The sequence below is a fragment of the Callorhinus ursinus genome, unplaced genomic scaffold, assembly GCF_003265705.2.
Source record: "Callorhinus ursinus isolate GAN/ISIS: 27379988/994484 unplaced genomic scaffold, GSC_fseal_2.0 scaffold23, whole genome shotgun sequence".
Taxonomy (NCBI): Eukaryota; Metazoa; Chordata; class Mammalia; order Carnivora; family Otariidae; genus Callorhinus; species Callorhinus ursinus.
In genome coordinates this window covers 19,933,893-20,078,071 of record NW_027397085.1, presented here as the reverse complement: position 1 = coordinate 20,078,071, position 144,179 = coordinate 19,933,893, and the positions used below count along the sequence as shown (strand labels likewise).

At 38.0% G+C, this 144,179-nt stretch overlaps 1 protein-coding gene across 7 annotated transcripts; it reads right to left on the bottom strand.

Annotated features, from left to right (window-relative positions):
* Positions 1-51,521: 51,521 nt before the first annotated feature.
* SLC38A9 (solute carrier family 38 member 9) lies at positions 51,522-135,110 on the bottom strand. Of its 7 annotated transcripts, XM_073905485.1 has the most exons (16): positions 134,956-135,068; positions 123,731-123,811; positions 121,083-121,232; positions 101,790-101,922; positions 97,497-97,618; positions 97,296-97,359; positions 96,959-97,052; positions 95,242-95,412; positions 90,887-90,946; positions 87,722-87,916; positions 85,636-85,743; positions 69,844-69,950; positions 59,454-59,567; positions 57,473-57,621; positions 53,677-53,766; positions 51,522-52,316 (listed from the first exon to the last, which is right to left on the bottom strand). In XM_073905485.1, exons 3-16 carry the CDS (start codon positions 121,187-121,189, stop codon positions 52,151-52,153), a joined length of 1,680 nt encoding a protein of 559 aa, XP_073761586.1. In that variant the 5' UTR covers positions 121,190-121,232; positions 123,731-123,811; positions 134,956-135,068; the 3' UTR covers positions 51,522-52,150. The 7 variants fall into 7 exon arrangements, 6 of the variants coding, with proteins under 6 accessions (XP_073761586.1, XP_025748171.1, XP_025748173.1 ...); XM_025892386.2 differs by lacking the exon at positions 123,731-123,811 and having other exon boundaries at positions 134,956-135,109; XR_003212204.2 differs by lacking the exon at positions 123,731-123,811 and having other exon boundaries at positions 52,295-52,316; positions 57,414-57,621; positions 134,956-135,110.
* Positions 135,111-144,179: the final 9,069 nt, after the last annotated feature.

Genomic DNA, 144,179 nt, shown 5'->3' with positions numbered 1-144,179 from the left:
GCAGGTTCTAATAATTAGGACATGAATATCTTCGGGGGGAGGCATTATTCTGTCTACCACAGAAGAATCTTTTAAAGAGGAAGATACAGAACAAATACTATGCTTATTTAGCCAAGTACTATAGACTTATATGCCACATAAGCAAACTGTTGTTCTGAGGGCCCATTAGAATATTTCATTTAAAACTTTTTGGGTGGCTCGGTCGGTTAAGGATCTGCCTTCAGCTCAGGTCATGATCTTGGGGTGCTGGGTTGAGCCCCATGTCGGGCTCCCTACTCAGTGGGGAGTCTGCTTCTCCTTCTCCCTCTGCCCCTGCCCTCCTCCCACCCCCACCCATTCTCCCTCTCTTTCAAATAAATAAATAAATCTTTAAAAAAATTATATGTCGGGGCACCTAGGTGGCTCAGTCAAACGTCTGACTTCAGCTCAGGTCATAATCTCAGTGTCGTGGGATCGAGTCCCATGTTGGGCTCCCTGTTCAGCAGGGAGCCTGCTTGTCCCTCTGCGCCTCCCGTCCCCCCACCTTGTGCTTTCTCTCTCTCAAATAAATAAAAAATCTTTAAAAAAATAAATAATAAAAAAATTATATGTCTTAGTTATTTAGTAAGACTAATTACATGGAAATTTTTACTTCACGGAACTTTAATAAATAAAAATATTACATGCACCAACCTACATTGAAAATCCACAAATCTCAATACATTTTGCTTTCTCCTAATCTTAATTGTTCTCCCAGTAATACTGGACTTTCACTTTCCTAGGAATGTAACACTTTATTACAAAACTCTGGTAGAAATCTAACATAACAAGCATCTGGTATTGCTTATCTCATTTTTTTTTTTTTTTTTTTGCAAAAGTAAGATACTAAGAGAGGTACCTAGGTGGCTCAGTCAGTTGGGTGGTTGACTCCTGATTTCAACTCAGGTCATGATCTTGGGGTCCTGGGATCGAGCTCCACGTCAGACTCCATGCTCAGCGGGGAGTCTTCTTCTCCCTCTGCCTCTGCCCCTCCCCCCCACGCTTGTTTGCTCTCTCTCTCAAACAAATCAATCTTAAAAAAAGTAAGATACAGATAAATATTTATTTCCAGGTAGATAAAAATAAAGTCTTAGTTTATAGGCCTGGTTTTCTAGTTTTAAAAAAGCCTGACTTAATCCCTATAAAATATCATTCAGCTTACCAAAAAAGAAAGTTCTAAGTGCTTAAAAATAAAAATAGTTTCAGAAAAACAACCTATCATCTCCTTTTCATGCCAGAAATATTTGTTGGACTGTGTTGAAAAGAATCTCTTTCAAATTCTTTCCCCAAATTCTGATCAGATAGTTTCCCTGCAAACTATGCACATCCAATTATTAAATATTTATTAAGCAGCTACTATGTACTAGATACTCCAGTCATATGGCTTCCAGAAGACACTGTACACCTGTGACCTTTTCGAAGGACACAGGATGCAGCCTTTAGGAAGGCACCAAGCTTCATCACACATTTGGAGAAACCTGAGGCACACGCCCCAGGGTCCCACTGTATGACTGGGCCCTTCCTGATTCTTGCCCACCTGACCCAGGAGTGACTGGAGGCCTGGGTCAGAACCCTCACTAGCCCTGTGGCTGGGGCCCTGCAGCAGCCAGGATCCGGCAAGGGATTTAATAAAGGGAATTAGTTACAGCTATTAGGAAATAGCTGAGCTGCCAGGAGGGGATGTTCCAGTATCCCAGATATTAGAAGCAGCAGAAGGAAGGCATTACCACCTGGAGGCTGGATAGAGGGTAGAAAATATGATTAGAGCCCAAGGGCAGGTGCCAGCCAGTGGAATCCAGAAGCACAGAGGGCCTGTCGGAAGGAAGTGGAAACTGTGAAGGAGACACAATTGCAGCCAGAGGAGGCTAAGACAGAAAAGCAAGGAAAAGGCCCTGCTTTCTTTGTTTGGCCCTCCAGACTGATGCCAGTACCTCTCATCAACTGATCCCCTCTGAAAGTCAGGCGGTAGGGGGCTAGGAAACAGCCCGCAGGAACCAAGCACCCTGCTATGCTGAGCAGAGCAAAGAGTTGAAGAATAGAGCTGAGAATGCTGCCCCAGGACTAACACAGGACTGCTATGAGACGTCTTGGATTCCAGATGCCTGTCTGACAGTTTACTTGCAGCTGAGCCCTGCACACTAGCCAGCTAGAATTCCTGTGATCTCTTGAGGGAACTCCCATCACCAGCTTCCTAGCTCAGTGCACATTGGAATCACCTGGAGACCATTTGCAAAAGGACCAATTCCTGGGCTTCTCCCCAGATACTGAATAAGAGTCTTTGAAAGTAAAGTAGAAAAACCTATATTTTTAACATCCCAACTTGATTCTGCTGTAGATGGTCTTTGGACTCATTTTTTAAAGTGGGGCTTAAAGGTGGGACGACTCTAGGGGTGCCTGGGTGGCTCAGCTGGTTAAGCGACTGCCTTTGGCTCAGGTCATGATCCTGGAGTCCTGGGATCGAGTCCCGCGTCAGGCTCCCCAAGCAGTGGGGAGTCTGCTTCTCCCTCTGACCCTCCCCCCTCTCATGTGCTCTCTCTTTCTCTCATTCTCGCTCTCTCAAATGAATAAATAAAATCTTTAAAAAAAAGGTGGACAACTCTAATTCCAAACGTCCAGATCTTCCAAGTTTTCCTTCATCCTGCTAGAACGAAACCTGTCATGCGGAGCTGGACTGTAAAATTAGGGTGCTCTCCAAACACACACACAATATTTAATATATAAAAATAGATTGAACTTCATATTTACATTATCGCTAAAATCCAATTTTAGTATATGTGCTGCCAAAGCTAAAATCCAAATGATAGATTAATTTCAGTATCATTCAAGGGACACCTGGGTGGCTCAGTCGGTTAAGCGTCTGCCTTCAGCTTAGGTCATGAATCCAGAGTTCTGGGATCGAGTCCCACATCGGGCTTCTTGCTCAGCAGGGAGTCTCCTTCTCCCTCCGCCTGCCCTTCCTCCTGCTTGTGATCGCTCTCACTCTCTCTCAAATAAATAAATAAATAAATAAATAAAACCTTTAAAAACAGTAATAATTCAGTATCATTCTTATAACCAGATACTGTCCAATATTATCTGTGAATATACTGTTCTTCTGGTTTAAATTGAATTAAGCTTTGGCATTAAAAAGAAAACTTTCTCCATGATCTGATTTTAGTTAATATAGGGATTGGCCATTTTAGACTTTAGCCATAATTGTATATATTTCACACAGTTTAAAAGGCTAAACATCAGAAGCCTGCATCTATAGAAGATAGGATTTATGGGCACCTGGGTGGCTCAGTTGGTTAAGGGTCTGACTTCGGCTCAGGTCATGATCTCAGGGTTCTGGGATTGAGCCCCACACTGGGGTCCCCACTCAATGGCAGAGGGAGGTTCTGCTTGTCCCTTTCCCTCTGCCCCTCCTCCTGCTCATGCCCTCTCTCTCTGTCAAATAAATAAATAAATAAATAAATAAATAAATAAATAAATAAATAAAATCTTTGGGGGAAAAAACAGAAGACAGGATTAATTTCTTGCAGATTTGGTCCTTCTTGTAATTTATCAGTATCTTGTCTATTATTTTGTTTTGTTTCTTACTATAGACCTAGCTGCAATCTGAGTAGGTACCTCAAGGACCACACAGTACTAGGGAAAGGAGAGAGCTGAGGAATTGGGGCTCTGAGGCAGGATCTAGCTTGGACCTGAGCAGATTTTTCTTTAATGTTTTACATATTAGGTTTCTACATACAATTTTATGTGGAAAAAAAAAAGCTTTCACTTACTCAGTTTTGAAAATCCTGGATTCTGGACAATGCTTCACATAGAGCAAATGAATAAAAGTTTCCATAAGTGCAGAATCTTACATGTTTGATGTTTCTGGGAAGTAGGCTCTTGATAGAAGTGTGATTTAATGCAGCTCGGAGACATAAGTCTGAACAGGCTCATTAGTCTGCCTTTAACTATAGGATTTATTGATGATGATGGGATGAAACTATCTGAGAGCTGTCAGCCAGGAACAATGTATGTATAAACCAGGGGGTGAGAAACCGGGTCAACAAACATCATGTAGTCAGGAAACACTGTGGTTTCTTAGGTTAACTGCTAATGAATTATTCTAGGTAGAGACCTCCTCTTGCTCTGACATGGCTGTTTTTTTAAAAGAGCTTTTTCCCTGAAATCTTAGGTGGCTCGGAATTGCCATCAAGAAATAATTTTTCATCTTTGAAATGTTCGCTATTTCCTTAATGAAATTATGCAACGTGACTCTGTTTTACCTTTTTCCTACCTTTACAGATATAAAGCAGTTTTTAAAAATTGCTCAGCTTTTTTTGTCCACCTCCACCAAGACATATTTCATACTCACATTGAATTCCGCTCAAGATGTGGTTAAGACCAGACAGTAGTGTTAGTAGTTAAAAACAGTGTCTCATGTATACAATATTCATATGACTTAGAAGTATTGATTCACTTGGTGAGATATTATGTAGCCATTAAAATGATACTTTCAAAGTTAACATGATATCATGAAATGATGTAATCTTTAGTGGAAGTGGAGGACATAATTACATCTAATGTAATTATGATCATATTTAAAAATATATGCACAATATCTTTTTTTGACATTTTCTTTTTTCTTTATTTTCTTAATTTAAATTCAATTAACATATAATGTATTATTGGTTTCAGAGGTAGAGTTCAGTGATTCATCAGTCTTATATGACACCCAGTGCTCATCACATCACATGCCTCCTTAATGCCCATCACCCAGTTACCCCATCCCTCTACCCCACCTCCCCTCCAGCAACTCTCAGTTTGTTTCCTATGATTAAGAGTCTCTCATGGTTTGTCTCCCTCTCTGATTTCATCTTATTTTATTTTTTCCTCTCTTCCCCTATGATCCTCTGTTTTGTTTCTTAAATTCCACATGAGTGAGATCATATGATAATTGTCTTTCTCTGATTGACTTATTTCTGTTAGGATAATACCCTCTAGTTCCATCCACATCGTTGCAAATGGCAAGATTTCACTTTTTTTTGATGGATGCACAATACCTTTTGATCCAACAATTCCACTTCCCAAACAGGTGTGCAAAGATAAATATGGAAGAATGGTCACTGCATTGTTTATTATAGCAAAAAGTTAGAAATAAGTCTTGGGGCACCTGGGTGGCTCAGTTGTTAAGCGTCTGCCTTCGGTTCAGGTCGTGGTCCCAGGGCCCTGGGATCGAGCCCTGCATCAGGCTCCCTGCTCTGCGGGAAGCCTGCTTCTCCCTCTCCCACTCCCCTTGCTTGTGTTCCCTCTCTCACTGTGTCTCTCTGTGTCAAATACATAAATAAAATCTTAAAAAAAAAAGAAAGAAATCTTCATCAGTAGGGATTACATAAAGTATGGTACATCCATGCAGTGGAATACTATATTGTCATTTTTAAAATGGAGTAGATACACATATCTGTACTCTGAAAGATGTTTAGATATATTATTATGAAAAAAGGCAAATTGCTGAACAGAACATACAGTAGAAGCCATTTGGTAAAAATATCAAGTCAGCATATATAATAGATAACATATTAGATATTATGTATCAACATTGCATAATACATATAATATATAGTGGGTATATAAGCTTGCTATATAATAGGTAATATTATCAAACTTTTCACAGTAATTATTTCTATGACTGTTGTGGGTTGTGATTATAGGAAATGTTAATTTCTCCTTTATTCATTTCTGCATGTAAATTGTTTATAGTAAGCCTGCCAATTTATAATACATTATAATACATACAGTTTATGATACAAAATACATAAAATTTTGGTATTGCAGAAAGACTGGAAGGAAATACACTAACATGATTACACAATGCTTGTTTCTAACTGTGAGAACCATGAAAGATTTAAAAAATTTTTTTGTGCTGTAGGGGTGCCTGGGCGGCTAAGCTGGTTAAACGTCTGCCTTTTGGCTCAGGTTATGATCCCAGGGTCCTGGGATCGACGAGCCCCCATCAGGCTCCCTGCTCAGTGGAGAGCCTGCTTCTCCTCATGCTCTCTCTCACACGTATGCCCTCTCTCTCAAATAAAAAAATAAATCTTTAAAAAAATTTTTTTTGTGCTTTAATAACTCCATGTATAATTCTTTTTTTTTTTTTTAAAGATTTTATTTATTTATCTGACAGAGAGAGAGAACAAGTAGGCAGAGAGGCAGGCAGAGGGAGAGGGAGAAGCAGGCGCCCCGCTGAGCGGGGAGCCCGATGCGGGGCTCAATCCCAGGATTCTGGGATCATGACCTGAGCCAAAGGCAGCCGCTTAACCGGCTGAGCCACCCAGGCACCCCTCCATGTATAATTCTTATCTCATGTATTAATGCTCTACTTTTGTAATGAAAAAAAAAAGGTAGAAAAAGAAGGCAGGGAGTCAGATAAGTAGTTGTTAAGGATTGGATTAGGTCATTTAAACACCTAAACAGGGCGCCTGCGTGGCTCAGTTGGTTGAGCGACTGCCTTCAGCTCAGGTCATGGTCCTGGAGTCCCAGGATCGAGTCCCGCATCGGGCTCCCTGCTCAGCGGGGGGGTCTGCTTCTCCCTCTGACCCTCTTCCCTCTCGTGCTCTCTGTCTCTCATTCTCTCTCTCAAATAAATAAATAAAATCTTAAAAAAAATTTCTCTTAAAAAAAATAAAATAAACACCTAAACATCTTCTAGCTTTAATTTACTCTCTTTAGTCACTGATAATGTTGCATTTTCAGAATGCCAAAAGTGCAATTTGGTGGATCAGTTTCTTTAAGAAGGCCAAATTATGGGAGAAAAGGCATTAGAGTTAAATGTATGAATTGCTTTTGCTGGAGGCCTCCACTGAATGTGTTCTTAACCAGTGTCCTAACCATACAAACTGCTGGAGTCCCTCACAGCAGAGGACACTCACTCCTGGACCACAGCTTCTCCATTTGTTTTTAAGGAGCCATCAGTGCATGTGACTACAAGCTAAAGTCAATTTTATTTTATTTATTTTATCTTTTTAAAGATTTTATTTATCTATTTATTTATTTGAGAGAGAGAGATTGCACACGAGCAGGGGGGAATGGGGAGAGGGAGAAACAGAGTCCCCACTGAGCAGGGAGCCTGATGTAGGGGTCAGTCCCATGACCCTGGGATCATGACCTGAGCTGAAGGCAGACGCTTAATGAACTGAGCCACCCAGGCTCCCCTAGAGTCAATTTTAAACAAAAAATGGCTTTGGCAAATTTCTAGAGCATTAGAGTCTTGAGGTGGTAAGTCCTTAAACCCTGTGATGTCAGCTTATTTCTCAGAAGAGCCCCCAGCTGAGATTTTCCCAGAAATCTGACCATCTGAGGCAAAGATGTAGACACCAGCTCTTTACCTCGAGGATTCCTCTTCTGGTAAACTGTCCTGCGGGCAAATTTTAATATGCCAAGAAAACTTCTGCAGCAGACTTCAGTTGCCCAGGGATTTGAATTCCATAAATCACAGTTCATAAACAGTACCACCCACAGGGGGCTCCTACTAGGACCCCTGTTTTCTCAGCACCTACAGTTCTTACCGATTTTCTACCTTTCTAATGAGGGAGGGATGGAGAAGAAGGATCAATAATTGGCAGCCAGACCAAAATCCACAAGTTACCAACCAAGACCCAGCAGGTGGGATTTGCCACAAAACCAGAAAGAAACCAGATTTATGGCATTTGAGTCAGAAAACAGCAGTATCATTTTGCAAGGCGCTTGCCACTGATGGAAAACCATGTCATCGATGGAAAATCGTCAAATGGCTTCACTCCTCTGCTGCTGTGTTTTTAATTGGCAGGCCCTAAGGCTTTGTGGCATGAGTTGCCAAATACATAAATAAAGTCATTTCATGTCATAAAACCCTTTCAAATGCCAAAATTAGGAAAGGAGAGTTGATTCAAATGCCACAGAGACAAAAAAAAAAAAAATGTGTTTTTCCGGAACAAAGGAAAAGGAATGATTTAAGTTTGTGGCAAATTTTAGTCTCATTGTGCACCCACACAAATAATCTTTTTTAAAAAATTCTATTTCAGCACTTGGGTACAAGCACATAGTGTACCCAGGAAGTTCAAATGTCTATTATCATTATTAATACCCTTATTTTTTTCACTGGCTCATTGCCAAATACAACAAGGATTTAAGCCCAAGCTACTGCAGCAAAAGGGTCAGGAGCGTGAGTATCCTAGATAGAAAAGGCCAGGTCAGCTTTTCCGTTTCCTACAGGGTGGGTTCCTTCGCTCATAAGGATGGCTTCTTGGAGAAGGCTACCACAGTGTGTCATACTGACAACTGTCTGATTTCACTGGGTGAAAGAGTTTTCTACATTTATTTCCTTGGTTATGTTGGAAACACTCCTAAGACAGTAGTTACCTGCTTAGCAGTCAAAATAAAAAGGGATCCTGAGGGATGCCGCTATCTCAGGGGCTGTGTTTTCACTCTGGAAATGCAGTCTCCGTCTGGGGTCAGGTATGGTTTCGTGTTGTTTTCTCTGGGGGTTTTGCATAGAGTTCTCCGATCTTTGTGGACACATCTCAGTCAGTTCTCAGACAGGAGACTAAAGCAGGGACGCTTCAGTCCCCGAGGTATGCAGCTTTCAGCTCAAGTGGCCAAAGGAATGTCCCAGCCAGGCATTTCTACCAGTGAGGCAAGCTAAGGGATTCTTTCTACTTTTTGGAACATCACTGAACTGTGGAAGGAAGAAATGAGTATGGTTTCCTTTTCTTCTTCTTCTTTTTTTTTTAAAGCTGAAACAGGAGCAGGATTGTAGCTGTCACAAGCTGACTAAATATTTTTTTACAACACCAAAGCTTTTTAAAATCCTTGGAACCCTTGTGAGAACCAGTGTTTATATTGGGAGCTTTACATTAATTGGGAGGGGGGTGTGTGTGTGTGCAAGTTACGTGTGCACCACCCTGGCCTCTCCTGCAGCCGGGGCTCCACATCTGAGGAAGGGAAGGCGAGAAAATCATCCTAGCCACCGTCTGGAATAACTTAAAACTGCAGAGAAGCCGACTTCAGCTCAACAGTCTGAAAATGGACGAATCAGAATGAGGTTTGCAGCAAGCCCAAGAACACCCTTGACATCTAAACCACACACCCTAGCCTCCCTGACTACCAGACTCGTAATTCTACTCTGTGACTCCGCTGGGGGAAGTTCTGTGCAGTGTCAGAATTCAGCCAGTAGGCCTCAAAACCCTGGGAGGATTCTATTTCTTTCTTTCTTTTTTTTTTTTTTTTTAAAGATTTTATTTATTTGACAGAGAGAGACTCAGCAAGAGAGGGAACACAAGCAGGGGGAGTGGGAGAGGGAGGAAGCAGGCTTCCCCCTGAGCCGGGAGCTCTACCAGGACTCAATCCCAGGACCCTGCGATCATGACCTGAGCTGAAGGCAGACGCCCAACAACTGAGCCACCCAGGTGCCCCAGATTCTATTTCTTAAAGATAAGTCTAAGACCTAGTTGCAGAGGGTTGATTTCACTCTTCTCCCCTAACAGAAGCAACCAAATAAAAATATATAGAAAAATGGAGACTGTATGGCTTAGAAAATTCACTTTAATCTGATTTATACCAGGGTGACTTAGCATTTATCCAGTAACTGGTTTTCAAGTTGAAACTTTTTTTTTTTTTTAATGAACCTATGGATCAGTTCCCTGGAATGTTCACCAGCTACTCTTTTGCACTTATAAAATATTAGTCTTTAATGGGGTTGTTGAGCCAGTTTACATGTGAGTTGACCCTGAGGAAATCTGAGTGTGACTATCATATACTGATTATAATTTAGAAAAAAAGACAAAAAGGTTTTCTTCCTATGGTTAATCTGTAGGGTTATCTTTCGTGTGGGAAATATCATTGGCTATTATTGTCAAAGTATAATTTTTTTAAAAAGATTTTATTTATTTATTTGACAGAGAGAGACACAGCAAGAGAGGGAACACAAGCAGGGGGAGTGGGAGAGGGAGAAGCAGACTCCCCACTGAGCAAGGAGCCTGATGTGGGGCTCAGTCCCAGGACCCTGGGATCATGACCTGAGCCAAAGGCAGACGCTTAACGATTGAGCCACCCATGTGCCCCGTCAAAGTATAATTTTTAAACAGTGAAAAATGGCTCTTAATACAAACATTTAAGTGAACACATGTTGACTATTCATTTACCTTGGTAACTGGGGCACCATCAAGATGGTCAAACTGGTTCAGAGGAGAATTCAAGAGACTGAGTATATGTGGTTTAGGAAAGAAAGAATCCAGGAACCAAATTGCTAAGTTAGGTGTTGTTTTGCTTTGTTTTTTATTAGATTTTTTTAAAACTTCATGGGAATGCAACATGGTACAGCCAGTCTGGAAGAGAGTTCAGCATTTTCTCACAGGGCTAACCATACCCTTACCATGTGATCCAGCAATCACAAAGGAGCTGAAAATTCATGTCCCCACAAAAACCTACACACACATATTTATAGCAGCTTTTTTTTTAAAAAAAGATTTTATTTATTTATTTGAGACAGAGTGTGCACACAGAGGGAGAAGCAGACTCTTCACTGATCAGAGAGCCCCTACATGGGGCTCGATCCCAGGACCCTGGGACAATGACCCGAGCTGAAGGCAGATGCTTAACCGGCTGAACCACCCAGGCACCCCAATAGAGCAGCTTAACTTATAAGGGCCCCAGACTGGAAACCATCAAGATGTCCCACAACAGGTGAATGGAAAAATAAATGGATATATCCATATAATGGAGTATTAGTTAGCATGAAAAAGAAATGACACAAAAAGACATGGGGGAACTTTAAATGCATATGACTAAGTGAAAGAAGCCAGTCTGGAAAGGCTATATACTCTATGATTCCAAACATAAGGCATTCTGGAAAAGGCAAAACCGTAGAGACAATAAAAAGATCAGTGCTTTGTACACACACACACACACACACACACACACTCACATTTTGTAAAAGCAGGAAGAAAACTGGAAGAATGCACATCTGAGGTATATGGCTATCTTCGGGAAGAGGAGTAAGACTAGAAATGAGAGAGGACACAGATTAACTTTTTCCTCTCATATTTTTGCATTATTTTATTCCTTGTGTATATATATATTAATTTAATAGTTTAGGAGAACAACTCACTAAATTAACAAAAACAAAAATTTTCTATATATTATCACAGAAAAAGATCAGTGGTTGCCAGGGATACACGGGAGGAGGGAAGGTTGAATAGGTGAAGCACAGGGGACTTTTAGGGCAGGGAAACTATTCCGTATGATATATGAATGGTGGATATGTGACACTATGCATTGGCTAAATTCCACAGAATATACAACACAAAGAGTGAACCATAAAGTAAACTATGGGCTTTAGTTAAAAATAATGGATCAGGGGACGCCTGGGTGGCTCAGTGGGTTAAGCATCTTCCTTCGGTTCAGGTCATGGTCCCAGGGTCTGGGGATCAAGCCCCACATCGGGCTCCCTGCTTAGCAGGGAGCCTGTTTCTCCCCCTCCCTCTGCCTGCCACCCCCTCCCCGCCCCCCCCCCCCGCTTGTGCTCTCTCTCTCTCTCTCTCTGTCAAATAAATAAATAAAATCTTTTTAAAAAAATAATGGATCAATACTGGCTCATCACTTGTAACAAATGTTGCCACTAAGCATGATATTATTAATAGGGGAAAAGTGGAGGTTGGGTCAAGGAGAGAGAGGATATAGTGAACTGTCTGTAATATCTGTTCAATTTATCTGTAAACCTAAAACTGCCAGAAAGTAAAGTCTATTAATTTCAAAAAACCTGTTGAATGCCCTCTAGGATAACAAAACCATAATTTTTCAGATTCCTTTTTTCACCCAACAGAAATTGTTTACAACTCTACTCTAGAAAAATCATTTGCCACTTATCAATCTTCTACAAGTTTATGTCTGATTTCACAGACCGTGGGCCCTAAGCAATAACAAATAGTAAGTTAAACAAAGGCGCGTTTCCCTAGAGAAGTATAAAATATGTGGGTTGGTCTGTTAGACAATGCCAGGGTGACACTGAAGGGACAGATGCACAGTCATCCTTTTGCCATATTTTAAGTGTCAAATATTTTTTCTCAATATTATAACATGTCTTATTTGCTAAACAATTTTGCCACACTCTTGGTCAATCTTGCAAATAAATTTTCAAATTAAGAGCTAGCTCCTTGTATCAGCTAGAGCCCAGTTAGGAGTCAGAAACCCTACCAATCATTTTAATAAATAATTAATTTATCTAATAAATAACTTAAATACATACATAATTTGCCAATTATTTAATATAAAGAATTGTTTAGCAAGTGCTGGAAAACCAGAAACACAGGAAGAGAACACGAAGATAGCAACTTCAGGAAGTGATCATCACAGAAGTAGTAATTTCAGGACTGGAGAAACTGAGGGTAGAACCTGGAATATTAAAATTTAGAAGCTCAGGAAGCAGAGACTGAAGGTCTAAGGAGACCTCAGGAACTCGGAGGAGAGACCCAGAATTACTGGGAGCCAGATCTCTAAAGTGGGGGTGTGGTTGGATGGTATGGTATCACTGAGGGGTGCAATGAAGCTATTTGTGGGAATGTGGACCACCTGCAGACTGGAATTAACTGTGGCTACTAGAAAGGACTGCCACTGCCGGGATGAAGGGCTGTTTGCCGGGTGACATTGATGACATTGGTAGGAACAGGAAACAAACGGGAAGAAGCAAGTGGTTTGTTCCTTAGCGCCTCCTATTGGCAGAACCTATGAAGCGCAAACTGGCAAAAGAGAATTGTGCTTTGCGTCACAAAGCAGTCACCAGAAGCCTGAGTTTGAGGCTGGGACAAATGCTTAACAACCAGCACATTGCTCTAACTGGAACACTTGAAATTTATACATTTGCTGTTGTGGAAAAGCATGGGTTTGGGGGGCAGACAGACCTGGTTTTCAATCGTAATTCAAGTATGTGCTTGTATGTTACTCTAGGCAAATACTGTATTGCCTTTCATTTCTCTAAGGCTCGGTTTCCTTATATGAAAACAGGGACAAGAATACCTGTCTCACGGGGCTTTTGTGAGGATTAAATAAGGTCAGGTATATAAATTACCTAGGGTGGTGACAGAGCCAGGCAAACTCAGGCAGTGGGACTTAATCTATTAATCATGTATACGTTGGCTTTCCAATCTATGTGGAGAACTACCAGATTGGTCAAAACATAATACAGTTTGGGTGGGTGGAGGGGAAGTGTATGTGGTTATTAAAAGGCAACATAAGGATTCCTTATGGTGATGGCACTGCCTGTATCTTGACTGTGTGGCGAGTACACAAAACTATATAGATGGCAATGTGGTGTAAATAAGCATGCACACAAGTAACACTAAGGAAATATAAGTAAGATCGCTGGATTGTATCAATGTCGATATCCCAATTTGTATTACAGTTTTAGAAATTGTTACCATTGAAGGAAACAGGGCAAAGCATACAAGGGATCTCACTATATTATTACTTATAACTGCATGTGGATCTATAATAACCTCAATTAAAATTTCAATTAAAAATAGTAATATTATTTGTTATTGATGCTGAAACTCTCTTCTATGATGCCCTTACATTAACTGCAAGAAGAGGAAAATATCGACTAGGGATATATTCATGTCACACTGAACATTTTAAACCATGTTTCTAGGGATATAAAAATGAATAGTGTAAGGTTTTAATGACAATGGATTTAACTTTATAAACATAAGTAAAAGCTATATTACCTTCAAATGATATTTTGAGGACGCCTGGGTAGCTCAGTTGGTTGGGCAACTGCCTTCAGCTTAGGTCATGATCCTGGAGTCCTGGGATTGAGTCCTGTGTCGGGCTGCCTGCTCAGAGGGGAGTCGGCTTCTCCCTCTGATCCTCTCCCTCAATAAATAAATAAAATCTTTGAAAAAATGATATTTTGAGTCTATATAACTTAATAAATCAGATATTCTGAAAGATTTAGGACAATATCCCAGAAGATAAATGCAAAGCTTGAAGCAACACACACTGTTTAGTCTCTGACCCCCATTAACCCATTACTGAAAGTGAAACATAGCAAAAAAGGGCTTCAGATTACCAAAAGAGTTCTTTTTGGCCCAAATCATCCAGAGATTTCACCTAAATTCTTCCCTTCAGCTTGGGTTTGGACACAGTCCGTAAGCTAAGCTTTAATCATCATTCCAAATGTCAAGACGAAGTGACATTTCAAAGAAGTCATCCGGTTTCACAGATTAAAAGAACAACAACAACTTTTAAAAAGTATACGTCAAAAAGATCTTGCCAAACAGCTGAAGTAACAAATGAAATCTAGCTGGTTTCCCGCAGAGATTTATCATCTCTATCCGTGCGTTTGTTCTTAAGCAAGATGTCTGGCTGTTGTTTGGTTTTGGGGTATCTGCTGTGCGACTGTGGTTGAAACAATCAATTGTTCTGAATCGGCTCCCTTTTCTCTAAGGCTCTCCTGTGATTAAAGACATATCTGAACGAATTTCTGTGCCTCTACCAGGCTTACTAGCTCAAGAAGTGACTGAGTAATAAAAACACAGGGCAGGTTTTTACAACCAAACAGAAACAGGATTATCCTGAGAACACATTACACATCTCACTGTGCCAGATGGTGATGTTGCTTCTGCCTTTCCTTTCAGCTTGGAACATCTCTCACCATTAAAACTGTCAGAAGCCAGAGAGGGGAAGAATGCAGATAAATCCCTTGTTGGTTTTAGATCACTTCCCCATCTCATTTCATAGTAAACTGCAAACTTATGATAAATCATGCTATCTATACCACATAATTCTCCCACGGAAATAGTCAATCTCTCAGATAAAAATGGCCACCACAAAGGGGAAAAAAACCCCACCTCTTTTATTGGGGTTGTTGAATTAGCAACTTGTTTTGAACTCTAAACAACGGCATACTATTATTGTGCTCTGAACAGAGTGGGTGTTCCACAAATTCTTGTTAATTATCTGTGATAAGTAGTGAGAAGAAAAAAATCCACACATGAGACTATCCCAGTTGGAATCCGACGAAGACAAGTGGCTTAAACAAAACCCAACCCTCTTCTTTGAGAATCTGTTTCTATTATTGCTTTCATTTTAATCAAAAATCTTCTGTCTGTACAGCAAGAGCTATGAATTATATCTTAGAATTTTCCAAGATACCTTACAATTGTCATAAGAGGTCGAACCACCGAAAAAGACAATGGAGTGAATTGAACACGGGAGGAAACTGCATGCATGCCTGGGCTTCTTCCTTTCAGGCTCCCACAAGCTCTATGGAGCAGAAGCTGCCAATGGAGTACAAAGGTCTGCCCTTTGCTGCAAATAACTGTGCTATTCTGAGGGCATCAAGGCCTCTATAAGGCAGTGAAGCCACTGCATTTGTGAGCTGAACTCAGTTATAAAGAATTTCAGATTCTAGCAAGGGACTTTCTAGTGGACCATGCTAAATCAGGATTAGATTAATGCCTTTATATAGCAGTATGTCCTGAGAAGGGGCAGAAAGCAGGAATTCATGGTGCCCCCCCACTTCTGATTTGGAACCCCAGAGACCAGTTAGTTTGGTCCTGATCCAAGCACACGAATTTCCTTCTACTCCTAGTCAACTGTGTTACCAGTGACAGTTGTTAGGATGGGTAGAAAGGAGGCAAAAATTCATGCATACCCATCACTCCCGGAAAACCAAGTATAAGCCCTTTTCTGTAAAAGACAGAATTTTAACTAATAATCGGACGATTCAGGCAAAACTATCTCAAAATAAACTTTCTTCTGCCACTGTGATCATAGCATTTTGGGCCATGCCAGGATATTAAAGTTGGTGGGGGCAATGCTGTTCTAATTATTTATGTAGTCTGCTTATCCCCTGACATCCTTATTTTTCCTGATGGTACCATGACATTCCTATCACCCAGCCTTGAAACCTCAAAGATTCACCTTAAACTCTTCCCTCGCTTGCCACATGTAATTAACCAACACAATCAACATATTCTGTTTTTTAACATTCCAGCCACTGCCCTCTGAAAATATATCTTCTAACACCTTCTCATGTCATTTGTTTGCTCAAAAAGCTTTCAGTGGCAAACACCTCTGGATTATTAAATAAAAGTCTAAATTCAACCAAGCATCCACAGACTATAAAAATCTGGCCTGGAGTTGTTCTTCCAATCTTACCTCCTTACATGAATTATACATTCCTCCCAAATGAGTCTATTCATTGTCCCTAAAATATGTGACCCCTTCCTATTTCCTTTGCTTTTCCAAAGCTGCATCCCCTGCCTGGAATGCCCTCCCTTGCCAGTATTAATCACACACTCTGGAGTTCTTAATTTCTTGTGTGGATAGCTTTTGCCTTCCCGGTAAATGTACTGCTCAGTACTGGACTGCTCCTGCAACCCATGTACTTGGTTTCGAAGAGCTTCTTTATTAGGTTTAACTTCTTTTTAAAGCTTTGTTATTTGAAACTGGCAGAAAATTATGGAATTCAGGCTGTAGTCTGTTATTGATCCTCATCCACTGATCTATACATTGTGGAACCTGGTGAATTCTATATGATAAATGGCTTCTATATATGATAAAATTTTATCCTAGTGAAAAATACTCAGATATGGAATATTTTTGTCAAAAGGAGTGTAAGAGACTCTCTTGAACCTTGCTATTCAAAGTGAGGTCCACAAACCAGCAGGACTGTCTCACCTCGGAGCTTGTTAGAAATGTACAGGCTTAGATGCTACCCTGACCTATTGATTAGAATCTGCATTTTAACAAGTTTCCTCGGGGGATTTGTGTGCACAGTGAAATCTGAGAAGCATGAGGATCTTGAGATCCTACCTTGAGATCCAAATTGTTTGCATGACAAGATAAAAAGAAAGAGGCAGGGTGACATAATGGAAATTATTCTGAAATAGGAACCAGAAGTTTGCGTTTCATGTCATTTACCAGTTGTGGCCCTGGAAAAATCACTTAACCATTTCGGGCCTTGCTTTCTGATCTTTCCAATGGGAATAATATCTCCCTGTTGTTTCGTGGGGGTGGTTGTGAGATTTGAAAAACAAAAACGTGAAAGTGATTTTAAAAAACATGTTGGGGCACCTAGCTGGCTCAGTTGGAAGAACATATGACTCTTGATCTCAGGGTTGTGGGTTCGAGCCCCACAATGGGTGTAGAGATTACTTAAAAATAAAAATCTTAAAAAAACCCCAAACCATGTAAGGTTTACACATATTAAACATTTTTTTATTTTTAACTTCTTTAAAAATATACTTTCTCAGGGGACACCTACGTGGCTAAGTCAGTTAAGCGTCTGTCTTCCGCTCAGGTCATGATCCCAGAGTCATGGGATCGAGTCCCGCATCAGGCTCCCTGCTCCGCGGGAAGCCTGCTTCTCCCTCTGCCTGCTGTTCCCCCTGCTTGTGTGTGCGTGCTCTCTCTCTCTCTCTCTGACAAATAAATAAATAAATAAATAAATAAATAAATAAATAAAATCTTAAAAAAAATATATCCTTTCTCAGGATCACACAGCTGATTTGTGGCAGAGCAGGAACCATAGCCCAGCTCTCCTGACTTCTAGTCCAATTCACCGTGAGGGAGGCTCCTGTCCCCACAAGTTTGGGAAGGCCCTTGGCACTGCAAGAGGCAGCTCGAACAATCTTTGGAGAAAGGAATTTGATAATATGTCTCAAGAGTGTTTCAGTGTGTTAATACCCCACAACCCAGTAGTTTCTTTACTAGAAATCTAGCTTAAGGAAATAACTGAAGAATTTTAAGTAATTATGTTCACTGCAGATTTACTTATAATAGAAAAAAAACCAAAAACGGCAAACAGCTAGAAGGTCCGATAGGGAATCATTAAATTACAAGTCATCATAGGATAGTACATCATGCAGCTAGGAAAATTCTTGCCTGAAGAGTTTTTAAGGACACCAGAAGATGTTTGATACAATATTAAACCAAAAAAAGAGGCAAATCATAAAATTATCATAAAATTATATATTAAGTAGGATCTCAACTATGTTAAAAAAATGTGTGTGGGGGAAGACTGAAGGAAACAGGAAAATATTAACAGTGCTTATTTTGGGGCAGCAGCTTTTTGTACTGCCCTTCAGTTTTCTAGAATGATATTGACTGATTTTGATCACGGTCCATGGGAATGCCTAAAATGGATTAGGAAAAGTGATAGTTTCTATAACCATTTGTACAGTGGAAGTGAATTTGTATCTGTTAGTAGTTGTGTTTACTTTTTAAATAACTTCTCTCTCATTTTGAGTAGAGGATATGCACACAAGGTAAAAAAAATATACATATGTATATATATATTTTAGTCCCAGTAGTACAGTTAGGTGCACAATATAGCAAACCTCCCTCTTATTCCATCCCCCAGAGCAACTCCCCTCCCTGGAGCAACCACTGGATCAGTTTCTTCTGTTTGCTTCCAAAGACAAAGGCCTTTCTCTGAGAAGGTAACATTATAAACTACTCTGTACCTCTGTTTCTTTCTTTTTTTAATTAATTAAAAAAAATTTTTAAAAACATTTTATTTATCCATTCAAGAGAGAGCACAAGCGGGAGAGAGGGGCAGAGGCAGAAGCATGCTCCCCACTGAGCAGGGAGCCTGATTCGGGGCTCGATCCCAGGACCCTGGGACCATAACCTGAGCCAAAGGCAGGCGCTTAATGACTGAGCCACACTGGCATCCCATGTTTCTTTCTTCTTAAATTTTTCTTTTTTTAAAAAATTCAAATCTTCATGGTGCTTGGGTGGCTCAGTCGGTTAAGTATCTGACTCTTGGTTTAGGCTCAGGTCATGATCTCAGGGCCCTGAGATTGAGTCTCATCAGGCTCCGTGCTCAGCATGGAGTCTGCCCGTCCCTCTCCCTCTGCTCCTCCCCCCACTCTCTCATCCTCTCTCTCTCTCTCTCTCATAAATAAAGAAAATCTTTAAAAAATATTCAAATCTGGGCATGTGGGTGGCTCAGCAGGAAGCCTGCTTCTCCCTCTCCCACTCCCCCTGCTTGTGTTCTCTCTCTCGCTGTGTCTCTCTCTGTCAAATAAATAAATACAATCTTTAAAAAATAATAAAAATAAAAAATACTCAAATCTTCAGAAAAGTTACAAGAATAGTAAAATGAACTCCTGTACGCCTTTCACCTAGGTTCATCAATTAACATTTTGCCACAACTGCATTCTCTCTCTGTAGGTATATAATTTTGATCACTGTTGTTATTGTTACTATTATGATTGCTGAACCATTTTATAGTGAGTTGCAGACATCTTTATCCTAAACACTTATTTGTGTATCTCTTAAGAATAAGGACATTTTCTTACCAAACATGATACAAAATGATTAAATTTGGGAAATTTAATATTGATACAATAACTATTTTTGATACAATATTATTATCTAATACATAGTCGAAATAAGAATTTTTTCAGTTGTCCCAATACTATCCTTTGTGACAATTTTTTTTCTCTAAACACCTTGAAGCATATTCTAAGCATTTTGTAAAGCAGCCTATTTCTTTTGTAAGAGTCATACAGCATTCCACTGGATGGATGAGGCATAATTTACTTAAATAGTAACCTATTAATGAACTTTCTGGTTGTTTCCAATCTTTAGCTGCTACATACAATATGCAGTGTGCAAGTTTCTTTGTATACACATACAAGGAGGTGTGTATCTATCTGATAAATTTCTTGAACAAAAAGAGCTGTGTCAGAGAGTATAGGTGGCTGAAGAACTCACGGTGACTTTTCTTTTTCTTTTTTTCAAATTTTTATTTAAATTCTAGTTAGTTAACATGGAGTGCAATATTGGTTTCTGGAGTAGAATTCAGTGATTCATCACTTACCTTTAACCCTCAGTGCTCATCATAACAAATGCCCTCTTTATTTATTTTATTTATTTTTATTTTTTTACAAATGCCCTCTTTAAAACCTGTCACCCAGTTACCCCATCCCCCCGCCCATCTCTCTCCAGCAACCCTCAGTTTGTTCTCTACTGTTAAGAGTCTCTTATAGTTTGTTTCCCTCTCTCTTTCCCCCCCTTCTTTCCCCTATGTTCGTCTGTTTTGTTTCTTAAATTCCATATATAAATGAGGTCATGTGGTATTTGTCTTTCTCTGACTATTCTGCTTAGCATAATACACTCTAGATCCATCCACGTCATTGCAAATGACAAGATTTAAATTTTTTTTTTTAGATTTTATTTATTTGAGAGACAGAGAGAGAGAGAGAGAGAGAGCACAAGCAGGAGGGGAGGAGCAGATGAAGAGGGAGAGGGAGAAGTGGATTCCCTGTTAAGCAGGGAGCCCGAAATGGGGCTTGATCCCAGGACCCCAGGATCATGACCTGAGCAGAAAGCAGATGCTTAACTGACTGAGTCATCCAGGCACCGCAAGATTTCATTCTTTCTGATGGCTGAGTAATATTCCATTGTATATTGTGACTTTTCTTTTTGTACTTTCTTGAAAAAAATTTTTTTCCTTGCAGCAAATTGCTACAAGGACTTTGTCACCTTCAAGTTATCCAGGCAAGATGTGTAAAATTACAAATTAGTTTATGCTTTCATGTATGTGTGTTTCAGTAGCACATACATTCATAAAGAGCAATATTTGTTATTGTTAAAAATAATAATATTTCTTTTCTTGATATAGAAGTAATATGTGCTCATTGTAAAAAATCTGGACATTCTTTAAAGGGATAAAAAAGAATGCAAAAAAAAAAAACCCAAAAATGCCTCTCATCTCATGATTTAGGAACAACCATGATTTATATTTTGGTATATATCCTTCTAAACTTTTTTCTGTGGATACACATACACAAGCTTTTTTTTTATACAAAGATGAGATGATTCTATCGATGCTGTTTTGTGGAGTTTTTTGAAGTATAGTTGACACTATCCATGTAGTTTTGTAATGTGCTTTTCCTTTTTTTATAATTTTATTTTAGGGTGGGTTCCTGTCTGGCTCAGTCAGCTGAGCATGCAACTCTTGATCTCAGGATGTGTGGCCAAGCCTTATGTTGGGTGTGGAGCGTACTTAAAAATAAATAAATAAATCGAGGCATCTGGGTGGCACAGTTGGTTGAGGGTCCGACTCTTGATTTTGGTTCAGGTCGTGATCTCAGGGTCGTGAGACTGAGTCCCGCATTGGGCTCTGTGCTTAGTGGGAAGCCTGCTTGAGGATTCTCTCCTCCCTGTCCTCCTGCTCCTCTTCCCTGTGCTCTCTCTGTCAAATAAATAAATCATAAATAAATACATTAAATAAATAAATAATAAATAAAAGTTTATTTTAATTCCAGTATAGTTAACCTACAGTGATCTATTCATTTCAGGTATAGAGTATAGTGATTCAGTAACTCTATGCATTATTCAGTGCTCATCCTGATGAGTGCACTCTTAATCCCCTTCATCTATTTTACCCATCCACCCACCCACCTCCCCTCTGGTAACCATCAATTTGTTCTCTATAGTTAAGAGTCTGTTTTTTGGTTTGTCTCTTTTTTCCTTTGTTCATTTGTTTTGTTTCCTAAATTCCGCATATGAGTGAAATCGTATGGTATTTGTCTTTCTCTCACTGGTTTATTTTCTCAGCATTACACTATCTAGCTCCATCCATGTCGTTGCAAATGGCAAGATTTCATTCCTTTTCATGGGTGAATAATATTCCACTGTATATGTATGTATGTACGTACATATACACACCTCATCTTCTTTATCCATTCATCTATGGAAGAATACTTGAGCTGCTTCCATAATTTAGCTATTGTAAATAATGCTGCCATAAACATAGGGGTGCATATATCTTTTTGAATTAGCGTTTTCATATTCTTTGGGTAAATACCCAATAGTGAAATTGCTGGATCATATGGTAATTCTATTTTTAATTTTTTGAGGAAACTCCATAACGTTTTCCACAGTGGTTGCACCAGTTTGCATCCTCACAAACAGTGAAAGAAAGTTCCCCTTTCTCCGCATCCTTACCAACACTTGTTATTTCTTGTTTTTGATTTTAGCCATTCTGACAAGTGTGAGGTGATATCTCATTGTGGTTTTGATTTGCATTTCCCTGATGATGAGTGATACTTAGCATCTTTTCATGCGTCTGTTGGCCATCTGGATGTCTTCTTTGGAGAAATGTCTGTTCATGTCTTCTGCCCATTTTTATTTGGATTATTTGTTTATCAGGTGTTGAGTTATACAAGTTCTTTATATATTTTGGATACTAACCCTTTATCAGAGATGTCATTTGTGGGTTGTCTTTTAGTTTTGTTGATTGTTTCCTGTGCTGGGCAGAAGCTTTTTATTTTGGGGTAGTCCCAATTGCTCATTTTTGCTTTTATTCCCCTTGCCTCAGGAAGACATATCTAGAAAAATGTTGCTACGGCCATTGTCAGAGAGAAATTACGCACTATGCTCTCTTCTAGAATTTTTATGGTTTCAGGTCTCACATTTAGGTCCTTAATCCATTTTGAGTTTATTTCTGTGTATGGTTTAAAAAAGTGGTTCCATTTCATTCTTTTGCATGTTGCTGTCCAGTTTTCCCACACCATTTGTTGAAGAGACTGGCTTTTCCCCATTGCCTGTTCTTGAGTCCTTTGTCAAAGGTTAATTGACCCATATATTTGTGGGTATATTTCTGGGCTCCCTATTTTGTTCCATTACCTATGTGTCTGTTTTTGTGCCAGTACCCCACTTGTTTTGATTTCTATAGCTCTGCAGTGTATCTTGATATTTGGGATTGTGATGCCTCCAGTTTTGTTCTTCTTTCTCAAAATTGCTTTGACTATTCGGGGTCTTTCATGGTTCCATACAAATTTTGGGATAATTTGTTCTAGTTCTGTGAAAAATGCTGTTGGTATTTTGATAGGGATTGCATTATATCTGTAGACTGACAGGGACTGCATTAAATTTATAGATTGCTTTGGGTAGTATGACATTTTAATACTATTTGTTCTTCCAATCCATGAGCATGGAATGTCTTTCCATTTATTTGTGTCACCTTAGATTTCTTTTATCAGTATTTCATAGTTTTCAGAGAACGGGTCTTCCAATTCCTTGGTTAAGTTTATTCCTAGATATTTTATTATTTTTGGTGCAATTGTAAATGAGATTTTTTAAAAAGATTTTATTTATTTATTTATTTCAGAGAGAGAGAAAGAGAGAAACAGCATGAGAGGGGAGAGGGTCAGAGGGAGAAGCAGGCTCCCTGCTGAGCCGGGAGCCCGATGCAGGACTCAATCCCAAGACTCCGGGATCATGACCCAAGCTGAAGGTAGTCGCTCAGCCAACTGAGCCACCCAGGTGCCCATAAATGGGATTGTTTTAATTTCTTTGTCTGCTACTTCATTGTTAGTTTTTTTGGTGGAGTTTTTAGGGATTTCTATATATAGTATTATGCCCTCAGCAAATAGTGAAGGTTTTACTTCTTCCTTGCCAGTATGGATGCCTTTTATTTCTTTTTGTTGTTTGGTTGCTGTGGCTAGGACTTCTAGTACTATGTTGAATAAAAGTGGTAACAGTGGACATTCTTGTCTTATTCCCCCTTTTTAAAAGATTTTATTTATTTGAGAGAGAAAGACAGTGAGTGCATGAGCAGGGGGAGGGGCAGAGGGAGAGAGAGAGGGAGAAGCAGAACCCCCCGCCCCCCCCCCGCAATGAGCAGGGAGCCAATGTGGGGCTCAATCCCAGGACCCTGGAATCATGACCTGAGCCGAAGGCAGATGATTAACTGATTGAACTACCCAGGCGCCCCTCTTTGTCTTATCCCTGATCTTAGGGGAAAAGCTCTCAGCTTTTCACCATTGAGGATGATGTTAGTTGTGGGTTTTTCATATATGGACTTTATTATGTTAAGGTATATTCCCTCTAAAACTACTTTGTTGAGCGTTTTTATCATGAGTGGAATTTGTACTTTGTAAAATGTTTTTTCTGCATCTATTCAAATGATTATATGGTTTTTATCCTTTCTCTTGTTGATATGCTTTTCCTTTTAATAATAGCTCACAGATAGCTTTCTATTTCAATAAAAGTAAATATGTATCACCATTATTAATACCCATAGAATATCCAATATATTTCTTTGTTCATTTATTCAATAAATATTCATATATGGACCTGGCACTGAGCTAGGTTCTGGAGATGCAATCATAGGTAAACAAGTCTTTGCAAAAACAAATTTACCATAATTAATTTAACTAGTTGGACAGTTAAGTTGTTCAATTTTACTATTATAAAAGAGTTATGGGAGCACCTGTCTGGCTCAGTTGGTAGAGTGCACAACTCTTTTTTTTTCTTTTAAAGATTTTATTCATTTATTTGAGAGAGAGAAAGTGAGCAAGAGAGAGAGAGAGAGAGAGAGAGCACAAGCCAGGGAGAGAGGCAGAGGGAGAAGCAGACTCCCCGCCGAACAGGGACCCCGATGCGGGGCTCCATCCCAGGACCCTGGGATCAGGACTTGAGCCGAAGGCAGCCGCTTAACCAACTGAGCCACCCAGGTGCCCCAGAATATGCAACTCTTAATCTCAGGGTTTTGGGTTTGAGCCCGGTTGCGTGTAGAGATTGATTAAAAATAAAATCTTTAGAAAAAGTTATGATAAATATCATGTACATAAATTTTTGTGCCCCTGCTTAAATATTTCCTTAAAATTAATTCCCTGAAGCATTAATCAACCAAAAGTAAATATTTTAAAAATATTGCTACAAATGCACATTGACTTCCAGAAATGTTCCAATGACATGCTCCATATTCTTGCCAACACTGGAGATTAGTAAGTTTTAAAATCTTTGCCAATCTGATAGGCAAAAATTAAAACAAATGTTATCTCTCTTTCAACTGACAGCTCATATCTTTTGCCTTGGGATGTTCATCTTTTTCTTAGTGCTTTGTAAAAATAATTATCTACATTGAGGAAATTGTCATGTATTTTACAAATATTTCCCAATTTTTTGTTTGTCTTTGGACACAGTTTGCATTTTTTCATAGTTTTGGTATTTTTAACCATATTGAAGTCATTCTTTTCCCACATAAAACAATTTCTGTGTGACTACCCATAACTTTCAATAGTGATGGATAATTAATAGGCCTGTTGATTGAAAACACTTGGAAATCTCAAGATTCAGGTTTTTGTGTGTAGAAACACTAATACCAACTTGTAGGTCCCTGTTGAATTCTTGGCAGGGCACAAGGAGACCCTCAGGAGCGTGCAGGAAGAAAAGTAGATGATCTTAAAGTCTGTTCCTTCATGTGGGGAGGAGTGGTTTTTGCTGGGTGGAAAATGCAAGCCAAGCGATTTAAAGAAGAGGAGTGGAAAAGAGGTAACAACCAGTATGGCTGAGAGAGGTCTGGAGAGGAAGACGGGGTGGGAAGAGGGAAAGAAATGTGGTGGCAGTGGTAAGGAGTGGAAATTTGGGGAAAGAGAAAGAGGTTTAAAGATAATTTTTAGGAAGTTTGTCAGTATGATAGCCAGTTTTCACAAAACCTGTGGCAACAAAAACCACATTACTCATCATACTTTGAAGTTGGACTTGGACATACTCTTGGTTCAAGGCAAGGGCTGGTAAACGCAGTGCCAACCCAAGGCACCCACCTATATTTAAGCTCCCCATTGTGGCCACACTAAGGGTGAAGCCGCAGCGTTCAAACTATTGAAAATAATTAATCCAAGCCACTCGCGGTGGCTATTCCCTTGCCAGGGCTCTATTCAGGAATTGTGCCAATGAGATGCAAGGAAAGGCTTTACTGGAGAAAAGCAAAGAAGGGTCTCTCCTGATCAGAGAGGACAGGGAAGCCCGTTGCCTTAGGTCATGTGGCCTTGAGGGGAACTTGCCTTAAAAGGAAGCTGAATGGGTGGGTAGTAGAGAGAAAGACAGAAAGAAGCTGGGTTCCTGATAACATCGTCAAACCACCAAATGCACCTGTCCTGAAGTCTGCCCTACTTCTGCCCTCCCTGTCATAGGGAATAATAAATGTCTTGACTCTTTATTCCTGTGGGAGTCAGAATTTCTCTTACTTGCAGTTAAAAACATTCCAAGTGACACAAAAGAGTGGAGTTTGACCAAGTTGGAAACCTGGCCAAAGTACTGAATTCCTAAACATAGCAGTCCGGACTTGCTCAAACCCAATGTTTAGAATGAATCTTTTTTCAAGAGCCATTCTGAATGGTTCCTGGAATATGCTGTTTTCTCCCACCTCAGGGTCTTTGCACATGTTGTTCCGTCTTTCTGGAACATTTCCTCCCTCTGCTCTTTGTGACCCTGACTCTGGCTCGACTTCAGTTCTCTACTAGACATCAAGGGCTCCAGAAAGATTTCCCTGGCCCCACAGGCCTGAGTGGGTGCTCCTCCCCCGTGCCCCCACAGAGTTCTGTGCTTTCCTGGGCACAGCTTCTGTCAAATTGTAGTGACTTCCCTATATCTCCCCCTGCAGGCAGGGACATAGCTGCTTTGGTCACCATTATCTCTGCAGGGCCTGGCATGTTGCCATACAAGGTTTTCAACATTTGCTGAATGAATGAATCAAAGAAGCATTCATTCTTTCTACTCGGGCTTTACAAAGACTTTGCCTTTCACAAGAAAGCTGCAATTTGTTACAAACATAGATCCGTATTTAACTTTTTCTTTAAAATGTAGGTTCTTCTTGAACAGAAAAAGGACGTTAGATAGAAACTAAAGAAATCTGAAAAAAGACTGGACTGGATTTCAGTTAATAAAAAAAAAAAGAGGCAGACTCTTTCTGTGGTGAATGCTTACTATGTAGAAAAGATAAAAAAATTGAGATATAATTAACATACCATAACATTCACCCTTTTAAAGTATGTATGTAATTCAGTGCTTTCTAGTATATTCACAAGATTGTATAGCCATTACCACTAATCAATTCATCAGTTGATAAACATCTAGGGCGTTTTTACTTTGGGGTTATAATGAATGATGTTGCTATGAATGTTCATGCGTAAGTTTTTGTGTGCACCTGTGTTTTCAGTCTTCATAGCTATGTACCTAGGAGTGAAACTGCTGGGTCACAGGGTGACTCTTTGTGTAACTATTTGAGGAACTGCCAAACTGATTTCCAAAGTGGCTGCACCATTTTACCATCCCACCAGCAATGTACGAGGATTCCAACTTCTCCACATCCTAGTGAAGTTCCATTTGAGTAAATATATTTTAGGCAAACAGAATGCTGACATGGAGAAAAAGGAATTATGTACTTTCTTTTTTTTTTTAAAGATTTTATTTATTTATTTGAGAGAGAGAATGAGACAGAGAGATCGTGAGGGTCAGAGGGAGAAGCAGACTCCCTGCTGAGCAGGGAGCCCGATGTGGGACTCGATCCCGGGACTCCAGGATCATGATCTGAGCTGAAGGCAGTTGCTTAACCAACTGAGCCACCCAGGTGCCCCAGGAATGACGTACTTTCTACCCATGTGGATGATGCGTATGAATCAAATGGTCAGTAATAACCTCACCAATCTGCCATTTCACATCTAAGAGCTCATAAGGACAAGGCAAAAGAAAAGAAAATGACTAACTTAGGAATGAATGATTGATGTAACCAAAGTTGTCTGTTAAAAAAAAAAATCCAATAAAGCATACATATTGAACAAAGAGCCTGAAGTAAATTTAAACTTGAAAGCTATGCGGCAGTGGCCTCTGCTTAAGCCTAAGCCATTCCCCGCTGGGGTTCAGATGTGTCTGGGCCTGTTTGGTAGACTGAGCTGCCAGAAACTGATCTGTACGAGGGACCAATGAACTCAGGGGAGAGAATTCACGTAAGGGAAGAGAGACTCAAACAGAAAAGTTTAAGTCTTCTCATGGGAGGCACAGCTCTGAATACACAGGACTCCCCAAACCCTAGTCTTGCCTCCATGTACCCAGAACTGAGTCCTAGCTTTCAGTGTCCTCTGCATAAATTCTGAAAGCACTGTTTCTGGGCTTTGCATGTTTGTGTCCTCCCTCCCCCGCCCCTGCCCACCCCAAATTCCTCTGCTGAATTCCTAATGCCCCTTGTGATGGTATTAGGAGGTGGGGCCTTTGGGAGGTGCTTATGTTGTGAGGGTAGAGCCCTCTTCAATGGGATTAGCACCGTTACAAAAGAAACCCCACAGAGTTCCCTAGCCCCTTCTGCCATGTGAGGTCAGAGTGGGAAGGCAGCAGCCTACCACCTAGAGGAGGGCCTTTACTAGAACCCAACCATGATATGATCTTGGACTTCCAACCTAGGGTATTTCTGTTGTAACAGCCCGAATAGACTAAAACAATTGTTCTCGATAAAAGCTCTAAGGCAAGGAATGAAAGGTAGTACTGCCTCAGTAATCTGCTCACGTAGATATGTTACACAAGAGGGAGAGACTCCATGATCTCTAGAATATTCATCTCCATATTGATACACTGCAGCCCCCTATGTCTCAGGGGTGGTGAGGGTAGCAACAGGCGTGTAGGGGGTGGTTGACTGGTGGTATCGGAGGCCGTCATGAGACAACTTCACACAATTGTACAGGTGGTGAAGACGTGAGCCGTCAGTATTACTGAAGAGGGGCAGGGCAGAAGAAGAGAGTGGTGGTGGCCCGTGAACCTTCTGGTGAGCCCAGGTGATACGCTCTCTGGAGATTCCCAGAAAGGGCATTGATGGGGACTAGAGGTGAGGAAAGATCACGACACGTGCGGATCATCACTATCTGTATGTTAAGAGGGTATAGCGTTTTGGCTGGTGTGGCCTAGGAAAATACAGTCTAACCACTAATGAAATAAAATTAAAAAATAACTAGGTAGCTCAGAAATGAGCCAAACGATTTTGAAATCAATGACTAAAAACACATTGTTCTTTTGGGATGACTGGTAGTTGTATAAAATAAATTTTTTTCCACTTCAGAAGTCTTTGCTATTGTGATAGCTGATGTAATAACCCTGTTTAGTGGCCTTTCCTGTTATAGGTTACTGTGTTGTTCTCACATTTGGGAACTTTCCATTGCTTCAGAGATGAACTTTCCCACAGTTTTCTATCCTGTGACATTTGAGGTTATAGATGAAAATGTAATTAGTGGTCAATGGCAGGAAAAGTAAGCAGCTGATACAATGTGTAAAGATCAAAAAAATGAAGCAAGCTCAATTGGATCCAAGATGTTGACTTAACATAAAGCCAGCACAACAGAATCTGTGAGGACAGCCATGCTTTGGGGTTCTCCCATCTCACAAGGGAGCTGAAGGATGGATCCACACATGGTACCTTTTCAACCTCATGGAAATGAAACCATGTGATCACAACTCTATTTTTCTAGTAGGATGAAACACATTAAGTTCAGGCCAATGCCCTCTTTTGAAGATATCATAAGTTATCATTATACTCTTTTTCCATCAAAGAATACTTTCCAGACTTCCAAGAAAGAAATACAACAGATCTCACCTGTTCTTGGTATGCGTTGAAGCATAAAGACAGCTCAGGGAATAGTGGGGAGGTGTTTGTAAAACACATTACAAATACGAGTCTTCATTTCAGCTCAGGTTATGACCTCCAGGTCGTGAGATCTAGCCCCGTGTCAGACTCTCAAGTTCAGCGTGGAGTGGGCTTGAGATTCTCTCTCTCCCTCTCCCACTGCCCCTCCCCCAGCTACACTTGTTCTCTCTCTCTCTCAAAATAAATAAACAAAATCTTAAAAAAAAAACACCTGAGAAGGCACGGTCAAAGAAGACACCATCTTCCCTCTGTGTGTGGAAAAGATAGATCAAAGCAATGGTTTTCGAACTGTGGATTCAGTGGGGGCACTAACCACCCTGAAATTATCCTGGGGTGACTGGGGAGGAGCCACCTAGGTCCACAGCCCTCACAAAAAATCAGACTACCTGAGTTTTTATCTCTTTTTTATGTTGGCTCTTGTCTAATATTTATATTTGAACATAGATAGGGCTTTGTCACTCAAAGAAAGAAAAGAGAGAGAGAGAGCATGAGAGAGCGAAAGAGAAAGAGATTGTGAGTGAAAACCACTGGGGTTTGCTTAACTTCACTTCTGCAAATGTTATGCTTTCTCAGGAGGAGCCTTTGCCTGGCTGAATCCTGAGTGTTAATCACAGTTGTAGCAAGCTCCGTTGCTGTTTTCCTTGCTCACACCGGGAATTCATCTACTCCTGGCTCCCAGCAGATGGTCTTGGCAGCGCTTGTCATGGCTGCTTTATTACTGAGCTGCATGGTGGAAACAGCAGAGCCCTTGGCTGGGTCTGTCCCACCAACCCCTGGCTGACCTCTCGTGCTGTACATCTCCACGTACCCCAGACGAAAACTCACGAGCCTCAGACAGGGGATGGCTGAACTGCTGGTCCTGTCCAGAACTTGTTCAGGACAGCTGAGATTAAAAGAGAATCAGGAGGGAGAAGTCAGCCATTCCTTGAAAGGCCATACAACTTATGGAAATGCCAGAAGATGACAAAGCCAAGGGGAGGGCTTGAATGTTTGGCCGCTTTTGCACTTAGCTCCCTGCACTTTGGAAACAGCATGTCAAACAACGTGGACACTGCTGAGTCCAAAACCCACTTTGATATTTGCTGAGGTTTTTTGTTTTGTTGTTTGTTTTGCATCTTTCTACACAGGCACTTTAAGACACTATAGAGAGTCTTCCAATGTTTTCCATACATCATAATGGCATAAAACCAGGGGAGGAACACGGACCGCCAGAAAGAATTACAGAGAATGGAAGAAAAATATGGAAAAAAAGGGAAATTAGGGTGACATCTGTGAGCACAATCAGTAACTTAATCTGGCAATGTAAAATTGACGCAGTTAAGAGCAAAGAGAACCAGTTAGGTCCCTGACTCCTAATGAGCCCCCCCACCCCCCCTCCACCTTGGGCGGGCTTCTGGGCTCCTTGGGCAACAGGCAGACGTGTCAGGTCCTGCTGGCTTCAATCTTGTCTGGCCTCTGGAACAACGGCCAAGCACTTGATCATTCAGCATTTCCCAGTCCTGTGCCTCTGAAGGCCACACGTGGCATCATTGGGACTTCTTTGCTTGTTAGTAGACCTGGAATTTGCCTGCTGCAACCACATCTGGTCCCCAGATGGTGGGGCCGACCCAAGGCTTCCAGGTGTTCACTAAGTTGCAGGTTCCTTGCATTTGTGGCCAGTTTGCAAGCCTGGTATTTTGCCTGTTTTTTCATGGGGACTAGAATCTGGTCCAGAAGCAGTCTGGAGCTGCCATGCCCCTCCTGGCTCCTGCCAGTCTGCTCATCTGTCTTCTCCTCTCTTATGGTCCATTCACCCCACACCAGGCTACACTCAAGTTCTATACTTGTTATTTTGAAAAATTTCAACCCTACAGCAAAGCTGAGAGAACAGTACAGTGAATAGCCATATGCCCTTCACTTAGATTTACTAATTGTTAGCAGGTTACCACATTTGTTTTTCTTTCTTGCTCTTTCTACACACACACACACACACACACACACACACACACACACACACACATTATCATAATTGTCCCAGTAATGTTCTTTGTGGCTATGTATTTTTTTAAATTCAGGAGCCAATCAAGGATCATGCATTGCATTTAGCTGTCATGTCTCTTTAGCTTTCTTTGATCTAAAACAGCTCCCTTGCATTTTAACAAAATCTTTCTTGACGTCAATATTTTTGAAGAGTCCAGGATGACTGTTTTGTAGAATGTCCAGTTTGGAAGTCTCATTATCTCATCCAGATTAGATGCAGAGGGCCCACAAGGATGGGTTTTTTTTCCTTCCCTTGCACTGCTGCACATACGGCATTTTGGGCAGGAATGCCCTTACCCTATAGGTATGACTGCCTCTTAGGTATGGGCTGTGCCTTACCTTACCTTACCTTCCTCTGCACATCACTGCAGAGGGACCATCTCCCCCCGCCCCCAACAGAAGGCAGAGCAGCAAGGGTGGCCAAGAAGTTTGTGCTGGGCAGACCTGGGCTCTCAAGGGCCTGGCAAGGTGGCTGCCATCAGACATTACTGAGAGTTCAGTCAGACTGGCGTGGTTCAGAAGGGAAATAGCTAGATGTTCCCCTTCGGATCCCATTTTTGAATAGTCGCAGATGAACTCTCAGATAGGCTGGGGTCTTAGAACTTTGTCATAGTCTAGTGGTGGCCAGGCTGAGAGTGGACCCAAGAGGAAACAAGTGGGGAAGAGACTCCACAGAAGCTACATCTGAGAGGCTTTGAAGGCCTAAAGACTCTGGTGTATAACCTTCGGTATGTGGATAGTTTCTGGACTCAAGTAGAATCTGCAGGCAAAGGGACTGTCGTGCTGGGCTTCAGACAGAGACAGGAAAGTCCAGGAGGAGTCGAGACTAGATGTCTGGTTGAGTACAGGGACTTGGCAGATATCCTTGCTCCGCTTTAGCAAGGAAGCCAAGTTCCTCCTTGGAAAGGAAGCATGGGTGCTATGAGTTCAGAAAGTCATCAGTTAGAGGAGACCTTAGACTAAGAATTCCTCCAGGGCAGGAAGGCTTTCCTACTGTTTTGTTTGAGCACTATGCTTGGTGGATGAGAGGCACCCAATCCTTGCTGTTGAATAAATGAGTGGATGAATAAATAAATAAATGGATATTATTTCTAAAGAAGCAGGGTCAGATTTAGTATTCAAGAGTTCAGTTTAATTGGGAGGATCTAAGAGTCAACATCTGAGGGTATAGATGGGGAGATGGCAGAACATAGCATTTTGGGATACCTAAGTCAAGGATAATCCAGTTGGAAAATGGGGTTGAAACACAGTAAGTTGTTGAATGTATTATAATTTGTCCTCAATCCACCTAACTCCAGACTTTGCTCTTATGATGAGCTCATTGGTGTCCTAATTTTCTGCAGGCAGAGGTCCCTTGTCCAGCCCCTGCATAGCCAGAAACGTGCCTGCCCCATCAGGGACATGTTCTGCTTCCATGAAGCTGGGATTGGGGCCACCAGGATGATTATTTTTCCTTCCCTGCCCTGCTTCATGTGGTAGAAACAGAGGGTAGGATGTGGACACACTCATATAATATCCAGCCATAAAGTGGCATCCAAAGCTCACTCTCTCATATCATAAAAGCTGGAAAGAAAGTCCAGAAGTAGGAATGGAGAAATGCCGTGGAAAGAAAGCCCAGGAAGCTCCTAATAAAACACAGCGTAAACATAAAGTTTTGGCACTTTAAGACAAGCAGGATAGCGAGGGGTCAGTGATAGAGAATTCAGCATCTGGAGTGCTAGAAGCTTCCAGCAAGATTTGCTAGACTGATAAAAGTGGCTCTGGAAGATCTCTTAATGGATACAGGCACTGTGCAGGGGTAAAAAAAAGCCTTGTCAGGTGATTCAGAAGAAAAGTATTTTTAAGTTGAGAGGAGTGCAATTGTATTACCATCCCCACATTTAGAGATGAATAAAAAAGGCACAAAGAAAGGAAGTGGGCTGTTCCGGGGCCTCCCATAACTACAGTCCAGCTCAGCTTCCTTATATAGGTTTCTTTTTACACACATGCTCTTAGTTTAGGTTTCTAAAACTGATGGGTTTTATTTGCAGGTTAAGCAAAACCTAATTTTTCTAAATACTCACTGAAGACAATGCTGGCAAGAACCTAATTTGGCTTATACCACTCCTAGTGCCCCTCCCTCCTATCTTCCTGAGTCCCTTAAAGAAGGTGGGTGAGCTCTTCATCTCTATAAATTTTCCCAACTCCTCTCCTCCCCTCCCCTCCTCTCCTCTTCCTCTCTCTGTTTCTTTCTTTTTTCTTTTCTTCGTCTTTTTTTTTTTTTTTGCCAGCGTGTCAGTACAGCTGAGCCCTCCTGATCCCTGTTGGCTGTACAGACCCAGCTCCAGTTGTGCCCTCTTTGTACTGGCGAACTGATGTCAGCCTGGCTGGATTATAGCCTGGCAACCTTTCTGTTGCTAATGGATTGGCAGGGAGAACAAAACACTGTAGCTCTCCTGGAACTATTTTGTCATCTATCGTTGGAGCACATAAGACTTGGGATCTGGAAAAGAACAAATGTCACTGAGTCTGCTTGTTTGCCTTAGGATGTCAGGACCCCAGTTCACCACACCCTGCGTGTTGATCTGATTACAGAACTCATGCAACTGACAAAAGGTTAAAGAAAACTCCACCCTCGCAGCACTTCCCCACTCATTTCCCGCACTCCTGGCAGTCTTAGGTCAGGAAAATTCTTATATTTATAGTCCTGTGAATGAGGGGCTGGGCGTGGTGGGAGGGGGTGGGTAGAGGGTGCAGGCTTGGCAGCTTCATAAGGGCTGAGTGAGTTGGAAAGCTGGGATTGAAAGAGCCCGTAAGAGCATTAAGACCAACATTCTCCTCTAGAGAAATAAGCCAGAGAGGCTGCCTGGTGCTATGGGTTCAATTGTGTCTCCCCAAAATTCACACTCAGGACCTCAGAGTGTTACCTTATTTGGAGATAGGGTCTTTACAGATATAAGTTAAAATGAGGTCAGTGGGGTGGGTCCTAAACCAATATAATGGGTGTCCTCATAAGAAGAAGTTTAGACCCACAGAGATGTATTCAGGGAGAAGGACATGTGAACAGGAAGACAGCCATCTACAAGCCAAGGAGAGAGGCCATGAACAGATCCTTCCTTCATGGCCTCAGAAGGAAATAATCCCGCTGACACTTTGATTTCAGACTTCTAGCTTCCAGAACCATCAGACAATAAATTTTTGTTGTTTAAGCCACCGAGTTTATGTTGCTTTGTTACAGCAGCCCTAGCAAACTATCACACCTGGAATCTTAGTTCTAGAATGGCCATGCCAGTTGGGTCTCCTGACTCTCCTGCCTGAAGTTCCTTGGGTCACATTGCCCCCTACACTGGAGATACACTATGAAATTACCATTCACAGAAAACAAGAGTACTCAAGAGAGACAGTTTGTCTAAGAATTTCAAGAATAACATCTCTGTTCTTTCATGCTGGGATCTGTGTGTTTTAATAGAGGCAGGAAGATGTTCCCTACCTACTGCCATTCTATTCTGTTTTAAAAGCTGTCCCCATTTAATTCATTTCCCGAGAGCCCATGGAAATAGGCGTTCCCTTTTTATATAATTGTCTTAATTTTTATTTTTTAAAAAAGATTTTATTTATTTATTTGAGAGAGAGAGAGCACAAGCAGGGGGAGTGGCAGGCAGAGGGAGAGGAAGAAGCAGGCTCCCCACTGAGCAGGGAGCCTGATGCGGGGCTCAATCCCAGGACTGTGGGTTCATGACCTGAGCTGAAGGCAGACGCTTAACCGACTGAGCCACCCAGGTGCCCTGTCTTAATTTTTAGTACTTGTCTCAATCTCTTTTAAAAATTACCCACCTTTCCTTTTTGTAAAAACATCCTTAGCTTAGCCACTCTCCTCTTATGTCCAAACTTGTGTTCCTTACTTCTCATTAATGGTACCTTTGATTTCTATCAATTTAAAATTAAGAATGGGCTTGGAATTTCATTTTTATGCAGATAAACCTTGGCACTTTGTTATTGGAGGAATTCTTTTGAAGAATGGAGTGATAGAGATAATTTGTAATAACTTCTCCCAATAGGGTGAAATTCTGACCTCAAAGGAATTAAAACAGTATCATCAACAACAAAAATAGCCTTTACTATTAAGGCAGGTTCTTTTCTAAAGTGATGTCCCCCTAAAAGGAGTACTAGGAGACTGGGGATTGACTGAGGACATGTGAAGTTTCTGTTCTCCCTTAAGTCTAGGTGCTGAGGGAGAGGCAGGGATAGTAAAGCATTTAGACTATCTGGGGAAAGCTTAGGGACATCCCAGAGAAATCCTGGCAGACACGTGAAGAGCGTAAGGACAACCACTGGGCATGAGGGATTAGCCAGTTGGCTCCAGATAAACATTCTGTGAGGAATCTGTACCTCTGCTATCACCCCAAAATTCATCAGTTGGGCTGGCCTGTGATGTCAAGGACCAACCATTACACTGGCTTTGCAATATGGCTAGTTTGTATAAACCCCTGCATCACAGAAAAGGTATATCCATTTGGGTTTGTGATCAGTGGCTCTCAGAGTTTAGGATTTCATGAACCATCCCCCTCCCTCCACTAAAAGAGGGGCACTGACAAAGGCAGCTTTTAATTCTGCCAAATGAAAATGTTACATAAAAAATAGTATCTTCTATCAACATCATTTCATACAAATATGAATATTTTAACGATTTTTTAACTTACTAAAAAGACAAAACCCAAGAACAATGAGAGTTTTTCCCTCAAACAACATTTGGCAATCCTGAAGTGACATTTTTAAAAAATGAGGGACGCCTGGGTGGCTCAGTTGATTAAGTGTCTGCTTTCAGCTCAGGTCATGATTCCAGGGTCCTGGGATTGAGCCCTGCATCGGGGGTCCCTGCTCAGTGGGGAACCTGCTTCTCCCTTTGCCTGCCACTCCCCCTGCTTGTGCTCTGTCTCTGACAAATAAATTTTAAAAATCTTAAAAAAATAAAAATAAAAAAAATAAAAAATGATATATATATTTTTTCAAATGGAGAAATCACACTATATTATTTTATTTACCACTGCTGTCTCTGGTACTGTTGCTGGTGCTTGAGCCCTGGGGAGTTCTCTGAGCAAGCCCAGCATGCTCCCACTTCAGGCTGGATGGTAGGTTTGATAGGGATTCCCTGCCCTGAAATTCACCCCCTCCCTTTTGTAGCTCCCTGGTTTCTGTAAAAAGAGATGTTCCTTCTGAGAAACACACTGAGGGTTCTAGAGGGGAGGGCGGTGGGGGGATGGGTTAGCCCGGTGATGGGTATTAAGGAGGGCATGTATTGAATGGAGCACTGGGTGTTATAGGCAAACAATGAATCATGGAACACTACATCAAAAACTAATGATGTCATATATGGTGATTAACATAACAATAAAAAATTAAGATGGTGATACCAATTTATACTCCTAAAAAAAAAAACTAATGATGTAGTGTATGGCAACTAATATAGCATTTAAAAATTAAAAAAAACAAAATAAAAAAACAAAACAACAGATGTCCTTCCCAGAAATCTTTGCATCTCTTTCCAGAGTGAAGAATTAAAAGTTGTTATTACTTAATAGTAGCTCCTAAAAATGCTTTGTTAGCTAATATCAGTTCTCAAAAGGATATGTCATACACCTCTACAAAGGTGTTGTCCCCTCCTGTCTTAGGTTGGGTTGTCCCAGAAGCAGATTCTGAGATAAGGATTGGAGTTCAAGTAGGTTATCTGGAAGGGGATCTTGCTAGGGGGAATGGAGATGTGAGATAGGGAAGAACAGGCAGCCCATAAAGAGGAAGCATAAATGAGCCCATTACCACTGGTGCAGCTGGGAGACCCCTAGGAAACTGCAAAGAGTACCCCTTAGAGTGTTGTACCACAATTCCCATCTGCTACTGGTTGAGTTCTGCTCCTGAAGGCATCGCCCAGCACTTGCCACCAGCCCATGCATAAGCCACATGAGCTCCGTCAGCCAGAAAGTCTTCAGGCAGAGTCACAGAAACCACCTGCTTTTATGATAACAAGGAGTGCTAGAGAATGTGAGTGGGCATCAAAGGCATCTGCTGTACCCCCTCTGCAACCTCTCAAGTCTTGATATGAAATCATATCACTGACCCTGCCTTTCAGTATAGAAATTAGGAAGACCTATGACATACCTCAGCCACTGAAGGAAAAAAGAAGGGCCTTCTTCCCCAAAGAGCCACATCTTATTTTTCCACAGGTGGCCAATAATCTTCATCTCACCTTCGTGGGCAAGGCTGCTGATAGACGTCATGGTAATAAAATTTTTTACTTAAGACACAAATCTCCCACTACTACCATGGGACTTTTACTAACAATGACCCAGAGACGGTAAACTGACTCCAACAGTGTTATCAACTGGCAGTGGCTGCCCAGAGCACTCTATGGAGAATTCTGAAGTTTGGGAGAAGCAATAGGGTGATTATGGATTAGGACAGCTAGGTACCAATTCATAAGGGTGAAAAAAGAAATCACTGGAAAACTTAGAAACTCCAAACCTAATGAAGTGGAGAAAACTGTGTTTTGAAGATCCTTTCAGGAACATACTATATGTGTATATATGTGATTGGAAGGAATATTTTTATAAGATCCTTGGAGGCTGTGGGTGAGGGACACAAAAGGCAGCACCCTCTAGACCCATCTTGGGTGTATCGGTTGGGTGGTGGTGGGGGGCGGACAGCCTGGGTTCTTTGGTTGACATGGAAGGTAAAAAAAAAAATCACTGAAGGCAAAATTACATTTACAGGTCTCTTAACATGTCCTCAAGTCCCTAGTATCTGGGCCCTCAGAAAGTAATAAGCCTGTATAGTTAATGTGATGCAACTCTGCTGTAACAATATATGGCCCCTAACTAGCCTTCAGAAGTGGCCACAAGGGGCAGGTCCGGTAGGCTGCAGGACTTTCATTTGGCGGAGTGGATTGTGTGTGGTGGCAGTTGCCTTTAGCTGCTATCCTTGCTCTTCACATGCCTAGTGCTCTGCTCCTCTTCTCATATTACATATTGACAAAATAAGTAAGTTAGGCCCCAACCTCACATAGTACCTGAAAGCACATTTCACATAAAATAATGAGCTAAATGTAAAAGACCAAAATTATTTTTTTTCTCCAGACCAAAATTATTCTAAAAACTTAAATTAAAAATTTGGTAACATCCAGTGTTGGCAAAGATGTGCACTCATGGGTATAATTTCATATCTATTTCTATTAAAATTTTGATGGGGTGCCTGGGTGTCCCAGTCAGTTGAGCAACTGACTCTTGATTTCCACTCAGGTCATGATTTCATGGTCATGAGATCTAGCCCTGTGTTGAGCCCTGCGGAGGGTGGGGGGTGGAGGGGGCCTCTGCATTGGTGCAGCGTCTGCTTGTCCCTCTCCTCCTGCCCCTCCCTCCACTGGTGCATACGTGCGTGCCTGTATACGCTCACGTGCTTACTCTCTCTCTCAAATAAGTAAATAAATAAAATTAAAAAAATCTTTTTACTTCATTTCTCACTATCTATCCTGTAAAAATGCTCATGCAGAGTTAAGATACCTATACAAGGTTATTCACTGCAGCATGAATATTTTTCTAATACGGAAAAATTGGAAATAAAATTTTCTTCAGAGAAAAAATATTTCTCAAAGAAAAATTGCTAGAAATTAAGGTACATCCTTATAGACAGTTACGCAGTTTTTAAAAAGAATAAGTTTATAAATATTGACGTGGAAATAGCTCTAAAACTTACCACAACTCATGTGAATTTAACTTCTTCATCTGTAAGATGGGGAGATTGAACTAAAAACATCTCTAAGATTCCTTCAAATTTTATTCTAAAAGAAGGAAGTATGTCATATAGCTCAATAATTTTGTGGTCTTAACAAAACAGAATTATCCCTTTTTCATTTTTTCCCTTGGGAAAATCTGAAATTCACAAAACTGATAACCCCCTCTCTACTTTTTCTCCTTTCTCAAGGTTAAATCTACTTTATTTCTCAATCCAGAGGATCAAAGCATCTTGGAACCTAAAAGTAAATAAGGAAACACTGAAGGTAAATATGTCCAAACAGCTTTCCTAAGGAAAAAAAAAAAAACCCGAATGCATGGGTTACGTGGGTTTCGAAGACAATACGCTGCAGAGCCCACAACTAAATGAATCACTCTCTAAACCCTCCGTGCAATATTGGTGAAGTCTATCAGCAGTGATCTGCTCAGCCAGAAAAGGGCTGTGTGTGTACCAGGGAGGAGAGGTTTAAGAAGAGCCTCCTCATATGAACGACTGAGATGTCCTGGTTCCAATTAGAGGCGATTCCAAATTTACATGAGTCAAAAAGCAATCTCCTAGGAAACGGTGAAATGTAAAGGATTTCATTTTAAACAAACAGGAGAGATAACCTAAGGAAGCAGAAGTTTCGTTTCCATGTTGACTATGTTTCCATAACCACTTGAGAGCCCAGAGTTCCTTTGTTGCACAAGTAAAAAATTTGCTTAACTTTTCTGGACCCTCAGCTTCCCCATATGGAAAACAGGTATGGAACTTTTGACTCATCTTTCAGGGTCACTTTTGAAGAAAGGTGAATATTAGAAAAGACTTCTGGAAACAGAAGAGAACACATCAATCACTGAGGGAAAACCAGGGCATAGAGCATAACAATAAATTATCCACTGGCTAAGAAAGTCCTGGATCCAATATAGGCAATCATTTTGGTTCTTATTTACAGCCTGAGAGGCCTCTGAAGCTCATTAGAGTCTGGAATTACTTCATATGCTGGGCTGGAAATTTCAAAGGAAAATTTCAAGAAATTTTAAAGGAAACTTCCAGATACACTAGCTGGTTTGCTCTTCACTAAATGTTAACTGTACCATTTCCTCTTTAAAATCAGGCTGAATTTTGCACTGGCAGAGCCAAATTCTGCTTCTATCTCTGAGCAACTCTTGCTGTTGTCAATGCAGCTCTGTGTGTAGACAGGAGAGGAGAATATGGCCCATTGTCCTACCAGATGTAAATCATGGTCCCGATTCAACAAAAAACATCTGCCTTCCACGCAGGGAAAATAAGAAAAGTCTCTGAAGCCAGACTGATCTTTTGTGACATGGCAGCCTGGCTCTCGGCAGAAATTCACGTTGTGGTTTGTGATTAGCAAGGAAAAAAGAGAGAGAGGAAGAGAAAGAAAAAAAAGGATTCTGAAACTGACTTGATTTATGATTTATAATTATTCTGTTTTGAGGCCCATGCTAATGATAAAATCTCTATTAAAATTTATTCAGAGAGAATAAACTGATATTTTTTGAAAGAGAAAAGATTTTAAAGAAATTTTTATTTGTATTACATTGTTGTGCATGAAAGTTGATGCTTCATTCTATCATTCTCTCTGGACTCCAATAAAAAGGAGTATCCATAATACAACTGATTTTATTATTATCTGTAGTCATTGTTGACTGTTTCACTGAAGGTATGGATGACTGAAATAAAGGGTTGGTAGATTACATAGATCATACCCTTAAAATAATAAAATGTATTTGATCTCTACCTAAGTATAATAGAATCTTTTTTTTTAAAGATTTTTTTTTAAAGACTTTATTTACTTATTTGAGAGAGAGAGAGAGAGCAAGTGAGCACGAGCAGAGGGGAGGGGCAGAGGGAGAGGGAGAAGCAGACTCCCTGCTGAGCAGAGAACCCCATGTGGGGCTCAATCCCAGGATGTGGAGATCATAACCTGAGCTGAAAGCAGACACTTAACTGACTGAGACACCCAGGCACCCCTTATTTATTTATTCTTTAAAGATTTTATTTATTTATTTGAGAGAGAGAGCGAGAGAGCGTGAGAGAGCACAAGCAGGGGAAGGGCAGAGGGAGAGGGAGAAGCAGTCCCGGGACTCTGGGATCGGGGCCTAAGCTGAAGGCAGACACTCAACCGACTGAGCCACCCAGGCTCCCCAGAATTATTTATCTTGGAGAGAGAGAGAGAGAGACAGAGAGACAGAGAGAGACAGAGAAGGCCTGAAGCAGGGCTCCAGGCGGGGCTCAATCCCAGGACCCTGAGATCACAACCTGAGCTGAAACCAAGAGTCCAAAGCTTAACCTCCTGAGCCACCCAGGTGCCCCTAATAGAATATCTTAATATTAATCTATTAGAGGGGGGGGTGCCTGGCTGGCTTGGTTAGCAGAGCATGTGATTCTTGATCTTGGTATTGTAAATTGAAGCCCCATGTTGAGTGTAGAAATTACATAAAAATAAAATCCTAAAAAAAATCTTAATCTATTAGAGTTTTCAATTTTTTGTGGTCCTATCCCCCCCCCCCCCCATTGGGTGAGAGAGAGCTGTGAGTAACAATAAGCAATTTCCATGCAGTTGAGGAGTGCTGGGGAAGGCAGTTTGGCTGTTCTGGATGCAGTACTGAGTCGAGTAAAGTAGGTCAGGGTTGAGAACTACTGGAACCCCTCCAAACCTTAACTTTTTTCTCAGAGAATCCCCTTGAGTTAACTTGATAAAGTGAAATGATTTCTGCAACGGGCTAAATCTGATTAACCATAGAGCATTAATCATATTCTAGCTATCAGGCAAAAAGTCATGAGAAACAAAGAAACCAAGAGATCTATATAAAAAGGACCTAGAAAAACAACAAAATACACCTTTGCCAAGATTTCAAATCAGGATTCAGAGTAGCAGGATATCTGAGATGATTTAGACTTGCATAATAAACAATTAAAGGAAACCTCAAAATGGTTAGTAAATGTGCAGAAGAGAACAATCCCTTGTAATCAGAGAGGCTCTGAGTGTCCCATGAGAGAGATGTCACCTAAACTTGACCTGACACTGCCTTTTGGGCTCATCTTAGGTCGAGGAGGTGCTGAGCCCAATGGACAGGGGTTAGAATTGCTTTGTGAGGGCTCTGTTTCTTGCTGTGCCTTGAGCAATGGCCCGACCAGAGGATCCATTCACGTACCTCAATCTAGGTCCCAGGGCTGCCTGGTCTGTGTAAGCTGTCTCAGTTGGGCCTCATCCCTAAGGGTTTCAGAGATGATATCTGCTGGCTCTGCCATTACATGACATGCTGTTTCCTTAATAAGGCACATCCAGCAGCATCCTTGGATATTCGTAGCTTTAGGAAATTCCTGAAAAAGTCACAGAAAAAGGAGAGGAAATGATTTGCTACCTGCTGTTGTGGTTTGTAAGTTAGTGAGTGTCATGGTTAACTGTGTGTCAACTTTCTTAGGCCACAGTATCCAGATATTTGGTCAAACATATCTGGACATTGTTGTGAAGGTATTTTTTTTAGATGAGATTAACCTTTGAGTAAAGCAGATCACCCTCCATAATGTGGGTGGGCCTCACACAATACTTGAAGGCCTCAAGAAAAAGAATGACACCCCCTGAGGAAGAAGGAATTCTGCCAACGCATTGCCTTCAGGCCCTGAAGCTGCAACATCCAGCCTGCTAGCCTGCCCTGCAGATTGTGGTCTTGCTAGCCTCTTCAATCCTGAGTCAATTCTTAAAATGAATACTATGTATCACCTCCCCCCCCCCATTCTCTTCTATTGGTTATGTTTCTCTGGAGAACCCTGACTGCTACCATGAGTAAAGAGCTCAAGAAACCCTACTTTGGGCTTAGACTGAGGCAAGAACTGGGGAGTAGGGTATCTCCATTGCTTTCTATTTGCATTCAGGTATAATCACACTTTTGCCAAAAAAAAAAAAAAATTAATAGTCCTGGTTGATTTGTGTGACATAATTAAATACACCAATATTTTGTGTTTCTATGATACTCAGATGTTTTACCATCCACACTTACTTGAAAACCACTGATCTGATTACACAAGGAAGATAAGGTTGCTTTTCCCAATGCACTGCCATGCTTCTCTTCTCAAGCTATCAAGCCTCTCAGTAGAAGGGGTCTGGCCCAATCCATGAAGTATTTTCAGGATTGTAATGATAGAGCCCTAAAACTGAGCATTTGTGTGTCACAGTTTAATAAAGTGCTTTCAAATACAGTATTCTAAATTCTTCTAAACAACTATATGAGTTAGGTAACAGAGGTACTATTATAACCACCCTATTTTGGAAAAGAGAAAACTGAGGATGAATTTAACTTCTATATGTCATACAGCTAGTCTGTTCAGTGAGTCTAGGGAAAAATCAGGATTAGAAACCAGTTCTTCTGTGCCTTACCTAGTACTTTTCTTACCACCCAAACATATATCTGGCCAGGTAAGCAAACTCTTTGTCAAATTGGAACGCCAATTTAGCATCCTAACAAGGAAATTCATTGTCTGTGCTGTCAGTGGTTTTTGACAAGGAGATGAGATGAAAGGGAGGTTAGGGCACTGGGAACCAGGTCCAACTAGTGCTAGGGATGGCTGGAGAGCTGGAAGTTCAGGGAGCAACTGGTGAGATATCCCCATTTTTCTACTGAATGAATTCCAAGTCTATCAAGGGGCCCAAGGCTTTTTTTTTTTTTTTATTCCTCCTTTTTCCCTTCTCAACTTGTCAAAATAAGTCTAATTCAAATAGACTCTGGGGGCGCCTGGGTGGCTCATTTGTTAAGCGTCTGCCTTCAGCTCAGGTCATGATCCCAGAGTCCTGGGATCGAGTCCCACATCAGGCTCCCTGCTCGGCGGGAAGCCTGCTTCTCCCTCTCCCTCTCCCACTCCCCCTGCTTGTGTTTCTGCTCTCACTGACTCTCTCTGTCAAATAAATAAATAAAATCTTTAAAACAAAACAAAACAAAACAAATAGACTCTGGGAAGCAATTCCTAATCACTCAGTCAAAATTAATCACTCTCTCTCCTGTGTACTCATTCGCATCTTTTATTATAGGACTACTCATATATTAGCATGGATCTGTCTCTCTAACTAAGTGGTATAGAAGTTATGGTAGCTTTCTGCCATTATTTTTATCAATCGGTAAACACTGAAAGTACTATTATGTGAGGGTCCAATGGATTTTTATTACTATGAAAAGAGATCCTTAAAGTTAGTTTTAAGTGATGAGAGGTTGGTGAAAGATTTTTTTAAGAAACAACTTTTATTGCTGTTTTCATAAAACATGATACATTTTACTCTAACACTTTAGAAAATACAGAGAAACAAGACAATAAAAAAAAATCCAGTAGTCCTAGCACCTAATGTTCATATTTTTATATAAACTCCTAGCCCTTTATATATGTATAAATGTATATTTATAGATGTATAAATGTTTTTAATTCTATAGTTAACTGTAATCTCTCTTCACTAATATTTATAAACATCTTTTGATGTTACATTTATACATCTGCATCATCATTTAAATAGCTACACAGTATTGTTAGATGGCTATTCCATGACTAATCTCCTACCATTGGACATTAAGGTTGTTTCTAACTTTTCTACTATAAAGAATAAGAGATGAACATTTCTGTGTGTGTATGTCAGCATTTGTCCAATAATTTCGTTAGAATATTCCTCTGGAAATGAGTCAAAGCCTCACTTTGAAGCTTTGGTGCCTACTGCCAAATAACACAGGAAATCTGCACCCACTCGTATACCTACCACATGTATCTGAGTGTCCATTTTCCACATCTTTGTCAGGGTACTATTATTATTATTGTTGTTGTTGTTGTTATTTTAGTATTTGTCAAGTAGAAAGCATTTAAAATTACTTTTCTTTTTTTGGCTAGTAAGGTTGAACTTTTTTGTCTTTAACAGCTTTGAGGGTTGCTGGAGTGGTGGGGGCGGGAGGGATGGGGTGGCTGGGTGATAGACATTGGGGAGGGTATGTGTTATGGTGAGCGCTGTGAATTGTGTAAGACTGTGGAATCACAGATCTGTACTTCTGAAACAAATAATATATTATATGTTAAAAAAAAAGAAGAAGATAGCAGGAAGGGAAGAATGAAGAGGGGAAATCAGAGGGGGAGACGAACCATGAGACTATGGACTCTGAGAAACAAACTGAGGGTTCTAGGGGGGGAGGGGGGTGGGGGGATGGGTTAGCCTGGTGATGGGTCTTTAAGAGGGCACATTCTGTGTGGAGCACTGGGTGTTATACGCAAACAATGAATCATGGAACACTACATCAAAAACTAATGATGTAATGTATGGTGATTAATATAACATAAAAAAAAAAAAGACTGACCATAAAAGCTGTCAGTGGCAACCCATTTGGGACCCCTTTCTCTCTAGAGAGCTTTCCTTTCTGTTCTCACCTTCCCTTAATAAATTTTCACTTCACTTCACCCTTTTGTCCGTGAGATTCATTCTTTGATTCTGTGAGACAAGAGCCCTGCAACACTATCATCCTAGAAAGTTCCCCCACACCTGTAACGGTTAATCCCTGCTTCTACACCCAGTTCCAGACAGCCATTGCTTTGCTTTCTGTTCCTATAAATTTGCCTTTCTAGACATCCCATATACATGAAACCATAAAGATGTGTTTTGCATCTGGCTTCTTTCACTTACATTATGTTTTTGGGGTTATCCATTAGCATGGATTACTAGTTCGACCCTGTACTTTTTTTCTTTTCATGTTTATTTGCAGTTTTTCCTCTGAGAACTGTCTGCTACAAAGGTCCTTGACCTTTTTCTACTGGGGCACTGAATGATTTTGCAGATGAAGAACATAATCAGTGTCATATTAAATACGGGATTCTGGCAGCACTGGGAAGAATGACTCTATGTGCCTTTCCAAATCTAGGACAATCACTAAAAGTTTACTGCACTGAATTAGGTTTTATCTACATACAATAAAGGACTATGATATGGCACTAAGAAGTAATTTATTTGAATCATTTTAGTTTCCTCTACTTAAGGAGTGTCATAAATTTCTAATTTATTTTCTAGAAAATGTTCAAGTTAATCCTTAAAATCTGATTTTATTTTAGTATAGTAGAAATAGATCCTTTTTGGAACAAAGCAGAGTAAATAAATAAATGTTGCTCTTGGTAGTATGTTTTCTTACATCAAGAGCCCTTAAAATGTTCCTCAGCTATCCTGAGATTCATTAAATAGCTACTGGACAATGAAACAGTATTCTTTGTACTCTTTATCTCTGTAAAAATTGAAAGAAACCATAACAACAACAACAAAACCTGCTGCAAGACCCACCCTCAAGTTAAAAACTCTAATCTAAAAAATAAAAAAGTCCGATTTTGATCCCAAGTTAACCATTAATGAGTTTGTACCCCGTGCTACTTTGCTAAGTCTTGTTTGACTTCCAGAAATAGAAGCTCAGATTTGGTAAAAGTTAGAGTTCCTAAAGGTAGCAGAGAAACTCAGTTTGACATATGGGAGGGCACAAAACTTTTCTTCATGACACCTCCTTCAGCCTCCTAAATGCCCCACCCTCGGAGCAGTTTGTGGACTGACTGTTTAAAGCTAGAGAGAAGCTTAAGTCCTGGCTCCTCATTTGCATGGCTGCTTTCCTAAATTTTGCATGTATTTCCTTAAGAGGGAACTCCAAATTATATAAGCGTCCAGCCCCACAAAACCTGGGTCTGCCCCTGTAATAAAAGATCTCTCTCACCTGTTCTGAAGGTTGTTTGTAGGTTGCTCCTTACTTCATGGGTTGAATGTCGATTCATTTCTGCAAGCCTTCTTTCCATGATTTTCCCTAGACAACCTTTTAGGAAATATGTTATGCAAATAATAAAGTGACGACAGAAATGATATACCTAGAATCCCATCACCTCAGCAGGTCACCCATGTTTATTCTCCTGTGGCCCCTTCCAGGTTTTGTCCACGTCTACATCATTTTATGTGATTACCTTAGGATTTTTAAAAGTTTTATCTTAAAAGAAAGTTTGATCTTGATAAATGTGCAACACAAAGTGGCATTTATTGCACCTATCCTACTTACCGCTTCAAAAACCTGTATGACATGGCTACACCCCAGCGTTCAGTGGGGACAGAGCAGCAGGAAAAGGTCAATGCCTGGAACTTCAGTGTCACCTAGGGAAAATGACCAGCTGCTGGTACACGGGAGGGTGGGAAAAGGATGCTAAACTGGGGCGCCTGGGTGGCTCAGTCTGTTAAGTGTCTGCCTTCGCCTCACGTCAGGATCCCAGGGTCCTGGGATCGAGCCCCACATTGGGCTCCCTGCTCAGCGGGGAGCCTGCTTCTCCCTCTCCCTCGCCCCCTCCCCCTGCTCATGCTCTCTCAAATAAATAAATAAAATCTTAAAAACAAAAAAAGGATCCTAAACTGTCAGGGCTATATCGTTTGTTCGCTACTATATACTCTGTGCTTAGCACAGGGTCTGGCATTCAGTAAGAACTTAAACATTGATAAGGACTAATTCTGAATCTGACTGAACCAGTTCTGTTTTTTGGGGGGGGGGTTGATAGAACAAAATTTTAGAAAATAGCAATTAATTTATTGCTTTCCATTAAAGTTGAATCTGTCTCATTAATTTGTGTATTAAGTGTCTGCTATGACCAAACAAAACTGCATCACTTGGGATCACGTGAGGGTGGAAGGGGGAACAATCTAGAGAGTATGCTCTTTCTAGTCCCAATCCCAATCCTAATCCTTACTTCATGGCCCATGATGAATAAGGAGAATGGAGAAGTTTTTAATCTTTTAAAAAGACAGCCTTATTTTCTCTTTGCAGAGAGTAAGGAAATAGACAAAAATGACATTGGGGGGGGGGAAAGAAATTTTACTTAGGGAAGGAAGAAAAGTAGAGCTCTTTATTGCCCTTAAATAGCTCTGGAAGATTATGACACCTAGCTCTTTGCCAGAAACTAGGGTACACTTACCTGAAATGTAAGTTCATTTTGTAATGTTCTTGCAGGGCAAGATCACACCAGTTTATTGTCCAAAAGGGGTGATCATTTTAGATTTCGGTGAACATAATCCAGCACATACCTTTCCTTCAGGATGGAACACTAAAGGAGGGCTCCTTGTGGCCTAGGGTGACAGATGCCCCAATCACTTAAATGACTTGATGTAACATGCACAAAGTCACTAGAGAAGTCTGACCCTGAAAAATACACAACTTCAGCTTCTCTCTGCCCTGAGGTCAGTGCTACTAGGCAATAGCATTTCCTGGTAAAATTCAACTAAACAAAATCCCGGAGTTGTTTTTCTTCAAAATAATTTTGACTTAATTTCTCCTTTCATATAAAAAGACAACAAATTACATTTCAGAGAAAGCTGTTTAGGTTACAAGGTTCCCGTCAGAGCTGTTTTGCAATACGTGTTTACATAATCTGAAGTGAAGTCGGCAGTCAACTGTGAAACTGGGGCCAGCCAGGCTGCCTTGTGCACATTTCACTTTGGATCACAACCTAATGTAACGTTCTATTGTTTAAGTGTCAAGTAGGTTTGGGTTTTGTTTTGGACATTCAAATTGGGATAAGAAAACAAACTGCCACCACCAGATTCTAAAAAGCAGTAAGGTCCATGCTTTGTAAAGAGAACATGCAGCATCAATATTTTCTGCTTTTATGAATGAGCTCAAACATTTGACATTTTGTATCCTGATATTTAAGTAAGTCATGTCTTTGGAGAGAAAATTTTATGCAATCTATTTGCACGGCCCAATGTGTTACTACTTATTTCCTGTATTAAGTAATTGTGCTTTGCTGTCCAAGATTCACAGAAGTGAATAGTGTAGTGTTACAAATGCAAAGAGAACAATAAATAATAACCAGAAGCAGTTAAATACTTTCCATAAAATTTCTTAGAAAAATATATTTATTTATATTATTTATAATAATATAATACTTATAATAATATATAATTGCCAAAATAAAGCAATTATACCTTACAGGATCCCATATGACAGTGAAACTATAAAAAATCTAAAATTTTGGACAATTCTTAGGAGGCTGAGAAATGGGTTCTTGCTGCTTTACCCCACATTTCCTTTACCAGCCCTCTCTGAGGATCCCAATTGGAAGGGGTTTCGTTTTCTGTAATGGTCTCTTGCATTATAGTTAACTACATCCATAGTTCTTTATGAGATTAAAGTTCTTTTAGAATATGAATGAAATCTTACACATCTTTGACTCCTCCAAAGCACTGAACGTGGTGGTTTACTCAATTACTTATGGAAACAAAGGTCAAAATAGAGACTGCAAACCGTAAGTCAGTATTTACCTTTAATACAGTCCCTTTTTGTGGGTAAATTTATTCTTTACTGTAATACATTTTTTGGATGTGATGACAAAACTGATTCTGGGCGATTATCCACAGGTATCAAATGTCAGAGGACATTTCTTTGTTCTTTTTGGCCTAGTCACAGCCTACCATATTTTCATCCAGAACCTTTTTAGGGAATGTTTCTCTAAACAAGCCATTTAAAATTTTATACTGTCCTCAGTTGTATGTATAAATAAGCTAAATTTAAAGAAACTGAGGTTAACCACATCAGAGCAAAAAGTACAATAAATTTAATTAGAAAATTAAAAAAAGACACAGAGAAAGTCTACAATTAATTATAATGTAATCCAAATGAATTCATATCTCATCATTCCAACGTGTGAGCCAGGACATACACACTCAAATGAAGAGCATCTGGCCAAGCTAAATAACAAGCCAAAGGTATCAGTTTCATGAGTAGAAACTTAAGAAGGCAAAATTATTCAGCATAAGCCTAATGTAGGATTTTGGAAGTTCTAAATTATCAAGTCTTTTAAAGAAAACGAAAATCAAATATCCACATTGCTTTTTAATTTAGTAAATAATGCACTGTCATATTCACTTTGATCATTACACGGACAAAAATATACCAAGTCATTTTTCCATGTGTTAAAACATTCAAGTACATTACTGAAAAGAGGCAATGAAAATTCTGTCTCTGAAGTTTTCAAAGATGAGGGAGGCGACTAGGGATAAACAGGGATTAAACGTGGGTCTCAAGGAGCTATGTAGCTTTTGATTCCTATGTCTCTAACTGAACGAGACTGAAGTCACGAAGATGCAGGAGAGCCCAAGCACAGAGACATTTCCTCCATACGTATACTCTATTCTAAGAGGTTAACATAGGGATACAGATACTTAATGTAGAATCTTCTAATCAACCTGACTTCTACCAGCAGTTTCTGCTAACAAAAACTTTTGAAAATGGCTCCAATTACCGTGGAGATGAAGTCACATAATGTCTGAGATTGGCTTTAAAATATTACAGTGGAAAAGGAAAAAAAGGATAGATAAAGCAAATACAGCATAAGTTTTATAATTACTAAGTACAGGGGATGGGGATGTGGGAGGGTTATCCTATTATTTTCTCTACTTTTGCGTATGCCTTCAAATTTTCATGAGACTTTTACAAAGAGAACTTTAAGAAATACCACGATTTTTCCATATACCTGTCTATGGAATGGACAGAAAGCTTTCCTGAAAGAAATTATGGCTGGTCTCAATTCTTGGGTTCTTTACTAGGCTTAAAAAAGACCATTTCACCTTTCAAAAACCATTTTGTCTGTCTCTCTCAAAAGAAGTAAGTAACATAAATCTACCCATTATCCTGCGATGTGGGATGTGTATTAACAAAATACACTTTTTAATGTTAGCCTAAAGTTAGAGAAATCTAACTTTTCAAGCTGAACATGAAGGCTGTATTACATGGAAGATATGGATTTGAATTCTGGTTTAGACTTTATTCAGTGAGAAAGAAGAGAGAGTTAATTTCAAGAATTCAGATTCCCTAATCCTTTTCTCAGATCCAAGGAGATTTTTCTTATGGGGATTTAACCTCTAACCATGCCAGTTAAGAAGTAAGGCAGTGTGTGGGGGGGGTCCCCTTCTTGGAAGTCTTACCTCAAAAAGGATTAGTCCTTTCCTGTGGTAAAGAGACACTTCAACCCCTCACAATATGCTGGGAAGGAGGCCTCACTCTTCTGGCCCCTTCTCCATTTCCTTTCTTCCCTGTAGGGACTCATGTACCCAACATTCTCTGCCATGCTTCCTACATGCTTCCCCGTTGGTCCTGTCATGACATCCTATGCAATGCTCAGGGATTCAAAAAGCAAAAGAGCCCTCTTGGGTCTATGGGGACAATCATACTGGTTCCTATGCAAAATCTGGCTGGGGGAGCTAGACTTTTGACCTAAGTTACTAATACTAGATTAGAAAAAAGAAGTCAGACTCAAAAAGCTCTCCCAGTTCGTTTATTTTGTGTAAGGTTCATGATCAAAGAGCCTGTACCAACATTCTTTCTTTCTCTCTTTTAAATAGAGATTAAGGATGCAGTTAAGAGTTCACTCATTTAACACTGATGCCATGGAGATTTCTTTTTACAAATGAGGTATTTGGTTTACTGTCCCAAACAGTACATGTTTGGGTAAACTGAAGAAATGGCCTAGCAAGTAATAAAATGAAAGTGAATACGTTGAAACAAAACAGAAATAGCATCTGGCAATGGTTGCTGTGATACTCTGAGAACCTTTACTGTAGTCAAAATAAACCCACCCACCTTATATCTGTAAAAAGCAAAAACCAACATGATTTTTCCTAAGGGCAGATACTTCTACTCAGAAAAGACAATGAGAATGAAGGGGTGGTGCATATGAAGTGAGACAAAGATCATTCTTCTTGCCCCTTTCTCCACTCTAATCAAAATTACTTATTCATGGACCACTATTCCCCCCACCCCTTTTTTTCAAATTATTTTAGGAAAACATTTAGAATTACAGCAACAACAGCATTTATAAGTCAATTTATGTGGAACTGTTGTCAAAGTTCAAAATGCCATGAAAGATCTTGAGAAGACATCGAGTATTTCACATAAAAAACTGAACAATCAGGTTAGCCAGGCCCAAAATGATGATAAAAATGTGAAAGATTAACTTTGGCCACGTCAGACGGTCTTCTCGGCGGAGGGAAATTATATAGATGAGAGATGGATATATGAATACAAAGGCCAGGCCGCATGCTGCTCCTGAATACCTGCAAAATAAAAACTTTTTGGGTTAATTATTCCTTGCAACTATACTACAATTAAAACCCTCTTCAGTCTTATATTGCAACAAAGTTATTTTTGATTCAACTGTTGTTGACCTAAAGCATTTGAGTTGAAAACATTTTACTTCCTAAGTTAATATAAAATATTATTTCCTGTTCATCTTTATAGCATCTGCTTGACAGAGTTTTTTATTCATCTCTCCAATCTCCATAGTTTTCTGTGTCTCCCTGTTTGTGGCTGCTTCCTCAGAAACATCTGGAGATAGGCTTCCTATCTTTGATCTTTTATAAACTAATTATGCATTCTGAGTTTCTGAAGGACTGCTAGCATCTGCTTAATAATGAGAACAGATGAGTACCTCTGTGGTGTTCAGCATAATTATCAAAGATAATAACAAAAATACCTCAACACAAGACTGACAGAAGAACCCAAACTTTCTTCTCCCTTACCCTGTCCTCAGCTTAACAGAAACTTTAAATCCATTATATTCAATAAGCATCAGGCTAATACTCTTTTATTTCTTGCTACTTTTTAAGGTAAGGGTCTTCAAAAAAGTGACTCAAGCCTACTTTCTAGAGGTTGAGGAAGAGAAATCAGATCACTGTAAACCCGTCTTCCATGAGAATCTGAGTTCACAATTTTATTCCCCATCTACTCAACCTACCACAATATTTTTAGAGAAAGTATATTAAGTAAAGACCCATCTGGAATCTAAACTCCTATCTAAACTCTTACTTTCTGACTGCAACTCACAGCAAAATTATGTTCTTGAGTAGAAATGGGTTAAAAAAGTTAGAATACAGCCACATTGAGATGATCCTTACTGAAAAAGATATCCCAGAAGAAACTGAAGGAACAAAAACTTATGGCCCAGGAGTAAATTCTGCATAAAATAAATGCAAATAAAAGTAAAAACAGCATAGTGGTTGTCTTTATTATAAGACATATTTCAAGTATCCTCAAAAAAAAAAAAAGTTACAACACAGCCTTAACAAATGACAGACCTCCAGGTACTCAAGAAGTTATACACTACATATTAAATTTTTTTTTTTTTTTTTGGTAAAGAGAAGGTACAAAGGAAAACGATGAGAAAAAGAAAAAGAGAAAGGGAAAAAGGGAAAGATGTTTAAGGGATAATGGGGCTTCTAGAATCAGGAAGAAGCAGTGTGATGGAAGAAAACGAGCACCTTAACTGACACCAGGGAACTATATTTGAATGTTACCAGTTTTAAATACTCACAAGAACTTCGTACAATTAAATTAACAACAACGGCAATATCAACAGGAAAAGCATAAAAATAAAGAACAATACATGAAGGGGCACAGTTCCCTTATAGGCTTTACCTTATGATTCCTCCTATGTTTGGGTAGAAACAGGCCATGATCACTCCAGTTCCCACAATAATTAGATTAAGAATCAGCACATGGAAAATGCTAGAAGTTGAGGAGAGAATTTGGAGGAAAAAACAAAAACAGGCAAATTATAACCATTAATATGAGAATAAAATTCATCATTAACATCTTTAAAATGAGAATGTCTTAAACTTGATAATAAAATCACAGCAGAAATAGAAGGCAGCAATAGTATTCAATGCTGGTGATGGCACAGTGACCCTGGACCTTTTGTGCAAATATATGAATAGGTTAAAGATTTGTAGAACAAACTGGTAGTATGTATCAGAGTTCACGCTTTTTATTTTATAATTTCATTTGGAATATCTTAAGACAATAAACAAAAATAAGAAAAAAGCTACTAACATAAAGATATCTGTGGCAAAAACAAGTATCCTACATATACAGTAAGGTAACAACTTCCTTGATGGAATATATTAAAAATTATTCAAAATAACTTATCATTGTTCCCTAGATGGTAAATTCATCGAAGCAACTTGGAAAAAAGCTAGCTAGATTTTTTACTACACAAGAAAATCTGAAAACAATGGAAAAAATATCAGAAGAAAATACACCAAAAAGGCAGTAGTAATTGTGATATGATTTGGAATTTGGAGTAATTTTTCCACTTTTCTGTATTTAACAAACTTTTTATATCTTACAATATTTTTTTGTATTTATTTTATTTTTATAATTAGGAAAATATATTAAGGGAAAGACAAAATGGGCAGGTTTTCATTTTTCAGATTCAGCCACTTAAAGATATTCAGTGTTCATCATGAATAGAAAAATAATGTAGATAAAATTTGATGCTCAAGAAATAACTCCATTTCCCAGAAAGATGATTCTTAAAAGAAATTTACACATCAAAGCAACCTTGTGAGCCCAAGTTATTAGGGGGTAATTAATCCCAGATAAAGATTACAGAGAGAATACAAACGAGGAGAATTATTTACACAAATAAGTAGTCATACATCCTGATGAATTACAAAGATATTCAGGCTTCCAGATCTTGCTATTTATCCAGAAACTCCAACTTTAAAGTTGCTCCAGAGCTTTGAGACAATGATTGGGCCTCTGTTATTTCTGTATTGTAAAAGGAAACAACTTTGTGTATTTTCCAAAGAAGTGGTTCTCATAGTGTAACCACGAACCCCAGGGAAGTTCCCAATACCCTTTCAGGAAGTCACTGAGATAAATATTAATTTCAAATCATAAAAGACATTACTTGCTTTGCAAAAGCAACTGTGGGTAAAACTGCTGGACCCTTAGCACGGAAAGAGGCAGTTGCACCTACGTGTATTTTACACTGTGTGCCTTACTGCCAAAAAAGAGACCTTCATAAAAAAGTAAAAATTATCAGTTTTATTAAATCTCATGCTTTGAACACACATCTGTTTTACTATTCTGTGTGATCAGTTAGAAAGTACATAATACAGCATATCTGCTACACAGTGAAGTAAAATGGTTGTCTTGAAGAAAAGTACTTGTGCAACTGAGCTGGAGAGCAATCTAGCCCTTTTTTCCGAGGAATGCTATTTTTACTTGAAAGGCAGACAAACTGTGGTTCTTCAGACTTGGGTATTTGACAGACATTTTTTTTTAAATGAATGATTATGAGCTTGTCATTTCAAGGAAAACAACTAGTGGTATGTGTGGCCAACGATAAAATTTCAGTTTTCAAGTAAAAATTAGAATTTTGGACAGCTTGTATTTGCCACCCTGAGCTTGACAGTTTTCCAGTATTTAAGGACTTTTATGATGAAACTGGTGGCAGTGTTATGAATGTGGGTTTTGATATTATATAATGAAGTGTGGAAGATCTGCAGAACTCAGTGAAATGATATTTTCCAAATGATTAAACATGGTACAAAAACATGCATGGGTTAAAGGATCCAAAGTGTACTATAGACCAATGGGTTTTAATATCAGTGACTTTCTGATTCAATTAACTTCTAAGAAACTACTACTTGTTAAGATTTGGCACAGTATCAAAGAAGAATAACCACAATAATCTGAAAATGCTATTAAAAGTACTCCTTTGTCCAACGTGTCTATGTGAGAGTAGATTTTCTTCATATATTTAAATGAAAACAACATATTGCAACAGACTGAATGCAGAAGATAAGGGAATCCAATTATCTACTAGCAAAGCAGTAGATAGAGTTTTTCTATCTACTTTCAAAGAGTTTTGAAAATGTGAGGCGCTTGGCTGGCTTAGTTGGAAGAGCACACAACTCTTGATCTCAGGGACGTGAGTTCGAGCCCCACACGGGGTATAGAAATTACTTAAATAAATACAACTTAAGAAAAAAGTTTTGAAAATGTAAAACAAAAGTTCTTTTGGGAAACAATTATTTTTCATAAGTATGTTATTTTTAAACAAGTTTTAATTTTTCATGTTAAATATTAATAGATATAACCCACATAAGTTAAAGTGCATGGGGGTTCTCAATAAACTTTAAGAGTGTAAAGGAGGTGCTGAGCCCAAAAAAGTATGCTCTGAAATATGCAGTCTGTAGAGTACTTGTAACTGTAGGATAAATGATAGTGTGTTGGTGGTGGTAGAGAAAGAAATGTAATGTGAACACGAAAGGGAACTTCCAGATTATTTCCAAGAGGAAAAAGCATTGCCACAGCCACCATTATGCAAAATAATGGCAGAAAACAGGAATAATGCATTTACCTAGCATTTTTTTCTTCTATGACTTCACTGTATTATTTTATTTTGGGAATGTAAATACAACACAGGGCGTAAACACAACAGGAATCTCACATGTACTGAAATCCAATCCTCCAGATGAGCAATGTTATAACTGTAGCTGTTGATACTGTCAATGCTAAAAAGGCGGTACCTCTTGACTTTTGCTTTTACAAGTTTTTTGTTTTTGAACCAACGTATTTTTACTATTTACTTAATGAGGGAACAGATTGCATCAGTTCACTTCAAAGAAGAACTGATGAAGACCCCTTGTTTAACTGGTTACTGTAAATGTAATTTAAAAAGTTTTTATCTGAAAGTTTTCTTCATTTAAGACCATTTATTTAAAGTAAAATAGGTTAGGACTGGGTATTTTTTACTAGGATGAATCTCTATTAAAACTTAATGTTAAGAGTAGAAGTTAACCAGGAATTCAAAATGAAGTTCCAGGGAAACTCTGAAGCGTATATGGAAATTTCTCTTGGATGAGGGTAAGTAGCTTTGAATAGGTTTTCAAAAGGACTCAAAACTGCTCCATCACCAGTAAGAGATTAAAAATTACAGCAGTAGTTACAGAAGCAAATAGGAATTTTAGCTTGTTGTATATCTCACCTTCAATTTTAAGCAACTATGATTTAAGTAAAAATGCATGAATGTTAATAAATATACAAGTACATATCAATAACTAATAATTAAAATAAAAGCATTGCTTCTCATTAGCCAGACATTGCTAATACAGGTACTATATACTACTAACTTCTTGGCAATGTGTAGATTAATGGCAAATAAATCGTAAGATAAATATAGTTGGTATCAGAGCTAGTACATAACTATACTAGAAGGAACTAACTTTAAATCATTCTGGATACGGAAGCAGCTTCTAATTTTATAGTACTTCAGGGAAAAGAACAACTGTGATCTACCCTTAGTAACCATTTTGATTAGGCAAATTTTTATAGCAAAAGGATCAGTCACATTTTAAACTGACCTGTTTGCACAGTCATTTGCTGCTTGGCACATCTTGCTGGTCAAGAGAAGAGCCCTTACCTAGGATAAATGTCACCGAAGACATGGCCCAATAGTTGAACGCGAGCCAGATAGCCTAGGAGTGGGTATACAGTCATCATCTGGAACAGCAGGAATATCCTTGCAATGAAGGATAGGATGTCACTGCTAGGGAAGTTGTCCAAAAAATTCTAATCCAAGAAAGATAATGAAGTAATGTTAAAAATAAATTCAGTACGGGGTGCCTGGGTGGCTCAGTTGGTTAAGCGACTGCCTTCGGCTCAGGTCATGATCCTGGAGTCCCGGGATTGAGTCCCGCATCGGGCTCCCTGCTCGGCAGGGAGTCTGCTTCTCCCTCTGACCCTCTTCCCTCTCGTGCTCTCTGTCTCTCATTCTCTCTCTCTCAAATAAATAAATAAAATCTTTAAAAAAAAATAAATAAATTCAGTACGTACAAATTTATAAAACGGAATATCTTTTGGTTATTTGGATCACAGGTGCCACACAAGTTTTGGTTTGTGGACCGGTGCTCACCCACAAACTATATGTGAACTATTATTTTTCAATAAACTAAGTACAAAAATTGAAATGTTTAGAAACTTTTCTAGAAATTTGACATTGCCACATTATTTTATTTTACAAAAGTATCAGTCTGTAATTGACTTGACATTAAAATGACAAAGAAAACCTTGCCCTTCACAGAATCTCAGAAGCACTGCTCTGTAAGGTACAAGCATAAATCTGTTTTAATACATTCAAATGGCTAATTTAATTCGATGCTATTTGATCTTCACCAATTCTCTTGCTTTTCCTTCCCTGAAACACCATAGCACTTCCAAAGTAAAGATTATAGAATAATGTGAGAGTATATACATATCACCTATTATCATTATTATTTATAGCCTATAATTAAAAAGAAAAGGATTTATTTCTATTTCCTCTCATGATTTTCTCCATTTTAGTTTGGAACCTAAAAGGAAAGTTAATTACTCAGAATTTTTTTTTTCTTTTCAAATACAAATACCATAGATATTCCTATTCCCAAGAGAGTGGGCTTTATAAGGGATTGTTCACATCAGGGGAATTTTCAGCAAACATTTGGCTGCCAAAGAACTTCTGGAATCATGGAAATCAAGAGAAGAACATTTCAAGCTATCATAACAGTAATAATTCAAACTTATTTGTCTTATAAAGATGAGAATATCATTAACAGTATTATGCTGAAATAACTCTTATAATTGCAGAGAGCCTGATGTGGGGCTCGATCCCAGGACTCTGGGATCATGACCTGAGCCGAAGGCAGATGCTTAACGACTGAGCCACCCAGGCACCCCTCCACCACACTCTTACTAGAGAATTTCTTCTGACTAGAAAGAAACTCATCTGTAAAATGCTATTTTTGTCAGTCACATTACTCTAGAAACTACACTGTTCCTAAGTTTATGATGGGTCAAATCAAAGAAAGTATTACTTATGACATCTTTCTTTATAAAATCTTTTCTTCTATTCTTTCCATCTCCCTCTCTTTTTAACAGCCAAATAGTCTTTCTTTGTTTTACTGCCTGCCACGGTGTACAAAAATGAGTGTTAGACCTATCATTGGGGACTAATGAGCAAAGACACCAGATTATCCAGGACATTTCCAGATCCAGGCTTTGGAAAATAAGGAGGTTGCATGTATTCCCAGCAGAAGTTTTACAAATTCATGAATAGCACCAGTACAGTTTTCCAAATAAAGAGAAATACTATGCACATAATAAAAGGAATTATCTATTTTGAGTACCATAAGGGGCTAGCATGCAGTATGCTTTCTCGAGAGTCTCTTTAAAAAATCTATGGTATATGTATTATACTATTTAGGGAATAGGAAACCGAAGTTTAGAAAGGATGGGGAAGATGCCTAAAATCTCACATGCAGAGTAAACAGTAGAGATGGTATTATAACTTGCTACTGTATCACCCCACCTGCTCTGCAGATAGGAAGGTGTAAACAATCATAAAGAGAGGGTACCTAGTGCCTTACCTGCTCTATGCAATCCTTGGTTAATGGTGGTGAAGGAAATGAAGCAAAAACCAGGACTCCAATATAGAGGTAAGTTAATGTCACCAGCATATAAGCAATGGACAAGTCCCTCACCTGTAAAAAGAGAACAAAATTCCCATAATACTGAATAAATTTGCAGTTAAATCTGCCTGAATAGACTAAATAAGAAAACTCACAAATTCAAGATTTATCTTTTGGCTGTGTGTGTTTTTATGTACATGCCTTCTAGGTATCCAATCTGTTCACAGAAAGTAGATAAAACAAAATTCACATACTTCACAATTAGTCCAACAATTTCTCTTTCTTTCTTTTTCTTTCTTTCTTTCTTTCTTTCTTTCTTTCTTTCTTTCTTTCTTTCTTTCTTTAACATAAATGGTGGCTTAACAAAAAATTATGACTAATTTCTAAGGTAATTTATTTACCACATTACAAAATATTTGATTAAAAATAATAAAGCTAAGGAACAAGAAAGCAAAAACAAGCCACCTTCAGTATGACCTACAGAATTAAAAACATTTTTCTTTCAGTAAATTGACTTTGTTAAACCATCAAAGCATGCCCTGGCTGAAAGAAACTGGTACAGTATTAAAACATATTTAATAAAGAAGGAAAGCTAGTTAAAGGGCAGACAGTAAGCAGGTATCACAGACAAGCTTAACAAACCTAAACAGTAAACAAAAGGAAATCAAAAGGCAACTGTTCCAACAGCTGCACAATGTTATTATTGGAATCAGTAAACAAATGCAGCACATTAAATAAAGTGGGTTGCTTTCTTCCACTGCTGTTCCCACCCTCCTGACCTCCTACCCCCATGTGAAGGAAAAAGCTCCAAGACATTTAATGCAACCAGCTGTCAGATCCAAAGAGAACAGATCCCACGGCTCACAAATCTGGTCTCCATCATCGCTAAAGTTACAGCCAAACAATTCAGCACAACTAAATTATGGCAATAAGCCTATTCATTTTTCATTTTAAACACAAATTACTTTGAAAGCTAAGAAAACAGATAAGAAAAAAATTATATATAATTTTACTTTAGTTTGATAACACAATAAGGAAAGTGGACATTTGGCATTAGGGAGCATTTCTGATTTTTTGGACAACTCTTCTCCTTAAATGGGCTGAGCAAGAATAGAAAGTTATAAACTTGAATGTTCATAAATTCACTTAAAAAGCAAGTAACAAGCTATGAGAAATCCTAAGGTTAGGTCTAAATAGACAATCAGCTTGAAAACAAACCAGGGATTCCAGACCCTGAATTAGATGGTGGACACACCTATGAAGAAGCCACAGGAACTTGGGATTATGCAGGTTGGTTCTAGCATTCTCAACGAGCTTCTAATTGTTTAGGGTTGAGGAAGGAAGCTTCAGGGGGCTTTCAAAGTCTTTCCTCTTTTTTTTTTTTTTTAAGATTTTATTTATTTGACATAGAGAAAGAGCACAAACGGGGAGTGGGAGAAGAAGCAGGCTCCCTGCTAAGCAGGGAGCCTGACGATGACCTGAGCCTAACGCAGTGACTTAACTGACTGAGCCACCCAGGTGCCTCAAGTCTTTCCTCTTTAGTTTGTGAAGCCTAGGGCCCATTTCAGGCTAGACGTCAGTCACTCCTAAGTTTGTCTCATGGTTTTGTAGAGAATGAATAGAAATGAACAAGGAAACTCTACCTTTCATATCAAAGGGTAGTATTCTCCCATTATGATGTTTAAAAGTCATTCTACCTTCAACCTACTCAATGTGACTCAAAAACAGAGGTAGTCTTATAAAATGCAAAATCTTGGGAGGCCAAAACAGCTGTGTCAGAGATAGTTATACATAAAGTGGGACAGCTACCATTTCATGGACAGTCTTTAGCTTACATAGCACCTGATCACCCATCATTCTGGTCAGGCTTTCTGCAAAGACGTGTACCTTAGTAGACTTTGGGGGAAAGTCTGATGAAGATGATAAGGCTAAGGTGCAAAGGCTTCCTGATAAGTCAGTTTTCCCTTCTGTTTCCCTGTTCTTATAGCACTGTACACATACCTGAAATTACAACATCTAGTAGAGTATACTGTAGTTATCACTAGTTTCTATTATAAAAGTAATCTATGTTCATGAATGAAAGCTCCCAAGGGGGAAAAAACTGTCCCTCAACACCCAAAAAGTAGCCAAGGTTAAGAGTTTTTGTATCATGTTGGTATTTTAATTTTTCTATGTCTAAGTTGGTTCATACCACTAGACTATGAGATCCTTGAGGGCAAGGACTATGTGTTTTTCATCTCTATATCCTCAATACCCAGAACAATACCTGGGACAGAGGAGGAACCTGGTAAATGTACAGGAAAAATAATAACCATGCTGGCTATAGTTAGTAGCCAGTTATTAAACAGGCTAGGTGCTCAGCTATGTAGTAAGCACTTTACATGTATCATCTCATTAAATGTAGGTGCATTCATTTTCTTCATTTTATAAATGAATAAACTAGTACAGCAAGGTTACAAAACTTGCTCATGGTTACAGAGTAAGTAGCTGGTAAAGTCAGTATTCAAACTAAAGATGTTATGGCTCCAAATTGCATGCCCTTAGCTATTACAGTGGAGAAATGATCAGTCTCGAATGCATCTGTGTCACAGTTAATAAACAACAATAAAGAAATAAAAGATAGGTGGCTCAGTTAACCATCTGCCTTCAGCTCAGGTGATGATCCGAGGGTCCTGGGATTGAGCCCTATATCGGGCTCCCTGCTCAGTGGAGAGCCTGCTTCTCCCTCTCCCACTCCCCCTGCTTGTGCGTGCTCTCTCTGTTAAATAAATAAATAAGATCTTAGAAAAAAAAAAGAAAAAACATAAAGAAGTAACAAGTTACGAGTAACAAAGGATACAGCAGAGTGCACACACAGATGCAAGAGAAATATTAAAATCAGAACAGTTCTATTTTACAGTAGTCTAAATGTACATTCAATGCAACTAAGTTAAGAGTTGCATATCTGTTTTCATCTGAAACTACTCTAATGAACAGAAAAGATGTTTTAATATGAAAGCAGCTGAGGGTTAGCATGATCCTGGGAAACATGCCACCTATGAATACCATGCACACATGTGGGTTTTGCTATTCTCTGGCTTGAACACAAGCCATCACTGTACTAGGCCTGGAGATACAGCCTCTTAAAAGCCCATTTAATGGAAAAGGGAGGAAAAAAGCCATCTTTTAGACAATGAGTCTCAAAGTAAAAAATATATTTAAAAAGAGGCACATAGATGATAAATGAATCCTACACATTAATAAGGTAATCTACTCTGCCTTACGAATGAGCATCGGGGGGCAGGGTGACGGGAAGAATGCTACCTCAGAATGAGGACTAGCTTTACGGGGGTGGGCACGAGTATTGCTGGAAGCACATTCTGCTTCTCGAATATAGTTTATGATTTGTTCCACATACTGTTCACAGTGAAAATACTAAGCAATGGAGCATTTACTAACAAAAATGACAGAAACTGACCACACAGACCTATCCCAGACATTTACATAAAAACCTCTGATGATGTATAGTTAAGTAAACTACACAGATTCATATGAAGAAGCAAAAAGTAAATAACAAATTGAGATATAAGGGACTGCAAATGTTTTTAAAGAACTAGCATGATGTGAAACTAAATAAAGACAGGCAAAACAAAACAAAAAAAGCACTGTATAGGTTCTAATTCAAACATGATGAGGAAATACCAAGAGGTTAGTCCACATATCCAGGATCATTTCCTAGATGTTTACAGAGACTATATATTCTGACGATAAAGAATGAGTTGGATGATCTTCAAATCTACAACTTTTTTTTCTTTTGGTAAGGTATGCCTTACTAAGGAATAGAAATTATATCCCATTTAGTGACACACACACACACACACACACACAAAACAACTATGTTTAGTGAAAACAAAACAAAACAAAAAAACCATGAAATGAAGCTGAATTTAACAAAGCTGGAAAATCTGATCATTACACCTGTTTAGGAGCCACATTATTTTCCTCCTTCACAAACGTCTTTAGATCCAAGTTCAACTCCAGTTTATATAGAAGAAAGTGAGGCCTTTTTATTCTTTTGTCTTCTCTACTTTTAAGCCTTTGTTTACTGAACTCTGAATGACTAACACAACATTAACAATTCAGAGTCCCTGACAAGCTTCACATTTTTTTCTTTTTTTTTTTTTAAAGATTTTATTTATTTGTCAGAGAGAAAGAGAGAGTGAGCGGGCAAAAGGCAGAACGATAAGCAGGTTCCCTGCTGAGCAAGGAGCCTGACACAGGGCTCAATCCTGGGACCCTGGGATCATGACCCGAGCCAAAGGCAGCCGGTTAACCAACTGAGCCACCCAAGCATGCCAGCTTCACATTTTCTGACTTAAATCTCAAGAAAATATATATTAACAGGACTTGTATGAGTCAAATTACTTACTGAAACCTGCTGAAAAGTATAATTATTAAATAAACTAAATGACAATTTTTTTCTTAGAATATAGTACCCATTTAGCTTAATTTATGTAAGTATATAAGCCAATTTCAGTACAATCAAAAGGAGAGTTTATGTATTTACATATATTTAAAGTGTTTAGAATTTTGTTGGCACAAAGTGTTAGCTTTACATTACAAAATGCTAGCTTTATCATTAGTATTTACTAATGTTTTAAGAAGTTAACATGAAGTCTAACTGATTTTTTGAAAGCTAGACGATACTTCATACCCTAGTTTCAATTAAGACAATAAGAAACCATCATCCACTTAAATTTTTAAGCTTCTTTTTAAAAAATATTTCCCACAAAAGACAAAAGTTGAGTTAAATTTTACCAGCTGAATCTCACATACTAGTTCTACAAAGTGCTAGTCTCAAAAGGGAGCAGAAACGGGAACGCATTTTATGGTGTGTACACATAAAAAAACAGATTTCAAGGCCCACTGAGTGTTCTAGTAAGAAAGGCAGAGAATCTTCCTGCAATCCTTGGGAGACCGTAAACTGAAATGTCTCTCTCTCCATGCAGTCCTGAGCTTCTCTCACTGGGGAATGCACATCTCCAGATACATAAATTTCCAGAAAAGCGATTCTACTTAAGAGTTTTAGGAAGCACAAAGTTAAGTAGAGGCCGTCCTCTTTTTTCATAGTAGTATGACCCTAAAACTGCCTGGACACCTCTTTGAGGAAGATGTGGTGGCAGCTGCAGCACAGCTGGGGTCCACCTGCTCCCGCCGTACTGCTGTTTGCTCTCACCCAGGAACAAGTTGGTCAGAAAGCTGTGCACTGCAGCTATGGCTTACAGATACCAGAAAGACTGCCGTAAAACCTGAAGTGGGGATTCGCTGAATGTAAATGCCCTGAACAATCTGTGCTGACTTCATCAGAGGCACACAGGAAAAGAATATCAAAGTAAAAGAATGAGTTTGGATGCCCACCAAGACTCTGAGAATCACTATGTGATTTAAACTCCTTGGACTGAAGGTACTAAGATTCCTAAGATTTTCCAAAGTCAGTTCTAGACAAGGATCCACAAGCCACTCATTGACTTGCACAGTCCTTCAGAGATTGTTAAGCTTTTAACTTCCAGCAGTATTGAATGGTTGAAGTCACTACTGTAGATATTTACACCAACTATTTCAATAAATTATCATTTGTTAAAAAAAATGTGTGATACGATCATAAATAATCTATGAGAAAAATTGATTGTTCCATGACCTTTAACAATTTTTGTTGAAACATTAAAAACTCTCACTGTTGGTTACAAATGTATAAGGAAATGAAAACATTAGCAAAAGTACTATTTTTTTTAAGTTTTTTAATTTATTCATTTGAAAGAGAGAGAGCGAGCAAGCAAGAGTATGAGCAGGGGGAAGGGTGAGAGGGAGAGTGTGAGAAGTAGACCCCCCCACCCCTGAGCAGGAAGCTGATGTGGGACTCGATCCCAGGACTCTGGGGTCATGACCTGAGCTGAAGGCAGACACTTAACCGACTGAGCCATCTAGATGCCCTAATATACTATTTTAAAACATCAGAAACATTGAGAATTAAAGTGGTGTTTTTTTTTTTATTTAAAAAAACTTACCAAGGGCACTTTGAATTATTTCCTCCTTCTCATGGTATAATTACAATACAGAGCAAGCATCTTTTCCATGCCTTAGTGAACTGTCATATTCCTTTCTTCTAAGTTTGCATTACCTTCCATCACTTCATCCATTGTGCCTTCAAAGTTGTGAAGTATTTCTCAGAATTCTTTCAATGTGAAGTTTTCTGATAGTGCCACTTCCTGGGGGACAACTTCATTCTTCTCATCACAACCACTTTCCTCATTGATGTTGATAAGTTCACCTTCCCCAGGTCCCCAGATTCCTCTGGCTGCACATTCAGAGTCTCTTGAACGTCTACCTTTCCACAAGCAGAGGTTTCTTCCATGATTTCATTTATGTTTCATTCAAATTTCATTTCCAGCATTTTCACTTTTTATTTCATTATTGCACTTTCACCTCTGTCAATTTTCTCTCTCGATTTTCCATTTTTGTAAAATATTATGTGGATTTACCACCAGGTAAGAAGGAGACAACTTAACTATCCGCTTGGCAGTCTGTGTGTAAAGTGAATGACAGATGTGTAGTGACCAATCAATGAGACTTTGAAAGAAGTGATGTGATTGGTAACAGATCATGATATATGTCTGTTATTTATGTGGTGATTTGTGAATTGAAGGGCAGGTAGCTATTACTTTATGTAAGTACTCAAATTTCAACTCCTGTGGTAATTGGAATTTAAACCATGTTGTTAGGGGGACTGAGGTAATTTAAACCACAGTAACTGAAAGTCATGCATATAGGAACTGTGTAAAGTGAGGTCTGCCTGTCATTTAACTCATTATTTTAAGACTTTTCTACTAAGACAAACTAATTCAGAGTACAGTAAAAATGTGCATGCATGCTTAAGATGAAATATGAAACTTCAATGAAATTGTGTTCTTCACCTGCAGATTCCCAGGTAGATGAGGTATTCTCTGTCATTAGGAGACTTTAGTGGTAAAGTTTGAGAAGCAGAGCCTTATTATGGGTAGAATCATCCAATACGTTACTTGGTCTAAGCTGGCCTAAGAAAAAAGTTGATTAGTATAGGCAGGTGACTTAGATGGCACCAAGGAACACATTATTAATAAGATATACATTATTTCCTGTGAAGATGAAACAGGTATTTTCCACTATCTTTCTAAACTTCCTAAAACTTCATGTAGGTAGCTTTGTTCAAGTGACAATGAGTGAGGGAACTTGTGAAGGAGGAGGAAGGGATTTAAAAGTACAGAGCTTTAAAAGTATATGCTCATTTTCCCCTTACATCCCAAAGTCCAAATGCTTACTTAGGATAAACAAGACTTTCTTCCTATTCCCTCAGAAGATTTAAAATTGTTTATGACAAAAGTATAAGTATAATAAGACTAAACATTTCCAAGATAAAAACTAAATCTAGGGGCGCCTGAGTGGCTCAGTGCGTTAAGTGTCTGGCTTTGGCTCAGGTCATGATCTTAAGGTCCTGGGATCGAGCCCCGTGTCGTAGGGCTCCCTGCTCAGACTCCTTTCTCCACCTGCAATTCTGCCTGCTTCTCTGTCTCTGCCCCTCCCCCTGTTTGCGCTCTCTCTCTCTCTCAAATAAAGAAATAAAATCTGGGGCGCCTGGGTGGCTCAGTTGTTTGGGCGACTGCCTTCGGCTCGGGTCATGGTCCTGGAGTCCCGGGATCAAGTCCCACATCGGGCTCCCTGCTCAGCGGGGAGTCTGCTTCTCCCTCTGACCCTCCCCCCTCTCACGTGCTCTCTCTCTCTCCTTCTCTCTCTCAAATAAATAAATAAAATCTTTAAAAAAAAATAAAATAAAATCTGTAAAAAAAATAAAATTGAAAAATAAAATTAAAATCTAGTGCAGTGATGAGAGAAAAGATAAGAATTAACATGGTTCATTATGTATTTTTCTGGGGATCCATTATTAGCATTATAGGAAGAAATCTAGGAGAAGAGTTAATATGTTCTCGTTGCAAAATACGTTTGAAGGCACTGGAAAGAATCTGAAGGGGAAGATATTTTCTCCTGTTAGGTGAGAGATCCAGTCTAAATGTAAGGAGAGAGGGTAAGAGGGGATATAGAAACAAAAAATTTCTAGCTGCTACTATACATCACAGCATGTTAAATACCTTTCCTATTTTATAATGTTTAATTGTGATTAAAACCCTGAGATGTAGGTATCAAATAATGCTATTTTTACATCTGAAAAATCTGAAGGTCACCAAGTTAGAGAGTTTGGAAAATCCAGATTAACTCAATTCTAACTCCATTCACAGGTAATATGCCAGATGTGTTACTACGTAAGAGTAAACATGAAAATGGTGGAGTTTGATTTATATTCTTGCCCTAATTTGAGAGCTAACTTCCTTCTCCTTAGAAGGATTTTTGCCTTCATAATGATTCTGCCACACATTGCTTGAAGTTTTCTCAGAATCCCCAGGCACAATGAACTCTTCTTCCTTTGTATTTCAGTAACAATTGTACAGACCTCTATTAGAGCTTCACCATGATTTTCATTTACATGGTTAGAAGCCATCAAACTGATTTCAAAATCTGCAGACAAGGCCACAAGTAACTGGTTAACTTCTGCCTGCTTTGGGTTCAATTCACTCTTCTTTCTCTAGTATCTTAAGGTAGAAGGTTAGGCTACTGATTTGAAATCTTTCTTCTTTTTTAATGTAGATATTTACAGCTATAAAATTTCCCTTCAACCACTGCTTTAGCTGCATCCCATAAGTTTTGCTCTGTTGTGTCTTCATTTTTAGTGATCTCAAAGTATTTTCCAATTTTTCTTGTGATTTCTTCTTTGACGCATTGCTTATTTAGGAGGCTGCTATTTAATTTCCATGTATTTGTCAATCTTCCAAATTTCTTCATTAGTGATTTTTAAATTTACTTTACTGTGGTCCAAGAATATACTTGGTATGATTTCAATCCTTTTAAATTTATTGAGATTTATTCAATTTCCCAGCATATGGTCTATCTTGGTATATGTTCCATAAGCATTTGAAAAGAATGTGCATTCACCTGTTGCTTGAGAGAAGACCTTTATAAATGTTAATTAGATCAAGTAGGTTGACATTATTTTGGTTTTCTATATCCTTATTTATTTTCTATTCCATCAATGATTAAAGGAGGGGTAATGAAATCTCCAATTTAATAGTGAATTTGTCTACTTCTCCTTTCTGTTTTGACAGCTGCTGCTTCATTTATTTGGAAACTCTGTCCCTGGGTGCCTATGTATTTATGATTATTATGTCTTCTTGAGGGATTGATCCCTAAAGATCATTATGTACTGTTGCTCTTTATCTCTGTTAATACTCCTCATTCTGAAGTCGACTTTGATATTAAAACAGCCACTCTACCTGTCTTTGTTTAGTGTCTGCATGGTGTATCTTTATATTTAAAGTATACAGCTGACCTTTGAACAACGTGGGTTTGAAATGCGCAGGCCCACTTAAATGCAGATTTTCTCCAATAGATACAGCACAGTACTGTAAATGCATTCTCTTTCTTATGATTTTCTTAGTAACATTTTCCTTTCTCTAGCTTACTTTATTATAAGAATATAGCATATAATACATTAAAAATACAAAATATGTATTGAAATCAACTGTATATGTTATCATTAAAGCTTCCAGTCAACAGTAGGCTATTAGGAGTTAAGCTCTGGGGGAAAGTTATACATGAATTTATGACTGTGGCAGTGGGGGACGAGGTAGTCAGCACCCTTAACCGCCATCTTGTTCAAGGGTCAACTGTAGTCAGGTTTTGTTTTTTAATCACTCTGATATCTTTTAATTGCAGCATTTAGACCATTTATATTTAAAGTTATCATCAATATGATTGGGTTTAAATCTATTATCTTGCTATTTGTTTTCAGTTTGTCCCATCTAGTCTTTGTTTCTTTCTTTTTATTCTGTTTCTTTTTTTAAATCTTTTAGATAACCTGGGTATTTTAAAAAGATTGTATCACCACTGCTGGCTATTAGCTATGCCTCTTCATTTTTTTAGTGATTACTCTATAGCAGGGGTTGACAAACTATGGTCCATGATGAAATCTGGCTTGCTGTCTGTTTTTGTAAATAAAGTTTTCTTGAAACATAGCCACCATCCATTTGTTCAAATACTCTTTATGGTTACTTTCATGACACAGAAGCAGAGCTAGGTAGTTTTAACAAAGACCATAAGGCCCACAAAGCCTAAAATATTTACCATCTAAACCTTTACAGAAAAAGTTTGCTGACTACTGTTCTATGGCTTAAATTTAAGAATTAAGATCCAATAACAAAATTCAATTCCTCTGACAATTACTCACGTTGTTTTCTTGGTTCTTGTTGTTCTTCAAGAGTGTAATAATACAATTATGAATAAAGAAAGCAAGGGTAAGCACTCCAGTCAGCTGTGGAAACTGAAATCTTATCTCTAGGAGAAAAAGAGAGTGAAAAAAAAAAAAAAAAACCACAGTACATTAAAACTGACAGCCAGAAAACGAATGTTAGTAGCCTAAAGTTGACTGCCAAAAATTAGCTGCCTCTGCTTTATCCAGGGAATATTAAAATGTCTTTACAAAGTTCCTCAAGGCTTGAACAAAGTACTTGAGCAAAGTACTTGAAAAGGGAAAGAAAAGGAATTAAGAAATGGCTACTCTGTGAGGGTACTTCACATCAGTTAATGCTGTTTGAGGTCACACAACTACTGTGTGGCACAGCAGGTTTCAAATTTAGAACTTTAAAGGTCTTCCTCTTCTAATACTTGAATTTGCCAGAAAAATACCTTTAGAAAAGGAATCAGAAAAGGGAGAATTGGTCATTTAACATTTTTCAAAGGCTAATGTAAAAGGCACTGCTTAAAAATACAGAAATAACAAATGTCTACACAGAGGGCAATGGTTAAACTAGGATATAACTGCTCTGTGGTATACAGTACATAAGAATTATGTTCTAAAGAAAGGTTTTATGCTATGGCAAATGTTAATGACTCAAATAGCATGTATAGTATGATTTTACATTTATTTTTAAAAGTTTGTGTGTGTATATACATACGTATGTATGCTAAGAAAAAAGATTGGAGGGATAAAAGTTTAAATAGTGATTATCTCTAAATTTTCTATAATAAATTCAAAGTTAATATGAAATAAGAATAATAAAATAATAAGTATTTCAAAAGCACTGCCAATTTCTGTCTTTGAGGTTTGCTAACACAAAAATGAAAAACTGCTTTTATGTAGAATAAGACCAAGATTTACATGAAAACAGTGCTATATCTAGGCAAAGTAGGTGGCAAAAGTGAAGAACAACCTGTCTCAGGGGATTCCTTAGTTAGAAAAGAAAGTCCACTGATTTTTGCCATAGTATTTAGGAAAGAAAATAAGAATAACTAAGAATCAAGTGCTGGCTCTGAAATAAATTAGGATGTAAGAGTTTAAAAATTATATACTTAAGTTTTCCATTAAGTTTTTGTTGTTCTATTAGCTTTTTTTTTTTTAATATTTTTTTATTTATTTCTTTGACAGAGAGAGACACAGCGAGAGAGGGAATGCGAGAGGGAGAAGCAGGCTTCTCGCCGAGCAGGGAGCCTGATGTGGGGCTTGATCATGACCTGAGCTGAAGGCAGCTGCTTCACTGACTGAGCCACCCAGGTGCCCCGGTCTATTAGCTTTCATCTAAATTTTTATTCACAAAGCAATTCAAAGTCTATTTTTCTAGGGTGCCTGGGTGGCTCAGTCAGTTAAGTGTCTGACTCTTGGTTCAGCTCAGCTCATGATCTCAGGGTTGTGAGATCGAGCCCTGTGGTGGGCTCTGCACTGGGCATGGAGCCTGCTTAAGAGTCTCTCTCTCCCTCTCCCACTGCACCCCCCCCCCCGCCCATGTACACATGCTCTCTCTAAAAAAAAATATAAAACAAAAAAATTTTTCTCAGGAAAAATTTCCCCTTTTCTGTCTATAATCTTTTAACTTTTTTTTTTTTCTACATCTAAGCAATTAAATAAAATGTGGGGGCAACTCCCACTTCTGTTTAAAAAATAAAAATTCTAAAACAATTTATTTTTAAGTAATCTCTACACCCAACATGGGGCTTGAACTTACTTCGAGATCAAGAGTTGCACTCTCTACTGACTGAGCCAACCACAGCCCCCCTGCCAAAACCAACTCTTAATACATTGGGCATATAAGGATACATAGATCACTTCAGATCAATAATCAGAATTATATTTATATAATATTAAGAGAGGTATCATTTTTGGAAATATGATAAATTATTTACATGACTTTATTCTTTGCAGAACAATAACTGAAAAACTCTTTAGTAAGAATTCAAAGTTATCAAATCACAAAGGAAGAGAGCAAAAGAGAAAGAAAGGAAAAAAGGAATTACAAAACAACCAGAAATCAATTAATAAAATGGCAATATTAAGTCCATACCTATCAATAATTACTTTTTTATTTTATTTTATTTTTTTCTTGTGCACATCCAGGATGATTTCCTTGGGATGACTTTCTAGAAGGAGTATTTTTTTTTTAATATTATGTTCAGTTAGCCACTGTATATATCAAAAATTCTTTTAAATGTAAATGGACTAAATTCTCCAACCAAAAGAAAAAGAGTAGCTGAATGGATAAAATAACAAGACTCAACCAGATGTTGCCTACAAGAGACTCACTTCAGCTTTAAGGACACACACAGACTCAGAGTGAAAGGCTGGGAAAAGATATTCCATGCAAATGTAAACCAAAAGAAAGTAGGGCTATACGTATATCCAAAAAAAAAAATAGACTTTAAACCAAAGACTGTATCAAGAGACAAAAAAGGTCATTATATAATAATAAAGCGATCAACTCATCAGACATTTGCAAATATTTATGTTCCCAACATAGGAGCACCTAAGTACATAAAGCAAATATGAACAGATCTGATGGGAGAAATAGACAGCAATATAATAATACTAGAGGGCTTCAATATACCACGTTTAACAATAAATAGATCACTCAGACAGAAAATCAATAAGGAAAGATTGAACCTAAATGACACGTTACACCAGATGTACTTGATAGACATTTACAAAACACTCCATCCAATAAGAGAATACACATTCTTCTCAAGTGCACATGGAACATCTCCAGGATACATCACATGTTAGCCCACAAAGTATGTCTCAACAAATTTAAGAGAACTGAAATCATACCAAGCATCTTTTCCAACCACAATGGTATGAAACTAGAAATCAATTACAGAAAAAAAAACTGGAAAATTCACAAATATGTGGAGATGAAGTAACATGTACTGAACAACCAATGAGCCAAAGAAGGAATCAAAAGAGAAATCAAGATGTTGAGACAAGTGAAAATGGAAATACTTACCAAACTTAAAGGATGAAGCAAAAACAGTTCTATGAGGTCAGTTTATGGTGATAAACATCCACATTAAGAAACAAAAAAGATCTCAAATAAACAACCTAACTAGATGCCTGGGTGACTCAGGCAGTTGAGTGTCCGACTCTTGATTTTGGCTCAGGTTATGATTTCAGGGTCCTGGGATCGAGTCCCATGTTAGGCTCTGCACTAAATGGGGGGTCTGCTTGAGGATTCTCCCTCTTCCTCTGCCCTTTCCCCCTCTTAAGCTCATGCTCGCTTGCTCACTTTCTCTAAAATACATAAATAAATCCTAAAGAAAAAAACCAACTTTATACCTCAAATAATAATGAGAAAAAAAGAACAAATTAACCTAAAGTAGAAGAAAGGAAATAACAAAGTTGAGAGCAGAAATAAATGAAATAGAGACTAAAGAGACAATAGAAAAGATTAACAAAACTAAGCTGGTTTTTTGAAAAGATAAAATAGATAAATCTTTAGCTAGATTAAACAAGAAAAAAGAGAGAGGACTCAAATGAAAAAAATTATAAATGAAAGGGGAGACATCACAACTGATACCACAGAAATACAAAGATTTATGAGACGACTGTAAACACTTATACGCCAACAAATTGGAAACCAACAAATTGGACTTAGACACCAAGAGATAGATACATTACTAGAAACATACAAACTACCAAGACTGAATCATAAATGGAAAATAAGAACAGACCAATTTCTAGTGAGGAGATTGAATCAGTAATAAAAAAATCTCCCAATAAAGAAAAGTCCAGGCAGGACCAGGTATCTTCACTGGTGATTTCCAGCAAACATTTGAAGATAAATTAATACTAATCCTTTTTAAACTCTTCCAAAAAATAAAAGAGGAGGGAACACTTCCAAACTCACTTTATGAGGCCAGTACTACCCTGATCCTGATATCAAATTCAGGCAAGGACACTACAAAAAAAGAAAATTATAGGCCAATATCCCTGATGAACATAGATGCAAAAATTCTCAACAAAACATTAGCAAACTGAATTCTATACCATGATTAAGTGGGATTTATTTCAGGGATGCAAGGATAGTTCAACATTCACAAATCAATCAACGTGATAGACCACATTAATAAAACAAGGGATAAAAATCATATGATCAGCTCAATGGATGCAGAAAAAGCATTTCACAAACTCCAATATCCATTTATGATAAAAACTCTAAACTGGGTATGGCGGGAATGTACATCAACATAATGAAGGCCATGGCCAACATCGTACTCAACAGTGAAAAGCTGAAAGCTTTTCCTCCAAGATCAGGAATGAGAGACAGGATGCCCACTCTCACCATTCTTATTCAACACAGTACTAGAAATCCTCGCCACAGCAATTAACCAAGAAAAAGAAACAAAAGGCACCCAAATCAGAAAGGAAGAAGTAAAACTGTCTCCATTTGCAGATGACATTATATTATATATAGAAAACTCTAAAGACTACACCAAAAAACTTACAACTAGGGGCGCCTAGGTGGCTCAGTTGTTAAGCGTCTGCCTTCGGCTCAGGTCATGATCCCAGGGCCCTGGGATCGAGCCCTGCATCAGGCTCCCTGCTCTGCGGGAAGCCTGCTTCTCCCTCTCCCACTCCCCTTACTTGTGTTCCCTCTCTCACTGTGTCTCTCTCTGTCTCTCTCTATCAAATAAATAAAATCTTAAAAAAAAAACAAAACTGTTACAACTAATAAATAAATTCAGTAAAGTTTCAGGATACAAAATCAATATGCAAAAATCTGTTGCACTTCTATACACTAACAATGAACCATTAGAAAGAGAAATTAAGAAAACAATTCCATTTACAATAGTATCAGAAAGAATAAAGTACTTAAGAATCAATTTTAACCAAAGAGGTGAAAGACCTGTAAGTTGAAAACAGTAATGAAAGAAACTGAAGACGACACAAATAAATGGAAAGATATTCCATGTCCATGTTTGAAGAATTATTACAGTTAAAATGTCCATGCTACCCAAAGCAATTCAATGCAATCCCTATTAAAATCCAACGGCATTTTTCAAAGAAATAGAACAAACAATCCTAAAATGTGTATAGCATCACAAAAGACCCTGAAAGCCAAAGCAGTCTTGAGGAAGAACAAGACTGAAGATATCACAATCCCAGATTTCAAACTATAGTACAAAGCTACTGTAATCAAAACACTATGGTACTGGCAAAAAAGAGACACAGAGATCAGTGGAACAGAAGACAGTGCGCAGAAATAAACTCAGACATACATGGTCAATTCATTTATGTTAAAGGAGCCCAAAATATACAAACTGGATCAGCCACACCCACCTCTTAATTATTACCTCAGCAGTGCTTTAGCACATCCACGTTCTGACAGTATTTTCATTAACACTGCTTTTCTACATATTCTGTTGGTTCAGAGAGAATGCATAAATGAGGCTATAGCACCTCTGACCTCAACTTATTATATTATTATTGTTATTATTACCATTACCATTATTATTATGCATTTGACCATAGCAGCTCCATTACGAACACTACTTTTAGGCAGGGAATTATAGGACTATTTTTCCTCTACCCTACTGATGTCCTGGAGTCATAGAGGACTCCTACTTCAGCCAACCTTCAATAAAGGGGAAGGAGTGTTTCAGTGCCACTAAAGTTGTTTTTAGCTTAAAAGAGAAGGCTCTTCACGATTGGGACTTTGCCTCTCTATCCTTACCTCCAAACACTTCCCAACTAGTATTCTTTCACTCCAGCAACCCAGATTCTTATAATTTCCTAAAGGGGTCGTGTTATCTCAGGCCTTAACTGTTGCTTAAACATGTTCTATTGACCGGGCATATACCCCTTCCACCAATTCTTCATTTAAAGAACTCCTTTAGGTCCTTAGAAACCTTCTCTGATTTCTTTCTTTCCTTTTTTTTTTTTTTATTTATTTGACAGAGAGACAGCGAGAGAGGGAACACAAGGAGGGGGAGTGGGAGGCTTCCCGCCAAGCAGGGAGCCTGATGTGGGGCTCGATCCCAGGACCCTGGGACCATGACCTGAGCTGAAGGCAGATGCTTAACGACTGAGCCACCCAGGTGCCCCACCTTCTCTGATTTCTAATTTTTATTTGCATGCAATTCCCCTAGATTATTGTCTCTTAGATTTATCTCTACATTATGATCAGTAATTCACAAATTGATCTTACTGCTCAACTGGAAGATCCTGGAGGGTAGTGAGCCACATCTCTTTCTGACAATGTATGGCACATAATCAGTGGTATTCCTTTATATTCAGAATAAAGGACTTCAGCCATTTAAGTGGTCAAAATTCTATTTTAAACTGTTCTTCAGAATGACTTTGCTTTTTGCTAAGATCTTTCAGTTTTCAATAAGCTCCCTTCAGTATAGCTGATATTTCCTGTCTTTCAGAGCAATCAACTTCTATTACCTCTAAATGCTTTCTGAAGCAATTTATTAATTGATCCTTTTCTAACCATGGCCAGTGATACCAGTGTTGTTTCTAACTTGTCAAATTAGAATGAGTAAATATCTGGCTTTTTCCAATTAACCAACAAAAACTCTTTTTGAGTAATTTTTTTTTTAAAGATTTTATTTATTTATTTGACAGAGAGAGCGAGAGAGCACAAGCATGAGGAGCAGTAGAAGGAGAGGGAGAAGCAGGCTCCCCGCCGAGCAGGGAGCCTGATGCGGGGCTCAATCCCAGGACCCTGGGATCGTGACCTGAGCCGAAGGCAGACGCTTAACGACTGAGCCACCCAAGTGCCCCACTGAGTAATTTTCTTAAAAACCTGAGATTTTTCAACAGTTTCAGTGAGATATAATTCATATGCACTTCACCCATTTAAAGTATACAGCCATTTTGGAATGCCAACTGGCAATATCAACCAAAGCAGAATATACACATACCTTGCAAATCCACTCTTAGGTTTGTACAAGAGAAAGCTGTCATATTTTCACCTTAAATATGTATAAGAATAGAGTACAGCAATAAACATAATACTAAACAAACGGAGACAAACATCCTTGAACAGTAAAAGATAAACAAATTGTGGGTATAGTTATATAATGAAATACCAATGAGAATGAACTACAAATGGACACAACTACATGGATCAATATCACAATTTAATGTTGATTGGAAGAAGCCAGACACTAAAGAACATATGTTCTATATTTCTTTTACATGACTTAAAAACAAAACAAAACACAGACAAAACCAACTTTTGGGGTTAGAAGTCAGAACAGTGGTTAACTTTGCAGGGAGATAGCGGCTGGTAGGCATAATGAGAGGAACTTCTAGAGTGCTAGTTTTTGCTCTGGTTCTGGGTATCTGGTACATTGTGAAAATCAAACCGTATACTTAAGAGTTGTGCACTTTTATATGTGTATGTTATGCCTCAATAAAAAGTTCAAAAGCAAAAACAAAAAAATGATAGGGCCTACATGTAAAAAAATATGAAAACAGAAATTCCATTATATTTGGAGGCATTATTAAGTATCAGTGAGTGCATGGTAGAATGCAGTCTGCTCCTAATGGAAAGTTAATAACAAAGCTATTTAAAGCATATGTGGTTAGAAAATTATTTTTTCTGGTTGCAGATGAACACAATGCTGCTAACAAATGGCAAATCACTGCATAATCCTTGGAGATCAGTGTCTGAAGTCTTTCTGAAATCAGTTTCAAAGCATTTAACAGTTTTTCATTTTAAAAATGTAGTCCTAAATGTGTACTAATTGTTAAAAAGTATTACAGGGCTTCCAACAAAAAACAGCATTCTCTTGCTTCATACCCCCCATCCTGAAGCCTGTTTCCCAGAGGTAATTAATTATACCTCTTATAACTATTCAGCACACTTTAAATTTAGAATCTATCTTATTTAATATGCTTATATTCCTTTGCCTTTATTTTTAAAATTTTAGACATAATCCACTGACTTTTTATGTTACTACTACCGCTCACATTTTCCCATCCCCCATCCTCCCAATATAATCTTAATTCTAATTTTGATTTTGTAAAAATAAATATTCAGTGTTTTAATTTTGATGATTATTCTGCATTATTCACAGTTAAGCCATGAAATGTATTATCATTATACTTTCTTATATAAAAATACTTCTGTTGGCCTGTTTTTATGGAGGTTTACGGAGATTTGGAGGTATTTTCTTTTTGGTTGCCTGTCTACTTAACACTAATTTTTCCCCAAACTCTCCAAAAAAGGGGTGAAAACCTACTCTGTACATGGGGCGCCTGGGTGGCTCAGTTGTTAAGCATCTGCCTTCAGCTCAGGTCAAGATCCCAGGGTCCTGGGATCGAGCCCCACATCGGGCTCCCTGCTCTGCGGGAAGACTGCTTCTCCCTCTCCCACTCCCTGTTTGTGTTCCCTCTCGCTGTGTCTCTGTCAAATAAATAAATAAAATCTTTAAAAATAAAAAAACCTACTCTATACAACACATCAAATAATCTTTTCCATTTCATTTTCCTTTTGAAAAAATGCCTCCTGGGGGCTTTTGTCTGCTGCTGTGATCTGGGCAGGTTGCTTGCTAGGCCTGCTGCACAGCTGTTTCCTAGGATAGCCCTTCACCACTACTCTGAGGATTCTGTGATTTACTGCTTTTTGGTGGAACACATTCCGCAGGGTTTTATTTTGTGTGTGTGTGAGAAAGAGTGCCTGGAAGGTAAAATTTTGTGAGACTTTACCTTCTGAAAATATCTATTGTACTCTAACACTTGAGTTAGGGTATGGTGGGATTTAGAATTTTAAGTTAAAATAACTTATCCTGAGACCTTCATGACACTTCTTCTGTCTTCTAGTTTTAGGAGTTGTTAAAAACCTTGAGACGATTCTGACTCCAGACCTTTTGTGTAAACTTGTTCTTCATCCCTAGAAGCTTTCAGGGTCTTCTCTTTATTCATGGTGTTCTGAAATCTTGTGATGATATGCTTCAGTGTGGATTTTATTCACAGTGCCAGGTACTGTGGGACCTGTACCTCTAGAAACTCATGTTCTTTGGTTAGCAGGAAACTTCTTAAATTATTTCTTCCTCCACCCCCCCCTTCATTTTCTCTCTATTCCATGGAACTATTTTTAGTTATTAGGCTACCTGATTAATGCTTTCATTTTCTTATCTTTTCTCTATCCTTCCTTCCTTCTTTCCTTCCTTCCTTCCTTCCTTCTTTCCTCCCTCCGTCCCTCCCTCCCTCCTTTCTTCCATCCATCCAGGATTCCTAATCTACTTCTTGGGAAGTTGGCTTTATCTTCCAAATTTTCTTTGCATTCTTAATTTTTATTATATTTTTGGTTTCTAAGACCAACCTCCCTCCTTCTTTCCTTCCTTCCTTCCTTGGCACCCAAATACTGTTTCATGGATATATCACTTTCTTTTGTCATTTTGAGATGGTAATTTTTTGCAAGTTTTCTTATTCTTATTCCCTCTTATTCTCTTTTCCTTTCAAGGTCTTCCCCCCTTACCGAGTTTTGTTTTCATGTAAGAGGCTTTCCACAAAAATCTAGTCATCTTTGCCTATTTTTTTTTATATCGAAGCACATATGCTTTGGTGCTTTATATTGAAGCACAAAAAAATGCATACTTAGTAAACATCTAAATGGTCTGATACAAGCAAAGTACCTGCCATTTCTTTGGTAGAACCCAAATGTCCAAGACTCTAGGTCTTTTCTCTTGCACTTGTCAGTTTCTCCAGAGGAGAATCCTCTGTTATCCTATGCTGTCAGCATTCTGGGAGCCAAAGAGTAAAGAAAAGAGAATTGGAGGGGTACAGGGAGAGAGGAGAGTCTTACCACTCAACATAATACTTTCACTTAGTCCCTGTTTTCAGACTAAAGCCTTTTTCCCACCCTTTGTTGTATATGGAGAACCTGAGTTCTGAGCCTAACTCAGTTTCTTCCATCACTTGCTAGACTGAGGAGGAAAAGGGGTTTATAATCTAACTATCTACCTATTCCTGATGTAAACTTGCAAAGAATTCTCCTCATTTTAAACTCTTTTCCTTACTCTTGTTTTCAGAGGGACGCAAATGCCTCTAAATACTTAGGGTTTCGATGTATAGTTCAAAATGTTCTCCTTTGTGATGGAATCCCTCTCTACAGGTACTTAAATTTCAGCTTTGTCGGCTTTGCTGTCAGTCTAACCATCTACCAGTTTTCCAGTATCTAACAATCGACTGCTGTCTCTTGTCTGCTCTTGTCTCTTCTATAGTCTCTTTGTGTTTGTTTTTACATTTATTTCTTCACTATTGCTTTAATGAGATTCAGGAGGGAGTAGGGATAAACACCTTTATTCATTCAACATTGTTTACGGACTACTCACTATGCCCTCAGAATTATTATAGGCCTTGGGGATACAACAATAATAGAGAAGTAGAGAAAGCAAAAACAAAGAACATCCCTTTTCTCAGGAGCTAGAACATTCTTGTTAAGGACGACAGATACACAAGTTAAAAAAAATACAGGTATTCCTTACCAACTGAACTTTCACTCTTGAATTCAAGAACCGAATAGATTAAGAAACATTTTTAGAAAGTCCTTTGTTTTCTTAACTTCTGCTACTTTCTATCTGAAACTCAAGAACCAAATAGATTAGAATAATAGATATCCCTTAATATTTCAACTCATTATTAGAATTAGGAACTTAATAGATTTAGATAACCAGGGATACTTGCATATAAGATTTGGCAGTGATGAGAGCTCTAAAGAAAAATAAGCCATTAAGAAGTGAGAGTGGGCAGGAAGCCAGCAAAGCCCTCTCTAATGATAATAACCATGTGGATAGCTAAGAAAAGACAAGGGCATTTCATGTATAGGTAAAAGTGCAAGGATTCTGAGCTAGGAGTGTGCTTGCATTCTTGTGGAACAGCAGGGAAACAGTGTGGCTGGAGTGGACTGAGTAAGTAGAAAAATAACAGGGAATGACGGCAGACAGGATGCCAGGAGTCAGATCATATAGGACCTGTGGACTATGACAGAGGCTTGCTTTATTTATTTATTTAAAGATTTTTATTTATTTGAGAGAGAGAAAGAGTGAGCGTAAGCAAGGGGGAGTGGCAGGCAGAGGGAGAAGCAGACTCCCTGCTCAGCAGGGAGCCCAACAACTGGGCTCAATCCCAGGACTCTGAGATCATGACCGGAGTCAAAGGCAGATGCTTAACCAACTGAGCCACCCAGGCACCCAGAGGCTTGTTTTATTCTGAATGAGATGAATGAGATGGGAAACCAGGCTTTTGAAGGTGGTGTTTTAAAAACCTCACTCTGGCTGCTAGGTATAGAACAAACTACAGAAAGGGAGGCAGAGTGGAAATGCTAAGACTAGTTAAGAGGCTAGTATAATCATCCAGGCTGACATGCTTTGGGGTACCTGGGTGGCTCAGTTGTTAAGTGTCTGCCTTTGGCTCAGGTCATGGTCCCAGGGTCCTGGGATCAAGACCCGCATCAGGCTCCCTGCTCAGCGGGAAGCCTGCTTCTCCCTCTCCCACTCCCCCTGCTTGTGTTCCCCTGCTCCCCCTGCTCTCTCGCTGTGTCTCTCTCTTTCTGTTAAATAAACAAATAAATAAAATATTTAAAAAAAAAGTACAGCTGACATGCTTTGCAGATATGGAAGGCGGGGAAAAAAAACAATAAAGTATGATTCTGAAGTTTGGGGCCTGAGCACGTGGAAAATTGGAGCTACCACTTTCTGAGACAGAGAGACCTGGGAGAAGAGCAGATTAGGCAGGTTGGTGCAATGGGGGTGGATGAGGATGGAAACAAATATTTGGTTTTCATAAATATAAGTTTGAAATACCTAGTAGATGTCCAAGTGGAGATGTAGAAGGGGCAGGTAGATAAGGACGATATAATATCTCTTTATAAGAGATAAAAAATTGGGACTAGTCCCCATATAGACAATATATAAAGCCAGGTGAGTACATGATATTACTTAGGGAATAAAGGCAGAGAGAAAGGTAGTTTGAATAAAACCCTACATAACTCCATAACTAACTGGTCAGGAATGTGAGAAAGCAGTCATGTAGAAGAATCAAGAGAAAATGGGGTTTTACAAAGACCCCATCAAAAAGGAGAACTACAGACCGATATTTCTGATGAACATGGATGCAAAAATTCTCACCAAAATACTAGCCAATAGGTTCCAACAGTACTTTAAAAGGATTATTCACCATGACCAAGTGGGATTTATTCCTGGGCTGCAAGGTTGGTTCAACATCCACAAATCAAACAATGCGATACAACACATTAAAAAGAAAGAACAAGAACCATATGATCCTCTCAATAGATGCAGAAAAAGCATTTGACAAAGTACAGCATCCTTTCTTGACTAAAACTCTTCACAGTGCAGGGATAGAGGGCACATACCTCAATATCATAAAAGTCATCTATGAAAAACCCACAGTGAATATCATACTCAATGGGGGAAAAACTGAGAGCTTTCCCCCTAAGGTCAGGAACACGGCAGGGATGTCCACTATCACCACTGCTATTCAACATAGTATCAGAAGTCCTAGCCACAGCAATCAGACAACAAAAAGAAATCAAAGGCATCCAAATCGGCAAAGAAATGAAACTCTTGCTTTTTGCAGATGATATGATACTTTATGTGGAAAACCCAAAAGACTCCACCCCAAAACTGCTAGAACTCATACAGAAATTCAGTAAAGTGGCAGGATATAAAATCAATGCACAGAAATCAGTGGCATTTCTATACACCAACAACAAGACAGAAGAAAGAGAAATTAAGGAATCGATCCCATTTACAATTGCACCCAAAACCATAAGATACCTAGAAACAAATCTAACCAGAGGCAAAGATTCTGCACTCAGAAACCTATAGAATACTCATGAAAGAAATTGAGGAAGACACAAAGAAATGGAAAAACGTTCCATGCTCATGGATTGGAAAAACAAATATCGTGAAGATGTCAATGCTACCTAGAGCAATCGACACATTTAATGCAATCCCTATCAAAATACCATCCACTTTTTTCAAAGAAATGGAACAAATGATCCTAAAATTTGTATGGAACCAGAAAAGACCCCGAATAGCCAGAGGAATGTTGAGAAAGAAAAGCAAAGCTGGTGGCATCACAATTCCGGACTTCAAGCTCTATTACAAAGTCATACTCATCAAAACAGTATGGTACTGGCACAAAAAGAGACACACAGATCAATGGAACAGAATAGAGAGCCCAGAAATGGACCCTCAACTCTATGGTCAACTAATCTTCGACAAAGCAGGAAAGAATGTCCAATGGAAAAAGGACAGTCTCTTCAACAAATGGTGTTGGGAAAATCGGACAGCCACATGCAGAAGAATGAAACTGGACCATTTCCTTACACCACACACAAAAATAGACACAAAATGGTTGAAAGACCTAAATGTGAGATAGGAATCCATCAAAATCCTTGAGGAGAACACAGGCAGCAACCTCTTCGACCTCAGCCGCAGCAACTTCTTCCTAGAAACATCACCAAAGGCAAGGAAAGCAAGGGCAAAAATGAACTATTGGGACTTCAGCAAGATAAAAAACTTCATCAAGATTATATGTTAATTAAAAAAAAGAAAAAAAAAGAGAAAATGGGTTTTAGAAGTTCAGAAAATGTTTCAAGATGGAAGGAGTGACCAAATGGGCTCATGCTGCTGCTAAGTTGAGCAGGAAGAGACGTGAGAACTGGTCACTGGATTTGACCAAGATGGAGTTACTGGATATGAGTGGAGTGACTGGGGCAAAAGCCCAGCAAACACGAGTTCAAGGCAAAATGGAAGATGTAGAAAGAGTCAGAATAGACAACTCTTTCAAAGAGTTTTTCTTTAAAGGGAAGCAATAGCTAGAGGGGAATGTGGAATTATCTGAGTTTTTGTTTTAAGACTGAGAGAGAGATTTTTATCTGGGACGAATAGTTCAGTAAAGGAAATATTTGATGGTACATGATTAAGGAGAAAGAAGGGATAACTACAGAAATAAAGTCCTGGAGGGGGAAAGGACAGGATGAAACATACATGAGTAGTTTTTTTCTACTTTTCCAATTACCTGGCAAGAAGGGCAATAGGATCCACTGCATTGAGAAAGAAATTTTTGCAACAAAAGTATATAAATAAAGATTCAATCAGAACTATAAGTTTATGTGAATTGTTCATCAAGGACAGTAAAGGCTCATACCCTCCAAAGTTCTCTGATTCTTAATTAGCCTTTACTGAAAAAGATTTATGACATATTTTGATTCCTAAAAAATTCTTCATAATAAAGTAATTTCAGGACCATAAATATAAACACAAGCCTCTTTAATCCTCATGATTCTCCCTTCAGATCATTTAGAAATGAAATAAAGTGAAATAAATGGCTTAATATATAAACATATTTTCTTTTCCATCTTCTAAATATTTATACTCTTTTTTTCATATTTCTCTCATGTCTTATTATTAGCAGAAACGTTTATCACTAAGACTCTTAATATAAATCAGTATGGACCTAATTTTAGAAAAGACATCCTAGACTATTTTTATCAATGAATGGAAGCACTAGCTTAAAGTGGTCATTTTCATTCATATCCAATTTTAAATACAATATGGAAGAGAAGGATGCTTTTCGGGCTCCAGTATTTCCTTTATCCTGAATTTACACTGACTTTTTAGTCTATATGGGCTTTTTTTTTTTTAAGATTTTATTTATTTATTTGACAGAGAGAGACACACAGCGAGAGAGGGAACACAAGCAGAGGCAGTGGGAGAGGGAGAAGCAGGCTTCCCGCTGAGCAGGGAGCCCGATGCGGGGCACGATCCCAGGACCCCGGGATCATGACCTGAGCTGAAGGCAGACACTTAACGACTGAGCCACCCGGGCGCCCCTATATGGGCTTCTTATAGAAATAAAAAAAAAATCAAAGCTAATGCACCCAGATGATCTGAAAATAAGTAACCATAGTAACAAACAACTTCCAACAAACAACTCAATGCACTTGGAAAACCCAGGCGTGTTGTAACAAAAGAAACAGAAAGCGTGGTAGACAATTCTAATTACTGACTTCAGAGAGTAACACCAGATACTAATTAGACCTGAATTCTAGACTACCTGAATTAACAGGTGAAGAATGGAAAGTCGTCTTTCTAAACCAACAAGAAAATTTTGTACTGCTTTCTCCTTATGAGTTTTCAGGATACTAGTATAATACTTCCATTTTCTAATCTTTTTTCTTACTTAGCATTGTCCATTCATTGCTTCATGGTGCTTTTATCATACCCCAAATCCACTGAATTTGGGTGAAATTTAAGATAATTGCCAAGTTATAACCATAAGAGAAAAAAGGAGGGAGAGAACACTTAATAACCACCATCTTAATTACCCTGAAAAACAATTAAAAGAAAAAACCCATAAGGGAACAGTGATGTTAATGAACAGTATTATCCACATATGTTAATCAATGACTATGTTCTAAGCTTCTGAAATTCTAGCGGTATGCTTCCCCAGAAAAGTCTAGAAAATGAGTTTGATTTTTTAATTGCATTATAACTTCACTGAACTTCAATTTTCAAGCAGAAATGACAAAGGGCCTTGGTTACTCCTGAGAGAAAAGCAGACTAATTTTAACTGCACTTCTGTTTTTAGCTTAATAGCATTAATAAAAAGTGCTCATCAAAAAAAATATTATTTGTCTTATAATAACAATAGTTAGCTAAAAGATCACATTTTTGTAATTTATTGATTTTTTATTTGGCCAAAACAGCTTACCTGGTACAAAATACTCTGTTTGCATAAGCCAGTGAAATTCCAAATGAAATCCCAAGTGTATGGCTTTAAAGGTGACAAGGAAAATCAAATAGAGAACGGACACTGTGCCTGTGAGAAAAAATTCAGAAACCATTTATCATCTTTGCGTGTTTTACAGACTATTTTAAAATTAAGCTTTGTTTCTATATTCTCAGCACAGTTTGGAAAATTATTACTCTTGTTGATTATGCCCACTAAAACCCAGGTGGGATCTAAAGAATAGAAACAAGCTAATATGAGTTTTCAGAAAGCAAAATACTATGTAGTAGGCCTAAGAAGAACTAGATGAAAGTAGCTCATATATTGAAGAATGCGAAACTGTTTAATTTATTTAAGAGTTCAGTTAAGAGGAGGACACATGTAAAGAACTCATTACAAAATTGTAAGCTTATACAGGAGAAAAAAAAACACAACATGAAACTGACTCTTATTCTCTGTATTGGAAATATTAGAGATGGTGAATAAGCTGGAAAAGTCTGTCATAGCGATTACTATGTAACAAGAAAGTAAATAAAGAAAAGTAGTGAATGTGGATCATAAGACTATTTGAGAAAGGTGATAAGCCAAATAATCCATGAACAATCTGATCTAGTATCTAGAGAAGGGTCTGACTAGGGAATACTACCTGCTAGATGACAATATTACAGATTCCATTCATAGGTAATCATACACAGCATGAAGTGGGTATTCAGATTTTTTTAGTATTCTAGAAGTTGGAGAGTTTTCTTTTTAAAGAATTAAGTCCAGTCATTATGGAGTAGAGTCAAGAAATCCAAGTAGGTTTCTTTCTATAGGAATTAGATACTAATTTCTGTAAAGAAGCTATAGTTTTAAAAGAAAGGGAAAGTACCAAAAAAAAGGGGGGGGCAAAAGCAAAATATTCTTAAGGAGGTAGAGAATAATCAACTTGGTTACAAGTCTGGTGGTTGTTCTAGCAAATACTTTTACCAGTTTATATGCTAACTTTTAAAGATCTGTTCCATAGGAAAGTCGGCAAGCAAATCAGGAAACCACAAATGAGTTATATAAGCTGACTATGGGTTTGCAGATTAGCTGATTCAGAAACGATAAAAACAAGAGGACAAAGCTTATATAACCACAATGCTTGATTTTCTGTGTGTCTGCAGCAGTCTTGCAGAGAATCCTATTGTGAGGCAGAGAGGTATAGTGAAAACCCCCAAAACCAACTCCTTGATGTGATGAGTAATCTAATTATTTTATACTTTACACTTCCTACCAGGAGATCAGATATATAGGGAGGAGGTGTAACCCTATGTTTTATTTGGGGTAATCAATTTTTTATGAATGTTATCCTTATCTTTAGTTAACCAGATCTAAGTTTTTAATTGGGGTTCCTTTTGCCATCTTAAAGTTCAGTACTGCAAATGAAGATGGGATCAAAAACATTCCTTTAATGATGCAGAAATCTGTGAAATTTCTTTAGTGACTTCAGAAATTTCTGAAAAACTGGGCTCACAGTAAGAAGTCTGTTCTTTTAAGGAGGCAATAGTGTTCCAAAAAAGAAAAAGCACTGGAGAGCAAAAGCAGAATAAACTTCATTAGGTTGAGTTAGAGAAAGACACCCCAGGTTGAAAGCTAGGTGATAATTCTGTGCTATATTCTTAAATAGAAACTGTAGGAAAAAAAATTCCATAACCTCCCTTAGTAAATTCTTATGTTTCCAATCCTTAGTATTGGGAATCCCTGTTAATATACAGTTTGGATCTCTCCTCCTGAAATCTTAATGTGTTTCCTGTAGTTGTACCCACCAAAGAAATGAGGAACAGTGGTTCAGTAAGGATAGAATGGGAAATCTAATAACTCATATTTAAAAAAAAAAGAACTTGGACTTGAAATGGTCATCTACATTTTTCTCTGTGTCAAACTCCACAAAAAAAAACCAGAAAGCAAGGTAACATATGAATGAGCAAATTAAACATAGGTGAACAGGCCTGGTAGGTAACTTTCTCTAGCCAGATCATATTTCCACAGAATCCAGTGTGTACTCTATTACACAGAAGCTCCATGACACAGTGCCTCAGCTTACCTAGGATATTAAATTTTGAAAAAAATGAAGGAGATTTGAAATTGAGCAGTGGAAGGAGGAGCCCTATGAGGTAAAAGGGCACTGTCTTGGACTTATTCCACCACTTTTCAAACTGCTGGAGTCCCGTGTCATTGGCATAGAAAATCATAGAGCCATTGTCAGGATGGTCATCGCTCCCAGCACTTGGACAAATCACTGCAACAGAAAGCATCAGTCAGATTAGAGAAGACCACGAAGAATACAAAATGACTACCCCAGAGAATGACACTTGCTCTACCAAACTCAACTTGTATCATGAATAAGTTCTTGCTTTCTGAAATAGAGGGTTATATTTAAACACATTAGGAAACTTTTACTTACAAATAATTAAAGGTGGAAGAATCTTAGAAAATTCTGAAGTATATCCTTAATTTCTATGGGAGGTTATAAAATTATCCTACCAACTATCTTTTGGTTCCATTGCCAGAGAGAAAATTTTGGACTAAATGGTATTTGATCTTATTTAGACAATAATGTAAGAAATCCTCAGGATGATTGTTACCTTTGTGCTACTAACCCACACAAAGGCCAAACAACAGGTTTGTTTGTTTCTTTCTTTCTTTTTAGAAGGCCGGGAGGGCCAAAAGGAGAGGGAGAAAGATAATCTCACGCTGGCTCCACACCTAGTGCAGAGTCCGATGTGGGGCTCAGTCTCACAACCCTGAGATCATGAACTGAGTCCAAGTCAAGAGTCGGATGCCCAACTGTCTGAGCCACCCAGCCACCTCAGAACAGATTTCTTTTAACAATAAACAAAATCTATGGGTTTGGAATAAAAAGTGGACAGCATTGAAACAGATGACATGGTATTGCCAAAACCTAACTATTGCTTATAGCTTACGAATCTTGAATAATTCTCGTGAAAGTTTATCACATATTATAGCAGCCTAACAGCCTAGATGATATCCAGAGAACTGGGAATTGAGTAAAACATATTTTCCTAACAATGATCTTCAAGTGGCAATTTCTGCTGTTAGGAGAGAGGATACAAATCATTCTGTGTTTCTAATTTCATAATAGTACTTTTCCTAATAATCAGCCCTTTAAAAGGAACTCTTAATGCTGGTGAAAAATACTCCTAATAAGTAACAATCATTCTCATCACTAGTCAAAGAGAAAATGATATATTCATTTTAAGTTCTGTTTTTAATTTATTCTCTATCCATTATATATTTGGCATGCCACAAAGCCAAACACTTAATTTTCTTGCTTAGTCAGCATTTTAACATATACTTTTGTCTTCTATATCTGGACAGAAGTAAATTAACTTGAATTTTTCTTGTGCTAATAATTACAGTGGTAAAGAGCACAGGCTGTGGAAGTAAATTGACTAAATAATGAATCTTGACTCTGTCACTTAGTAGTTATGTAACCTTGGGCAAGTCATTAACTTCGCTGTGCATTGGTTTTTCTATCTAAGAAGTGAAGTGAACATTATCTACCTTACAGAGGTGCTGTAAAATGTTTAGAATAATGCCTGCACACAGCAAGTATCCAATAAAGGTCAGCTATAATTTTACATTAACTGAGATGGACTGTTTCATAGTATTTAACACATCATTCAAAGAGAAGAATGCAAAGTAAACTGTCTTTGCTGATGGTACTCTCCAAATCAACAGTGTAATCACGAAACTTATGAATATATTTTAAAATTATACCAAAATACGTTAATATAATGATTCAAAGGTGTGTGTGTGTGTCCGTGTGTCCACAGAAAAGCTGGTACTGCACTTACTCATTTGCTAGTGTTAACAAAACACAGGTCAATGAGTTTAATTAAGGAACAAAGTAAGACACTGAATAGTAAACATTGAAAGGTTTGCTTTAAGAAAGGAGAGACTTCTGTCTGTTCATTATATCCTCAGAGCCTAGAATAGATCCTGACGTATAAGAGGCTTAATAAATATATGTTGAGGGGCATCTGGGTGGTGCAGTTGGTTGAGCGGTCAAGTCTTGGTTTTGGAACGGGTTGTCATCTCAGGGTGGTGGGATGGAGACCCTCGTCGGGCTTGTGCTCAGCACAGGGTCTGCTTAAGACTCTCTGCCCCTCCCCCGGCAGTGTGCTTTCTCTCTCTTAAATAAATAAATCTTAAAAAATATATATATATAGAATGAATTTTCTCATTGATCAATGTGTTCCTCCATCAAAAGGATATCAATTTAGTATCTCTGAAATCTAAACACATAAATCTAAATACATAATGTAAAGATACATTAGTATTTCTGAAATCTAATACTCTAAAATCTAAATCATTAATACATAAAGCTTTAGGTGATGTTAAAGGTTAACAGCGTAACTGTTAAGAAGGTTACATTAGCTTTTGCTTTTTTTTTTTGTTAAAGATTTTATCTATGTATTTGAGAGAAAGAGAGAACAAGTGAGAGGGAGAGGCAGAGGGAGAAGCAGATGCCCTGCTGAGCAGGGAGCCCCACTTGGGGCTCTATCACAGGACCCTGAGATCATGACCCGAGCCGAAGGCAGACGCTTAACCGTCTGAGCCACCCAGGCACCCCTACATTAGCTTTTACATTCACTTTCCTCATGACTGCCATAGTGGATAAAACCACAAGCCACAAAGATTTATTTTTAACAAATTAATTGAAGGAAACTTTTCTAAGAAATTAAGATTTTCTTTTTTTGCCAGGGCTTCAATTTATCTTTCTGCATTTACTAACCTTCGTTCATTATTAGGAAATTATTTTACAGGATACAGATTTGTATATCTTAAATATTAGTAAATAATACAGTAAATGTCTAAAAAAGTTAACAACCTGAGAACTATGCTTCTAGACTTCCAAAACAATGAGCAAAGATACAAACTCTTAAAAATATGTATTGACTATTCATAGGGAAACATGGATTCTGTAGATGGAGCTACAGTTGTGAATTGTATAGTATGAACTCAATCTTGTTTAGCTCACATTAATACAACCTTTTATGGAGTTTTTTTTTTTGAAACACATTGGTTGTCATCAATTTAATAGTGGTTCAGTTAACATAATGGTAATGATGTTGCACTAATTATTTACCTAAAATAAAGCAATATGTTCTATCTTAAATTCCTTTTGAAGCAAAGTGGAAAATAAAAAAAACAAGCTAAACTTTAAATTTCAAACTTTACTCACCAGGGTTGCTATCATTGGTACTCAGTACAGCATCCGTGTCATTAATGTGATGAATAAAATCTAAAAATTAAAAGAAAAAATACAGTTTAATACCAAAATAAATATGCTAATTCAATCATCCCCTAAAATCTTTGATCTATAAAAATCTTTTAAGATCTACTGTGTGGTAATACTACCTAGTACACTGAACCAAGACCGCTTCATTGTTAAGAGCTTCACCATTTTCAGCTTCCTCTACTTACAGGAATGATGTCATTGGCTTCAGGGTTCCCACTATGGAAAATTTTTACATGATTGAAGATTTAAAGAAAAAAAAAATCTACCCACATGGCAGAATTTAGTTAAAGCCCTGGAATCAAGATAAAGCGTACAATTTTTTTCTTCTATTCACGCTAATTGATATAAGTATGGTTACTTCTTATATAAAGTTCTAAAGCCTGCAGAAGGGGAAAACCAACACTTATAACAGCAACACTTAGCTGGAGAATCACTTAAAGCTTTTACAAAGTATTATATATGCTTTTATAGACTGAAGATTATGTAGTAATTATTGCTCACATGTGCCACTAAGTTACACTAAAGGAAGTAGCAAAGTAAAAAGCATATGCAGAATGGGAGAAGATATGTGCAAGTGACATATCTGATAACAGGTTAGTATCCAAAATCTATCAAACTCAATACCTAAAAAACAAATAATCCAGTCAAGAAATGGGCAGGGCGCCTGGGTGGCTCAGTTGGTTAAGCGACTGCCTTTGGCTCAGGTCATGATCCTGGAGTCCCGGGATTAAGTCCCACATCGGGCTTCCTGCTCAGCAGGGAGTCTGCTTCTCCCTCTGACCCTCTTCCCTCTCATGCTCTCTATCTCTCATTCTCTCTCTCAAATAAATAAATAAAATCTTAAAAAAAAAAAGAAATGGGCAGAAGACATGAACAGACATTTTTCCAAAGAAGATATCCAGATGGCTAACAGACACATGGAAAGATGCTCCACATCACTCATCATCAGAGAAATACAAATCAAAACCACAATGGGATACCACCTCACACTGGTCAGAATGGCTAAAATTAACAACACAGGAAACAACAGAGGTTGGCCAGGATGTGGAGAAAGGCGAAGCCTCTTACACTGTTAGTGGGAATGCAAACTGGTGCAGCCACTCTAGAGAACAGTACGGAGGTTCCTCAAAAAGCTAAAAATAGAACTACCCTACAACCCAGCAATTGCACTACTAGGTATTTACCCAAAGGATACAAAAATACAGATTCTAAGGGGTACATGCACCCCAATGTTTATAGCAGCATTATCAACAATAGCCAAACCGTGGAAACAGCCTAAAGGTCCATTAACTGATGAGTGGAAAAAGAAGATGTGGTGTATACATACATACATACATATGTATGTATACATATTACTGGAATATTAGCCATCAAAAAGAATGACAGCTTGCCTTTTGCAATGATGTGGATGGAGCTAGAGTGTATTACGCCAAGCAAATTAAGTCAGTCAGAGAAAGACAAATGCCATATAATTTTTTACTTACCTGTGGAATTTAAAAAACAAAACAGATGAACATGGGGAAGGAAAAAAAAAGAGAGGAAAGCAACCCACAAGAGACTCTTAACAATAGGGAACAAACTGAGAGTTGATGGAGGGAGGTGGGTGGGGGATGGGTTAAATGGGTGATGGGTATTAAGGAGGACACTTGTTATGATGATCACCGGATGTTATATGTAAGTGATGAATCACTAAATTCTACTCCTGAAACCAATATTACACTATATGCTAACTAGAATTTAAATAAAAATTTGAAAAGAAAAACAAAGTATCTGGCTGCTTGAAATTAAAAAAAAAAAGCATATGCAGATATCTGAGCATTCAAATCATTCTATAGTTAATGAGAGAATGGGTAAGAATGTGTTTTCTTGTTAGACTGAAGTTATTCTGTTTGATGTTAATCTTTTATAACCTTGGTAACCCTTAAAAAAAGGGTTTAATGTGAAAGTTAAATGAGATGACAAAAAATGCTAGATTAGATTTTCAGGTCATAAAGTAAGTCAAGTATGTGAATTATTCACCTCCACTGTATGCTTCTCAAGATAAAAGCAGTAGAGTAGTGTTCTAGGTTTTTGTAGTACCTTCAAGGGTTATTAGTGATAAGATTGGAGGTGATCAATCTTTATCTATTTCCTGATGCCAAAGACTCAAATAAGGCTAGTAAAACCTTGACACCAAGTATGGTAGGGTGAATATTCTCCCCCCAAATCCATGTCCACAGGAACCTTAGAATGTGACCTTATTTGGAAATAGGGTCTTTATGGAAATAATCAAATTAAGATGAGGTCATACAGGTTAGGGCAGGCCCTAAATTCAATGACTTATATCTTTAATAAGGAAAGAAAGATGTGCACTAAGACACACTGAGGGGAGATGGCCATGTGAAGACAGGCAGAAATTGGGTGATGCAGCCACAAGCCAAGGAATGCCAAGGATTGCCAACAATCAATCATCAGAAGCTAGGAGGAGGCAGGGAAAGAGTTTTCTTCCCTAGTGACACTTCAATTTTGGACTTCTAGTCACCAGGACTGTAAGAGAATAAATTTCTCTTGTTTTAAGCCAAACAGTTTACGGTAATTTGTTACAGCAGCCCTAATATACCAAGGCTCAACAAGGACAGTATGAGAAAAACAAAACAAAACAAAACAGACTATAGGCTAATATCTCTTTTGAAAAGACACAAAGGTTCTAAATAAAATAGTAACCCCACTCCTCTCGAGAGTAAACTGAATCCAGTAAGATATTAAAAAAGAGACATCATGACTGCTAAACTAAGTTTATCTCAGAATATAAGAATGATTTAAATAAAAGTATATTCATATAATTTACCATATTAACAGTTTAAAGGAGAAAGATTGGGTTGCCTGGGTGGCTCAGTCAGTCAAGCAACTGACTCCTGGTTTCAGCTCAGGTCATGATCTCAGGGTAGTGAGATTGAGCCCCGTGTGGGGCTCTATGCTGGGCATGGAGCCTGCTTAGCGTTCTTTCTCTCCCTGTCCCTCTGCCCCACCCCACCCTGCTCACACTTTCTCTTTCTAAAAAAAAATAATAATAATAAAATAAAAGAGAAAAGATTTATGATCATCTCAAGGGATGTAGAGTATTAAGTGTCTGATAAAATACAGTACACATTAATAAAATTCTTCAGAAAATAATAGGCAGGAACATCTTTAAATTGCTAAAGGGTATAATCAATATCCCACAACAAACTTAACATTTAATGGGGAAAGATTTCCACAGGAACAATATAAGGATGTCTACCAGCACTGCATCTATATAACTTTATACTTTAAAAAAGATAAACATGTCTACATATAAACATGTATAAATTGTGTTTGTGTGTATATATGTGTGTGTATATATATATATAAATATAAGGGTATCTGTATACAAATATAAATGTATGTATATATATATGAATCACTTAAAAGTAATAACTGGACAGGAAGTTTTCATCACTCATGGAAATATAACTAAACATAAAATCCAAAGTGAATCTAAAAATTAGAATCAATAAGAGTTCAACACATCTGCTAGATTCAAGACAAAGGCTCCAAAACTTATTAGGTTATTTTATAATATCAACAAATAATTTGAATTTTTATAATTAAAAAGTATACCACTACTTTCTAGGAAGATGGAATGGTTTTGTTACATGGATATATTCATCAAAATCGCATGGCTAAGATTTATGTGTTTCGGGGCGCCTGGGTGGCTCAGTTGGTTAAGCGACTGCCTTCGGCTCAGGTCATGATCCTGGAGGTCCCGGGATCGAGTCCCGCATTGGACTCCCTGCTCAGTGGAGAGTCTGCTTCTCCTTCTCACCCTCCTACCTCTCATGCGCTCTGTCTCTCATTCTCTCTCTCAAATAAATAAAATCTTTAAAAAAAAAAAAAAGAAAAAAGATTTATGTGTTTCTATGAATGTATATTCTATCTAAAAAAGAGAACTGTATATATAATAATAGTTAACTGAGGCGGGGAGTGGGTATAAGCATAGATCATGTTTTTTCAATGGATAAGATAATGACCCCAATCGGGGGAAAAATCTGTGCCTAAGAGGACAAAAAAAAATCCCTTATTCTTTTTACATATAAAGCACAAATACACACAGAGTTCATAAATGGATAAAAGTATATCTATGATATTAAAACAAACTGAATCAACTATATTTTCTAGAATTACAAATGACTTTTTGCTTTATTTATCTCAAGTCCAGAATTTAAGGCTGAAACTAAAACACTGCAGAGTTACTGTATCTAAAAGTAACTACTGTTAAAGCATATGATATGGATACTTACTAAAAATAAACCTTCCAGTATTAAAAAGAAAATTAGACATAAGCACCCAATAAACTATCATTGCTCCAATGAGAGATACCAAGGAGAAAAGGAGACTCGACCACTGTCCAAAGGAGCCAAAGTAGTATCTGCAGACATCTGGATATTCCCAGGTAGTGGTATCCACTGATGCTAGATAAAAATAAGAGAAAGAATAAAATTAGATGTTACTCATATAATCCCATAATCATAATCATAATTGTGTTCCCCCAATTAGCTCAAAATATTTAGCAAAATATTAAGAATATTCCACCACCAGATATTAGACCAGAGAATGACATAACAGAAATTAAAACATTATAAACACATAAAAAGAAATGTAGGTCAACAAAACAGTACAGATAATAAAAGAAACAGATTATAGTATAGTATTTTGTAATTAATAACAACAAACAATAAATCAAGGCTAAGCAAATCATGAGTAAGAGTCAGATGATATTATCCAATAATATTTGGCATACTTAAATAACCTATGGAGGAAAGTTTCCTGAGTCATACTTTATACCACATGCCAATTTCAGACAACTGAGCTAAGAATTCAAAAATTAAATAACAGAAAAGTTAGACGACAATATAAAAATACACTTTGAAGGGTTATTCTTTTCTATCAAATGAAGAAACAGAAATTACAGTGGAAAAGATAGGTAGATATAAACAAACTTATATAATACAAAAGCCATTCAAATGTTGAATGGAAAAGAAAATTGACAAGAAATAATGGATAAAGGGCTAATGCCTACATCATACAAAGAACTTAGCAGATCTATAAGAGCACCAAGGGACTTGAGGATAAATGGGAAAGAGATAAGAATAATACAATTAAGAGAAAATATACCATTGCTTAATAGAGACCAAAAAAAAAAAAAAATTGAAGACAAAGCCTGGTCTCTTGATTCAAAATTGCTAAGATTCACTGAAATAATGTAGGTCTATTTAGGTCCTAAATTACTTTAAAACAATCTAAAAAGGTATTTCCCTGATGCAGAATTTGTAGAGATGAGTAGAGGCAATGTATTACTAAGCTTTGTGAATTCACACATTCATATTTTTATATTTTTCTGTTACATTTTCTACTTTTAGGACATTTAGATCTCTTGGTAGAGGACAGATCAAAAGTCACACCATTAACTGACAAGAATCATAGAATTTTCTTTTCTTTTTTTTTTAAAGATTTATTCATTTGAGAGCGAGTGAGTGCAGGGGGAGGGGCACAGGGAGAGGGAGAGGGAGAGAGACAATCCTCCAGCTGACTCCCTGCTGAGCGAGGAGCCTGATGTAGGGCTGGATCCCAGGACCCTGATATCATGACCTGAGCTGAAATCAAGATCCGACACTTAACTGACCAACCCACCCAGGCACCCCAGAATCACAGAATTTTCAATTTAGTTCTGAAAAAGACTTTATTTTAAAAATATGACCTTAATACTTTTTCTTATAAGGAAATTAGCATCAAAGTAAATGCATTCTGCAAAGAACTACAAACCTCTCTGAATTTCAAAGGTAGTCACTAATTCATTGATTTATCAGTTCAGCTGAATGCTATGAATTAGAGAATTAAATCTTTAGGCACAAAATAGTTAACACACATGTGGAATGTACACATTGGTGATATACTTCAACAGGATATACTTATTAATACCCAAACTGCTATTCTATTTTCACCATGGCAAACTCTTACATATCATAGCTCGTGATTTCACTACTCTGTAGCAGCAATAAAGTGTTAAAATGCCCATCAGCACGATGACACACATTCCAGTAGTAAATCCAGCCTGTTTAAAAATACAAACATAAAACAACATATATCATCATGTTAGAATAAATTCATATGCAACCATATTGTTACCGTACCCTAAACAATTATGATAAAAACCTGATGATATAAATTAAATATAATTATCTATTTTCTTTAATAAATGTTGTATAGATTTATTAAAACCTCTATTGTAAAACTTACAATATAAAGAGAAAAAAATTGAGGCAAAAAGTGTGAAAAAGCTGAAAAATTATATTACCTGTTTTATGCCCCAAGGAATACTTAATATAGATGTTCCCATCATGGTATTCCAAATCATAAAACTGAAAACACAGAATAGTAGCAGTAAAAATATGGAGCTTGACTCTTTAAACATTTTAATTAAGACAAAAATTAAAATAACCATGAATTTTCATTTACATATAGTTTAAGTTATGCTCCAAAAAGAAGTTTTACTCACATGGTTACTAAACTGGTGTTTTTGCCATATCCTTCAGTGTAACTTTGCAGTTTATAAGCGGAACCCAATGGACTATATACATAGCACTCTTCTGGAGCTGGAACTACATGATCTGGGGCAATCTAGTAAAAGAAGAAATGTTATAAGAGAAATGTTACAACCAGTAAATGTGTAAAGTAGGATATTTTCTAGATATCAGAGTACCTGACTCTAGACACAATTCTAAATATCATGAACAAACAAACAGCACATATCCCTGATTAATGAATATAAAAAACCCTTTCCAAATGTAGTAGAAAATCTAAAGGACCAAGAGTTTAAAGAATAAGAGCAATAAAATGTTCATGTGAAATGACAATGAATTCCTAAAATATGCAACTATCAAAATATTTTTCTCTTCATTTTCATGAGAAAGAAAGAAGAGTCAGCAAAGAGTGAGATTAAAGAATTCTAGATGGAGGAAATCTGGGTCTTACGTGAGGGGAATTTCAAGAATCAAGTGGCCACTGAACTCCTCTGTGAGGGTGGTTTTAGCAAAGAGGTAGGGAACTCAAACTATAAAGAAATGACACATCAATACAAGGTAAAGAAAGGAGATATATACTCAAAAGCATTTAAAAAGCAGAAGTAAAAAGTGAGCTAACATAGCCTAAGGAAAGGCAAAGCAAGGATTGGTAAGGATGGAATATATAAGCAAAAGGATAGGAACCAAGAGAGGCTGAAGACACACAAAATGACTGAACAGATACATTTTCTTATACACATAGCTCTCACCTTACCTCCTATACATATCTTCTGAATTCTACCTCCCTAGAGAGGGGAAAAAAATTAGTCTCCAGATAGAATTCTGCCCATCTCCCTGAGAACAGTCCTTTGGAATACGTAGTAGTCCCATATATAGTAGTATAGTAGTTAAAAACATAGGAGCTGACTGGTATAAATCAACGATCTTTTCTCTTTTTTAAAGATTTTCTTCTTTCTTTTTCTTTCTTTCTTTCCCATGCGAGTGGGGGGGAGAGGCAGAGGGAGAAGGAGAGAATCTCAAGGAGACTCCATGCTGAGCACAGAGCCCCCCATGAGGCTCCATCTCACGACCCTGAGTTCATGACCTAAGCCAAAACCAAGTAGGACATTTAACTGACTGAACCTCTTTTTTTCTAAGTAGCCTCCACGCTCAGCATGCAGCCCAGTGCAGAGCTTGAATTCATGACCCTGAGATTAAGACTTGAGCTGAGATGAAAAGTTGGAGTCTTAAGGGACTGAACCACACAGGCGTCCTTCAACTATCTTTTATATTTAGCACCTACTATGTAAATCTACAACTTGGTGCTAGGTTTAGTGTTCAAGAAAAAAAAAATACAGTCCACAACTTTAAGAAGCTTAAATTCCATCTGGAAGACATATGAAGAAATTAGATACGGCTAGAAGAGAGAAAAAAATTGTGAGATACTGTACTGCAGGAATGACAAAAAATTAACAGGGACTAGAATAGTTAGGGAAGATTATCTATATAAATAGGAAGTGATGGAACATTGAACCTCAGTAGGTAGACAGGATATGGACTGGTATAAAAAGAAAGTGTTGAGTCCTTCTTTATGCATATAATGCATATAACTGGTGGTAGCTTGTGGGTAAAAAATGTTTTGAATGCTATGCCTTGTGTGGCTTTGGAAACAACTATTTCTGAGAGATAAAAAGGCATATATAGAAATGGGTCTGCTGCCTTCTCTTTTATCCTTAATCCTCCTGGGTCTGACTTATATTATCTTCTTCAAGGGAGTAAAAAGAAAAAAGCGAAAGGACCATGTCTGCATCAGGCAGAGATAAACCATGATGGCTAGCAAAGTTCAGAAAAAGTGAAAATTGAAAGTTACAGGAGGCAGGATTAGAAGCTAGAGGGTAAGAAGTTGCAAATTCTAGAGAGTTACAGACAAAATGGAGAATTGGATTCCATACTTTGGCAATAATATAGGGCAGTGTTTTTCTTTCTTTTCTTTTCTTTTTTTCTTTCGTTCTTTCTTTCTTTCCTTCCCTCTTTCTTTTTTTTAAAGATTTTATATATTTATTTGAAATAGAGAAAGCAAGAGAGCGAGCATGAATGGGTGTGAGGGGTTGTAGAGGAAGAGGGAGAAGCAGACTCCCTGCTAAGCGGAGAGCCTGATGAGCCATCCAGCACCCAGGCGTAGGGCAGTGCTTTTCAAACTTAAATTTTCCCGTGACTGACACAGGGATGTTGTTAAATACAGATTATGATTCAGTAGGTCTCGAGTAAGGACTGAGACTCTGCATTTTTAGTAAGTTTTCAGTGATGCCAATATTGCTGGCCTGTGCAGGCCACATTTTTGTTAACAAGGATCTAGGAGATGTTGGCAGTCAAATGATTTTCTTCCCTTCCCCATTTTATAATAAAAATATTAAGATAAATGAGGAAATTTTCAGAAATAAAAAGGCACAACTCCGTAAAATCCTGAGACATGTGGTTTCACACTGTTCTTCCCTTAAACACCTTTTAAGAAAAATAAATTTGTAATTCTCAAGAAATGAGCCTGGATGTATACATACATTCATTAAAAATGGTCATGTCTTGGGGTGCCTGGGTGGCTCAGTTGGTTAAGCGTCTGCCTTTGGCTCAGGTCATGATCTCAGGGTCCTGGGATCGAGCCCCACATTGGGCTCTCTGCTTGGCGGGGAGCCTGCTTCCCCCTCTCTCTCTGCCTGCCTCTCTGCCTACTTGTGATCTCTATCTCTCTGTCAAATAAAAAAAAATGGTCATGTCTTAGTGTTAATTCTAGATCACTATTTATATACTTTTACTAGAGTCATCTCACTGTCTGTTAACAAAAGGTATTCAACTTGGTGTACAATGTTGACTTAATTTCCAGGCAAACAATGTCCATTCAGGACTAGACTGGCCCAGCTGGTATCTCTGAAGTTTGCTTCCACAAGTAGAGCCTCTAGAAGTCTGAATTAGACCCAGAAACATTGGATTACTTCTACTCCACAGAGGGCTTAGATAATTGTTATGGAACTAAGACTTTACTACAAGTACTGATATAAAGGCCTAGGGGAGGAAATAATGAAAACATTGGGGAAAAAAAATGACCAGAATATTTTGGAAGTCATTACTCTGGTTATACAAAAGGAGATCTTAATACTTCACAAGACTTTAAGTGAGATATCTATGTTCAAATGATACCCCACTCCTTGTCTCTCCCTCAGTAAACATCTAAAGAGTATTGGTTCCCTTCTCCTTTTTTTATTATTATCAATAAAAATATCATTTTTCCTCCCAGAATGTTTCCATTTTTCCTTAAGCTTTCAAGTTTCTGCATCTCTCATATGTGATGATTCTTATAAAGCAACCAAATTACTTCCTATATTTTTGATCCTAAAATAATAATACAGATTTTAGAAGGTCAAAAGTCAACAACTATGGCCCATGGTCAAATCTGGCCTTCGACCTATTATTTTACAGCCTCTTTGCTAAGAATGGTTTTTATGTTTGTAACAATCATAAAACAGTAGTGGGGGTGCCTGGGTGGCTCACTCAGTTAAGTGTCTGCCTTCAGTTCAGGTCATGATCCTAGGGTCCTGGGATCCAGCCCCGAATCGGGCTCCTTGCTTGGCGGGGAGCCTGCTTCTCCCTCTCCCTCTGCCCCTCACTCGTGCTTGCTCTCTCTCTCTGGTGCTCTCTCTCTCTCTCTCTCTCTCTCTCAAATAAATGAAATCTTAAAAAAATACACAACCAAAAGTGAAGAAGACTATGCAATGGTATATGGCCCACAAAGCCTAAAATGTTTAGAATCTGCTCTTTGACCCTTGTTTTTGATCTATAAAAGGACATTACTAAATAGCAATATTATATGTGTTTGTATGTATTTCAATTTCCCACTCCTGTAGAAAACGTCTAAAAACTTTTTTCCCTTGTAGCTTCAAACTTAATAACTGAACAGATTAATCAGATCTGTTATTATTTATGTTCTTTATCAATGACCTACTAAAGTACTTCAGTAATTTATACTCCTCAGAGCTCTTAGGATTGGGGACTAGCAGAATTCAATCCAACAAATCTTTTAGGCTACTGTCAACATAGAGAGATTATTTCAAATCTCTATGTCATGCTAGATAAGGCTGAGCTAGCCTGAGATGTAAGATGTGTACTAATTACTATCTTGATTTTCCATGATGCCATCCTTGGAATAAAAAGTTCACCCACTGGGAGTTTCCCTTGCTTATGCTGTTCACTGTTCATTTCAACTTAACCTTAGACAATTAGCAATGTTTGCCCCTTACCAGTGCCTTGTCTGCAGGAGCGGTGAGCCGGCTGTAGTAATGAATCCTCTTGTTCATGGCAGAGGCATGGTCGCTAACCCTCTGAATGACATCATTCACATTGATGATGTTTGTGGGCTCTATATAGAAAGGCCTAGAGAAGGGAATATACACTTGACAAAGAACATTCAGCCAGAAATTCTGGAAGTCAGCCATTGAAGAAAATAACTTCTTGTCCTCCATTAGAAATGGGATGTACCAAGGCAAGGCATTCAGTTCTCACTTTTGGTGGGAAAAGAAAATATCACAAAAGAAGTATTATCCAATCCAAAGACTAAAGCTTTTGTCTCATAATACTATTATAAATACACTTTTTTAATCTTTAGGAATTTAGCAATAGGAGATATAACAGAAAGAGTTTCAGTCAGTTATTAAAAAGAAGTATAGCAGCTGTCAGTTTTCAACAATGAAATTTAGACCCACACAGCTTTGAATATCCTCTCAAAAAGCTTCTGGCACTAAATCAAAGAAATTATTGTCATAAATGTTCCTCTACTAAAGAGGAACTACTCTCTTCTACTAAAAGAGTCTCCACTCCTTCTTTATGGGCCTAAATTACTTCCTATGACAAATAAAATATCTACTGCTTGGTTCATGTACTAAAGATTAGTAATCTCAACCATACCCCTTGTGAAACTTGTCTGAAGTCCTATCAAATGGAACATCAAGACACTAGCGATATTTTGCCTCATTCTACTGTATTTGGACTTCAGTAACAAATCCTATTATGCTAATATTTATGTGTATGCTTCTTTCCCATAACTATATCCCAATCAACTGCAGATCTGGTTTTCAATCATCATTTTCAATTACTAACCCTCCCAGTTCATTACCAAAACTCCCTCCATTTGCTTCTAAACTTCCAGTAATATGATCCAAAACAGAAAAACCATGAAAAGGACTGCCTTTCTCCACTGATTCTCAAATCTCTCAAAGTCACAAATGATATTGTGCCCCAAACTGCATATGCTATGCCCCAAATTACATATAATATGCTATTTTCAAAATACACATAGATCCAAATAATGAAGGAAAAAAACCCTCAGATTTCTCTGGTTCCATATAACTCTTCTACACAATGGGGTGCCTGGGTGGCTCAGTTGTTAAGCGTCTGCCTTTGGCTCAGGTCATGATCCTGGGGTCCTGGGATCGAGCCCCGCATCGGGCTACGTGCTCAGTGGGAAGCCTGCTTCTCCTTCTCCCACTCCCCCTGCTTGTGTTCCCTCTCTCACTGTGACTCTGTCAAATAAAAAACAAAAAACAAACAAACAAAACAAAGTCTTCTACACTTACAGTTCTGAAAGAAGCTTAAAATGTATGTTAGTCATAAGCTGTAATCATCAAGATAGTATGGTACTGGCATAAAAACAGACACATAGATCAATGGAACAGAACAGAGGACCCAGAAATGGACCCTCAATTCTATGGTCAACTAATTTTCGACAAAGCAGAAAAGAATATCCAATGGAAAACAGACAGTCTCTTCAACAAATGGTATGGGAAAAATTGGATAGTCACATGTAGAGAAATGAAACTGGACCACTTTCTTATACCATACACAAAGATAAACTCAAAATCGATGAATGACCTAAATGTGAGACAGGAATCCATCAAAATCCTAGAGATCACAGGCAGCAACCTCTTTGACCTCGGCCACAGCAACTTCTTGCTAGACATGTCTCCAAAGGCAAGGGAAACAAAGACAAAAATGAACTATTGGGACTTCATCAAGATAAAAAGCTTTTGCACAGCAAAGAAACAGTCAACAAAACTAGAGGGAACCTATGGAATGGGAGAAAATATCTGCAAATGTCTTACCAGATAAAGGGCTAGTATCCAAAATCTATAAAGAACTTATTAAACTTACACCCAAAAACCAAAAAATTCAATCAAGAAATGGGCAAAAGACATGAACAGACGTTTCTCCAAAAGAACACATACAAATGGCCAACAGACACATGAAAAAATGCTCAACATCACCCGGCCTCAGGGAAATACAAATCAAAACCATAATGAGATAACACTGCATACCAGTCAGAATGGCTAAAATTAACAACTCAGGAAACAACAGATGTTGGTGAGGATGCGGAGAAAGAGGAACCCTCTTACACTGTTGGGAATGCAAAGTGGTGCAGCCCCTCTAGAAGATAGCATGGAGGTTCCTCAAAAAGTTAAAAATAGAACTACCCTATGACCCAGCAATTGCACTATTAGGTACTTATCCAAAGGATACAAACACAGTGATTTGAAGGGGCACATGTACCCCAATGTTTATAGTAGCAATGTCCACAATAGCCAAACTATGGAAAGAGCCCAGACATCCATTGAAAGATAAATGAATAAAGAAGATGTGGTATATATCTACAATGCAATATTACTCAGTCATCAAAAAGAATGAAATCTTGCCATTTGCAATGAAGTGGATGGAACTAGAGGGTATTATATTAAGCGAACTAAGTCAGAGAAAGACAAATATATGATTTCACTCATATGTGGAATTTAAAACAGATGAGCAGAGGGGAAGGGAAGGAAAAATAAGACAAGAACAGAGACGGAGACAAACCAGAGAGACTCTTAATTATGGGAAACAAACTGAGGGTTCCTGGAAGGGAGGGGGTGGGGGGTGGGTTAAGTGGGTGATGGGCATTAAGGAAGGCACTTGATGGAATGAGCCCTGGGTGTTATATACAACTGATGAATCACTAAATTCTACCTCTGAAACTAATAATATACTATATGTTAATTAAACTGAATTTAAACTACATTTGTTAGTCATTTCTGGAGACAATCTAATTTTGTGGAAGTACTTGAAAAACCAAGTGACTGAAATTTTAGTTTCTGCTATTTTTTTTAACTACTAGACATTAGAGAAATGATAGTACAGATGTTAAATTTAATCCTGTCTCTCTAGTTAGTATACAGAATCTTGGAATCTTTCTTTTGCTATTTATTCTCCACCACAGCACCTAAATAGGATGGGTACTTTCCAGTTCAATCCAACATATATCTTAAAGTTGAGCACTTACTAGAGCAAATATGTGGCTATAGAGATCAACATGACAGTCTACCTCTACTAAGCATATCATTACCAAGTGAAGTAAGGGATGTCAATAAATCTGAAGGTGATATAAAGAAAACAAGAGCATCAGAGGCTGAATAAACTATCCCTACTTATAAATTTGGTAGCCTTAGATAACTACCAACCCTCCCAAAGCATTATTATAGTGTTCTATATAAATTGTGTATCTACTGTGACAGCAGTACTAAAAAGCAGTGTAAAAATATTTATGTCCAGGAGAAAGTTTAATCATACCTGGTTTCACAATCTACAAAGCATTCATTTCTTTTTTTGCAAGAATAATACCCCACAAAATTCAAGAAAGAATTACAGCTTTAAGGCCAACATAAAACAGAGATTGTAATTAATCAAGGATTACTAAAAGAGACTAACAAGTATATTAATAGAGAAATGTAGATGTTCTACTTGTAGCTTTTTACTCTGAAAATCCAACGGTATTAATATCAACCACTAAGTTGGCTTGAAGGCTTGCTGAAAAGCAGTCCAGGAAGTGCTACATTTTTTGGCTCCTGGCCTCTAACAGAAGTGTTAACTGTACCAGTTTAGTTGGCTTGGGTACTATGAGAGCAGAATGACTCTGAAAGTTTTTCTTTTCCAACAGTTTTCATCGAGATGCTGAGTGCCTGTTCAAACAAATATTTTGGAATCTTTTCAAAACAGATTCTCTTAAAAAATATCCAACTCAGCATATTTTAACTAAATTATTAGAAACATACGCTTAAGGCTCCATCTGAGAGAGCAAAAAATATAAATTACCTTTCTAAACTGAACTTCAGTTGGTTCTGAAAACACTTTTAAAATTAATAGTATACAGAAAACAGTATTAAGAGTAAAATACTTTTGAAACTTGGGCTTTTTCTTTTGAACATGGTTTCACATGATTGCTCCCTATCAGTGTTACTTCCCAAATGAGATGTAGCTCAACTGTGCCAAAGTAAAAATAAATTATGATATTTCATGTAGAAATTATATTTGTTTTACCTTATAAATATGTATGGTCATGCTACAGAAGAAAATGCTTTTAACATTTAGCAAAATTTTTAAAATATTTAAAAATGTGATTCAAAATCCCATATTTTCATTTAATACCCTTATAAACAGAAGAACGTTATTTCTACCTCACACCTTTTCTAGGTTCCACTCCTTAAATTCCTTAAGCATTTTTGGCTTTTAAATTTGTTTCCACCCTTCTACTGACCAGTTATGCGTCTCTGAAGTTTAGCAATAATCCCATGACTCTTAAGGTCCATACTCAATAATGAAGACCTATGACTTAAAGCTGTTCTTTTATTCACATCTCTATGAAAGCTGAAGCACTTCAACAGGTGCTGGACTTGGGTAGGTTGTTAAAAAATGAAAAGGGAATCAAGTATTCAAAAATCTCAAGCAAAATAAACATCCAAAATAATGAATCCACTGTACATGTCTCTTCCTGCTTGGTAAAACACTATGTCTGACACGCAGCTTTTTAATAAAGACAGAAAAGGAGTTAATCAAGTCACTGTACCTAGAAATTCCTTGCTGCTATAATAAAAATACTGGTGACCTGTAGCTTGCTAATGTGTTTATCACTTCCTCTGATGCTTATACAACATCTTTTTCCACAAAAACCCTGCTCTACCCTCCAATTTCACTCATTATTATCAAAGGCTGAGCCTAAGATTTTCTCTATTATGGTTAATTAATTTGTACTGGTTCTCAAATTTATTAAAAAGTATTTTAAGTGCCAAGCAAGTATGAAGCATAGTTCTAAACATTTAACAATGAATAAGACATAAAACCTGAAGGATCATAATCTGCTGGAGGAGATAGGTAAGCAATTCCAATCCAGAGGGAAAAATACAGAGAGAGTGAGTACTTATGAGCAACAGTGGGAGCAAGAAAGAGTGGACAGAGTTGTGTGGTACTAGGTATGTACAGTGTACTATGTGATCAAATAGAAGGAGAAGCTAAACAATGTCTGACAGATCACTGAGGAAGTTACAGCTGAGGTGAATCCTAAAAGATACAGAGTTCGTCAGATATGGGAAAAAGTAAAGAAATAGTGTTTCCAAAAAATATATAAAAGCATGTAGAAATAACCAGGAGAGAGAGCATGATGTATTTTTGAAAACTCTAAGTAGCAGGAAGAAAAGGGGTAAGACATGAGGTAAACCTGGGCAAGGACATGGAGGACTTCACATGCCAACAAAGGATATGATCCTACAGGGAAGAATCCCCCAGTCTTGGTATCCTCTGCTGATTCCTTCTCCAACCCCAACTCTCAAATAATCAGAGTAATCCAGAGTTTAATCCACTGACATTTTCTTTTCTCTATCTAGACTCAATCTCTTGGTGGACTCATCTAGTCATGTAAATATAAATATCATGTATATGCTAATGGCACTCAAACTATTATCTCTAGCCTGAACTCCTGATTCATGTATCAGGCCGCTCTTGCTACCCCCTCTCCCCCAGCCCATCTCTTGGACTTCACTGCTTAAAATACTAATCACACTAGCCTCCTCACAATTCCTGAAACACTACAAGCGTGCACCTACTCCAGGACCTTTGTTACTAATTTCAGGTAAAACACAAAGTTTCTGAAGGCCTTTCCCCTAAATATCTGCATGGCTTGCTTCTTTACTTCTTGCAATTCTTTCCTCACTTGAGGAATGAGGTATTTAGCTACTCTTGACAGCACAGCTAAAATTTCAACCCATCTTCTCTACCCTTGTAATTTTATATATCTTCTCTGCTTTACAATATCTCCTTAGCATTTATACTATCTAACACAACATATACTTATTATTATTGGTTGCTTCCAGTAAATGTAAAGTTCCATAAGAGCAGGGATTTTTGTTAATTTGGTCACTCTTATATTCTCAGGGGCTAGGATAGTACTTGGCATATCATAAAAGTTCATTAGAATATGGTGAGTAAGATATGGTGTATTACTTTAAGAAAAAGTCTATTTTGAAATAATTTTTTTAAAGTAAACTCTATCCCCAACATGGGGCTCGAACTCACGATCCAAAGATCAAGAGTCTCATGCCCTACCAACTGAGCCAGCAAGGTGTCCCAATATTTTGAAATAATTTAGAGTCACAAAGAAGTTAGAAAAATAGTACAGAGAGTTCCCATAAACACTCCACTCAGGTTCCCCAATGACGATATCTTACATAACCATTATACAATCATCAAAACTTGTATTACTTTTATTTATTTATATATTTTTAAAGATTTTATTTATGTATTTGACAGAGGCAGTGAGAGAGGGAACACAAGCAGTGGGAGTGGGAGAGGGAAAAGCAGGCTCCCTGCTCAGCAGGGAGCCCAATGTGGGGCTCAATCCCAGAACCCTGGGATCATGACCTGAGCTGTAGGCAGACATTTAACAACTGAGCCACCCAGGTGCCCCAAAACTTGTATTACTTTTAAAATTAAGAAAAAAGTTAATGAAAAATTATGGGGATAATTCTTTCAACTTTTCTGTAGGTTTAAACGTTTAAAATAAAACTTGGGGGAAAAATGATGGAGGAAGTAATCAAAGTGTTAAATACTGTACAAAATAAGAAGAAGCAACCTGTACAAAAATCAATTTAGTGTGTTAATTTAGTGTGTTATCCTCAAACCAATTAAACAGTTTTCAGGAGGACAGAATGATTAACACCATGTCAAGTGCTACTGCTATGTCAAATGAGATGAGAACTGATCAATGAAATGACCAGTGGTGACTGTGATGTGAGCAGTTTCAGTGGAGTAGTAAGGGCAAAAGCCTGTCTGAATTAGGTTCAAGAGAAAAATTGGGTATGTGAAGTATAAATAATTCTTGCAAAGAGCTCTTTGTAAAAAGGAGTGAAAGAAATGGAGTGGTAGCTAACGAGTTAAGTGTAAATACTTCAGAAACCATAAAAAAAAAGCATAACAAATACAGTAATCACCCATAATCCCACAATGAGTAAACATTAATAACATTTTGCCAATCTCATTTTCTTGCAAGAAACATGAGATTCCATTACATGTTCACCAGAATTGCTAAAATTTTAAAATCTGACAATACCAAGCACTAGCAGGAGGTAGAGTAATGGAAACTCTTACACACTATAGTGGGAATGTAAACTGGTTTAACTCCTGTAGTAAAGAGTTTGGCATTATCTAGTTAAGTTGAATATACACATACATATATCCTAGAAAAGTTCTTGCACATGTATGCTAAGACACATATGTAATAACGTTTATAAGAACATTAATTGTAAGATCTCTACACTGGAGACAACCCAAATGTCCAACTAGAGTAGAATGTATACATAAACTTCAGATAGTTATAAAATACCAGAAAGCATGGGAAAGAAATATTGTTACATACAACTTGGATGGAAATTACATGGAACAAAAATTCTAAAATAATACACATAGAATGATCTCATTCACATGAAGTACACAAAAAGGTAAAACTGAATTCAGTATTTAGGGATACAGAAACAATAAATAAAAATAGGGAAATGCTTACACAAACATCAGGAGAGTGGTTACCTGTAGGGAGGAAGGAGGATGTGTTTGGTGAAGGACATATAAGGAACTTCTGGGTGCTGCTGTTTCTATACCTTGGTGTTGGCTGCATAGGTGTTGGCTTTATAATTATTTCTAAAATTGTACATATGGGACGCCTGGGTGGCTCAGTTGGCTAAGCATCTGCCTTCAGCTCAGGTCATGATCCCAGTGTCCTGGGATCGAGTTCCGCATCAGGCTCTCTGCTCAGCGGTGAGTCTACTTCTCCCTCTCCCTCTGCCCCTACCCGTGCTTATGCTCTTCCACTCTCTCAAATAAAATCTTTTAAAAAATAAAATTAAAATGTACACACATGCTACACAGTCTTCTGTACATATATCATGTGATAAAAGACTTTAAAATACAACTTGAATTACATTCTTTCAAAATTTAGTAATGAGATCAAAAGGGACCAAAAAAATCTTTTGTATTATACAGAAATTTACTGGTTATCTTTTGGCAAACTACCTTAATAAAGATGTGTCAAACTTAAATACAAGTTACCTACTTTTCTATAAAAAGACAACTGTTCCAAATTTGTTAACCCCTCCTGTGATGGCAAGTTGCTATCAAAAGTATGCTACATGAGTACACAGCATGCATTAAAAACCTAAAAGCCTCCACATATTTAAGTAGGCTCCACGCTGGGCGGGGCTTGAACTCACTATCTGAGATCAAGACTCAAGTTGAAATCAAGAGTAGGACGCTTAACTGACTGAGTCACCCAGGGGCCCCAAGAAAGTAGCTGCTTTTTAAAAATTCACATGAGCAGAGAATATTCTGATAATGGATGTTTAGAAATGTTTCCATTGTACATAATTTTATTGCTGAAAATGATGTCTGTCACCAATAAAAACTCCTATCTGCAATCTTACATACATGGATGAAACTTTTTCTAACATTTAAAAACTTCCAAAGTATGTAAATGGCTTTTGAATCTGTTATTAAACATAAAAAAGTCAAAATAATAATTGTAATAATAAAGCAAATGGTATTTATTCCATGTAATACAAGCACCAGTCAGTATTTTCACTATAAAGTGTTTAGAGTATAAAATGTTTACAAATCAGTGAAATTAAATATTCAAAACATTTCAAAAATGGAAATTTGCAAACATTATAAATCATCAAATAAAAATTAGTTTATATAACCTTTTTAAAAAAGATTTATTTATTTGAGAGAGAGAGCGAGCGAGAGAGAGAGAGGAGGAGGAGGGGAAGAAGGAGAGGGAGAAGCAGGCTCCCCACTGAGCAGGGAGCCTGATGTGGGGCTCAATCCCAGGACTTGGAATCATGACCTGAGCTGAAGGCAAGATGTTTAACTGACTGAGCCACCCAGGTGCCCCTATATAACATTTTTTATAAAGTTTATAAAAAACTGTAAAAGTTTGAGGCACCTGGGTGGCTCAGTTGAAGGAGCGACGACTCTTGGTTTCAGGTCAGGTCATGATCTCATGGGTCATAGGACTGAGTCCCATGTTGGCTATGCACTCAGTGGGGAGTCTGCTTGAGATTCTCTCCCTCTGCCCTCCCACCACTTGCATGTATGTTCTCTCTCTCTCAAATAAATAAATCTTTAAAAAAAATGTAAAAGCTTATAACCCTTTTAATAAACTTCAGGACCTTCCTCAAATATTTAGTGCCCCGTCAGCGGAGGGTTCAGACCAGATGGGCAGCTCCTCCACTTTGGACAGAAGCTAATGGGTTGTAGCAGTTTTGATTTCTCCCACAGTTAACCTGGTAAAGATGGTTCTATTAAGTTCTCTCCCTCCCCCAGCAGAGATTAGCCACCTTCTGAAGATTCTAATTCAATGCCTTTTCTCCCCCTTCTCCAGGTGTGTGTGTGTGTGTGTGTGTGTGTGTGTGTGTGTGTGTATGTTGGGAAGTAAATGCTGCAAGTAAGTGGAAAGTAGAGCTAGGAGGATGTGAGAAATGAAGGAGAGGAGAGATTGGGGGATAATTTGGAGAGAGAACCAAAAAAGGTGAACAAAACTACTGGTTGTTTTCAAATTAACAGTATTAAAAAACACTATTTTGGACTTTAAAATTAGCATAGAATACTAGAATATACAAAATAGCACTGCCATCACTCAATGTAAGAACTGAGTGACATCAGGGAGACTGAAAATCTACCAGGCAAATTTCAACAAAAATTTCCACATAATTGTTGGATGATATGCAAATGAACTTCAGATCAGTTTGAATTACTGTGTAGCAAAGTGTTACAAAATATTTTAAGATAATAGAGCATAGGGGCGCCTGGGTGGCTCAGTCATTGAGCATCTGCTTTCAGCTCAGGTCATGGTACCAGGGTCCTGGGATCGAGTCCCACATCAGGCTCTCTGTTCAGCGGGAAGCCTGCTTCTCCCTCTCCCACTCCCCCTGCTTGTGTTCCCTCTCTCACTGTGTCTCTCTCTGTCAAATAAATAAATAAATAAAATCTTAAAAAAAAAATAGAGCATATTCAATTGTTATTGATAACATACATGATAAAAGTATTAATATACTGTTCATAAATAAAATTTAAAGCTAATTTTATCAAGATCATTGTATCTTATAATTTTTATGCTTTATAAGGTACATGATATGTAAGTTCAGTAGTACATATACATAATTTGCAAATGAATATGCACATGTATGCACACACACATACATATTCAGTCCCATTATTTTTAAAATGTTATTTTTATTTTTTTAACTGATAAGGGTGGTCTGATGAAAAAAATAAATGTTAATAAACCCCAGGTTGAAAATTATGGATTCCTTATTTTAGAACCCCAAGCTTTACTTAGCTGCAAGTAAACAACTTCATCAATACCATGTAGACATAGAACTTCACTTGAATATTAATTCTCAGGCCTGTATATCTTAATTAAATATAGATTCTACTAATAATGAATTTCAAAATTCTTTCAATGCAATTCAAGCTTCCAAATTTTGGTTTACAAAAATATGTAAACTGGGGGTGCCTGGGTGGCTTAGTCTGACTCTTGGTCTCATTTTCGGTCATGAGCTCAGAGCTGGGCTCCATGCTGGGTGCAGAGTCCGCTTGAGATTCTTTCTCTTCCTCTCCCTTAGCCCCTCCCCACCTGGCACAGTTGCTCACACACTCTCTCTCAAATAAATAAATAAAACCTTTTTAAAAAATCCATAAACTGGTTTATGGGGAGGCTGGGTGGCTAGGTTGTTAAGCGTCTACCTTCGGCTCAGGTCATGATCCCAGGGTCCTGGGATTGAGCCCTGCACTGGGCTCCCTGCTTGGCAGGAAGCCTGCTTCTCCTTCTCCCTTTCCCACTCCCCCTGTTTGTGTTCCTTCTCTCGCTGTGTCTCTCTGTCAAATAAATAAATAAAATCTTTAAAAAAAAAATCCATAAACTGGTTTAATCCTACTGTCCTGAAAATAAACAGTCTCTTCTTTTATGGCCACAAAACGATCACTAACAGAAATGTGCGGATTTTTGTCTTGTTTTTAGTATCAGCACTGGATTGAGGCTAAAAGAATTAAATAAACACCAGGAATCAAGGTAGAAGCACTTGTAAGCAAATATCAACATATATTCTTCCATTTTTCTCTAGGTTGATATAAAATAGTACCACCACCATCGCTTCATCCTATCTTCCACCTAGAAAAAGCAGACCCACAAACAGGACATGGTGAGTGACCTCAACAAAGGAAGATTAGGAATGTGGGAAAAATTCCCAAGACAGCATAGTTCTCCAACAACTCTTCCTTTTAACTGCTCTATGAGAATGCAAAAATAAATCACAAATTGTCTCAATTAACTTAAGTGCAATAAGTTAAGAATATCATTAACTTAGTATTTTGAAATAAAGATTTGTCTTACTTATAAATAAAGGGTAGGCTTCAGCCTGCAATGTCATGCCAGTTGCTACTCTCCTTCTTACACAAATCTATCAAAAGAATTTCTGGAAAAGAAATAAAACTTCCTATCTTGTAACCTAAATATTCTCCATTAAAAAAAAAAAATGGGGAAGAAGAAAAATGCCAGGTCAGCATTTTTAACTAAAATTTCCTTTCCTTAAAAACTGGAAAGGGAATACAAAGAGGTGAGGAATTAAGTAAATATAAATACTAAGATAAAATCTTATTTTTAATATATACATGTGATTCTTCAAATGAATATCAACATTGCTTTGCTATGTTAATTCAATTGCCTAGAAATTGAAAATGCTAAAAGGAAAACTCACCTATTTTTTAAACAGATCACCAAAGAAAATAAGGCTTTCTTGCTCCTCTCCCATAACTTAAGAAAGGCCTACTACACATCAAGCCTTAGATATATTCGTCATGGCTCAAGAAAGGCAGATGACTAAGAGAACTTCTGCTTTGCCACTGGAAATACACTAGCAACAGATGGTCTACCCAAATGGTCATTCAGGTGATAAAAGCTATATTTTCAACACAGATGGCAAATATTGTAGTAGCCTGATCAGAACCCATTGTTAGCTGTATGGCATGTTACTCAGCCGACTCAGCCACAGTAACAGAATAGACCATAAAGGCAAGAGTCCACTGTGAAATCTGCCCTGCTAACTGGCTTCTATTAACCAACTTTTACATATAGGAAAGTTTTATAAACAAAATATGAGATATTTTAGGAAAAAAGAAAATAAACAGTGCTAGAAAGGGGATTGTGAAATAGGAACTTTCATACATTGCTGGTAGGAATATAATGTGGAACAATCTTTGTAGAAAACAATTTGGCTGTAATATGTATCAAAAGCCTTAATTGTGTTTATATCCTTTAATCTAATAATTATACTTCTGAGACTCTACTAGAAGGAAATCAAAATATGGTATGTAGAAAGCTGCTAATCAGCATTATTTTAAATAATTATAAACAGCATAATATTTAAACATTATTAAATTATGATACATTTAAATTCATATTTTTTAACATAATGTTTAGAAAGAACCCTTGGGGTGCCCGGGTGTCTCAGTTGGTTAAGTGTCCCACTCTTGATTTCGGCTCAGGTCATGATCTCATGGTCGCTCAGCACAGAGTCTGCTTGTCCCTTTCCTTCCCCTTCTGCCCCTCCCCCTCACTCTCTCTCTCTCTCTCTCTCTCTCTCTCTCTAAAAATGAATAAATAAATCTTGGGGAAAAAAAAGAATTCTTCATATGAGAAAATGCTGACAATACAGTTTTGGGGGGACATTTCAGTGATTTTTAAGCACAACTTTTACTGTAAAACTTTTTACTTCTCCTTGAAACCTGGTACTTTCCCCTTATATATCATTCTGGCTTCAGTCTCTATCCCTAGAGTTTATGGCAGTTAAAATCCTTGGATAACCTTGCCAAAGGACTTTAGGCTTGCATCAGGGGCAGGAAGTTCAGGGAAAGGCTAGAGATTGTTTTATTGTCCAAAGGGCCATTTTGATCAGAACACTTTATGAGAACAGTTTTATTAGAAGCAGTTGTGGGGGCAGAGTGAAATTAAGGTGAGTAGCCCTTACTTTCTAACTTTTCCAGGAACAAGGCAAGAGGTATCCCTAGGAGTCACAGCAGTACAAAGTACGTCCCTATGGTTGCATACACCTGAGTCCCTAAAACCCATTCTTAAAGATCACAGGTTGGTAGATTATGGCAGGATACGACAAATCCAGCCTATGGCATGTTTCATTGGATCACAGCCATGTCCACGTAATCTTGTATTCTATGGCTACTATCACCCCACAATGGCAAAATTTAATTCATAGGACCAAAAAGCCTAAAGTATTAACTATCAGGCCCTTTATAAAAAAAGTTTCCTAACTCTTGCCATAGACCACTGAAAGTCTCCCTAGGGACTTAGAGGTGGAGATAAGGACTTCTATTCCCCTTCCTGGCGGGCCGAGGGGATAAGGAGGGAGGAGGCCTCATGCCCTTGTCACATCTATGTCAGGGAGCATCTGAATAGGCTTTTCCTTTAGAAATGTTGGTAACCAGATGTTAGTAAACTTCATCCAGCTTAATCCTTTAGAAAATCTACCACCAACATATTACAAACAAAACAAAAATCAAATGAAAGAACTTCAACCTCAGTCAAAACAACTGCTACAACAAATGTTCTTACCCAGAGCAGTGCCTTACAGAAAGCCCCCAAAACACCTAGCCATCAGTACTACAAATGGCCTTGTTGTATTCCTGGCTGGGCTAAGCCAGACCCTAGAGCATAGTTACTCACAGGGATATAATTCCACAGAGTTCTTGGTAATGCTGGCTCAGGATGGGATAAACCAGTATTTTTCCTAATGAAAAATGAGCACTGAGTTAAAAAAAAAATAAAATCAAAATATTTATAACTGCTCATCATAGTACTCCCTTTTTTTCAGTGTGTACCTCTCTCCTTCCCTGGAGGTAGGGGCTGTGTTTGAGCACTTTCTCGCACACTACAGGAGCTTAGTGGATGTTTACTGACAAAAGGAAAACATATTAAGAAAGAACGACGGGAGGAGGCAAATGGAGAGGGACGGAGATAGAGAAGGAGGCAGGCAGGGAGATAGCTAGGGAATAAAAGGCAGAAGTAATGAATTTAAACTGAATAAGCAGTATATTAAATTGTATAGACTATGTGACCTCTTTAAAAAAATCATAGAAAAGGACAAGATGAAATATACCAAAATATTTCAACAACTCTTGCCTCTATGTGATGGAATTTATTTCCTTATGCTTCTGTTGTCAGAAACTTCCTTATACCCTCCTACTAAAAAAGCTCCACCAAGTAGAGAAAAAACATGATTTGTAACAGTCCACAGAAGCACAGGTGATTTAAACAATGCTTTTAAGAAAATGGGTTTTCATTTTGCATATACTACTTTTATCCTAAATTATAGGAATGCTATATTTTCTTTTCTTTTTTAAGATTGTATTTATTTATTAGAGAGAGAGAACAAGTGCGCATGAGCAGGGGGAGGGGCAGAGGGAGAAGCAGAATCTTCACTGAGCAGGGAGCCCGATGTGGGGCTCATTTCCAGGACCCCGGGATCATGACCTGAGCTGAAGGCAGACACTTAACTGACTGAGCCACCCAGGCGCCCCTGAATGCTATATTTTCTGAATAACTTGGTTCTCATTATAAAAGTAGTACACTGTCTATACTGAAGATAATATATAAGTTATAGAGGAAAATGAAAATCATCCATTAGATAAAAATCATTTCATATTTTGATGTATTTCCAAATGCACATAGACTTATAAAGATGTATGTAAGCATTTAGCAAAAAAGGGTTCCATTGTGGAAAAGTAATGTGGGGAGTGACACACGGGGGGAAGAAGGGTGAGAGAAGTAGACAGGAGAGGGAAGAGAATAGGAGGAAAAACAAGGAAGAGAGGGAGGATACAGAAGGAGTGCTGTAATCAGCAAGTGGGCCGTCCGTTCCATGTCACTGATATATAGTCAAGACCCTAGTCCCATCTAATTAACATGGATGGCACATTCCTCAAAAAAAAAAAAAATGTAATTTATGCAGCTCTGGAAACCAACAGTCCTGGGAAAACTACTCTTTTATCTCTTGCTATACATCTCCATAATCCCTAACTATGGAACTACCAAGCCTTAGTAACCACTTCCAATCATTATTATTGGGCCCAGATCTACCCTTATAAATTAATACACTCTTCACTTTGCTTTGTTATTCCTTCTCTCTCCCAGAACCCAAAAGAGTCAATTCAGGCTGCTAATCAGGGATAGTATTATTGCCAGATGAAACAGAAAGAGGCCAACTTATATATGTGCAGACTAGTAGACATTCTAAGAAACCAGGGGCCGTAGCATAGTGTGTTTGAAGGCACCAGGAATGCTGCTTATTTTCAATATCTACCTCTGTCCCACTGGCTTACCAGACTTCTTGCAACATTGTCAATTACCAAAAAAAAAAAAAAAATCTAACTTTTAGGTTAGGCTTTTATATTTCTGGGATTCTCCACATTAAAATGGAAATAGCCATGGAAAAGGTAAAAGACTAGGTCTCTGACACCTCAGACTGTTTCCCATTAAAACAGCAAAGAGACAACAGATCCCTACAAGAATAGGACAGATAAGTACTAGTGAAAAAGGGGTGAGGAAAAGTATGCTTTACCAAGCATTGCCTAAGAGGAAACTGCTGGGTGAATTATTGCCCTGGGGAACACTGTGGATACAAAAGGAGCATGAAAACCCTAGGCCCTAGGAAAAATGGAAAAGGAAATGTTGGTAGAAGAAAACTGAAAAAGAGCTCAAAAAGAAATTAACCACTTCACAGTCTGGTTTCAGGCCAGCTGGAATGTTCAACTCTCAAGGGGCATAATCCCAGAGCAGTAGCACAGTATGAAGCAACCCTGAATACCAGCTCTATCTTTGGTTACCAGAAAGTCTGGGAAAAGCAGGAAAACAATCTCTCGGACTAGTGATTGCCAATGGAATTTATCACATCCGACATAGGAGATTTCTAAACTTTTCTGTCCCTCCACCCACATTCTTAACTCCACCCCAAGCCAGACAAAAAACTGAGGGGGAAGAGAGGTGTGTAGAGAGAAAAGTGTACATGTATAGCTGGCAGAAGTTCCTCAAATGATTCAAATGGTTATGGCATGTATTCCTATTCTACAGTGACAAGCTTCATCCTCCATGAGTCTAATTAGACCCCCGTTCCACCAATGTGATAAGCAGATCCAGCACATTATCAGTTCAAAGGAGTTCTTAAAATTGTCACATTTGAACTGATACATGATTTTGATTGCCACCTAGTGTAAGAGATAAAATTAATCACAAGCTAAACTGAGGAAAAGCAAGCTAAAATTAGTATCAAATGTTGTTTTCTATACTCTGATGGCCAAAGTTTCCCAAAGTGTGGTTACATGTGAGATGATTTTTAGGTAGCACAAGGACTAATGCTATCTTAACTACTTGATATTTATCATAATGCATATTAGAATAATGATGAAACTCATCATTTCACAAACCTCTGAAGATGAGGCTAAATTAAGCCTAATTTTAAGAACAGATTTTAAAATATATCTAAATTATAATATTACACAGGTAAAATTGTAATGGGACATCACCAAAGTTATGATCCAAAATGATCAATGTTCTAGAAATAGTTGTCTAAGCTGGTTCTTCTAATGAAGATAACTTTCCTCAGTGTGTCTGAGGTTTTTTTTATGCATACAAAGTGAAGTAACCCATCTTTTAATAGAACTAACAATGTTTTTAGGTACTCCTACTTTTTTTCCTCATCAAATAATAGTTCCTGTTTTCTTAAGCAGAATTAATTCACAAGCAAATTAGCATTCAATACTGCGAAGTGCCTATAAATATTTGCCTTCCTTAAAACATGCTCACCTAGGTAGTTATCCCATGATTGTCAATAGTTGATCCCTTCTCATTTTGACAAGTTTCATTATAGAAAATGTATTTCCATTTAATCTACACGGTTAAACAGATTCTCAGAGAACTGTCTGAACTCCTGCCAACTTATTGCAATGGAATGCACTTTAATGACCTATATTCTATTGTCACAGTGGTCAATTATTTATCATAGAATTCAGAGGTTTCAAGAAAATCCTGAGCATTCAATCAGCATTCATAATTTCTTGTATTCACTTGATGGTGGAATACACAAATGAAAATTTTAAGATTCATTTCATTATCTTTTGTGATGGTCACTATGTAAATGACAATGATACATTTCACACTGCCATCTCTAGCTTCAAGAAAGACTAAAAAATTAAGTATCTGGAAAATGGAAATAGGATTATGAAGGCTAGCTTAAATCACTCTTCCTTTATCTCCTAGATTAGAACCTAGTCCCCCTGTTGAAAAAATTAAGATTCTGTGGGCAAGAAACAGACAGCATCTGCCACACCTCCCACCTCAAGCACTATTTCTCTCTGAGGAGGCAACCACTCTTAAATTTACTACTTATTCTTCCAGAATCATTTATACATATTGTATTATACACAGTTTATTTATTTTTACCCAAATGATGGTACACTATATACATTGTTCTGCACTTTTTTTGATTTAACAAGTTGAAGACTTGTTTCATTTTGATATGTAATAAAGCCACTGCCTTCTTTTTAATGGGTGAAAAATACTCCATTGTATCAATGTGCCAAAATTTATTTACCCAGTCCTGTAAGAAAAGATATTCTGGTTGTTTTAAATCTTTTACTATTATAAAAAAAATACTGCATTAAACAACTTTGTACATATAGTATTTGACATTGTGAGTTAATGCTTAGAAGTGAAACTGCTGGGCCATATAAACTTTGGAACTGGCTACTGGCATTTCTGGGAGTGGGGGGAGACATTAAATTTATGGACTAAAATTTAAAGAGCAAAGACTGTATTTTAGAGTCCTTCCACTGACTGCAAAATATGCCTTTTCATTATATGTCATATTTTACCAATTCTAATATATACACTTCTAAAATATGGACATATCATCTGCATAATCCAGGATATCTTTTAATCACTGTCAGCCAGGCAGCTGTCATAAAAGTAATTATTCCTGGTGGTATGACAGGTAATTGTAATTCCTGGTCATTTCAGTCATCAAACCATTTAAGAACCACTGGAGAAGAAATATGAGCCATATTATTGTCAGAAAAACTTCTATGACACCTTCTGGTAAAATCAGGAAAGTGCAAGCATCCAAACTAAAGAAAGTGTCAGTGATTTGAAAGAAAATTCTTTTAACAAATACTACATTATTAACATTCTTAATGATACGAAGGACAATTGGGTGTGGGAAGGGGAAAAAAAACAATTTTGATGACACTAAGTCAGAAAATTGATTGCAAAGAATCATATTCTAAATGTAAAGTATTAGTAATATCTTAACTGAAATATTTTATGTTTTCATTTTTATAATTGCATAAGAAATGTATGATAAAATACCAAATAAGCTCAAGAGTTCTTTCAGTAAATTAAAAAAAAAATCTCTAAGTCCTAAGAGATTATTGTATCAGGTGTACTGGTAGCAGTTTATCTTTGTGTGCTATATTACAAAAAGAAGAACAGTTCAACTCAAAATCAGCATCTCAGATATGAAAAAATACTCTAAATCTTATTTTGAAGTTTCTCTCATGTAGATTTTGCACACTGTTAGGGCTACTCTTATTTTTTCTTTTGTTCCATTACACTTTCTTACTGGAATACTATTATTTTTGTTTATTTTGTAAACAGCCACTTTACTGAATTCTCTATAATTTTTCAGTGGATTCTTTGGGGTTTTCCAGGTATGCAATGAAATGAACTTTAAACTCAAATTATCTTAAACTATTTGCTGGAATTTAAGATCAGCGAAGGTAAGGATTACGTATTAATTTTACTGTTTTATCCCCAGTACTTAGCATATTACCTTGCACAAAGTAGGTAATCAATATATATTTGTTAAATGAATTACATAAATGCATCTTACTTTTTAAAATTTAACCCAACCCCTTTCACAGCACAAATGGTGAGCTTAGTCAAAAAAGTCAAATAGAAACAATGAAAGAGTATTCATATTTTTTCCCTTCCACATACAAACATACAGATGGTGTTAAGTAACTGGATATTTTATATTCAAAACTACATATATTTGGTTACATAGTTAGTCCTAGTCTAATAATCAAAAAACCCTAGTTATAAAAATAAATGTTTTATTTTAATCACTTACCTTTTGGATCTTAGATCTGATGAATCAAACTGGATATTCATAGGTCCAGGACTTATTATTTCATGATCTACCTCAGGGACGAGACGATGCCTAGAATCACTATCCATATCTGCCACTTTTCTTAGCCTTTAAACACTGATGAAGTCAGTCCTGTATAAATCAGAAAGTATAAAAAATATAAAACTTAATTAAAAATTATTTTACTACTAACAAGTAATACATTGCATGCATAAGATATTAGGAAAATATAGGAATTTGCTGATAATATCTTAATGAGGCATATGCCTAAATCTTTTATCAGAAATTAGCTAAGCTGAATTGGAGTTACTGTTTATTTTTCAGCTTACTAAAAAATAAGTAGGGCAATCTGTTTCTAGTAATAAAACAGATTAGGCTATTTGGACCCACTTTCCTGTAGAAAACAACTATAAAAATATTGGATAAAATACAGAAAACGTCTTTTGAAAAGCATCAAAAATGATGATAATCAGGTGATTGGTAGATGTAGGTAAGGAACCTAGTGAGGTAAATAGCTCAAGAAATTGCTTCTGCCCGGAGTATTTGCTGTACCAGGAGAAAATGGGACTGAGGTTTTCAAGGCCTTGTGAAGTACAAGGAAAATAGAAGATAAAACCTGGGATTCACCCAAAGTAAGGAATGATGTAATAAGAAATCATCCCCTTTCCCTTCTCCCAATAACATAGCTGGGAGTACAAAGATCTTTACCATTAGATTGGGAATTAACAAGCAGTAGAAGTGCCGCACTCCCTCACAAGGGAACTACAAACAAGATTTCTTGACAATGCCCATAGGCAGTGTATATGTGTGCACACGTGCACACATGCATGCATCTGTGGAGGAGGAAGTGTTCAATACCACAAACTGCACTTCATGTGGATTTGCAGGAGGTCAAAGAACACTTAAAGCTGTGAATATAATTTAAGGTTAATTTGCTTGGTAGGACTTCTACTAGGTAGGTATCTGCTAGAAACAAATATAAATCAGGCGCCTGGGTGGCTCAGTTGGTTAAGCGACTGCCTTCGGCTCAGGTCATGATCCTGGAATCCTGGGATCGAGTCCCGCATCAGGCTCCCAGCTCAGCGGGGAGTCTGCTTCTCCCTCCAACCCTCCCCCCTCTCATATGCTCTCTCTATCTCTCTTCTCGCTCTCTCAAATAAATAAATAAATAAAAATCTTAAAAAAAAAAACAAATATAAATCTTTTCTGTGAGGACACACCTTGATCCTACACCTCAAAACAGACCTGCTAACAATCTTTCAAGGACACTGAACAGTACACAGACAAAAATAATCTAGCATGCAAAGAAATAAAGTGTTTTTAGTGAGAACCAGAAGAAACACCAGTAGAAATAGATTCATAAAGACTTCAACTATATGGATTATCAAAATAAGATTAGAAAACAATTATGCTTCCCATCTTTAAATTAAAAACAAAGTGGATATATACACAATGGAATACTACTCAGCCAAAAAAAATAAAAAATCTTGCCACCTGCAGCAACATGGTTGGATCTAGAGAGGGTAATGCTAAGCAAAATAAGCCAGTCAGAGAAAGACAAATATATATGGTATCACTCACATGTGCAATTTAAGAAATAAAACAGCCAACAAAGGAAAAAAAGAAAAACCAAAAAACAGACTCTTAACTATAGAAAACAAACAGATGGTTACTAGAGGGGAGGTTTGTGGGAGGGATGGGTGAAATAGGTGATGGGGATTAAGAAGTGGTGTTTATCTCAATAAGCACTGAGTAATATATGGAACTGCTGAATCACTATATTGTACATTGAAACTAATACAATGCTGTATGTTAACTATACTGAAATTAAAACAAAAAACGAAAAAAGAAAACAAAGAAAAAAAGAAAATTTTAAGTACAATGTACTGCTCATCATAGAAGCTAAATTCAAGAGGGTTTCAGGGGCACCTGGGTGGCTGAGTTGGTTAAATGTATGCCTTTGGCTCAGGTCATGATTCCGGGGTCCTGGGATAGAGCCCCACGTCAGGCTCCCTGCTCTGCAGGAAGACTGCTTCTCCCTCTCCCTCTGCCCTTGCCCCCCACTTGTGCACTCCCTCTCTAATAAATAAAATCTTAAAAAAAAAAGAGGGTTTTTTCCTTCTACTGTCAACTTGCCATTAAGAATTTTTGATTTAGGGGAGGCTAGGTGGCTCAGTCAGTTAAGTGGCTGCCTTTGGCTGAGGTCATAATCCCGGGGTCCTGGGATTGAGCCCCATGTTGGGCTCCCTGCTCAGTGGAGTGTCTGCTTGTCTCTCTGCCTCTGCCCCTCCCCACGGCTCATGCTCTCTCTCTTTCACTCTCAAATAAATAAATAAATAAATAAATCTTTAAAAAAAAAGAATTTTTGATTTAATGGTGTGCCTGGGTAGCTCAGTTGGTTAAGTGGCCAACTCTTGATTTTGGCCCAGGTCATGATTTCAGGGTCTGGGATCGAGCGCTGCATTGGACTCTGCACTCAGCAGGAAGTCTGCTTGAGGATTCTCTCTCCCTCTCCCTCTGTCCCTCCTGTGGCTTGCATGCTCTCTCACTCTCTCTCTCTCTCTAAAATAAATAAATAAAATCTTTAAAAAGATTTTTGATTTAATATACTAATTACATTAATATCTCACTCTGCATATATGAAGCTCATTCCACCAGCTTAGTTTACAGCCTCAAATCTGAATCCCAGTCCACATTGCAATAAATGTATTCTGTAAAACAAACAAACAAACAAAGACAAAGTGGAAATTATCAAAAAAGTAACTTAGTGGGGCACCTGGGTGGCTCAGTTGGTTGGGTGACTGCCTTCGGCTCAGGTCATGATCCTGGAGTCCCGGGATCGAGTCCCACATTGAGCTCCCTGCTCAGCAGGGGGTCCGCTTCTCCCTCTGACCCTCTTCCCTCTCGTGCTCTGTCTCTCATTCTCTCTCTCTCAAATAAATAAATAAAATCTTAAAAAAAAAAGTAACTTAGCATGTTTGACAAGAACATGAATTTTAACCCCCTCCAATAATAAAATAGCCAAAATTTAAAACTTGATGGGTGGGTTTAAAAGTTCAAAACTAATGAACTAGAAGATACATCAGAAGAAACTATCCAGAACAGCAGAGAGAGAAAAAAAAAAAGACAGAAAATGTGGAAGACAAGTTAAGAGACATGGGAGATAGAGAAGGTCTAACAAGCATGTAATTGGAGAATCATAAAGAAAGGAGATAGCAGAGGTAATATTTGAAGAGACAGTGGCTGAGAATTTTCCACAATTCATAAAAGATAACAATCTGCAGATTCAAGAAGTTTAATGAATTCCAACCAGAATTAATAAACAATATTATCATAGAGTGGAAAAAAAGAATTAAAATTCCAGACCAAAGGGAAAAAAAGTCAAGTGAAGGTCTTGGAATTAGTGTTCTAAGGTTTTTGTATCGTCCAGATCAACATTATACTTTGAAGCAATGCATGTTGTAATTTTAAAGGTAACTATTAACATAATAGAAAACAGCATGTAACTTAAAATCTAGTAGAGTAGGAAAAGAGAATGATAAAAAAAATTGCAGACCTAAACAAAAGTAAGAAAGGAGAAAAACACAAAAAAGGTTGGACAAACAGAAAGCATAAAATAGATAAGATCCTCCCATTCTTTCTTGACACCATGCTAATCAGGCTTTCTTCCTCATCGCTATACAGAAAGTGCTCTTGTTAGATTACCAATGACCGACAGTCAATGGTTACTTTTCAGTATTTAACTTACTTGCCCCATCAGAAATAAGTGCGATAAGGGACACTTTCCTTCTTAATAAACTAGATTTACTAGGGCTCTAGGTTTTCTCTATACCTCACTGGTCTCTCCTCTTTGTCTCATTTACTGTTTATTTCTTGTGTCCCAGAATTCTTAAAATTGCAGTCTCAAGCTTCAGCCGTGGTTCTCTTCTCTATCTACCCTCAATTTGTGGGTAATGTTATCCAATCTCATGGTTTAGTAACACCACCTCCATTATATAATACAGCAGCCACTAGTCACATGTAGCTATATATATTAATTAAAATTAAATTTTAAAAAATTCAATTCCTGAATCACACTAACCACATTTGAAGTGCTTGATAGGCACATGTGTCCAGTGGTTACCATACTGCACAGTGTAGATATAAAATATTTCCATCATTATAGAAAGTTCTATTATCTAGACAATGGCAACTTGCATAGTAACATTTCTAGCCAAAATTTCTCTCCTGCATTTTTTTTTTTTTGGAGTTCCAGTGGGCTTTTATTGAGATAAATTAACAAAAACCAAGATTTTATCAACCATTTTTTTTCTCTCCTGCATTTCACATTTGCATATCCAACTACCTACTTAACATCTTTTTTTTTTTAAAGATTTTATTTATTTATTTAAAGAGAGAGAGCGTGCAAGCAGGGGGATGGGGAGGAGGGAGAGAGAGAATTCCAAGCAAACTCTCCGCTGAGCCCAGAACCCAATGTGGGGCTCAATATCATGGTCCTGAGATCATGACCTGAGCCAAAATCAAGAGTCAGACGCTCAACCAACAAAGCTACCCAGGTGCCTCCATCTTTTTTTTATTAATACAATTGACATATAACATTGTACTACTTTTAGATGAACAATATAATGACTTGACATATGTATGTATTCTTCTTAACATCTTTATTTGGATATAACAGACAACTAACATGTCCAAAACTGAACTTTTAATTTTTTCCCCAAAAAAATGCCCTACCCATTGTTTTCCTGATTTCAATTGCTAGCATCTCCTTCCTTCTAGTTATTCAGGCCTAAATCTTTAGAAGTATTCATGACTTCTTTTTCTCAGTGTACATTCAATCCATTAGGAAAATCGTGTTGGTTTTCTCTTCAAGTATATTCAGGGTCTGGCCACCATAATTTGTTACCAAGATTTCTACAACAGTTTTCTGATGGAGCTCCCTGCTTCCACCCTTATGCCCTTACTGTCTACTCTGTACATAGCAGGTAGAGTTGTAGAGAGATAAAGAGAGGCATTTGATCTCACCCAGTTGGTTTTTATCACGGGGGGAGGTGATATTAGACCCAATGGGTAGAAACTAGGGATGCTCCTAAATATCCTACAGTGAACAAGACAGCCTCTTACAACAAAGAATTATTCAGTCCAAAATGTCAATAGTTCTGAGGTTGAAAAACCCTGCTCTAGGCAGGTAAAATAAGAGATTGATAGGAAGGGACAGGAGAAGACCTTAAATGGTGATGGCAATATTGTATTTTTCAACTTGATTCTGGTTATATGGCCATTTGTTTTATAATTATTGTTATGTTTTATGCACTTTTCTGAACGGATGTTGTATTTCACACATAAGCACGCACACACATTACACACACACCAAACGCCATAAAGTGAAATAAATAGGTTTTAACATTTAAAGGCAAGTGCTTTACCTTTATTCTTCAACTCTAAGTTACTACGACTATCCTCATTTTATAAATAAGGATACAAGGCACAGAGAAGTTAACCAATTACAAAGTTAATAAGTAAGTGGGAGAGTTAGAATTCAAACCCAGGCAGTCTAAGTTCAGAGCCTATATTCTTTGCCATTATGCTGTGCTTCTTTCCTGTTCTTTGCCCTTTGTCTCTCTTTTATCTTTCACCTTCTTCTGCTTCTTTTTACCAGACTACTTAACAAGTATAGTTTTATTGGTGCTGTATTTGTTTACAGAGTCTTATATCTGCTGTTGCTATTTTTCTAAATATAGCACTTATGACAGAGTAGAAAGAAAACACTTTTCGAGTCAGCAATCCTTACCTGCCACTCACAACCTATGTAATTGAAGATTAACCTTCATGAATCTATTTTCCCATCTGTGAAACTGAAACAATAGCATCCACCTCACTGGTGTGGTTGAAAATTAAGTGAAATGATGCATGTTATACTTAGCACTTTATAATAGGAAAATAAATGTTCAAATGCATTATTATTCCTCTCAGATAACAAATGAAAAAACTTGTTTTGTTGTTTGTTTGTTTTTTACATGGGCAGCCTCTTGAGGTTTTCCTCTTTTCTCTAACTGAAAAATTCTGCAGTAATGAGGTGAGAGATAGGCAAAAGTCAAAATGCCACTATTAAGTGACACAGATGTTGGTAGCATATTCTATCCCCAGAATATGTGCATCTTCTTTCCTGTCATTCCCTTCCATTTCCGTCTTCTGTTTTCCTGCCCAGCATTTAAGCCAAAGATCTCATTAACTCATTAGTCTCTAGAGACAAATAATGTTGAAGTACCTTATGTAATAGTGACTTTTCAAAAAAAGTGAAATCAAAATACTACCATCTCCAGTCATGAAGGGCTTTATTTCTATGTCTTTCTATAAAGAGTATACAAACAATAAAGAGTATACATGCAAAAATGATTATCTATTTTAAGATGAGACAACTAAAATACTGAGTAACGGCAAACCCTGAACAATATATTCATTCAACAACTTCTCACCAAGCCTCTACAATGTACTGAAGTACTGAGAAAAAAAATATTTTTTTAACTCATGGTCCCCATCCTCAATAAACTTAAGAAATATTATTTAGGAAGCCCAGAAGTTAGGTAACTTGTTCTAAATCACTTAAATAATAAAACCTAGTAGGATGTTAATTACCAATTCCGATTTTCAGTTCATCTTTTTACTTTTAATTAAAATCTACACCAATTGCTGGTCCTAGCTCCTAAATTAACTTTCTAATAGATCAGTGCAAAATTTATTTTTTTATGGTAAAAAGTTTACTTGACTGTTTAAAACACAGATTTCACAAAATGCATTGTACATATTTAAGGGTGAAGCATCAGAAATGATCCTGAATATAAAGTATACATTATTCAAAGTAATCGTTATTAATCTTCCATTAATATGGAAGTAACTGAGGCAAGGTTAAGTAATTTCACAAAAACAGAGTTAGCTGAGAAGCAAAAACACTAACTTGATCTTTCAGTTCCTTCCTCTACATAATAAAACTAATAATTCGGTTGACTTGTTTAGTCTTAAATTTTAAAACTAAAAAGCAGTATTTTTGAAGATTACTTTGAACCATTAACTATAAAACTAGGATTGATAATCCTATTAAACTTCCTTAATTTAAAACTGTCACTGCTGGAGGGCCTGTGGCTCAGTTGTTAAGCGTCTGCCCTGGAAATGGCCCTGCATCTCACTGCCTCTCTGTCAAAAATCTTAAAAATCTTTAAAAAAATATTTATTCATTTGACAGAGACACAGTGAGAGGGAACACAAGCAGGGGGAGTGGGAGAGGGAGAAGCAGGCTTTCCACTGAGCAGGCAGCCCGATGCGGGGCAATCCCAGGGCCCCGGGATCATGACCTGAGCTGAAGGCAGACGCTTAACAACTGAGCCACCCACGCTCCCCTAAATAAATAAAATCTTTAGGAAAAAAAAAAACTGTCAATGACTACTTAACTTGAAAAAATTGCTCCCTGGATATAAAGAGTGAAAATACTCTATATAAAATACCAACAAAAAATACATTTTAAATTAAGGCAGACATAGCACAGGAATTAAAAACTTGGGAAATAAAGATATTGTAGAGAAGTTACGCTGTGTATTGGTTTGATATGACTTCAAATCTACTTGTTTACAACCTAAGTGAATTGTTTTAATCCATCTGTTTATGACAAAGACAAAAAAATTGTTTTAGAAGTAAAGTTGTTTTAAAAGAAAGTTGTTTTGACATAAGAATGAAGTAAGCTGTGCTACGATGTTATCTCAACTGTTTTCACTGATAAAAACTCAGGAGCTCAGTTGCTTATCAATAAAAACATTCGAAGAAGCAACTACAAAGAAGCAACTATGGCAAGGGGATATCTGTACTATAAATAGTGAGTTTGGAAGGACTATCAGAGTGTTGGGTATGGGGAAGGCGACTCTACTGATCTAAAATAGCTCTCTGAAGTCCTGGGGGGCAATTAGATACTGCTGAGGAAAAGGCTACTTTTATCTGCAGTGGCGAAAGCGGTGCAGCAGCCCAGAAGACCATCTTGCCCATCAACAGGGACAATGCCCTTCCCTAGCAACATGCTCTAACAACAGGAGACTTACTTTTGTGCAGGCAGCTGGACATTAGCTCTGGTTGGCTAAGCTGTCTTTAAGTACATCTTAACTAAATTTGGACTTTATTCCTTTCATCTCCCCTTGTCTTGAACAAGAGTGTGATTAATTTGTCACTGATTTGGAGTATTTCTTTATTGCCTTATCAAGAGTCATTATACTACTGGCTTGTGAAATTCCCACAGTGGACCTATGTTAAATAAACCACTGGCAAATACAATCTCAGTCTCAAGCATTAACTTGCCTCCTGAAAAAAACCCAAGTTATTAGCTTTATAGAATTTTTAAAACATTCTCTCAGTTTCAAAAATTAAATATTTTAGGAATTGAAAAGATGATTGTCAGCCAGTATCCTTTCAACAAAAGAATAACATAAGAACTGGGGGAATATTCATTCAAGAAAATCCAAAGCACATAAAAATTTTTCTAACAACCTATAAATTCATTTGTGTAAACATTTAGAAGCATGCCAGGGACTGTTAAATTCTGTATAGAAGTTCGCTATTTCTGAACTTAATAAAACTAAACTTAATGAAATTTGTATACTGTGGGAGAAAAGTCATCAATAGAATTGCTAAGAAATACTAGAGAAAAATTTATTTATTTATTAAATTAACATATAATGTATTATTTGTTTCAGGGGTACAGCTCTGCGATTCACCAGTCTTACACAATTCATAGCACTCACCATAGCAAATACCCTCCCCAATGTCCATCACTCAGCCACCCCATCCCTCCCACTCCCCTCCACTCCAGCAACCCTCAGTTTGTTTCCTGAGATTAAGGGTCTCTTATGGTTTGTCTCCCTCTCTGGTTTCATCTTATTTCATTTTTCCCTCCCTTGCCCTATGATCCTCTGTCTTGTTTCTCAAATTCCTCATATCAGTGAATCATATGATAATTGTCTTTCTCTGATTGACTTACTTCGCTTAGCATAATACCCTCTAGTTCCATCCACTTATTGCAAATGGGCTAGAGAAAAATTTAAATATTGATGAGGAGACACAACCTTATTGCTCCTCAATCTCTAAAAACTGATAAAATCATCTTCAGAAAGTATTGCCAGGATATTCCTTCATTTGAATTATACACAATGGTTAATTTGGGGCATGGCCTACACTGGTTCATTAAGTAGAGTGTGGCAGCTAAAAGCTCATATGTCACACTGGATTTGAATCCTGGCTCTGCTATTTCCTATGTGGCTTTGGGCAACTGATTTAAATTCCCTAAGACTCACTGGTTCAGGGAATAATAAAAGTACTAGTCTTACAGGGTTTGAGATTTAATGAGATAATATACATAATGTGCCTCACTCACAGTGAGTGTTCAACAAACACAGCTATCATTTTATTATGAGTTTGGCTCTTTAAAAGTAATTAGCATAATTATGTCTTGGCTTAACTTAGTCGTGTGGATAAAACAGCTGATGATCTATATGCCTTTAGTATATAGTGAGTAAACTCAGGGAGGTAAGAAAGATAAAGAAGTTGAGCTTCATAGTATTACTGAACTGTCACAAAGAGAAAAGACCTAAAGGACAGAATTCATTTCTGAAGAAGAAAACTGGGTGTCACTTTGGAGAAAAACTCAGGGAAAAAGACAAATCAATAATTAAGTAGTAGGAGTTGGGACTAACATTTATTTACTGAACACCTACTACTAGACTAAGTTTTTACATGTTATTTAACTGTAACTAATCCTTAGAATTTGAGAAAGAGGTATTACTTTCAATTATAAAAAAAGAAACTGAAACTCAGAAGTAACTTGTCCTATATCACTTGGCTAATAAAGCCACAGCTGGAATGGAAACCAGGTTACTTAGGTCCCAAATGTTACTTCCAGTATACTGTGATGTCTGCCCTGACTTCTGTTTTTAACCAATACTCTCTGCAATATTGGTTCCTATACTAATCTGAGGATGCAGTTGAGTTTAGGAAGAGAGGATTCTTTTAACCTGGAGATTAATACTTTTGCTAAGATTAAATGTTAGGAAACCCAGAACAAGAAAAATCTAGAAAGGTCCTTGGATTTCAGTCAGCCTTACCCAAAAATGATAATCAAAGTTAGGGAAAACATGAGGGGTGTTCAGGATTTGACATAAAAGTTCCAGTTTAATCACATATGTGTATTTGTTCTGAGCAAATCTGAAATGTGGCATTGTCAAATTAGCTCTTACTGGGATGCCTGGGTGGCTCAGTCTATTGAGTGTCTGCCTTTGGCTTAGGTCATGGGTCCTGGGATCGAGTCCTGCATCGGGCTCCATGCTCAGCGGGGAGTCTGCTTCTCCCTCTGCCCCTCCCCTTATGCTCGCTCACTCTTTCTCCCTCTCTCTCTCCCGAAAAAATAAAATATTTTTAAAGAATTAGTTCTTTATTCCAAAAAAGAACACTGTTTCTTCTCAGTGATCTAAATAAGCTGTAAATGAGTCTAAAGTCTATAGTGCCTTTCAAAGATTTAATAATATTCAAGTAAATACAAAGAATTGTAAGAAAATTGGTAATTTTCAGTTGCCTCAATTAGACAATTAGCCTGAACTTCAAATACCCCCAAAATGCTATTTTGAAGGAAATGTAATGCCTTTTGTAAGTCTTGATGAGTACAACTACAAGATATTCTCAAGTTTGATGAATTAGATTAAAAGGCAAATTAGAGTTCCATAGCTAATATTACATAGATAATAACACAAAATAGTGCCATCAATGATTAACTAAAATGTTAAATACTCCTATACCATTAATTTGCCATAGACAACACTGATAAAGGGAGCTAAACATGCAAGATGACATAAACAGATACATTCACTTCTAATGGCTTACTCAATCCTCTGAGTTTATTTTATTTTTTTTAAAGATTTTATTTATTTACCTGACAGAGAGAGAGACAGCGAGACAGGGAACACAAGTAGGGGGAGTGGGAGAGGGAGAAGCAGGCCTCCCACGGAGCAGGGAGCCCAATGTGAGGCCTGATCCTAGGAACCTGGGATCACGACCTGAGCCAAAGGCAGACGCCAACGACTGAGCCACCCAGGCACCCCAATCCTCTGAGTTTTAAAACAAAGTCCCAGAAGCAAGACTATTAATGTCAAAGCTAAGTCATTTAATAATAAGTCCCACTTACTTTAAAATTGGTTTCAGTATGGAGTCTCAATGGGAAAATGACAGTTTACTGACCTGCTTGCTGATACCTGCGCTGAAAAATACTTTTCTCCATAAAAAGGACATAGAAAGCAACCAAATAAAGTTCATTTGACATTATTCTTAAAAGTATTGACTATTAAGTATCAGTATATTTCAAAGAATGTCAGCTCTTTTCCATACTAGGCTCAGAAGTGTCCTTTCATAATTCTTTGCAAAAGCCAATGTATAGTATCTAGCTAAGATGCTAGCATCCATCTGCAATAGGACCCATCAGTTTTTGCCCACAGAAATGTAGAGCTGACCCTTGAACAAAGCAGAGGCTAGGGGCGCCGACCCCAACCCTCCCCAACCCCACAGTTGAAAATACACATGTAACTTTTGACTCCCCCAAAACTTTAGTAAAAGCCCACTTTTGACTGGAAACCTTATTGATAGCATATATAGTTGATTAACACATATTTTGTATATTGTATGCATTATACACTGTATTCTTACACTAAAAGCTAGAGAAAACAAAATGTTAAGAAAATCATACAGAAATTACATTTATAGTACTATACTGTAAAAAATTCACAAGTATAAGTGGACCCATGCAGTTCAAACTTGTGTTAAGGGTCAGTTTTATTATGGAGCCAGCATACAAGTATTTATATGTTCTTTCTTGGAGACTGAAAATTAGTATTACCTAATACCTCTGCATATGGTAGAGGTTTCAGAGACTGAAAATTAGTATTACCTAATACCTCTACATACATTAGAGATTTGAACCTCTGCTTTGAACCTCTGCTTACCAGAGCAGGGGTTAACAAATTTTTTTCTGTAAAGGGTCAAATAATAAGTATTTTCGGCTTTGTGAGCTTTATGATCTCTGCAGCTACTCAACTCTGTCCTTTAGCACATAAGACAATATATAAATGAGTGAGCATGAGTGTGTTCCAATAACACTTTATAAAAAATAAATACATCTGGCAGCAATGGTGTAGCAAATTTGGTCATAGTTTACCCACCTCTGTCCTATGCCAATATGAAAGCCAATGGAACCATATCATAAAAAAAGGCAGCTTGGTGAAAGAAGTTATGCTATGTATATGTGTTTTCTTCTGTATAAGTCTGTAACTGCTAAAAGTCTGGTAACAAACTTATCTCAACCTCTTCCTTATGAATCATTTAATGGTCAGCCAGTAAGAGTTATAATGCTCCAATTCTGAGGAGACTAATGGAACATGCTTCCAAATTGATCCAATAAATGCTTCAAAAGGTGTTAAATTTGACAGTGCTGGAGGGCAATGTAGTCTAATAAAGAAATTACCAGCCAAAACAATGCAAAGGGAACACTAAATGCTCTCAAGTTATGTTTAGGCAGTAAGAAAGAAAGAATGCTGATGAAGGACTGAAATTTAAGTGTATTATAAAATGCAGGCCCAGTAGAAGCTTTTAACCTCTTAATGATTTTTTTTAACTTTTATGCTATCTCCTTCTTAAAAAAATACTATAAATTATTTTATTTTTTATTTCAGGTGGATATTCCCATCCCCCTGTGCTGTTTACCCTTTACTGTAAACATTTACGGTATTGTAAAATCACAATTAGCATGCTATTTTTATATGACTGAGATATACAGCATTTAGGATTGAGAAGCAATCTAAGGCTGTGTTATCAGAGCTCAAGTGGGCATGCGTTGGGAAAGGAAAGGCCACATCTTAATTTGTCACCAACCTTTTATATTACTATGAAGTTTGTAGCGATTTTTCTTCAAATTAAGACAAGGGTTTCTTTGACCTATTGAGAAGTTTAAAAACTTTCCCTTCAGCGGCTGCCTATTATTTTGTATACGCAAGCATCTAAAAAAAAAAAAAAAGGAGTAACAGGTTAGAGTTTGCTGATCTACTGATCTCAGCAATAGATTAAGGCACTGCTTCAGAGTCATGAAAATTAGGTTTTAGTCAAGCTGGCCATTAACTGGCTGTCTGGTCATGCGCGAGGCAGTTTCTCCAACTTGGTGGACCTTAGTTTCCTCATCAGTAAAGTGAAGAAAATGTGCTTGACTTGCTATTCTCGAAGGCCTCTTCCAGCTCTAGTATTCTAAGACAGCTAAGATGTAAAGTCACCTACTATCAAGACACCCGCTCTCACATTTGAGCCGGGGAAAAGTGTGGCGAGGACTACAGTGTTTTGGCCCTCCATCCATCTGTGGTCCTAGCTCAAGGCACAAAGGTGTTGTGAGCTGCCTTCCAGCTCTTCCCTACTCGGGATAGAGAAGGCTCTCCCATTCTCGCAATAATTCCAATTCTCCTCCTTCTCACCCGGGTGTTTACCTATCATCACCCTCAGGCTCAAACACGCACCGACTCCCCACAGCCCCTCAAATTCTCTCAGCTCCCGCGGGAGTCACCAGAGCCCAGAGAGGAGCGCGCGCCGCCCCTCCGGAGTGGTCGCCTCAGTCCCCGACTTTGGCCTCACGGATCCCCCAAGAAGCAACTGTTCGGACGCGTTTCACTAAAGAACTTCCCGGTGACAGCCGGCTCCATAGCAAGCTCAGCGGTTCCCGCCGCTTCCCACCGCTTCCCCTCTGTCCCCTCCGCTCGGTCACGAGGGACGATTTTGCAAGACCAGGGAACTGCCCTACCTGAGCTTCCGCCAACTCCTCAGTCTCCAAGAAGTCAGCGAGAAGGCGTAGACCCTATCCGAAATCCTCTCAACTTGCTGCAGCCCGGTTACTCCTCCCCTGAACAGGAAGAGGCAATAGCCGAGGCCGCGGGGGCCGGCGGGGGATGGAGTTCTGAGCGCGTTAAGCCGGCAGCCGCCGTCAGACCTCCCGCCCCCGGGGACTACAACTCCCAGAGGTCTCTGCGAGAGCCAACACGCCTCTCGCCGCAGAGCTCAGTCCACCAGCTTTGGAAGGAGGGGCGGTCCAGTTTTGCAAATCTCATCTCTGCTCCCTCATGTTCGGCGTAGTGTGCGATGCTTGCCTGGGGTCCAAAGGCATCTAGGAGAAGAAATGCCATCTCCCGCAGTCCTTACACCTCCAGAGGTTACTTAGGAAAGGGTTGACATGACGTCTCCATCTAGGGCTGACTTCCCACTCTCTCTTCTCAGGCTCTTCTGGCTAGTGTTTAGTACTATCGTCACGTGCTTGAATCCCACAGACAGCGAGGGAAACTGGTTTGAAAAATGTTGGGTTGGCACTCTCACTCTTTTGGCTGGACACTTAATTTTTGTTGTTTTTGTTGTTCTGGTTTGTTTTCTTTTATTTTAATGCGTTGACAAATTCGTCCCTAGGCTAAAAGAGGGGCTTTGGGAGTATTTTAGTCCATTCTCCACATCCCTAGTAATTTCTCCCAAAGCCGTCCCAAATTAACCTGTAATCTAGGTAAAATTAGTATGCTTGTTGTAAAAAGTCAGCTCAAAGTCCCCTGGAAACCATACAGCAACACCTAAGCCCTTCTTACATAGGAAGCCAGTTGCTTTTTTTTTTCTTTTAAGAAAACAACCAGAAGAAAACAACACATGTAATGGGATAAAGAACCCAAATTAACGAATCCAAATTTAAGAGCTAATATTGAGTGCCAAGCATTTTATATATAATACCTTTTTAAGTCTCTACCATGATTCTAGAAATGTGTATTATCCCCATTTTACAAATAAGGAAGTAATCCTATAGAATTTAAGTAACTTACCCAAGGCCAAACAACCAGTAAGTGACAGAAGAGTCAGACTTCCAGCTGAGGTCTTATTTCAAAGCCTGAGCTCTCAAACACCACCAAACACTGCCTCTGTTATCGAGGGCTTGACAACAGGCAGTTGATATAATGGCAGGTAAAAGTTACTTTGCTAATGGTGTCCTTATGCAAAACTTTTTGCAATTACTCTTTGGCCTACCTTCAAATAAGCAGAACATTCTTTTGATAACTTCAGTGATAGCAAAATTTTCTTCTTTCTCTGCATTCCACATTGAGAAAATAATTTTAGAAAAGACTGAAAAGCACAAAAGTGAATGGTATGGAATGACATCAGTGAAAATGGCAAAGTAGGGAACTTCAAAACGTTGCCTCCATAAAAGCAATGAATAAACTGGCAAAATTGCTGGAATAAACTTTTTTTTTTTGAACTGTGGCACTTAAGAAAAGAATGCTGAATTTTGGCAAGAGAGCACTGTGATCATCTCCTACTCTCCATGTTGGTAGCGGCCTTGAAGACAGTAGCTTATGTTCCTGGTGTAGGTTGTTGGTATCTGAGGGAGCAATATGGACCTTATTCTCAAGGAATTGTAATTATGCGTTTTCCCCTTTCGGTGGTTCCCTGAAGGTTTGTCTCAATGGCTTACCTTTATTTTGCCTGCCTTAGAATGTCCCCAGGGCTGAGGCAGCTTCCCAGTGTGTTTGTAGAAAGCATTTAAAGTGAACGTATTAGTCACTGAGTTTATTAAGTAGTTAGGTCCAAACAAATTAATATGCATTTATGTCCTAACAACTTAGTAGTCATTTAAAAATATATTGAATTGAAATTGAAAGAAAAATATTTTATTTCATTCTTAAGTAGCCACAGTTGTTTACTAATGGGATATGTACATCTATTGGGTACTCCCTAACTTCTCAAACCTTGAGATCAGGTGGGATACCACTATCCTTGTTTTGTGCTTCACATTGGATTTTGCACACTTGCTTGAGACCATAGCAACCACTGAAAACTCAACTTGGTGGATATGATGTTATCCAAAAAAATTAACTTGATCTAATGTTGAAATTGTGAATTATCTCAAGGTAGTAGTTCACATGGTATCTGACAGATGTTGCTGTGTTTTCCTCAAAAATTTAAAATACCCTGGGGCACCTGAGTGGCTCAATCTCTTAAGGATCCAACTCTTGGTTTCTGCTCAGGTCCGGATCTGATGGCTCATGAGGTCAAGCCCTGCACTAGGCTTCCATGCTTAGCAGGAGTCGGCTTGGATATTCTCTTTTTTCCCCCTCCCCCACTTGTGTGCACTCTCTCTCTGTCTAAAATAAAGAAATAAATCTTTAAAAAAAGATATTGTACTCTGGGGGTCCCTGTGAGTTTCCTGTGGTACTCTCACTGTTTGGGAACTGCAGGTCACTAGCCATTATTTCTACAACAAGGATTGTCAAACTTTCTCTATAAAGGGCCCAATAGTAAGTATTGTGGGCTTTGTGGCCATATAGTCTCTGTCATCAACTACTCAATTCTGTCTTTATGGCATAAAAGAGCCAACATAGACAATATGTAAACAAGTGGAGTGGCTGTATTCTAATTTATTTATAGAAACAGGTACTGAGCTGGATTTATCCCCAGGACTATAGGTTTTCTGACCCTCAGCATAGAGGATCCAGAGTGGAGATTTTTGTGTATTAGTTGGAATTCTTCTAAGGAGAAGAATTTTTTCTCAATGATTTGGTTACCCCAAGGTGAAATGTGTTTGAGAAATGTAGTATAAACACTTGCATCTGGGTGCCTGGGTGGCTCAGTGGGTCAAGCGTCTGCCTTTGGCTCAGGTCCCGATCTCGAGGTCCCGGGATCAAGCCCTGCGTTTGGCTCCCTGCTCAGCGGGGATCCTGCTTCTCCCACTCCCCACCCCCTTGTGTTCTTTCTCAGTCTCTCCCTCTCTCTCTCAAATAAGTAATTTATTTAAAAAAATAAAGTAGGGCGCCTGGGTGGCTCAGATGGTTAAGCATCTGCCTTCGGCTCAGGTCATGATCCCAGAGTCCTGGGATTGAGTCCCGCGTTGGGCTCCCTGCTCCTTGGGAGCCTGCTTCTCCCTCTGCCTCTCTCTCTCTCTCTCTCTCTCTGTGTCACTCATGAATAAATAAAAATAAAATCTTTAAAACAATAAAGTAAAATACTTTCAAGTTTACAAAAAAGTTGCAAAGGCCAATATATCCTTTACTCAGAGTTATCAATTGTTAACATTTGGTCATATTTATTTTATTCTCTCCCTTCCTTCCTCCTCTGTCCCCTCACTTTCTCTCTCTCTCTCTCTGCATACACATTTTTCCCTAAACCATTTGAAATTAAATTGCGCACCCTATGCCTCTGTTTCTAAATTCTTGAGTGTATATTTCCCAAGAAAAGGATTTTCACAGTGTAATGGTCAAAACTAGACCTTTTAAAAATTGATGCAATGCTCTTACTTAATCTATAAGCCTATGGCAAATTTCACCAACTGTTTCAATAATGTTGTTTTTTTATTATGTTATGTTAATCACCATCATTAGTTTTTGATGTAGTGTTCCATGATTCATTGTTTGCATATAACACCCAGTGCTCCATGCAGAACGTGCCCTCATTAATACCCATCACCAGGCTAACCCATCCTCCCACCTCCCTCCCCTCTAGAACCCTCAGTTTGTTTTTCAGAGTCCATAGTCTCTCATGGTTCGTCTCCTCCTCCAATTGTCCCCCTTCATTCTTCCCCTCCTGCTATCTTCTTCTTCTTCTTCTTTTTTTTTAACATATAATGTATTATTTGCTTCAGAGGTACAGATCTATGATTCAACAGTCTTGCACACTTCACAGCACTCACCACAGCACATACCCTCCCTAATGTCTATCACCCAGCCACCCCATCCCTCCCACCCCCCACCACTCCAGCAACCCTCAGTTTGTTTCCTGAGATTCAGAATTCCTCATATCAGTGAGGTCATATGATACATGTTTTTCTCTTCAATAATGTTCTTTATTAAGAGGTTTTGTTTTGGGTCTTTCTTCCTCATTCAGAACCCAACACAGGATTGGTCATGCATTGCATTTAGTCTTTATGTCTCCCTAGGCTCCTTTATTCTGGAATGGCTCCTGAAGACTTTCTTCCTCTTTCATGACATTGACGTCTTTTGTTTGTTTGTTTTCTAAAAATTTTATTTATCTGAGAGAGAGAGAGAGAGAGAGAGAGAGAAAGCACGGGGATGGGGGGGTGGGGAGGGTCAGAGGGAGAAGCAGACTCCCTGCTGAGCAGGAGCCCGATGTGGAACTCGATCCTGGGACTCAGGGATTATGACCTGACCGAAGGTAGACGCTTAACCGAGTGAGCCACCCAGGCACCCATGACACTGATGTTATTGAAGAGTATAGGCCATTTAGTAGAATGTCCCGCAATTTGAATTAACCTAATGTTACCTTGTGATTAGATTCATTATGCATTTTTGGTAGGATTAATACATGAGTATTGTAGAGTCTTTCTCATTGCATCATATCATGAGGCACATGATATTAACTGATGCTAAAGATTCTAATATTAATTGCAACGTGGGAGAAGGGTTTCCCATACCATCAAGTAATTCTTGGATACCAACTGGGTGTTCTACAATTTAACTCAATTCTAATACTACCTACCTGGAGATAGTTCCAGATCCACAGGTTAAAGGCTCAGTCCTACATGAATTCCACCCCCCCGACTCAGACACCCCTTGAAAGTCCAGATTGTCCCTTGTGCTTCCGACCAACTGGCTGTATAGATCAGAGGTTTCCATGACCCTCTCCTTGGGTTTGACTAATTTGCTGGAGTGGTTCCTAGAATTCAGAGAAACATTTTACTTAGTAGATTACTAGTTTATTATGAAAGGCTATAACTAAACAACAGATAGATGGAAAAACCACAGATGGCAAGTTATGGGGAAAGGGTATGGAGTTTCCACGCCCTCTCCAAGTGCACTGTTCTCAAATTCTCATGTGCTCACCAACCTGGAAGCTCTCTGAACTCCATCCATTTAGAGTTTTAAGGAGGTTTCTTATCACATAGATACTATTTATTAAATCGCTGGCCCCTGACAGTTGAACTCAACCCCTAGCCCCTCTCCTCTTGCCAGAGATGAGGAGTGGGAGGACTGAAAGTTCTAACCCTCTGAATACCTAGTTGGCTCCACTGGCAACCAGCCCCATCCTTAAGTGTGGTACAAAAGTCACTTCATTAACACAGCAAAAGAAAAAAAATCACAGAGCCAGTAGAGATTCAAGGAGAGGGAACTATATGAAGACATGAAAACTGGAGACATAGTTCACTGAAGAACTTGGAAACTAGCTATCAATGATGACCAATATGCACCTGTGATACTATGATTTATACTGAGAAATAGATATTTGGTCTTTGACCCCTTTCTGGCACAGAGCTAAAACTCTTAGAATCTCCTGTGATGAGAGTGATAAAGATATCTTTTGCTGTGTTAATCAAATGATTTTTGTACCACTGCAGAGTACTCTGAAGGGGAGCAGAATATGCCACGCCAAAATATGCCACTTTGGCATATTAATTATTTTGAATTTAAGGTACTTGAGAAGCAGCTGATGCAGACAGGACTCTCTCAGCCTCCTTTGTGTCCCCAAAAGCATGTGACAAGTTACCCCTGCCCTCATACCAGGCGGGTAGAAGACATCCTTATCACCAGAGATAGGGAATTTAGGGTCAAGAAGGCTATGTAAACAGAACTTGTTATTTCTTCATCAACTTACTACTTTAAGTCCAAATCTTTTTGTCTTGTCAATTCTTCACAGATTTATTGTTTGTCTAAAAGGTGTAAAAGCCTCCTGCTTTGGTCATTTCTTTGAGTCTCATATTGTTATGGGGCTCCTATACATATGAAAATAACTTGGTTATTTTTATCAGTCTTATGTCAATTTAATTATTAAGCCAGCCAAAGAACCTAGAAGGGAAAATATTTTTTACCCTGCCACTACATGGGTGGATGTTTCACTCTGCTAATGAGGGACTTTTGAGTTTTTCAGTCTTTACCTTTTAGCTCTACAATTAATAACTTTGTATATACCCCCTTTTATATTTTCTGAAAGTGTGTATTTGAGATAAATTCCAGAAACAGGATTACTGGATCAAAGGGCAAATGTACATGTAATATTGCTAGATACTGACAAATTCCCTTCGCTCAGGACTAGGCCACAGTCCCTCACCAACAGCAACGCATAAGGGTGTCTGTTACCTTGCAGCCTCTCTGATAGTGTACATTATCAAACATTTGCCATTTTATAGGTGAAAAATTGTATTTTAGTTTAGTTTTAATTTTCATTGTTCTTGAAATCAAGCATCTCTATTTTTAAAACCATTTTGTTGTTGTTGTTTTTTAAAGATTTTATTTATTTATTTGACACAGAGAGAGCACAAGCAGGGGGAGCAGCAGAGGGAGAGGGAGAAGCAGATTCCCTGTTGAGCAGGGAGCCCCATATTGGGCAGACGCTTAACTGACTGAGCCACCCAGGTGCCCCAGCATCTCTTTGTATTATATATATTAATCCATTTTCTGGATTATGTTGGAAATAATTCTTCCCAGTTTTGCCTTTGCTATTTATTTTTTTGTCATGCAGTTTTATTTTTAATCTTTATGTAGTCACACTGTATAAAATTATTACTTCTGGATTTTGAACTGTAGGTAAAATGTTTTTCCAAGCATAGAGGAATTCACTGTTTTCTTCTAGTATTTGGAAGGTTTTATTGCTTTTACATTTGAATTTCTTATCCTGTTATATGGTGTGAAGAGCAGGTCCTCTTTTATCTGTTTCCATATGGTTGTCCAGTTATATAGAGAATATTTTTGTAAAGAAGAAGTAGTCAACGGTGTCAAGGATTGATAAAAAATCTGTTACTGGGGTGCCTGGGTGGCTCAGTTGTTAAGCATCCGCCTTCAGCTCAGGTCATGATCCCAGGGTCCTGGGATAGAGCCCCGCACTGGGCTCCCTGCTCCGTGGGAAGCCTGCTTCTCCCTCTCCCACTCCCCCTGCTTGTGTTCCCTCTCTCACTGTGTCTTTCTCTGTCACATAAATAAATAAAATCTTTAAAAAAAAATCTGTTAGGTTAAGAATTGAAAACTGTCAGTTGGTTTTAGAAACAAGGAGGTCAGTGATGCTATTGATCTTGCCAATATCGATGAAGCAATGGGGCAAAAGCCAGATTGCAATGGGTTCAGAAATGAAAGATGGGGAAGTGGAAAAAGCAAGGATAGGTAACTCCTTGTGAGTTCGTAAATTAAGAAAGTATTTTTATTAAGCACCACATAACAAATTTACAATTCTAGATTTTAAAAATCTAGAATTTTTGGCTCAGTTGGTTAAGCGACTGCCTTTGGCTCAGGTCATGATCCTGGAGTCCCGGGATCGAGTCCCGCATCGGGCTCCCTGCTCAGCAGGAAGTCTGCTTCTCCCTCTGACCCTCTTCCCTCTCGTGCTCTCTATCTCTCATTCTCTCTCTCTCAAATAAATAAAATCTTTAAAAATAAATAAATAAATAAGAAATAGTTTTGTTTCAAAAAGTATATATTGAAGGCATCCTAAAATCTTAAACAGGATTCTGGACACCTAGGCCTATAAGAACAATAAATAGGCAAATCTGCCTCCCCCTCTGGGGTTGGAACTAGATGTTGGACACCGAAAGTGGTGTGTCCTTCAGTACATAAGAGTCTCTGAAATCATATAAATATAGAATACTTTATAGCAAATCAGCATTAAATACAAGTCACTGAATTTTCATAACTTAATTTGTCTCATAGACCAAAAGTTCTGTCCATCCAACACACAGACGGCCCCATCCCCAGCTGGCCCATCTTTGACCCATTTCAGAGTATTTTTCAGTAAAATCCCTTTATTGGTCAGGGACCAAGTAGGAAAATAGATACCATTTTAAATGTGTAAAATAGAGGGAATTTGACCTTTGCAAGAATGAGAATATGGTACCTGATGTGGATACATGCCACTCTGCAGGTACACAGCTTGGTAGGTGGTGTGTAGGCTGAGTTCAGCTCCTTCTTGCCTCTTGGCTTGGTGCCTTTGTTCAGGACCTAACCTTCATAACTCTATCTGGTGGCCCTGGTTATCCCCATTTTACAGACAGGGTGATTAAATAACTTGCCCAAGTTCCTATGGTTAATAAATGGATAACTAGAGATTACCAATACTGACTTCTCAGTAAAATGCTAGTAATTCTTCCTCCCTGTTTGAAAGCTCCAACTCTTTAGTCTTAGTAAGCATAGGTAGAAAGAGCTTTATCCCTGGCTGAGGTTCATTGACAGGACCTGGTCACTACTTCTCTTGAGGTGAAATACTTCCCTCTTTTATACCCAGGAAGATTGACAGTAATGACTTTCACAAATCACATTGCCTTGCCATTTGGGACACAGAAAAGTCAGCTTTGTTGTTGTTGTTGTTGTTAGGTATAGCAAACATCTAGTGGGAATGGAAAGGGCTAGACTTTGGTATACTGTGTTTTCCTCGTGACTCTTTACCGTACTCCATACATAATTCACTGATGAAACACCGTTTTACAGTGAAGGGCCAAGAAGACCCCTTAGTCTTAGGTTCAATGTACCCTGACACAGTATTTGACTTGTATCCTTCACTTACTTCTAGCTCTCATTAAATACCCTTGTAAAAGTACTTAGGGACTACTGAATGTAATACGTCCTCTAGAAGGTCTGGTTGATTATAATCAGGATCTTTCAGGAACACTATTTAAACAAGACTGATATCAGGATCTTTCAGGAACACTATTTAAACAAGACTGATATCTAAACTAGACTCTCAATGTATTCATTCATAATGGGGAGCAAGTAAGGCTTATATGTCTTATCCACTGCACCTCCTTTCTTACTATCAAAATATTTTTGGGAAGTTGAATTATTAATTAAGAAGTTGCTAAGTGAGCATAGAATCAGAACATGTGCTGATGAAATATCATTACCTCATAAAAGAGAAAACCTGTCTAGTGACCAATCCCCATATCCAAAGTCTTTCCATTTGCACCAGTGTTTTCCAAATGTTAGTCATTTGAATACCACCTTCATGATTTTTGTCATTCCTGCATACCATTAATATATACTTTTTCTTTAATTGAACATACTTTTTAAA

Coding starts and splice junctions, on each gene's coding strand:
- SLC38A9 (XM_025892386.2), bottom strand. CDS start 121,189: ATGGATAGTGATTCTAGGCATCGTCTCGTCCCTGAGGTAGATCATGAA. Junction 69,951..85,635: donor AACAGAGTATTTTGTACCAG/GTAAGCTGTTTT, acceptor TTTTTCTCCTAG/AGATAAGATTTCAGTTTCCA. Junction 52,317..53,676: donor AACATAGGAGGAATCATAAG/GTAAAGCCTATA, acceptor TTTATTTTGCAG/GTATTCAGGAGCAGCATGCG.